The 115,700-nt window shown below is 38.3% G+C and overlaps 4 protein-coding genes across 9 annotated transcripts; 3 read left to right on the top strand and 1 right to left on the bottom strand.

Annotated features, from left to right (window-relative positions):
* The first annotated feature begins 4,538 nt into the window (after positions 1-4,538).
* Positions 4,539-33,602, top strand: soat1 (sterol O-acyltransferase 1). 2 transcript variants are annotated; one of them, NM_001126764.1, is given in 16 exon segments: positions 4,539-4,577; positions 9,314-9,452; positions 13,315-13,373; positions 13,614-13,753; positions 14,665-14,724; positions 17,604-17,711; positions 20,488-20,770; positions 20,850-20,928; positions 21,383-21,464; positions 25,411-25,456; positions 26,948-27,077; positions 27,207-27,304; positions 27,495-27,593; positions 28,555-28,690; positions 29,035-29,180; positions 31,688-32,695. In NM_001126764.1, coding segments are annotated over 15 exon segments (1,656 nt in total). In that variant the 5' UTR covers positions 4,539-4,577; positions 9,314-9,325; the 3' UTR covers positions 31,751-32,695.
* A 3,292-nt stretch (positions 33,603-36,894) lies between these two features.
* On the top strand, positions 36,895-68,121 carry axdnd1 (axonemal dynein light chain domain containing 1). The gene is made up of 26 exons (XM_031900997.1): positions 36,895-37,180; positions 37,317-37,459; positions 38,790-38,890; positions 39,245-39,341; positions 41,254-41,339; positions 41,817-41,873; positions 41,982-42,087; positions 42,841-42,962; positions 44,733-44,873; positions 46,129-46,233; positions 46,949-47,069; positions 48,680-48,781; positions 50,613-50,779; positions 51,109-51,184; positions 52,475-52,709; positions 56,798-57,011; positions 59,021-59,114; positions 59,684-59,889; positions 60,456-60,552; positions 61,708-61,815; positions 63,121-63,228; positions 63,660-63,728; positions 64,661-64,798; positions 64,887-64,978; positions 66,875-66,996; positions 67,402-68,121. Exons 1-26 carry the CDS (start codon positions 37,078-37,080, stop codon positions 67,500-67,502), a joined length of 3,111 nt encoding a protein of 1,036 aa, XP_031756857.1. The 5' UTR covers positions 36,895-37,077; the 3' UTR covers positions 67,503-68,121.
* Positions 68,122-70,471: 2,350 nt separating this feature from the next.
* Positions 70,472-85,642, bottom strand: nphs2 (NPHS2 podocin). The gene is made up of 9 exons (XM_018093607.2): positions 85,558-85,642; positions 83,031-83,341; positions 79,809-79,912; positions 76,856-76,928; positions 75,579-75,661; positions 73,744-73,947; positions 72,894-72,949; positions 71,294-71,372; positions 70,472-71,129 (listed from the first exon to the last, which is right to left on the bottom strand). The coding sequence occupies exons 2-9, from the start codon at positions 83,284-83,286 to the stop codon at positions 70,854-70,856; spliced, it is 1,131 nt and encodes a 376-aa protein (XP_017949096.1). The 5' UTR covers positions 83,287-83,341; positions 85,558-85,642; the 3' UTR covers positions 70,472-70,853.
* Positions 85,643-85,690: 48 nt separating this feature from the next.
* On the top strand, positions 85,691-105,765 carry tdrd5 (tudor domain containing 5). 5 transcript variants are annotated; one of them, XM_031900265.1, is made up of 16 exons: positions 85,691-85,844; positions 88,500-88,730; positions 90,524-90,907; positions 91,887-92,353; positions 92,881-92,964; positions 94,742-94,798; positions 96,410-96,563; positions 96,680-96,801; positions 97,799-97,974; positions 99,083-99,295; positions 99,493-99,559; positions 99,690-99,890; positions 100,522-100,647; positions 104,368-104,538; positions 104,614-104,803; positions 105,031-105,758. In XM_031900265.1, the coding sequence occupies exons 1-16, from the start codon at positions 85,706-85,708 to the stop codon at positions 105,240-105,242; spliced, it is 2,994 nt and encodes a 997-aa protein (XP_031756125.1). In that variant the 5' UTR covers positions 85,691-85,705; the 3' UTR covers positions 105,243-105,758.
* Positions 105,766-115,700: the final 9,935 nt, after the last annotated feature.

The following is a 115,700-nucleotide window of genomic DNA, read 5'->3' as shown; positions in this document are numbered from 1 at the left end:
ATCATAATACTTAACCTTTATTGATTAATCATTAAAATAGTTAATTATTTCAAATCGTCAAGTGCATTCTAAATTCATTGATCAACGATAGAAGTTAAAAACACACCCAAACATACTCAATTTGGACCGTTGAATTCATTGTAATAACCATTCACCCTCGGTTATATAGTTCATATAGTTCAATTAATTAAAGAGCATGATTTGGTATTGCCAGGTGTAGGTACCAATTTCATAAATATATACAAGTTATTTACAAGGATGATCGAGTCTGCAGCCAGATTATTACTGTTAGTTCAGAGGATATTCGTATTGCGCACACCATACTAGCTGCGGTAAATACTGTCAATACTGCAGCTAGTATGGTGTGCGCAGTCTAAACCCTAGCAACCCCATTTGCTGCCCACAGCTTGCTCAGCTCAGAAAGACTGCTGCTACCAATCTTTTAGCCGCCGGCTATCAGGAGCCAAGTGCGTACCTGCGGGAATGGTGCTGGTAAGAGCCGCTATCGCACATCAGATACCAGTCACACTCATCGGGTACGGTCACAGAGGACCTCACTACTGATCTCGGCACCCCCGCTCTCCTTGATTAACGCGGGAAGTGTTCGACAAGGCAGCTGAAGCTCTGCATTATGGGATCTGTAGTTTATTGTGTGGCGCTTCATATCGCCGGGCCATTAAAAACAATAGTAATAAAATTATCTTGCAACTTTGACACATATGGAATAAAGGATAGTGACACCTGGGGCACTTGTTCATAAACCTACTATGCTCAAATTCTGTATGACAATTATTAATGCTGCTTTGGGGTACTGCAGGCTGCTGCATATTTTTGTTTTATGCACTACCTTGAGCAAGTGGCTACCTGGTCAGCAGTGCCTGTGCAAACCATATCTAAAGCCGAAAGAGGATCCGAAGACCCTTGCCTCTGTAACTCTTTTGGTCAGTGATAAAAGGGCCGTTCCTAGCCTTATAGTGAAAGAGGGTCCTAGAACCCTGCGGAGCCTTTTGACTAGGGGATTTGGGAGTGTTTGCGAACCCTTTAAGAAAAGTTTCATTACATTTTGCATCCTGTGTTTTTGGACACAAAATGATAAGAAAGCAAGTACCCCAGGCTTTTAAATAACAGAAAGCTTGCGGTCTCTTTTTTTCAAAGGTGTTTATTTATGCATTTATAACATATAACAACATGAAACATTGACATTGGTTCTACAAGCGTGTTTTGTTCAGGATATATACGGTACATTGGTTTAGGTAGTCAGTGGTGTCCTACTCGAGGTAATGTTCAACTTCTGTTAAAGATGGGGAGGATTTGGGTTTACCGGTGAGGGTTCAAATTCCCCGGGAGGATCCTGTGGAATTATTCCATGGCTTCAACCCATGTTCCCCATACCTTGTCATATTTTTGGGGGCATCCCCTTGCTATGTAGGTGAGTTGTATCAGTGGCAGAAGAGCATTGAGTAGATTGAGCCAGCTGGCAATTGTCGGGGCAGATTGTGCCATCCATTGAAGGAGGATACTTTTCCTAGCATAAAACAGTAATGTTCTATAGAGGATGCGAGGTGCTGATTGGGGAATAATATCATCCACAATGCCGAATAGGCAAACCTTGGGATTGAGTATTTTAGGTAGGGATGTTGTGTTTTGGATGTGGTCTAGGATCTGATTCCAAAAGTGATGTACTTGTGGGCATGACCACATTAAATGAAAGAAGTTGGCCTCAGGGGCACCACATTTAGGGCAATGGGATGAGTTGCGGATTCCCATACGATATAGACGTAGAGGGGTCAAATGGAGCCTGTGTATGATTTTGAACTGGATTAACCTGTCTCTTGTAGAGATCAGATAGTCATAAGCCCTGTCTGTCGCTTCCTCCCAATCTTCCCTGTCTAGCTCTGGTATGTCTTGGTGCCAGGCTTTTTGAGCTGTGAGAATGGGAGACTGGAGGGTAGATAGGAGCAGGGAGTATAATGTGGTGATCAGTTTTTTGGAAGAGGGGTTTCGAAGGGTAGTTTCGAGCTTCGTGAGCACAAAAGGGACTATAGTTCTCGAAAACTGGTGTCGAAAGGCTTCGTGGAGTTGTAGGTATGAGAACCAGGGTTTGCGGTCTCTTTTAAGTAATTAAAATGCATAATGCTTTTCCAAAAGAGTTGCCATTCACACCTTGAAAGTATTTCAATTCTAGCTGACACGCTCCTAGATACTATTCTATTCTGTTGCGATATTTGTTGCTAACATAAGTCTATTATGATAAGAAAGATACTTTTTAAGTAATAGTATCTAGGAGCGTGTCAGCTAGAATTGAAATACTTTCAAGGTGTGAATCCATCCTTTTTTTAAAAAATTTTCCCTCTTATCTTTTCTATCTTTTTTAGCAATATTTTTATCTTACAAGATTAAGAATAAAAGTTATATTTTATCATAAAAAAAATAGGTGTGCCACCCTTTTAGGTTAGAGGGGCAGAACTTTCATTTGAAGCAGTGTAGATGGTTTTTCACGGTAAGAGCAGTGAGGTTGTGGAATGCCCTTCCGAGTGATGGCAGATTCTGTTAATGCCTTTAAAGGAGAAGGAAAGCTAAAAATTAAGTAAGCTTTATCAGAAAGGTCTATGTAAATACAGCCATAAGCACTCACCGAAAAGCTGCAGAGTCCTCTATCAAAAGGCATTAAATGTGAACTTGGTACTGCATTTATATACTGCTATGTGTATTTGGGTATTAAACATCAAGGAGCTGATTCATCAAAGTATGAATTTGAATCCCGAAATGGGTAAAATTTGGATTAGATACGATAATTTCTGATGATCGCAAATATCACAAAATTGCTTATGAAAAAGTTTGTATTAGTCACGATAATATCGTATTGGCAATCCGAAAAGTCACTAAATTTTCTAATCCAAACGATCGTTAACGGCGGGAAAACCTTTCTGACTTTGCATGATTTTGGAATCCTCCCATAGAACTCTGCAGCTCCAACCTGGCCAAAGGAAAGTCACGATTCCGAAGCTTGAATGAATCCGAAACTTTCAAACTTGGCGTGACAATACAATTTTGTCGCATAATTTTTGCCGCACAGTACGAAAAAGTTGCGCAAATTAGCAAAAAAAACGGCTAAAATACGCAAGGTACGAAAACCTAGAAAAAATATGATCTTTTTGTATTCGGAGGCAATCATATTTTGTTAAATGGGCCCCCAAGAGTGATACTTATTCTTGCTGCTTGCACCAAATGATATACGTTGCACTATTTTTATTACAGTAGACCTCAAGACAGAGGCCAGGCGGCAAGAGTAGAACACGGGGTGACAAAGTCTGGGTACCCCAGCTGTATCTCATATCAAATGCACTTTTCAGTCATATGTTAAAAGAATTCTGGTTAAAATTACATTTTCCTTAATTAAGCAAACAAATCATTTTGGATGACAATCCCCTTTTAAATATGCTGTACAAAGTAATTTTGGGACACATTTTAATGGCAAATGGCACAAAGTGCAATTCATTGGTGAACCTATTGCAGGTATTAAGATGCCTGCTACTTTATTTTTGATTAACTAAAGTATTAAGCTGCGTGTCACTGACGCTTTAAAGGAACAGTAACACTAAAAAATGAAAGTGTATAAAAATAATTACGATATTATGTACTGTTGCCCTGTGCTGGTACAGCTGGTGTGTTTGCCTCAGAAAGACTACTATAGTTTATATAAGTAAGCTGCTGTGTAGCCATGGGGGCAGCCATTCAAAGGAGAAAAGGCACAGGCACATAGCAGATAACAGATAAAGCCCCATTATATTCTACAGAGCTTATCTGTTATCTGCTATGTAACCTATGTAAGCCTTTTCTCCTTTTTTCCAGGTTGAATGGCTGCCCCCATGGCTACACAGCAGCATATTTATATAAGCTATAGTAGTGTTACTTTAGCAAATACACAACTTTACCTGTGCAGGGTAACAGTACATTATATTTTCAATACTTTAATACACTTTCATTTTTGGCGTTACTGTTCCTTTAAGCTAAACAGTTACCTATGATTATGCTATTATATAAGCATAAAGGGTTTTACGATGTTCATGCCTTTATTTACTCAGATGTGAGATTCTTATTGTAACATATATAATGTTCATTAAACGAGGAAAAAAACTAAAAGATGACAAATTCAATTGTTCCTAGTTTCCTTTATTCAAGAGTAGCTGCTCTAATGGCAGCAGGTACTGTTGGCAACCAGGAAAAGGTATTTTCTTTTTATTTCCCTGGCACAAGTCAGAACTCTGAGCAGCAAATACAAATGATTTCTAAGGAAATTGGGAGCTGCAGCGCAGGCACGGTAAGAAACCAACATTAAAGTCAAGTCTTTTCTCTTTTCAAAACAGACAGAACAGCTTTCAAAGGGAACTGCGGTGACTTCATAGCAGCTTCCGACTGTATTACGGCCGACTCGCCACTCCCACAAGGCGGCTCCGTGTGCGTCACTGCGCTTACGTGTATTCGTGACGCCAATCTCGCGTAATGGGATTTGTGGCTTGGGGATTCTCTGTAAGGCTGGAGGCTAGGTGCCTGCACTTAACTGTTCTGCGGCAAGTGTAAGTAATGATCTGGGGCTGTGGGCTTTGCGAAAAGTGGGACTGTTGGGCAGTATGAAATCTACGTAGGGAAAAGAACCTGCAGGCAACCTTGCAGCCGAAATCGCTCCCGAAGTCTGCCATTCACTGACAGAACGGGTGCCGGTAATCCAAGTAAGCGCAGCACAGCGAGGGTCACTTAAGAGCCCAAACTCGCCGGGCCCGGGACGCCTGCCCCTTTTTGTCCACGACTGACGGCGGTCCTGTTGTTCAGTGTCAGTGGTGCCGGTATACCTGTTACAAGGAACGCATTTAGAACCATTTAGAATCTCACTCAGTAGATTCATAATTCGTGTATTGAGAATATCCTCTGAAAAAATACGATTATTTTTCGAGGAACCAAGTGAATTTCTAACCTTGGAAGTGGCAGCTTTTAACAGTAGGGGTTGCTGGTAGGTCTAGTGCCACAACAGAATTAGTTAGGGTTACCAGATCTTGAATGGATAATTCATTCCAATACTAACCTGCTCCTGGCTTTCAGTGAGCACACTCTGGGTCAGCAGTCATTGCCATGAAGGTTGGGTACCAGGAGAGATGCAGCCATTATAGCTGCTGCCAACTACACATTCCTTCTGTTACTTGTACTATGGGTAAGGGGACTGACTCTTGAGAGGCAAGTTGATGAATTTAAAGGAGAAGGAAAGTTAAAAATCACAGAGGGGTGCAAAATGTTAGGTATCCCTCCAGTGATTGTAATCTCTTACCTTTTGCACCAGGCAGGCTTCTGTTAGGAGAAAACCGCACTGGGAAGAAGATCGCTCTCTCGCAGCTACTTTGGGCTGCTGCGGTTTTCTCCTAACAGGGGCACCAGCCTGGGGTAAAAGGTAAGTGATTACAATCATTGTGGGATGCCTAACATTTGGTACCCCCTAGTAATGTTACCTTTCCTCCTCGTTTGAAGATGTGGGGGGTGGACTTTGCAGGGGTTGAAAAGGGGTGGAATTGTTTTCCTTTTAATGTTTGAATCCGACCAAATGTCTGTATCTAAGTATGTGATTGTTTATTTTTTTATTGGTTTCTTAATCTTAACCTCTCGCCAATTTGTAGCTAAAACATATCTCTCTTTTTATAATGAACTACTCCTTATATTTTATTTAAACATACTTAACACGTTTTGGGTGCAAAATGTTTTTAGTAACACAATGGAAAATTAGACAAAAAAAACAATAATGGGTTTTAGTTAACATAAATATTCACCCCTCCATCCCAAGAGAATACTGGATAGAATTGCCTTCGGCTGCAAATACAACTGCAAGCCTTTTGGGGAATGTGCACAAGCAGCTTTGCATACTCTTTAAATGATTTGATTCCTCTAGGATGGTTAAAATAAATTAAGGAGCAGGCATACCAATGTAGTCTCACATGGAGTAGGAAATGTATAGCTCAAAATTCTTCCAGGCAGATTTTTCTCCATGTTATTCAGTTTAGTCAGATTATTAAGATTGGGCTTTGACTGGGCCATCTTTTTGTTGTTGAGCCACTCCAATGTTGCTTGGCCTTGTGTTTTGAATTATTTTCTAGCTGAAAGATTTTTGTATTTTTAGCAGAATACAGTTTAATGCATTTCAAAGGGGGACAGGGTAGTGATCTTAAGTGGGTGGTTGGTGGCATGAGTGAGACAAGGTACTTGCCTTGGGTGCCAGTACCTCTTGGTCAAGCTGTGGCTTTTCATCAGCAGGGCCCAGGCATCTTATTAAAATATAAGGAAGAATGGATGGTGAAAAATACAAGGAAAATCTCTAGTAAAAAAACTGAATCTTGCCAGCAGGGCAGTCATTCCAAACACAAGGCCAAAATATACTGTAGTGGTTTTAGAGTAAAAAGGCCTACAATGGCCAAGTCAAAGCCACTATCTCAATCCAGTTGCGAATATGTGATACCATTGGCAATGTAGGTGTCATCTGACTTATCTCAAAAACGTAGAGCATATATGCCCAGACAGGTGGGCCAATATCAATTCTGGTTAGTGGGCAAAGTTATATACTTAACCAAGCGAGGTCAATAGTTATGCAACCAACAAATGTCTGCTTTTTTGTTTGATTTACTCTTGTGTCACAATAACAAATATTTTGGACATTCAGATTCATAGGGAAAGTTCACCTATACAAAACATACAATTTTCTAATAGTAAAAGAACAGAAATGTATACCGTTTTTCCAAAATGTACCTTTTTCCTCCTTCTCTTATATGTGCTATATGCTAGGTTACCTTCTAATCTGTTAACATTGCATACATTAGTTGACACACTTCTCAGCAGAAACTAATGCAGGTTAAAGGATAAACCTTTAAGCAGGACGCCTCCGCTTCATGCATTTAAAGTGGCTGTGAAAGGAGAAATACCATACAGCAGACATCCGTTTTCCTTTGTCCCCCTTGACTTTAACAGTTGCTCTGTAAACATTCTTTGGAGAGGCTGAAGCTATCCCTGCTGCTAAGAAATGTATCAACTTTTGTGCCAAATTTTAACAAGTTAGTAGTTCAGCAATCTGGCTTACTGTGCTGCTACTGGGAAATTTGAGAAATTGGGACTAATCTTATTTCATTTTAAAGCTTGCGTTTGAGATAACAAGAAAAGTAAAATTAGAAAACTAGTGAAGCAAAACAATTGTCATGTACTACCTGAAAATGTTTTATAAAGGTAAACTGCAGTATGTAACACAACCTGTGCAGGACAGGGTGTGAATATTTATGCAAGGCCCCATAGGCAGGAGTTGGGGGAAGGGGGCTTATGTTACAGAGTGGTTTCTCTATCTTAACACCAATTCCCCTAATCAGGTAGGGGGAGGTAGTAAGGGCATAATGATCCATTAATAATCTCTTTTGGGGCAGGGACCAATGTTAATGATCTGTAATTGCTGCAGCATATGTCAGCGCAATATAAATTAAGGATAGTAATGATATTAGTATTTTGCTATAAAAATTAAACAGGATTTTACTAAAACTATAACAGTGCATGTTCAAAATAAGTTTTATTTATTTTGCTAATACTGCACAGTGCCTTAGGCTACTTGCACATGGTGCAGTTTCTTGGTCTATGTATGAGGCTGAGAAACTGCCCCTCGGCTCTGATCTGCTTTTCATTGTGACTGCACCCACAGCCACTGTGTCAGCCTGGGTGCAGATACATGAAGCAAATTCAGGCATGAAAACTTGCATTTTCACACTGAAATTCGCTCCTTGCACTCAGGCTGACACAGTGCCTCTGGGTGCAAACATAACAAAGTGTGAATAGGGGAGGAGGGGCAGTTTTTCTGCCTGCACTTATACGCAGGCTGATAAACTGCCCCATGTGGCAGTAGCCTGATAGTATGCCTTTAAACTTTGAATCCTTGCTGTAGAAGGGTTAATCTTGACAAAGCCAAGACAGTTTTTCCATTTATTGGTTTACTGTAAATCTTTTATTGACCATTATCACTTTTACCCCTCTGAACTTCCTCTGTGGAATTTATCAGCCTGATAATTCATCTTCCCAAGATCTATATCATGCTTGCTCTAGGTCACGTTAACATTTGGTTGAAGGCAGGAGGTTTATTGGGTGACTAATAATGAATTTTCCTTTTAAATATATGTTTATGGTTTTCTTGAATAGATCAGTTATTATTTTCAAATTTTTTTTATACCACCTCAATCCAGATTATGATGACAATACTGACACTAAACTTAATAGACTTGGTGACTCTTGGTTTAGACAACAGATAAGAGATGGCCGAACACAGCAGAAGTGATAACAATCTTGTTTTAGTAAAGACCAATCAGCATTTCTGAGTGACAATCACCTGATCCATAAATGCATGCAGTTCAAGCAGTTGCTATTTAAATTAATTGGGAGACATTCTGGGGGTTTTCTTTCCCACAGAGCTAAAAAATTGCTGGAATTAGGGCAGTTTGCATCAACAAATAAATAATATGTGGGTTACAGTTTTTTTAATGCTGCTGTTACTGGTCCTTAAAGAGAAACTGACACCAGAAATTAAACTGTTTTTTAATATACAGTATTATAACATTGTCTTTTCATGAGCATTATTATGTTGCCTTAAATGTATTTGCCCAATGCTTTTTACATTACCTATCTGATCACCCAAGTTCCAGTATGAGGGGGCTGCCATATTTGTGCCGCAGTAGTCTGTTCGCATTAGAAGCTATAACTGACAGGTTCAGAAGGGACAGTCAGGTTGGCAAAACAGTCAGGTTTAGGGACTTTATGTTACAATAACTTACAAAAGCAAACTTGTCAGTGAACACTATCAACACAACCTATATATAGCTTTTTATGTACATTAATATTTTGAAAAGTAGTTTTTTCATGTCAGTATCACTTTAAAACTACCTGCTGAAGAAAGAAAGTACTTGTGTTTGGCTTGTTTTTCAAATGGGCAGTCTGCCAGAGAACAGTAACCTTAGTATTACTTCTGTGTTTTACGGAACTGCAAATAATGACATCCTGTATTAAAGCAAACAAACAATTTTATCTGCTACTGTTTTCTATCCAAACCTCACAACTACTGACTTTCACTGTTCTACGGATATTTGTGTCCTCCATTGTTCTTTTTACATTGTGCTATATTGGCTTTCATGCTTTCTGTATGTTAATTCCTCTCCATAAGACTCGTTTCTTCCACAAAATGTCTCCCTTTCAGTTCTACTTTGGGGAAGCTGATATCTAATATTCATTCTGTTTTGCCTTATAAAATACATAGAAAACTTAAAAAATGTCAGACGAGGAGAGCCGTGTGCTGCGGAGTCGACGGGTAATCTCAAAACAGTCTGTGCATTCTGAGCAGGAGGATGTCGCAAGAAGAACTGAAGAAGACAGAGTGTTTAGGACAGTGAGTAATGGTAAGAATGACTTTTAAACCTCTAGCGATTATTTCTCACTTTCACCACATGCCAGTGTAGAGCCACTTCTACTATATGTGCCTGTTCAGTTGATCAGTTGTATACCACTTCACTTTCCCTGTTTGTCCTGTTTACCTCAAGAAATAACAAAAAAACACTTTTTTGTGTGTGATTAATATAATAGTCAACAAGTACAATCAACACAAGCCCTTTTCATTAAAGTCATTTTGAACATGTGAGGGCTTACTGTCCCTTTAAAAGTAGTATTTATCTTATGCTGCACTGCTGGTTCTAACTTAGGCTGAAACAATGTAGCAGTCTCACTGACCGCCAAGGCTCCAATTCCCACAATATCTTACATGCTTTTCACAGGTCTGTAAACTTGCTGTCTTCTGCTACTTTGTTTCAAGAGTCGCTACAGACAATGACCAGAGATACTTATACTGCTTTAAATAGTATATACATTTACATATAGCCGTAAAGCTAAAAGTCTTTCTTTAGTAGAGTCTCAGGGACTTTGTCTTTACAATGCTTCTCCTGTATTTATTGTTTTAGATTTTGGCTCTCAGTGACAGTAAATGTAACATTCAGAGCCTATGATGGGATTATCACACAAAGTGGCACACATACATATTTTAACAAAGTTCTGTCAGTCTTTTTTTGTGTATGAGTATATTTTTCTTGTGTGGACTTCATAGTAGTGGCTAGATGGATTTAGAGTGTAAGGAGAACTTTAGAAGACACAACGCACAATTTACAGACGAAATTACAGTGGAACATGGCTTTCGATTTTTATTTTTCAGTGCAATTTAGGGTGTGAAAGAATTATGATTTTCCAAAGTAAAAACATTCACAACTCACACCTGCTGGCTTCAAATGTCACACTAAGATTCCCACAGTGTCTTTAAAGAAATACAGATCCAAACTCTCTGTCCAAGGATAATAATGTAATGTGTAATAATAAAACTGTAACTTATACTTGATTCTACCTAAGCTGCATGAATCCGTATTGGTGGGAAAACCATCCTTTTGTGTTTGTTTAAGTTTAAATGACTTAAAGTAGACTTAAGAAATGTAGATCCAAATTACAGAAAGATGCCCCATCAGAAAACCCCAGGTCCCAAGCGTTCTGGATAGTAGATCCTATACATGTACCTTACAGCACAATGATTTTTGAGACTGGAAAATATTTGCTTTATAAAATAACATATTACATGTAATTAATCATATATAAATCCCCAATTTAGACCATGTTTTTATTGTATATTTTATCCCTGTTCCCCTTAATGTTTAAACCTGTTTCCCAACTAATACCTTTTAAATGTATCTATAGAATATATATATAGTTAATTGTTGAGGATGCAGTATTTAATAAGAGCTTTTCCTGTCTGCATCACTGTCATGTGAAACTGCATTGCATGCTTCCTGCTTTTAATACTTTTTTTTACTTGTGACTTTAGTCTTTGGGTGTGTAATCATGACTAATATAAAACGAGAACATCTCAAATAAAAGATTTGCCTCAGTTAACTTAATCTCTTCCAGACCTATAAAACAATGAAATGATTTTTCATTTGTGAAAAGGCTAGTGCAGAAACACAAAGCTTTTGTTCTGATCTCAATTATAGTCATAGTCAGTTATATAAGTCATCACTCAATGGACTAAGAAACAGTCTTGACTGGAAAAAAGAAAACCCTCCCAGCTTGGCTACTAATGCAGAAAAAAAACATATTTTTTTATCCCTCATAAAACAAATTATTTGCTCGCCTGGACCTGTAAAATGTCGCAAGCCATAATGCTTAGTTATAAATATGTAAGGCTGCAGTTCTAATAGGTCTTTATGTCTAGTGTACTACAAACTGGTTGATTATTTACTTTCAGTAGTGCATTGTTTGACTGTTAATCATCACACACTGTACGTAACAGAGTGAAAATAATTATTGTGATTGTATGTAAAATGACTAGTCTGGGATTCTCCAACAAACAAAAACAAGCAGAAGTGATAAAAAAAATAATAGTTCCCTAACTGACAAACTTTGGTACACTATGGGCCTCTCTTTGTAAACACTTGCACGAGTGAGGTTTCTTACCCAAATTGGCAATGTATTTATTTTTAGTTAGCCATTAAAGGTATCCGGTTGTTAATCTACTTGTGTGTGTGTGAAAAAAACGTTAATAAATGAGTACAGTTTCTGGAATGTTTTTCCTGCTGTCTCTGCTACTCGGTCAACAGACAAACCCAAATTGCTCATGAGGTGTTTTGTAACCCACTTAAAATTTCACTCCCAGTTATTACACAATATTTTGGAATATTTGGAAGAAGTGATTGCTGTGGTCCACAATTCGACTGTGGCTTGTTGCCTAAAGGGAGTGCTATTTAATTCATACTTTTGCAACATGTTTTGGGCCCAATCACCCTTTCTCAAATAAGGTGATTAGACCTGAAACATTTTGCAACATTAGTAAACAGCATAAAGCTTGAGAAAGAGCGATTGGGCCTGAAACATTTTGCAACACTAGTAAACATCATGAATTAAGCTGTGACATCTGTTCCTTTATTATGGTATTTTCTGGTTATTAATTGAGATTGCCAGGTTGTGGAGGCAATTAAAGTAAAGGTAAGGTAAATTGAGCACTGCTGAAAGAGTTTGGACATTAAAGAATGTGTAAAGTCTGTTTCACTGGGGGGTGATAAAATGTTAGGCACACCCCCTGTAAAGTAGATAGCTAAGGTTTTCCTTGGTCTAGTGCTCCTGTTAGGTAACTTTTTCATGGGTTAGTACAGCTTTCTCCTAAGAGCTACTTTTAACTCCTTAACTAAGATCTTCATCAACGTCAGACTGACAGGAGACACAGCCAATAGGAATTTAGTCTGCTACCAATACAGGTATCGGACCCCTTATCCAGAAACACATTATCTAGAAAGTTCCAAATTACGGAAATGCCATTTCCCATAGACTTCATTTTAATAAAAGAATTCACATTTTTGAAAACTATTTCCTTTTTCTCTGTAATAATAAAACAGTACGTTTTTTCTTGATCCCAACAATAAATCCTTATTGGAGCCAAAAACAATCCTATTGGGTTCATTTAATGTTTAAATTATTTTTTTAATAGACTTAAGGTAGGAGATCCAAATTACGAAATACCCCTTATCCGGAAAACCCCAGGTCCCGAGCATTCTGGATAATGGGTTCCATACATGTACAATGCATGACTTGACATATAAGGAAGTAAAAAAGCAACTATCTCTTCAGCTGCACATTTTATGTTAACTATGTATATGGCAAAGATTGTTCTATTAATGTGAACTGTTAGATTTGTGAATGTTGTGCAATGGTGAACAACCCCTTTAATGATGCTGTAGGCGTCTTGGTGGCCTCCCTGACTAGTTATTTCCTTGCCTTCTCATAAATCTTGGAGGAACCTCCTGATCTTGGTACAGTCACTGACTTCTTGTATAGATGGAAATTTTGTAAAAACAGTGGATTTATCTGTTTCTTTTCTATAATAGTGCAAAGCACCTGATTCAACTGGAACTTTCAATTACATGTGATCTTCAGGGAATAGCTATTTCCTGAGGTAGATTGTGATTGAAATATTGGTGTATATAAATATCCAATATATGTACAATATATCCATATAAATGGATGGGACCCATTTTAAAGTGTTTAGCCAACAGCCTTGTGTTTTTATCCAGTTACAGAACTGTGCAGTTAATATTTGATCAAGGTTTCCTGTTTACAACACTTGAGCTTAGCTTGCCAGATAATGCATATTCAGCAACTGGCCTTGTTCTCTGTTAACTTAATTTTTTTCTCTTTTATGGTGCACAGTGACCTGACTTTGTTATTTTCTGGCAGGACTTGTGGATCTGGAGCATGTGATCAGCAGGAAAATGGAAATGAGAAAAAAGGCAGAGGTAAAATTTACCTTTTAATCCTTACATTAAAGCCTACAGATAGGATTGTAACATTTTACAAACTGTAGCTTATGAATGATATATTTACAGAGAACATTAAAACAAAATGACAAGTCAATTTCCTCAATCTGCACACAATATTGTCTGTGTGTATTTATTACACATTCATTAAGATTGATGGATATGTCATTTATGCCTAATGCTGATTTACAATATGATGTCTTATATATTATAAAATAGCACCTGAAGAATGAGCTGATGAAGGAGGTGGATGGGCACTTGAATGAGTTTGTAAACAACTTGATAGAAGAATCCACAGTCCTAGAGAACACACAGTCTTTCTACCCTGGGAATGCAGAGAAAGACAGCCAAAAAGCCAGGTAAAATAAATCAGTTCTGTAGAGAATAAAGTGCATAGGAATTAAAATATACAGAGGAAAAAAAAGACAAGCATAAGGGACTATAATATAGGAAAATTCAATAAAAGTTAGTAGAGCTAAGTCGTGCCACCAAAACAAATTCTGTGGTATCAGGTAGGTAAAAACCACTACTAAAACCTACAGTATCCAATATAGGAATTCACTTAGATCTGCCTTCCTTCTCCTTCTCATTCCTTCTCATGGACTCGGCTCCATCACTCACCTAGAGTAAGGTCTGGGAAAATGCAAAAGCAGTCATTGCCTTGCACTTGAGCCGAATTGCTGCAAGTAATGTAAATTTACACTGATTTCAGTGTTAGTGTTGTGCAAGGCATTTTCTGGGAGATTTGTAGCAATTTTTTTTTTTTTGAACACAGATAACAAATCTCCCTGTGTGTGATTGCCCTAAGAAATATAGCACATGGTAAATTGTTATAGCTGCAAAGTCAGTCGGTATTCAATTTTGCTTGCAGAAATAAAGGTCTATTTAGAGCATTCATTTATTTAAAGACCATTTCTACAACTCATTGTAGCACAGTGATCTGCCAATACAATGGGACAGCAATGGGAATCGCGTATTTTTTTTGTTTGTTATGAAAACAGCAAGCCACAAAGATTAGAGTGATATAGAACACTACATTTGTTTAGACATGTATATAATGAATTCAGTTTCTTAATATAATTTTCTTTGCAGTAACAGCTCAATTTAACAACACAAACTGTACTTGAAAATACAGTATATTTCTGTTCCAAAGACACTGATTTGCCTGTATTTTTTTTAATAAGCATATGTAATGTCCACGGTTCTCCATGGATGCTGGGGCATCGTTTGTCTTTACCTAATTGTTTTGTGTTCTGTGGTTACGTTACAGAGGACAGAGGGCACTTCCTGAGCATGGAAAGCTCTTTGTTTCAAGACGTTCACTTTTGGAGTAAGTTGGTGTTTCTTCAAGTACTTTTTTTTTTTTTGTAGAGTTGTAGACGCTGATTACACATATTTTAAAGGTGCAGAACCAGCAGTGCCCAAACACCACAAGTAATACTGAGTAAACTCAATTCCACATAGATGTTAAATCCTTCATTTTTTAAATTTTACTTTTGTGAAAAAGGTGCTCTTGACGGTTAACAAACTGATAATGAATCACACCAAAGATTGAAAATATTAATGGGGTTAAAGGGTTAAATAGGTATTTTAGTGCACTTTAAATGGTGCATTTTATTTATTTAAGGTGTTCACTTCAAATTAGATACTGTACTAGTGCTCCAAGAAGTTGCTTAAAGAGGGTTTCAGGGATGGAGCTCCTGAGGTAAAGGACTTTCATTTTCCAGCGTCCTTGTTCTTACATGCAATTGTGTGAGGAGGGGGTGGAAAATTAAAGGAACAGTAACACCAAAAAATGAAAGCGTTTTAAAGTAATGGAAATATAACATACTGTGGCCCTGCACTGGTAAAACTGGGGTGTTTGCTTCAGGAACACTACTATAGTTAATATAAAAAAGCTGCTGTGTAGCCATGGGGGCAGCCATTCAAGCTGGAAAAAAGGCTCAGGTTGCATAGCAGATAACAGATAAAACACCATTGTATTCTACAGGGTTTATCTGTTAGCTGCTATATAACCTGTGCCTTTTCTCCTTTTGAATGGCTGCCCCCATGGCTACACACAAGGGTTTATATAAACTCTAGTAATGTTTCTGAAGCAAACACAAAACTTTTACCAGTGCAGAGCAGCAGTACATTATAGTTTAATTTCTTTAAAGGGGACCTGTCACCTTGAGAAATAACTCCAAATTGTTTTCTATTGTGTTTTTCAAGCAAAATAAACTTTACTTACACTATATAAATTATTTTAATCTTATTTTCTTCAGCCTTGGAATTCACAATTGCAGCAAGCAGGCAGGCAGCATTTTGTGGACACTGTTATCAAAGCAGTTATCATTGCATCCTGCCAAAATCTTGTTTCTGTGCCAGTATGGGGGGACCTGATGCCCATTTCCATGCACTGGTTACACAATTATATGGTGAGAGGGGAGGGGCAATGTGAGGAGTGCAGTAACAGCTAAGAAGTTCTGAATTGAAAGTGAAAGTAACTGTCTGCCCCAGTCAATATATGATTGACAGTTGGGATTTTTAAATGCTTTTATAATGGGTATGGATGTGGTAATAAAAAAATGATTTGGGGTTTCATGTTTAATTTGAAAAGGGCTTTTATTATACAGCTTTTTATGTCTGGGTGACAGGTCCACTTTAAAATATATACATTTTTTAGTGTTACTGTTCCTTTAATCACATTACCAGCACACAGGAAAACCCCATAGAAAATGATTGAGACAGACACAACAAAGGTAATGCGGGGATTGGGTTGGGAGGCAAGTGGTTTATACAGAGCTCATTGGGAAACCATGTTTTTTTTTTTTTTTTAAACGCATCAGTTAATAGAGCTTCTCCAGCAGAATCCTGCATTCAAATCTGTTTTTCAAAGACACAAACAGATTTTTTTATATTTAATTTTGAAATGGGGCTAGCCATATTCTTCATTTCCCAGGGTGCCACAGCCATGTGACCTTTGCTCTGATAAACCTCAGTCACACTTCACTGCTGAGCTACAAGTTGGAGTGATATCATCCCCCTCCCAGTAGCCAATCAGCAGAACAATGGGAAGGTAGCAAGATAGCAGCTCCCAGTAAATATCAGAATAGCACTCAATAGTAAGAAATCCAAGTCCGGCTTGGGACTCCTCCAGTTACATGGCAGTTCTAATGTGTAGCGCTGGCTCCTTTTGAAAGCTCAGACTCGGGCACAATGCACTGAGATGGCTGCCTACACACCAATATTGCAACAAAAATTTCATTTGTTGGTTAAAGAATAAAATTTTAAATGGTAGAGTTAATTATTTGCTATGTAAACAGTGTCATTTTGAAATAAATAGTATACCATTAAAATCATGGCAGTATCCCTTTGAACTAGCTTAGCTGATGAGAGGAAGGAAGTGAAAGTTGGTAAAACAAACAACAAAACAGCCTTAGTGCTTTTATTCCAAAGAGTAGACAGAATAAATAGCAACCAATCAGTGGTTAGCAATTTTTTCAGCCAGCTTCATTTAGAACAGGGATCCCCATCCCTTCTTACCCGTGAGCCACAGTCAAATGTAAAAAGATTTGGAGAGCAACACAAGCATCATAAAAGTTCATGGAGGTGCCAAATAAGGGCTAATATCGGCTATTAGGTAGCCTCTATGCACACTATCAGCTTACAGGAGGCTTTATTTGGTAGTAAATCTTGTTTTTATTCAACCAAAACTTTGCCACCAAGTCAGGAATTCAAAAATAACTACCTGGTTTGGGGGCACGGAGAGCAACATCAAGGGGTTAGTGAGCATGTTGCTCATGGGCCACTGGTTGGAGATCCCTGAGTTAGAACAATGAAAGCCTAGGTGGCAGCAGGTCCTTCTTTTTATGGAAAAGTAGTCTGGTATGGTCACACAGAAAAATAACAAAACTCATTTGGCTGCTGGGACCTGCTTTTCTCCTGATGTGGCACAAGCCACGCATTCGTACCGTAGGGTAATGGCATTTCTTGTGTATTGACTGTAAATTCTTTATGGATTGCAGGTGGGTGAATTTTTATTTTGACCATTAGCAGTTTTGATATGTTGTATTGATAATTTAGAATGGATGTTCAGGGTATTCTCCCATAGGTGCAAAGTTAACAACCAAACTGTCTAAGCAAATAATAGGTCTTTGAGGCCAGAATTCTCTAATAACAGCGCATCAATCAGTGTCAGATGGCTGATACAGTTTCCTTTCTCCACAGTGAACTCTTTGAAGTGAATCACATTCGTACCATCTACCACATGTTTATTGCTCTTCTTATACTCTTCATCCTGAGTACTTTGGTTGTGGACTTCATAGATGAGGGCAGGTAATATGTGATATTGTGTGATATTTTCAATGTGATATTTTTTTTTTTTTAGACAGATATTGTAGTAGTGTATCTTGGTGAGTTGTTACTGATATCAAAATCATATGAGATGAAGTAGCATTGTTTTAAAGAGTATCCCAATAGTAATGTCCCAGTTAAATGGCTGTTAACACAAAAATGTACAGTGCTGTACATCTTTTAATAATAATTCTCACATTGGGGCGGGGCTGTTTAAGGTCCAAAGACACCCGTTTTCCCTTCTTGATTCAATTTGGGGGAAATTGCAAAGTGTGTTTTTTGTTTTTTTTGGTGGGGGAGAGTAGGTGGGAAATTTTGTTGATCCTCCACCACCTTCTTCTAATTGAACAATGCTGAATGGTATCCCAATTCCTAAACCCAAACGCATACAGTTTTTGTATTCAACTGAACATTTCTTTTAATAGGTATAATGGACAAAATTAAGGGTTGTGTGGGCAAAGCTGCATTAATTACACCAGCCAGATAATGTTTGGTGCTTTAAAAAAAAATAAAGGGGATATTTTAGGGATATGGTTGGTTTGGGATCTGAACTGATAGCATTTTTGTCAGTTTATGCTCAACAGTCAGTATAACCAATGTTTGGGCATTGTTTGAGAGTTTTTTAATTTTGTCCTTGAAGCTGAACGCTAGCACTTTTTTTTCCTCTTACAACATTGCTTATCACTGCAAAAGCCTTGATTTGGCAGTTACACAAGTCACCCCATGACACTTGAGAGATATCCCTGCCATGACTCACCACTAAGGATTTATTAACGCTTTATAAACAAAGATACAAAATTAATAATTTTTATTATACAACATCCCATTCAAGGAAAATCGAGTAGTAAACAAATATACTGCTTATTACATTAACTTGTATCAATTAGGCAAGACTTAACCAATGTATGTAAATGAGTTATAGAAACTTAATGTACCCTAATTTACAGAAAGGGAATATTGTGCTGTAAGAAAAGAGACTTAGGAGTGTGATTTATCAACGTTTGAGTTTGATTTTTTTTCATGATTTGAGTTTTTTAGCCCTAAAACTCACACATACAATTGAATTATGGTTCAGAATCTGAAAACTCAAATATAAAACTTCTCCATCTAAAAGTTTGCAAGTTTCTCTAGAAGTTGAGAGCCAAGGGTTGTCCTAGGCAAAGTCAAGACATATTTTTAAATTGAGATTTTTAAGTTTTTGGAGTTTGTAAACTCACAAATTCGAGATATTAGAGTTTTTTTTTTATTCTAATAAGTTTTTCTAATTAATAAATAAGCAAGCATTAGAAATTCAAGTGTATTTGAATTAAAAAAAACAATGTCGAAAATTGATAAATGAGCGTATTACAGTTGAAATCAAAAGTTTGGGGACCCCTTGCCAAATTTCTCTGAAATTGTAAGTGGAAACAACATTTTCTGCAGGAATCCGTTTTTATTTGCAAATGTCAACGCACAATTTTATTTTCCAAACTTTAAAATCTAGAAACAAAGAAAACAGTTAAATTTGAAGCATAGCAGAATTTGATACCCTAGTAAGTTCGTTTTTAATCTCCTTTGGCACAGATCAGAGTTTGTAAACACCTTTTGTATCCACCTACGGGCCTTTCAGGTCTTCTAAGGATTTTAGCCTATTCTTTGCCTTTGCCTTTCTGTCGGGCATATGGGCAGTTCTCTCTGAAAGTTTTCTCCTCTATCTCGCCTTGACTTCCAGTTTTGCTAGCTCTGTTTCTTTATAACATTTTAGACAGTGGAAATTACAAGCTGGAACCCTTTTGCAATCTTTTTATAGCATTTATGTCTGCTTTGTATGCATCATTTAGTATCATTTTCAGTTGCTTAAGGGTAAAGACACACTGAGCTACCAGTAGCAGCTACTTTTTCAAGGCTACTGAGCTCTAGAAAATAACCTTCCATACAACAATAGCTAAAAAACACTTTAAGACATTTATCAGTAAATGATCAGCATTGTCTTTTTTAGTAGCCATGACAAGTAGCTGCTACTAGTAGCTCTGTGTGTCTTCACCCTAAAGAAGCCTGTGGTTGTTGAGCAACAGGCCAAAGTTTGAGGTGTCAGAGATTTTATTAAGATCTGCAGTAATAATGGTTATTTCTTTGTTCCTTAGTTTTAAAGTTTCTGAATAAAATGTAAAAGTGCATTGATAATTGCAAATATGTTGTTTTCCTGCAGTAGCTGTTTCCTACTTTTCATTCATAAAATAACTAAATATGTAATTTGGCCAGGGGTGTCCGAAAATTTGCATTCAACTGTATATTTTTCAAGTTTCACCTCACCTATTAATCATAATTAATTAATGTAATTATAATAACTGTGGATATATTTGCTTCTGTCTAAAGCATTTAAAAAAAAAATCAAATTAATTCATCAGGATGAATTTCAAACACATGGTAAGGTGAGGTGGGATGTTGCAAAATATAGTTTTCTTTGGCGGGATCCCTCATTTCACCCCTCCACCCCATCCCTGTAGTTTTATTCAAAATTGTTGTACAGGAAATGTCCCCAAGACTTTACAGGTAATCTACAAAGTGATAGTCAAAATCCACAAGGCAATAGTGTAATAATTGCCGCATTGAATAACAGAATCTTGAGTCTTCAGGGGTTAACAATAGAATACCCCCTTTTGCAAGGCCATTATTGTTTTTTTTTTTTTTTTTTTTTTTTTAAACTTTTATTGAAGATTTCACAATATATACAGAGGTACAGGTTTGTTTTATCTTATTGTTCAATCTTATATTGCAGGTTAGTTTTGGAGTTTGATCTTCTAGTGTATGCTTTTGGGAAATTCCCTATTGTAATCTCCACATGGCTCTGCATGTTCCTGAGCACTTTCCTCATTCCCTATGGACTTTTCTCTGCATGGGCCCGGGGTTACCGGGCATCTTTTCATCGTAGCATCCGTTCTGTTTTCTTCGGCCTTCTCTTCATGACCTTTCAGATGCTGGGCCTTGGGTTTATGCCTACATACATTGTATTGCACCATGACTTACCCCCCGCATCTCGGTTTATCATCATTCTGGAGCAGGTGAGTTCTTGATCCAGAGATGTTTAAATTAACTAAATATTATCAAGATTTCTGCTTTATTTACATCATGTCTTCTTAGGTTCGGCTCATTATGAAATCGCATTCGTTTGTAAGGGAAAACGTTCCTCGAATATTTGCCTTTACAAAGGAGAAATCATGTGAGTATTATTTTGAATTGTTATGTTTCACATGCAAACTCAGAGATAGACCTGCAATATCATCTTATTAAGCGTTACGCCTAGGGCTGCCATTCTGTAAGAATAAATATTTATTGAACTAATCAGGGCAAACAGAGATTGAAACTAGTTTTGTTTGCAGCTTCCTAGTTCTTGCGATAGTGTTTATACTGAACTCTTTATCTGTAACTCAGCTGAGGCTGTAAGAACAAAACAATATAATTTTAAAAATAATATAGACTTTTTAAAATAAAACAATAGGCAGATTACATTTTCAACACCAAACACTAATGTGTAATGTTTCATTACCTTATTTACCCAGTTCATTTTAAATGCTTTTTCCACAATGTAATTCTCTGAACACAATGTATATTGTAGTTCCTTATAATCCAATACTTTTTAGTTTTGTTCCTAATTTTATCGGTTTCTGTTCCAGCAATTGTTCCTGTCCCCCAAGTTACACAATACTTGTACTTCCTGTTTGCTCCTACACTCATATATCGAGACAGTTACCCAAGGTAAGAAATAAACTTGCAAGGAATAATACTGTACTGAAGAGTATTTAATGTAGTGCACAGATCATTGTAAAAAATTTTGGTCCAATGTCTTGAACAAAATAATTAGCTTTTCGCTTCATAACCCTGTGTTTCTGTGACTACACTTAGTTAACTTTGTGTAGTCTTATGCTATTGCTTGTACCTTACTATATTGCTCGCACCTGCTTTTGTTTTGGATTGAAGTGCCCAAGGTGCCACTACATACTGTGTGTGTCTGAGTACATTAAACAAATAGCCCTTATAAAGGGGCAGTACATGGACATGAGGTCAGCGAATAGGGCTTGTGCCCAACATACTTTTTACTACTTTTTTTTTACTAAATTTTTTATAATATAAAGTGTATAGTTTTTATTTCTTGAGCTAATTAGGGTAAACAGCATATAATTTAAAATAGTTTACCCCATAATCCTGTATGGAAATCTATCTTTTTAAAAGAGCTAATTGTATTTTTCAATATTTACAGTACGGCTCAAACTGCCCATTGTGTGTCCCATTTACATATTATTATTAACATTTATTTATAAAGCGCCAACATATTCCACAGCGCTGTACAATAAGTGGGTTTCATACATTGGACATACAGAGTAACATATAAAGCAATCAATAACCGATACAAGAGGTGAAGAGGGCCCTGCCCAAAAGAGCTTACAATCTACAAGGAGAAAGGGTTGAGACACAAGGTGTGGAAATGGGCATGACCAGAAGTGTGGCACAGGGTATTGCTAAACTAGATTAGGGTAAGCTTCTCTAAATAAATGGGTTTTTAGAGATCTCTTGAAGGCAGAGAGATTGGGAGAAAGTCTGATAGTTTGTGGGAGCGAATTCCAGAGAAGGGGGGCAGACCTTGCAAAGTCTTGAATACGAGCATGTGAGGAGGGAATGAGAGAGGAGTTGAGGAGCAGGTCAGTAGAGGAGCGTAGCAAGTGGGTTGGATGGTACCTAGAGATAAGTTCAGAGATGTAGGGTGGGGCAGAGTTATGAACTGCTTTGAATGTGAGAGTCAGGAGTTTGAATTTTATCCTGGATGGTAGGGGAAGCCAGTGCAGGGATTGGCAGAGTGGCATGGCAGAGGAGGAGCGGTTGGAGAGGTGTATGAGCCTGGCAGCAGTATTCATTATGGACTGGAGAGGGGACAGTCTTTGGAGGGGAAGGCCAATTAATAGGGAGTTACAGTAGTCCAGGCGAGATATTATAAGAGTGAATAAGAATAAGGCCTGGGAAGATGGGGTGATGGTAGAGTTGTTAACCTGTATAGATACCTCAGGAACAATGTGGGCATTGGATGGGGGAAAGAGAACCAATTCAGTTTTAGAGAGGTTTAACTTAAGGTAACGTTGGGACATCCAAGTGGAGATAGCGGACAGGCAGGAAGAGATGCGAGTTAGAAGCTCTGGGTTGAGATCAAGTGAGGAAAGATAGATCTGAGTATCGTCAGCATAGAGGTGGTACTGAAAGCCAAAAGAATTTATTAGTTTGCCAAGTGAGGAGGTATAGAGAGAAAATAGTAAGGGGCCCAGGACAGAGCCTTGAGGAACCCCGACCGAAAGAGGCAAGGAAGAAGATGATTCCCCATTGTAAGAGACACTGAAGGATCGATCTGAGATAAGATGAAAACCAGGATAAGGCATTGTCACGAAGACCAAGAGAGTGGAGAGTCTGGAGGAGAAGAGGGTGATCCACAGTGTCTAAAGCAGCAGAGAGATCGAGAAGTATTCGTAGCGAGTAGTGTTTTTTGGCTTTAGCCGATAGGAGGTCATTTGTTAGTCGGGTTAGAGTTATATAGAATTTTGAATGCTTCTGCTGTCCTGGGAAAACGAGTGTTGGTCAAAACATCCCTGTCTGCATCTGATTACAAATAATAATCACTGTGGCTGATGCACAGGGAGCACTGACAGGTGGACTTCCATGGAAAACCACTTGGGTTTTTGCCACAGAGGCTATTCTTTCACCTCTCCATGTGCGTCACTCAGAATGTTTTTCATTTAATATTATCAAGAATGGTGACTGGCATTTTACCAACCGTTCATCGCTATAGCCCTTATAGAAATGACGCAACACTGCTAGTACAGGTGATCATTAAATTGCTCTAAAGTGTGTTTTTGGGCCCAGAAATGCCTGTACTTGTACTGTGTGAGGCAGTTTCAAATGACATTACTATAAAGTAGCATGGGCGATTTAAAGGAGAAAGAAAGGTAAAAACTAAGTAAGCTTTATCAGAAAGGTCTATGTAAATACAGTCATAAGCACACAGAAACGCTGCACTGACTTCTCTGTCAAAAGATTTCTTGTGTCTGTAATTCCTGTGCCAGAGACAGGCAGCTCTCTGCTTTCTCCCTTCTCCTGCTGCCCCCTCCCTCAAAAATGCTAAGAATTCAGCAGGAAGCTGACTCACAGTCTAACTGAGCATGTACACTTGATTTCGGTCTCGGTGCAGGAGTGAGGCATTATGGGAACTTTCTTTACACAGCTCAGCGTTTTTCCTTCTTTTCTGGCTTCTGATCATCTGAACAGGTGAAATATGGGGAGATTTAAGGGCACTATTGAGACAACTGAAGGTATGCCTGCAGCTTGAGATTAACTCTTTATTAGCCTTTCCTTCTCCTTTTAAGCGAATTCTATGCCAGTTAAAATACACTGTTGAAAAGTCACCCACAAATGTCTTTAGCTTCAGGCTTTCTGAATCAGCTTGTACAATAAAGGCCATTTATAAAACTAATGGCAAATGATTTCCAAGGACTTTATCCTTGCATCTAAAAATAAATTTTATACAGTAGTTACCCCCAAATACATTATATACAGTAAGAGATAATGGGTTCTGACACCCCAGACACCCTTGCTCTCAAGAAAAAAAAAAAAAAAGATGCACAAAGGCTGGAGAAGGTTTCGGCTTTCTACATTTTAAAGGTGGCCATATGTGGGCTTATAAAAGCTGCCCAACTGTCTGAGTGTATTGGCCTGTGTATGAGGCCCGGGCAGGTTTAAACATCATGTTGGGGCAAGGAGTACATCAGCACTTGATACAGTCCTCATCCCAACAGCCTGTATCCCGCATTGTCATCCAGTCTTTTGAAGTATCTTATCAATCCGATATGGCCCATCTTAAAGGAGAAGGAAAGGCTAATAAAGAGTTAATCTCAAGCTGCAGGCATACCTTCAGTTGTCTCAATAGTGCCCTTAAGTCTCCCCATATTTCACCTGTTCAGATGATCAGAAGCCAGACAGGAAGAAAAAACGCTGAGCTGTGTAAAGAAAGTTCCCACAATGCCTCACTCCTGCACCGAGACCGAAATCAAGTGTACATGCTCAGTTAGACTGTGAGTCAGCTTCCTGCTGAATTCTTAGCATTTTTGAGGGAGGGGGCAGCAGGAGAAGGGAGAAAGCAGAGAGCTGCGTGTCTCTGGCACAGGAATTACAGACACAAGAAATCTTTTGACAGAGAAGTCAGTGCAGCATTTCTGTGAGTGCTTACGGCTGTATTTACATAGACCTTTCTGATAAAGCCTACTTAGTTTTTACCTTTCTTTCTCCTTTAAGTTGGGAAATGAGTGACCTTGCCAAACGAGCAGATATTCTGTGTATGCCCAGCTTAACAGTGGGAGATATCTGTGATAGTAGCTGCCTAAAGACTTGCATGATGCTGTGCTTGCTGTTTCTGCAAGAGCAGGATCATGCATAATGAAGTGAGATGGCTGTCCTCACACCATTATTAAAACTGAATTATTTGCATGACACACTATAATAGTGTTTAAATTGGCACATCACAACAGTATTCTTTTTTTAAAGGCCATATTTTCTTTTTTGTGGTGTTCTTATAATGGTCCTTTGTGTTATAATGGTTACTGATTTGAAATAAGCTTTTATAAGGATATTTGCCATCTTAAAACAATGTCACATTTGTTTCTTATAGGAATCCATCTATTCGATGGGGTTATGTTGCCACCAAATTTGCTCAGGTAGGAATTCTCGGACCCTTCTGTAATTTTAAATTAGAAGTTTACCGCTTTGTATATAGAAATGTTTTAACACAAACAAGTCTTATTGAAAAAGACCACCAGCATCTGAAAAACAAAGGTGGTAACAGAAAGGTGGTTACCCAATAGTGTTCACACTCACAATATAAAAACAAACTTAGCGGTTTTCTTGTAGGGGTAAGCTGTTCTACAACACACTAATCAATAGCATTCTGGTTGCTTTGTCCAAGGATCAGTGGTAATTTTCTTTTAAAGGTGGTGACTGGTGGTGGTGGTCTTGTTCATGTGCACCTTGTGGATGGTCCCCACTTCGCCTATTACTAGCTAGAGACTTTGCATGTGCATCAGTGAATGCAAATAAATTACCAAATGTTTGTGCTGTCCAACCATTACCAATACCATCCAAAGCTCTGACTAGTTTAGTCAAATGATTGCTTTGTATGTCAACCATATAGACATGCCTAGCCTCCTTAATATTCCTATTAAAGCAATGTAATGGTTTCAGTAATGTGAAGTAATAAAATGGGCAGTTTGGCTAACTCAGGTGAAACTGTTGAAATTGTGTACTTACAGCGCCTTTAATAGAGCAGTTGTCACACAAACGTCATAAGTGGTAAAATTTAGCCATACATTGCGTTAGTGCCCCAATAAGTAGAATCTGAGTTTAGTTTGAATGATTTTATAGCAGAGTTCCTTACAGTGGAGTAGCAAAAGAGAAGTTTAAAGAGGACATACACCATACATTTTTACAATGCACTAAACCATGTAAAATAGAAGTGCTTTTATTTTAATACCTTTGGGTTCAAATATGTCCATAACTGCTTGAAAACTGTGCTGTACCCAGCCCTTTTGCAAGCTTCCGGTTTAGACTCTTTAGTATGTGGCTGGGGCCAGTGGCCCTCAGTAACAGAGCCTCAGCTACTTTAAAAAGTGCAGTGAATATGCATGGGGTGCTACTGTTGCATAAAGCCTATCAGTCAGTGCTGGGACCACTTCCTGTGGGAGACTGAAGAGATATTCCCATCTTTTATTTCACTCTGGCTTCTGATTAGAGAGGTTGTGTATGCAGCTCTCATATAATGACAATTTTAGGAGGATAAAATGCTCTTCAAACATCTTTCTTTCTGCATCATTTCACATTTTGAGGGAGGATGAATATTATATCTGAATATAAACTTTATATAAAATGTCTCCTTTAAAGCAGGGCATGGTAGTGGACATAGGTGATGAGAAAAGGTGATGTAGAAGACTAAGGCCATTTGGAAAAACAAATGAAAAGAAATGCTTGTTTTTTTCTGATAAAGTGCCACTTGTATTATTATTTTTAAATCACTGTGCTATACTGACAAGTAAGGCTCATTACTAATTTCCCTGGCAGCAAACTTAATCTTGTTTTCACCTTGTAACAGATACCGACTATCATGTATGCTTTAAAAGGTTGCTTCTCATATTGTCTGTGGTGTTTTGTTACAGGTGCTAGGATGTCTCTTCTACGCCTACTATGTTTTTGTTCGTCTTTGTATCCCACTTTTCCGTAACATAAGTCAGGAGCAATTCAGCCTTCGAGTCCTGGTACTCTGCATTTTTAACTCCATCCTTCCAGGTAACTGGTACCAGTGCAACTGATGAAGTGTATTTTAAGACCTAGTATATCGTATATTCCACTCTTGCCTTCCAGGTGAGTGAATTTGAACATGTGCAGAATCATCACTCTTATCTCATGTTTCGTCAGGTGTCTTGGTGCTGTTTCTGGCTTTCTTTGCATTCTTGCATTGTTGGCTCAATGCTTTTGCTGAAATGCTGCGGTTTGCAGACCGAATGTTTTACAAGGTAACAACAAAATATGGCTGTATTTGTTTCTTGCTTCTGTCTAATAATCTCAAGCTCTGAAAGTTATCATTTTATTTGCCTACCTGGGGAAAGGTTTTCACCTTGACCTCACAGTTAGAGCAGCACTTCATATCTGTACTACACAGACTTTAAAATTAATCCTGGTAATAGAATTATGTGACTTTTGCAGGACTGGTGGAATTCCACGTCATTTGCCAATTATTACAGGACCTGGAATGTTGTGGTTCATGATTGGCTGTACTACTATGCCTACCGAGACTTTCTTTGGGTGAGAAGTAATAAATTGTGAAATTGCAAATGTATTAAAGCCTATATTTCATTTTTAAGTTCTGTGGCATTAGGGGCCACACAATCCTATTTTATTTAACTTTTTATTAAGCTCAAATAAATATTAGGTGATATTTAACTTGTTTCAGCATTAGCTGAGACAATTCATAGGGGGTGCACAGGGTAAGCTGGTTGCTACACCTTATGTTTTGGCCTTCAGTACTAGCCAAGGCCACAACAGCCCTTCAGCATTAAATACCTCTGCCTTCAAATATGCCTTTAGTAGTTTGCTACTTTTCTGCTGAAATCAGTTGCCTAAACCTAGAGACTGGCTCACAATATACAGTGAATATAAAGTTCACAATACAAGGCTGAACAGTGAGATGAAGTGTAGAAGTCAATGCATTCTGCCTCACAACTGATAAAAAAAAAAATCACCTTTTTCAGTGACAGATGTAACCCAACATTCTGCTTGATGATTTGCAGTAGTGCCAACGTTTGTCAGTCCAGAACATACTGAGCATGTGCAGTGTCACAGACACTTATGGCTCTGATTTTATTAGATGGGGATCTGTTTTGGACAGCTTTGAAGGGATAGATCAAAACTGATGCAGAGATGCTCTACCCCTGAGCTAATACAGTAAATTCATTATATAAAATACAGCATTACTAGTTGCATAATATTTATATATTAAATAGGCACTAAGAGAGTAATTTCTAATATTTATATACGTTTAAGAATTGGTGTATATTTTGTTATATACTTAAGTCTTGTTTTAATGATCATTGAATGTCATGTATTCTTTCAAATGACACACTTGGGCAGTTTTGTCCCTTATTGTTTTGATTCATTTGTTGAAAATAAAGATTCATTTGCAAACCCATGATTACCAAACTTGCAAAGATAAAAGCCAAATGCCAGACTTGCCATTATTTATACAGTTCTTTTTTTTCCCCCAAAGATTTTTGGCAGGCGCTTCAAGTCAGCAGCCATGTTGTGTGTGTTCACTGTCTCTGCTGTGGTTCATGAGTATGCGCTTGGCATTTGCTTTGGATTTTTCTACCCAGTTCTCTTCATCCTCTTTATGTGTTTTGGCAGTAAGTAAAAATCCTTGTAAATATTAGTTTTCCATATTCACAATGCATACTGTAGCATACAGCAATCACTGCAGACTAAATATGCAGACATTCTTAGTAACATAGTAGATAAGTTCATATACAGAGACCTCAGCAGTACAACAAAGCAGCAATAATCGACATTACAAACTAATGGAAATTGCTTCCTATTATAGTAAAATAAAATTCGACACAAATGACACATTGGTGCAAGTTCAGTTGCATTTCAACTTCCAAATTCACAATCCTGCGTCTATAAATATCGGTAACACTTTAGGTGATGCATATGCCTATCTTTAATATATGGTTTTTAATTTTTGTCCTAGTGCTTTTTAATTTCATTCTACATGACCGTCGGAAAGGTCCCATTTGGAATGTGATCATGTGGACATCCTTATTTCTGGGTCAGGGGGTCCTCATCTGTCTGTATTCCCAGGAATGGTACGCCCAGCGCCACTGTCCAATCAACAATGTAAGTATAAAGTAAGCAACAAGTGGTCCTCTGCATGTCCCCAACGGATTCCGACTCTACTTCAAAAATATACTTCAAACAGCACACACATTAGATGCAAAAGACATATATTGTATGCAAAAAAAATTATATAATCTGTACACATAAAATGCAATGCTTTGAGCCTGACTGGGCTCTTCCTCAAGGCATGTGAACAGTGACTCTGTGCAAAAATGGTTGCCTAGCAACCACAGGAAGTTTACATGGCAATAATGTCACTTGTGGCAACAGTTTATTCAAACATGCAAGCAGTGCTACAATAAAATGTGTGCGCTAGAAATATATATGGACCAACACCGCATTTCTTGTGAATATTAAATATTTATTTGCTCATTACTGTGAATGTATCATTGCATACACATAGGGGTATATTTATCATGCTGTGTAAAAAGTAGAGTGAAACAATACCGGTGATGTTGCTCATAGCAGCCAATCAGATGCTTTGCTTTGGTTTTCTAACTGTTGAAATCTAATTGCTGATTGGTTGCCCTGAAATATCACCAGTAATGCTTCACTCCACTTTTTACACAGCATGATAAATATTCCCCATAGTGTGCTGTTCATCATGAGTCTATTTTAGAAAGTAGGAAATAGTTTATCAGTTGGTAGGTTACAGATTGATGGGTCAGTTTAAGCACAGTGTGGGTGACAGGAGTGGGAAGTTCAAGTTGCAGTCAAAGCAGAGAGAGTAGAGTTCTAAGCAGCATGATCCCTTATATCTTGTAATACCCTCAATGTTAATATTAGGGTTGCTGTCAGTGTTGTTAAAAATTATAGATAATAAATATTTCCAATTGTTTGGATATCTAATTATCTAATATTACTATGTGATGGACATTTTATTTAAGCTTTACCATATCACAGAAAACACAACTTCCTTTTTTTTAAAAAAAAAAAAAAAAAAAAACTGTTTTGCATGCAAACTTTATGGCTTTTTATACGTTTCTTCTGATCTCTCTTCTGATTTATTAACATCTTTGCAAATATGGTGTTTACAGCTAATATGCATACTCACCCTGAGGTGATTTGAAACATGCTTCTTTTATACAAATGTATGGTAATTGTATATATGTAGACATGGACACTCAAGATGCCAATATCATTAACACCTTGAATTCAAAGCTGGATTTCAGCATACTGTAGAAGAGGCTAAAGCTCATGAGTTTGCTATTTGACCACCACCTAAAGATTTATTGGTAAGGGCTCTGGTACACGGGGAGATTAGTCGCCCGCGGCAAAACTCCCTGCTCGCGGGCGACTAATCTCCCCGAGTTGCCTTCCCTCTGCCATCCCACCGGCGAACATGTAAGTCGCCGGCGGGATGGCAGACGCGGCGGCGCGATTTCGCGCAAATCGCCGAAAAAGACTCGCAAGGCTTTTTCGGCGATTTCCCGAAATCGCCCCGCCGCGTCTGCCATCCCGCCGGCGACTTACATGTTCGCCGGTGGGATGGCAGAGGGAAGGCAACTCGGGGAGATTAGTCGCCCGCGAGCAGGGAGTTTTGCCGCGGGCGACTAATCTCCCCGTGTACCAGAGCCCTAACTGTAGTAAAGATTGCAATACACATGGCGATTTAAGTTGGCACTTCAGGACCTTGAGGCCAATTCTGCAACTTCTCTGCCCATGTATGGGGCCCTCCGACGGGCCTCCCTGGCAGGTGTTGATAGGACAGGCTTGATTTTCCTGTTGAATCAAGGACTGCATGGGCTTATTGTATGTGGAAATGTTGGTGGAAGCGCATAAAATAAAAACAGAAACAAAATATAGTGCAGATCAAATGGATGATGTGTACACCAAATCCCAAAAGTGCTCAACAATTTGTTTAAGACAATGTGTAACCCCCAAACATAGTGTCTAGTATAAATGCTCACCAGACACCATTACATTATGCATATGGTCTATATGCTCCATATGTAATGGTGTCTGGTGAGCATTTATACTAGACACTATGTTTGGGGGTTACACATTGTCTTAAACAAATTGTTGAGCACTTTTGGGATTTGGTGTACACATCATCCATTTGATCTGCACTATATTTTGTTTCTGTTTTTATTTTATGCGCTTCCACCAACATTTCCACATACACTTTTGAGGCTCATCTAAAGGGGAGCTGTTCTCAAGAGGAAAGCTGCACTTGATTATATTGAAGACTTCTTATTAAGGACTATCACCGAGAAGCGCTGAGTTTTTTTGGGTGTTTCACTCTAAAATATTGCATGGGCTTATTGTTGCGGTCCTTGCTCTGATGACTCCTAGCTCCTTTATTGCAGTGTGATAATTTTGGCCCTATGGCCAAACAGTTGGATTAAAACCTTTTTAGGGGATAAGATTCACTTTAGCAACCTCGCAAATGAGCAGATCTTATATTGTAAGTCCCATTGGAGTATTGACATCAAACCTCTGCCAAGCCTTGATTGCTTTCTCTTATGTGTAATTTAAATAACCTTTTTTACATTTTTTTGTCATAGCCTGCCTTCATTGATTTCTTGAAACCACGTTCTTGGACTTGTCGTCTCCAGCTTGAAGATTAGCGCTAACAGAATGATGCCTCTCATGCTGCCAAGGGCCAGTACTTTTTTTATTCTGGTAGAAAAAACAGCTGCCCTTCTCCATCTGGACTATGTACTGATGTACCAGAAATGAAGATGCAGCTATTGCTTAATGTTTTTGTTAAATGAGTCATGGATTATAATTGTTTGGTCTTGTTGTTCTTGATTCTGAGCCAGTTCCTATGGGCCAGACAGCTGAACAAAATGTTAGGCGAGACTTTGCACTCTCTTACTGTATGGATGTTTGAATACTGTAAATTCTCTCTTTTACCAAAATTATTGTGAATGTAAGGAATAACTGAGAAGATTATTCCAGGCATTTTTGTATGTACCCTTGCACAGTGCCACTACTAATAGATGAAGCAATGTATTTTCAAAGGACTCAAGCCTGAATATGTACTTGCTGCATTAAGAAGCAATAATAAGTAGGAAATCCTTACATTCCTCCATAATTGCCAAAGATCGCAGTGCTGTTGCAGATATACTTTTTATTTCAAAATACCATGAAAAACACACAGCTGATTGTATGGTCACAACTTTACTTTTACAAATTGCACATTTTTAATAACAGAAGAAGGATGCGAATAACCAGGGGTGCCAGTTTTTGCTGTATCCTAATTTTATAAAAAGAATATTCTGCTATTTCCAAGTAACATACTTTTCAGGTTTGGGGCAAACCCAGGCATAGGCATACAATATTATGTTACCGTGCAAATTCTAAATATCTTTTGTGCACCTGCCTTATTATTTTCTCTGAGAGCATTGTGTTAAGGTTTTCTTCCTGAATGCACAGGGTTAAACTTTTGTTTCAGTAAAATCAGTATTGGTGCCATTTTTTTTCTCCTTTCTATAATGGTTCATTATATGAAAAATACACGCTGGCTTGGGTTTTGTTAATTTCTACTGGTTCCCCCCCCCCCCCCCCCCCCCCCCCAAAAAAAAAAATCTCTTGGAGGATGTGAGTAGCTGGATACTTAGTATTGCTAAAAAAATGCAGCATGTTCATTCTGAGTAACTGTTTTAAATTATTGTTGTTATTTCTGTAGACTGAAAAACTGTAAAAGATGCTTTTGTAGAAACAGTGACTTTTTTTTTTTTTAAACTTCCTATTGGATAATATTCTGTTGCACAATGGTTGACCAAATGAAGAAACTGAAGCGTACAAGAGGTTGACAAGCCACTTAAAAAGGGAGAATTAACATCTTACGCTTCAATGTACAGACTACTTGGGGGTGACGGTAATAACTGAACTGTGAGCGGCTTCAAATTACTTCTTTATCTCCACACTGATTTTGTAATAATATTTCAAGAAATTAAGCAACAGCTTCCAGAATTTCAGTGCTCTCCTGGCCTATAAGAACATGTATTTTTCCAGGGTTCCACGTTTGTAAAATCGCACCAGTCTGGACAACACAAGCCCACTTTGTGGACTTTATAAAAGGAGTTGCATATAGGTAGACTTTGGTCTGATAACAGTTCACTGGGAAATAGTTTTTTTGCCTTTGCTAAGTTTACAACTAACTGGTGGCCTGGTATTGCCAGTCTGTAGGTTTTCCAGTTTTTTTACATATATATATTTTTGTATTCCGTCCTCAAATTGCACTCTCTGTTCTGGAATAGCAGATTATATATTTAAACATGAAGATGTTGAGTAATCACAAAATGTTGAGCCATTTTATTGTGTGAGATTATTAGTTTTAAGTGAAAGTAAGTATTAAACATGGACAGCAATGATTGTGTATCTCATGTGAGTCTTAATTTTTACTTATCAATGAAATCAATGTTTAAAATGAAGTTGCTGCTTGTTCTACTAAATAAAAATTACTAAGAGCTAGGTGAATTGTTTCTGCATGGGCAGAGTGTCCTTAACCCTTTTACTGTGAGTTATTGACAGCAATTCAAGATGGGGGTGGCACCACCACCAGGTCCAACCCCCAGAAACAGGGATCCATCCTCTCGCGATACTTCCTTGGAAGGTTTTTTTTATTAGCGTCCGGGTTCATTTCCTTCTGAGTGAAGGAACATATAAACACAGCAGCCAGTTACTATGGCACCCAGGTGCAAAAGGGACACCCAGGTCACACTCCTGAGACTTCCAGGAGTATGGGGGAATGCCGGGAACTTGAGTCCTGGCGCAAGAGAGGGGAAGCCGGGTATGCACACCCAGGTCAGCCCCTCACCCGAGACTTCCAGGAGTACAGGGGGAGAGCCGGGATGTTGAGTACAGGCACAAGTGAGGGGAAGTCGAATATGGACACCCAGTTCACCCTCCTGAGACTTCCAGGAGTACAGGCGCGAGTGAGGGGACTCCCAGGTCACCCCCGGCTTCCAGGCGCACAGGTGGAAAGCCGCGCAGTTGAGTCCAGGTGTGAGTGAGGGGAAGCCAGGTATGGACATCCTGGTCACCCTCCTGAGACTTCAAGGCGTACAGGGGTAAAGCTGGGAAGTTGAGTACAGGCGTGAGTGTAAAGCCTCTGTAACAATCAAATAGAAGAAATCTAGTAGGCCAAAGTTAGCTGTATCAACCTCGACTCCAGTAAAAGGCGGGATTTGCAGGGCAGAGTTACCAGGAGGCCCCACGCAGGCTTTCCACCATGTGCAGTGGACTCCTCTGCCAGTGCTTCCACTTCTACCTCCTCCAACAACTCAAAAGACATATTTGGGGCACTCAGAGTGCTACTGCTGCCACTACCTTCAGTTTCTAGGTCACTCGGCACATACTCTGGATCGGAATAGTTAATTTCTGTCGAACTAGAGGCCAGGCGGGCAGGATCACTTGTCTTCCCAGGCAGGCAGTCTTCCAAAGTGCCAGTAGGTAGCAGGAGAAATCCAAGATACAGAGGGTGCAGCAAGGAGTGAGGTCTGAGCATGTGAACACAGCCTTATATAGGAGATCAGAAGTCACGTAAACTCCTGCAAGATTACAGATTGAACCCTGTACCCCATTGGCTACAAGGATGTCGGTCAGATTCCAAACCAGGTTCTGACATGACCCAGACGTCACTTGCCTAGTGACAAGCACCTCTACCCAATTATGGCTTGACTACGGTTCCCCATTGGCTCCAGGGATGTCAGTCAAGTTCCAAACCTGGATGTGATGTGTATTGTAACATATTCCACTACCAGCATGTGGCACACTTTTGATGGGATCATAAATTTTATGATCTGTGGCAGGGAAACAGTTAATCAATTTCATTTTGTTACTGCTGGACCAGTGAAATGGTGTAGCAATTGAATTTTTATAGTTATTGGAATTTGACCTTTCCAAATAAATGTCTCATTTTCTGTTTTTACAGAAAATTACTTGTTGAAAAGGGGGGAAGAAAACATTGGAAGAGAGAGACAGTGGTTTTCAAAGCCATTAAGTCACCAGCAAAAAGATGACCCCAATAACGCTGAGCCATATTTTGGGTAGAAACTGCTATTGTGCTCTCTACAGTATTGATTTGGGGCGGCACGGACCCCAAAAACACCACCGCAGTTTCTCTATATCTGAATCGGCAGCCATCTTTATGCTTTAATGCAATGTGTACAAAATTGGATCTCTACTTTCCTGAAGGTATCAACTTGTTTACATGCTCATGCTTCTACTAAATGCCCCTGAGCAAATACATTAGTATCACAGTGGGAAAAAGCTGTGAAAGCAGAGGCAAAGACAGTAACTTTAACTGTGAAACAGTGTGGGGTATATTTATCATTCTGTGTAAGAAGTGGAGTGAAGCATTACCGGTGATGTTGCCCAGGGCAACAAATGAACAATAAGATTTCAACAGCAAAGCAGCTGATTAGCTGCTGTGAGCAAATCAGAATGTTTTACTCCACTTTTTACACAGCATAATAAATATACCCTAAAGAGCATATTTATCATGCTGTGTAGAAAGTGGAGTAAAACTTTACCAGTGATGTTGCTCATAGCTACCAATCAGATGCTTTGCTTTGGTTTTCTAACTGTTGAAATCTAAATGCTGATTGGTTGCAATCCCACCGGCGATTTACATTCTAGCCGGTGGGATGGCATTTCGGGGTTAACTATCTCACTCTGCTAGAGAGTGCTATTAAGGTGTTCTTCTAGGCTTGCTATTCCTCACTGACGGGGTCCCTACCCCCGACTTCTTGAGATAAAATGGATTCTCTAGGGTAGGCTGGCTTTACTGGGGCCCTGTTGATCCCAGGCTCAGAGGAACTTCCACCTGAGTCAACAGATGCAGCCAAAGAGGAAGGCGCACCCCTTTGCTAAACACTGTATGAGAATGCAAAGGGAGTGGTTAACCAAATAACCAATAAGGCATAAGTGCAAAGGATGAACTAGATACATGGGTATTCGCCCAGTAACAGCATAAACTAGGAAGTTGTAGGGTTTAAAGCCATAGGGGCACATTAACCCTATGGGTCCCTAAACTTGGAGTTTTAATAAACAAAGTTCATGTTTGCAAGAGATACTGTTAACACTGATAATTTCCTGCAGTCAACATTGACCAGTGTTTCATTTGGGATTCTCTCAATCCAAGAGACAAATTTCCAGTTTTTAAAATGGCAACTAGGCTCTCCTAGCGCAGAGAGCACAATTGCGCTCCTTACACTAACAACGCGACTTTCCCTCCCTTCAGGCAGCAAATAAGCACAGCCTAGGTGCCTTTTTGGCCAAAATAACAGGGTAAAAATAATAAGTGTCCTTCACAGTAATAACACTTCTGGGATGTCAGGGGTCTCATAACAGCTCAATGCTTTCCTCATCATCTTACATAGCAATTTGAAGGGAGTAGGTGGACATTTTGTTTGAGGAGACTACCAACTCAAGGCTTTTCACAGCGTGTTGTTGGGCAGCGCTTTAGCCCTTGTTTGGAAGAGTAACGCCATAAAGCAGCTTTTTTACGGCTTAACTACGTTCACTCATAGGCTAAAGCTGATCTACAAGTTGCTGCTTTCTTAGCTCTGTATTAGTGTATTCTCACATCCGAACGCCCTAAGTAAAGGGAGCAGCTTTTTCCTGAGCTTTTATTGCTTCAACAGTACACTCAAACGCGCACCCCGAGCGACCTTTCCTGGAAGCGCCAGACCAATAGGCGAGCAGGATGAGAACACGTCAGAATCAATAAGCGTGTAGGCGATCTGCCATTGGTACTATAGATATGGGCGGGGGCGTTGCCATGGTTCCCGTCATGGCGTTTGGATGCTAAGGAAAGTAAAGTAGAAAGCATAGTTTTATGTACGTGTGATAAAATGCGTGGGAATCGCGGGCCATTAACTTTGAGGCTTTGGTGAAATGGCTTATGACTCCCTTCCTCTTGACGTCCTAGAAAAGATAAACCATGTCAGTTACTGGGTTTCCCTCACCGCCTATGGAGCCAAGACCTCCAGGAAGAAGGGGACTGGGCAGTCGAAGCTTGGTGCCGTTGGGAGAGAACAGTACAGGTATGAGATAGCAGATTGATGACATGGGGCTGATTTTAACTATTGGGTATTAACCTTTAACAGGCTGATTATACCAGGCTGTGAGATCTATGGCTTATCATTTATAATAATGATATAACTATTATTAATTTTCAAGAAAAATGTGGGACCCCTGAGCAAACCCATTCTGGCACAATATCCCAGCATAAAGACTACATCCCAGAAGAAATTCTGCAAATTTTGACTTCTGCTACTAGTGCTTCCCACAAACTGGATTTGGAAACTCGGAAAGATGCAAAGGTATGTACAGTATGTGTAAACTGCATGTGTGGCACAATACGTGTGCAGTGGTGCCAGAATACTTACATATTTTCTATTACAAACACACTGCTGTAAATAGCATTACTGTGAATAACAGAAGCTCAGTGGTGCCCAACCTTTACCAATGTGAGGTCTGTTTTTAGTCAAGTTATCATGTCAGCATCTACTACCTTCTGTGTTACATGGAACTTTATTGTATTAGACATATACTTTTTTTATTTTAACTACACAAATGTAACAAAATCTAATTACTATTTGGCCATTTAGTTATATCAAATGCGCACACTCCCTTAGACCTCTCTACTTTTGGGGCCTTTTATGTAATGGGCCCAGGTTCATTGTTTGATCCAGTCATTTGCTGAAAATCACCATGCAAAGTCAACTTTGTGAAGGAATATAGCACACAGCTGTTTGTTTGTGTTTATTAGTGCACACCTGACAAAATGCTCTGTCCCAAAACATTGTGACCTCTAAATAAACAAAGTGACACAGCCTTGCATCCTTCTTTGTAGTTTGCCTTTTTGTGGCGATTCTAAGGAAGTGCTTATATTTACTGCACCAGTCTCTTATACATCTGTCAGCTAATATAGTTACAGGTTAAGTATCTGTTGTTCAGAATGTTTGGGACCTGGGGTTTTCCGGATAAGGGCTCTGGCACACGGGGAGATTAGTCCTCTCAAGGCAACTTCTGCGATTTCACTGAAATCGCGCCGCCGCGTATGCCATCCCGCCGGCGATTTACATTTTCACTGGTGGGATGGCATTTCAGGGAGATTAGGCGCCTGCGAACAGGGAGATTTGTCACGGGCGACTAATCTCCCTGTGTGCCAGAGCCCTAAGGGATTGTTCCATAATTTGGATCCCCATACCTGAAAATCAATTAAATAATAAATAAACCCAGTAGGATTGTTTTTGAGAAATATGGATTCATGCAGTTTAATTAAGCTAGAAGTACTAGGTACTGTTTTTTTTATTACAGAGAAAAAGGAAATTAAAAATTAGATTGTTTAGTTTAAAATAGAGTCTATGGGAGATGGCCTTTCTGTAGTTCTTGATAACAGGTGTCTGGATAAGGGATCCCACACCTGTATTATTATTATTATTATTATTAACACTTTTAACTTATTTAGCAGTATGTCCATACATAGGTGTAAACAACGAACATACAGATTACATACAAAAGACAACCAATAAACTATACAAGAGGTAGAACCTGCCAAAAAGAACTTACAGTTATTATCCAGTGTTTCTGTATATAAACAGGATGATTGTAATTATTTAACATATTAAATGCTTTCTGTGTGTTAAGGTGTGTCTTCGTTCTACTGATAATGCTTGGCACCACCAGCTCAGAAGGAGCAAGTTTAACCACTTGATTGAGCAGCCAGTCTGTCTTAAAGGAGCTGGGAGGTAACAAAACTTCAGATACCTTGTCTTGTAAATCTAAAGTTCTCTCACTGTCACTGTCTTTTGTCATTCAAGTGGCAACATGGGTCATAGATTTTTGCTGGTTTGGCTACTGCACCAAACAAGCAGATACATTTAAAGTACATAAATCAGATAACTTTTATATAAAGTCAGATGGTAAATTTTCATTTTTCATGTAGATTTAGATATAGATCTATAGATTTAAGTTTTTAGTTAGATTTTAGTTAGTTATTATGGCACTGCGGATATTTTGGCCGTAGATAAGATATGTTGTTTGGAAATTATGCTTTTTGCAGTATATAACAGCTGACATAGTGTTTCATGTTTGCTTTCCAGGGACATTTCCTTCCTCTGTGATGTTATTCTTTCAGATAAAAGGAACAGATCAGTAACATCCTTGCAGCCCATCAGCCATAAGAATGACACATCTAAAGTAGGTTTTAAATTCAGTGTTGTACTATTATTTCTGCTTACACACGTCCTCTCCCCATGTGGATTTCAGGTATTCCTTCATAAGCCAATAATACAATTACAAGGTCTGGTTTTTAAAGACACAACATTGGGGGTACTCTGCAATGGAAAAATAAAATCAGTGTATTAAAATTAACAAAACTTGGAACATTTTATTTTAAATATTAAAAATACAATGTATCCAGCAGGGTGATTTAAAGGTGGCCATACACAGCAGATTTAAGCTGCCGATTCGGTCCTTCCGACCATTTCAGTAGCTTATCTGTCCGTGTGTGAGGACACCCGATGGGACTACGCTACTGATATGTTGCCAGTTCAGCATTCACTGGCAGATCACAATCTACGATTCAGGCAATACTGATATAAGGAAACCAGTGAACCAAAGACAACTAGATATGAGAAACACCTGCAGGCTAATGTCCAACAGAGCAAGTTAGTCGCCTGCAACAGATCTTTGCAACCTGCGACTTTGGAAAGCCGAAGCAATGTGTAGGCCTTTCCACTGGCGACTCCTAACTTGCTCCATCGAACATTAGACTTACATGGTTTTTTATATTATTTGTAATTTGAATTGCTGATCTTTTGGAATTTTTGGACTACTCTTGGGATAAATAATCAGCAACAGAGCAATCCATATATATTTAAATTAAGGCTATTCTAAAGGGTGTATGGTATCACCAGTGAGTTCTCAACTGACTGAATTTTGGAACAAAAGTGAGAAACTTTGCTTTATCTGCAGGTTTTTGAGGTTAGTTTACAAGCAGAAAGTCCTAGTGTAACTACTCATTATCAGTCTCCTTATGACTTATTACATTTCTTCCTGTGCAAGGATCCAATAAGTTTGAGATTCTGTTTCCAGTGGTGTTCTCATACTGCTCCAGCCTAACATGAAAATTGAATGCTTTAGTGTAGCAGCCAATAGAGAAGGAGCATAACATAATAAATTATAGAGAATAAAGTCATCTAATATATTTCACTAAGGTCCTGAATATGCAATCACAAAACAAATTAGCAATGAAATATGCAAAATCAAACATACTATACCAAATGACGTAAGGGTGCATCCAAGTGCCACATGGTCCTCATGCTTCGTCCTCTATAACCATTAAATGTTTTTGCATATTTCACTGCTAATTTGTTTTGTATTTTATGACAGTAGAGAAGAAGGGCAGAGTCTTTTAAACAAGGCAGTGTTATAAACTTATACTGGTGCTTTCCTAAAAAACAGCAGTATTCTTTGCAGAAGCCACATAAGGTCACTGGCACATCCTTATAATTCATTGAGATTGGTTAGTCTTTAAATTGTATGCACACACATCTAGCCCTGACATGTTGCTGGTGTACCCAGAGGCTCTAAGTTGTGCTGCCCTTAAAGGAAAAGTAACACTAAAAAAAATCCATTCTACCCTGCCCCAATAATTGCCCTATCCTGCACATCATTTATTATTTTGAATGCTTTATTAGAAAATACCTGCTAAAACTTGGCTTCCGGTTATTTGAAATAAGGTGATACGGCGATGCAGGGCTGAATCCACTATGCAATGATCTATTGATCGATCCTAGCCTTCCTTCTGTATAGGAAGGAGTCAGGCTAGGCTCGGTCAATCGATCGTCACATAGTGGATTCTTCCCTGCATTGCCGTATCGCCTTATTTCAGATGACCGGAAGCCAAGTTTTAGCAGGTATTTTCTAATAAAGCATTCAAAATAATAAATTGTGTGCAGGATAGGGCAATTATTGGAGCAGGGTAGAATAGATTTTTTACTTAAAAATTTTTAGTGTTACTTTTTCTTTAAGATGCAGCAAGCATTGTGCTTGGTTGGTAAATGCATCATGTATACAGCTGAACTGTATAGTGTATTCACGTTCATAGGAAGAAGGTATTCAGGAGAGTCTTGTGCCAGAAGAATACTATATTGTCAAGAATAAAGGCATTTTAGGACTGGAATATCACGAGGAGTAAGTAGCATTGAAACAAATCCTTTGTTTTATCTTATCGAAAATAAAACACGCAAGCATGCAATAATTAAATTTGAGTGTACATAGAGACCAAGAATCGCACACGTATTGCAGTAACCTTAAATTTTTCATAAATGTCATATCTAAAATCCAGATTTTGAATGTTCCATGTGTCCATTGTTCATTAAACGTATAAGAAAATGTAAAGAAAAACATTTGTAAATACGTAGTGATTTTTATTAGTTCATGGTAGATGTACACTAACTGCAAGAACAGAAAATTAACTCTTTATTCGACACACAGTAATTACAATTTTTTTTTTTTTTTTTTTTTTAAAAAGGATGAAATATTAGTTAGGCTTTACTTTTCCTTGAGGTTTTTTAGCTGAGGAATACATTATGTAATTTTTATTTAACTTTCTCCGATATTTGCATTTTAATTAAAACATTGTACTTTATGTTTCTATTCCTGATACAGCAAGTATACAACCCTTCTAAAAGATGATGAGAAGAAGCTACGTCTCTTCCCCTCCTTGTAAGTTGTGAGCTTTATTGTTCTTAAAAACTATACTATGTCTTTTCATCTGGTTAAATTGAGTCCATAAATGTCAAGTTCAAATGGTTCTTCTTTATATTTGAACAGGAAACCCAGTGGAAGATCAGAGGTTCTTCAGCTGATAAAGGTGATGGACAGCATGTTGAAGGATGCAGGAGTAGACGAAGACCTTAAACTGGAAGGTCCAACTCCGGTAAACCTTTATGGTTGCTTTACTTTAGGCCAGTTTAATTAATACTTTCAAATTAATTTAACTGTTCACATACGAGGAATGTAACCAGGTTGATGTACTGTTACATCCCTAGTAAAACAAGTGTCAGAAGTCTGTTCTAGTAGACAGTAAATAAATATCTATAAAACTGGTAATGCTAATGACAATTACATGTTTAACTACTGCTACTAAAATGTAAAGTAATTTTAAAATACAAAATTATTATTTAAACTACCTCCATGTTTGCTGTTATAACAGGAGCATGGTGTCATTCAAGAACATGTTGTGTTCTGCTGATTTGCTTGATTAGAAGAGAGTGTTCAGTTAACCTACTCCTGTTTATAGGTAAAGAAGACACTAAAAATACAGTCCACTTCCCATCCCAACCTGCATAGTTTCTAAACCAGCTAAAATTTGTCACTGACAGTGTTGGACTGGGCCACCAGGATACCAGGAAAACACCTGGTGGGCCCAGGTGTCAGTGGGCCCTCCTGCTCACCCAACCATTTTCCTTGCATTCCTATACCATTACTCAATTCTATATGGGAAGAAACCGAAGAAATGGAGGAAAGGTAATAATACTATGTAAAAAGAAGTAATTAAGAGACTAAAGAAAGTGGGTGAACAGGGAAGGAAAGGTAGTCTGGAGAGTGGGACTAAGGTCTAAGGTTTTCTGGTGGGCCTTGGCACCCCAGTCCGACGCTGCCTACTGATATCTTTTCACTTGTATTACAGATTCATAATCTGCTGGAATTGCTTAAGGCCGAGCAGAACATATACAACATTGTGTTTCATGAAGTTATCCGTCAAGTCAGCGTGGAGTGCGTGGAGAGAGGGGAGCTGCTTGCTAAGCTCAGGTCAGCAATAAGGAAGTCTAAGTAGTATTTTAAATACTTTTCTTTTTTTATGAAGGGAATCTTCATTTTGTTTTCTCTCAAAACAATAATGGCGTCATTTATTTGTAAAAAGAATATTTTTTTTTTCTTCCTAAATTCTAGCAGAGATAGCCATATATATATTTTGCTAAGAAATTTCAATGTAAATGTACTGCAATATTCAAAGCGAACCCAAAGTAGTCATAATGATGGTGCATTCATGTCTTGCCTGTGGCAGTTTCGATGTAAATGTGCAAATGCAGAACTGCAAATAATGGTTGTCCTTTATACTTAACCAACAGACAATTTATATCATAATAAGTAACACTTTTTACAATTCTTACCAGTTTGACATTGTCCTTTTACATTTTTTACCGCGAGCAACGTTTTTGTTGATGTTTTATGTGTCATTAATCACATAATGGGAAAAAATACAGGTTGCAGTGGTAACAGAAGTGAGGGAGTAAAATTCGAAATAATTTTTATTCGTTTGCTGATGTCACCTATCATGTGTGCATACCATTGGTTTGTGTGTGTGCACAGTGCCTCATACAAGCCAGAGGGTGGACTTTAGAACTTAAAAATGTCATTTTTCTATATGGGATTATCCAACAGTACATGCTATTTAAAAAGTATATTTTTCACAAAAATGCTTTGTTTATATGCTTTGTTTATAAACAGTGTTTTACGCATGCGATGTTATGTTTCCCTTTATGTGACATTCTGTACTAATCTATAGGGCATAGTTTCCCTTTATATGCACAGTTTTAAAACACTAAAGCCTGTCAGTCCAATAGGAGCTACCCCAGGGGTGTAAATACAGGGGAGTGTAGGGGGTCCAGTAAAATATCTTGGTAGAATAGGTCAACTTACCAATGTTTTTGGACCCTAAATTGAATTTGCTGTGGGGCCCAGTAACATCTAGTTATGCCACTGAGCTACCTCTCTTCTTGAAAGTACAACATAATCCACTGCTATGTGTAATGTAAAAATATTTCACATAGATATATAACAAAGCCTGCACCAGAATTGTTAATAAAGTTGTCAACATATTTCAATTGATACATTTTACAGCATCAACACTATCCTATTTAACTTTTGAGCTAAAGATTTATCCAGCAACATTTTGTTCATTTTCTTTCCCGTCATTGTGCTTTCCACTTATCCTTTACTATCTGCAAATATTTTATCTCCACCTGTTAGCAATGTGCAGGGCCGGAACTAGGGGTAGGCAAAAGAGGCAGCTGCCTAGGGCGCAACGATTGGGGGGCGCCAGGCAGCAGCCTCTCCTGCCTACCCCTAGTTAAGTTTTGCGTCGCACCGCTTCGAATCGCACACCGCGCCGCGCCCCCCGTAGTTGCGGTGCAGGAGCGAGGTAGCCGACCGGGTTGCCTAGGGCGCCCGATCGGCTCGGCCCGCCCCTGGCAATGTGTATGGCAATGTGTCTATTAGTTGTGTATAAGGTTGGTCTCTGGGTCAGGATTACATACCTTTTGTTACATTTAAGCTAGGCATACAGGTAAAGATCTATTAGTCTGGCAGGCCAAAGTAGATGCATGCAATCTTTTGGCCCCTGGGCCAACTTTTAGAGCATATTGGGCTTATGCAGACCTGTCAGGAGAAGTCTGCACCAACAGCCCAACTCTGCAGGATTTTCTTACATACTTCATTTGTTGGCCAATAACTTGCTGGCAACTAAAGGGTCTCAAATTACTTTTCCCATATTCTCAGCAGTTTTATTTTTTCTTGCAGACAGCGCTATGCAATGCTGTTTGACAAAATTCCCCGTCAGGTGCTAAGCCTGTACAATGACCTTCTGGCACAAAGAGCACTGGACCGATGCCTGACTAAGGAAATCATGAATTTCAAGAACTCCATTGAGGATATGACCAAGTTAGTCATAAAAACTATGCAGTGAATTGGTGGTGAAGTGTTTTAACGTTAAAGTAAAAATGTAGCTTACATGATAGGAATTCAGTTAAATATGTATTGTAATGAAATGTTTGCCCTTGCTTTTATGCAAAACAGATGCATTCAGTAAGCTTTTTTTGTTACTTTGCTAACGTTGTGGATTGCTTTGTTGTCTGTGAATCATTGCCACACATGGTAGGTCTCTTTATTAAATTTGATGGTCATACAACTAGATTGGTGGCCAGTTTAGCCCGATGTTATGGTTTACTAAATGATAAGACCACTTAAATTGGCTGGCTGTGTGCTGCTCTCTTCTGTGATTTTCTCCTTCACCACATATCCCATGAAGATTGCAGCAGAGTTCTGTTAGAAATCTGATCAGCCAGCCTGTTGAACCACCATTTGGGGATAACAAATTTCCTCTGCAGTTTATGTCTGTGTATGAATAAGCATATAAGTGGGTCCAGGCATGAAAACCATCAGTGCCTTTTTTTGTGTTGTCTCTGTAAAAACTGTTTATACTGTATATATATATATCAAACTCAACAGTAGAAAGCTATAGCGTCAATCAAGTCAGTGATTTATTTCAGCATACCATCTACGCGTTTCGATCACCACAGGATCGTCATCAGGATCCTGTGGTGATCGAAACGCGTAGATGGTATGCTGAATGTTGAAATCCCAGAGATATAGATAGATATATACAGGTTAATTTAATAAGCAGGGTGTATTTACCCCATAAAGACTCAAATTATACAATGGTGTCTCTGATCTTTGTCCAAATTGTCTTATTGCTTTGGCTCCTGTATTCACATAATTTGGGAGTACTTCAGATTCAGAGTTTGTATAGAATTATGTTTTCATTATATTAATGATAACATGAACTTATGTTATAATATCAGTCTTGTAACTTTTACAACTATTTTACTATGATAAAAAAAGTTTAATTATTGCCCTGGATGTCTACAGACAGTAATTCCTATTTAAGGGGGAAGCTCATCTATCTTTTCAGGGGCTGCTCAACAACTTGGACCATTTTGTAAAAACTAACAAGCAAGTTTCAGTTTACTCCCCTTTTCCAATATCTCCCCTTGCACCCCTCCAACTTTTCCTCAACTCTTTTTTTTCTGTTTATTTCGTGTTGCTCATTGTTAAATGAAAACAAAAATCAATAAATAAAAGCTTAACAGATATTATTACAAGGCAATTAATATTCAATTATATTTATGTGTTCTAGTGAGCTGTACCAGGTAAGAGAGCATGACCTGCGAGTGAGCAGAGATGCAAACCAAGCACATGCAGAACTGGCTAAAGCTCTAAGCGAGGCAAAGAAGAATGCAAAGTAAGAATATCCATAATCCAAACTTCATAATCCACTATCCATAAAGCCTAAAAAGGTCCATTTATAAACACAGTGCTACTTGCAAATGGCTGTTTACCAGCGGTGTAACTACAGAGGAAGCAGACCCTCTGGTTGCAAGGAGTTCTAGAAGCATAGAGGGACCAGTAAGGCCCTAATTATTGAACAATTGCAATATATCTTGGACATCGCTGAATTTGTTATCAGGGCGCCCTGAGGCCGCCCCCCATTCGCGCCCCCCATTTGCGCCCCCCGCATGTGCATTCACTAAAGTTTACTGTGCGTCCAGTCCCCATTGCTCCATATGTGAGCAAAATTTCTGTGCATCTAATGTTTTAGAGACCTAAATTTAATTTTCTTTGGGGCCCAGTAAAATCTAGCTATGCAACTGCTTTTTACTCTACTATCAGGACTCTGACAAGGACAGAGAGATTTTAAAAAAATAATATTGCAGAGTTGTGCTCCTGCAGTAGGACCCCAGGCCTGTGCAGTTTTTTACTAAAAGGAGCTCAAAAACTGTGAAGTATTTAACAAAAGCACTGAAAGGGCATAGATGAAAACTGGTGCTGAACTTATGGATTCACCAGATCTTTTTTTGTATCCAGGGGATACATGAAGACTGAAAATCAACATACACAATTTGTCTAAATTTTTCACTGCAACACAATTTAACTACATTTCTGGTAATTTTTTCCAGTATCCTAGATGAATACCGGGAGCTGTATGAATTACAGAGATCTCGCCTGGAAAAACATCTTGTTGACCTAACTGAAGAGAGGGATCTCTGGAGCTCTGCAACATACATGATTGCAAGCAAGGTTGTTTTAGTTCACTTTTCAACCCGTGTTACTTAATTCTACATGCACACATCCACCCACATATGCACTTGAGATATTATATTACACTTCACTTTAGATATTGTAAATTTTAAGTTTGCTGAGGCACTAAATTTTGCATTGGTACTTTATGACACATTTATGTGCAATATGGTAAATAAAATTGGAATGCGCAAAATATTACATTTTGCATTTTAAATATGGTAAATGGTAAGTTTGTCAAGGTATTATATTTTACACTAGCAATTTATGGAAGTTATGGGTTTTTAATATATTTAGGTACAATATTGCAACAGATACCGCAATGTTAAGATAGGAAGCACTATACATACTGTGCTTCTATTTAGAGAAGCATTTTTAAGCCATACATACAACCAGGTCACCAAACGCCTTAAGTGCATAGTGCAAGACTGAAAATTAGCACCAAAACTTAGCACGGATGCAGAGAAAATGTAAGTATAGAACCAGTTGTTAAAGTAACTGCTTTACCACTAATCAGCCATATCCCACATACAATAACTTGGAGCTAATCCTTCTCTTTTAAAGGCGGCCATACACGGGCCAATTTTAGCTGCCGATAACAGTCCCTTAGACTAATTCGGCAGCTTTTCTGCCATGTATTGGCACAAATGATGGACCTCCACGACCAACATCTGGCCTAAAATTAGCCAGATCTCGATCAGGCAGGTTTGATTTTTCCGTTGGATCGGGGATCACATCGGCTCCTTGATGTGGTCCCAGAAACGATGGTGCCTATACCCGCCATTTTAATTTGATTGTTTGGCCATTGAAGTGCTTAAATACATTTGGTCTATAAGTCAACAAACATACAGGGCATGTATATTAGCTACTGATAAAATTAACAAAAACAACATTTATAATGTGTACTTATAGGGTAAGGGCTCTGGCACATGGGGAGATTAGTCGCCCGCGACAATTCTCCCTTGTCAGGGGCGACTAATCTCCCTGAACTACCATCCCACCGGCGAAAATGTCGACTTACATTTTCGCCGGTGGGATGGTAGTTCGCTGAGATTAGTCGCCCGTGACAAGGGAGATTTGTCGCAGGCGACTAATCTCCCCGTGTGCCAGAGCCCTAAAAGCTCTTAAAGGAGAAGGAAAGGCTAAGTCACTTGGGGGTGCCAAAATGTTAGGCATCCACAAGTGACTTTTACTGCTTACCTTTTACCTCGGGCTAAAATAGTAAAATAACTGTAGATTTGTATTCAAACACAAGCAGGATACATAATCGTAGCCTATGATTAAGTGCTTTGTGAAGAAACGTATAAAGCTATTAGGAGCCCTTCTTGTGCTTGTATACAAATCTACAGTTATTTGCCTGTTCGTGGGATTCTGTGAGTCCCTGCCAGAAATCTTTGATGGTACTGATAAAATTGAGTATACCGTGTAGGAACGTAATATGTGAATGTAATAGAGACCTCAGACTGTAAGCTCCACAGAGGAATTACTGGAGTGATTGATTTATCATCTCTGTAAAGCACTGTGTAAATGTACCACCACTATATAAAATACTAATGATGACTATGATAATAACACTGGACATACAATTCTTAAGCATTTATTTCTTGTAGGTAATTGAAAGGAACCAACTACATTTGGCTCGAAAGTTGTGTATGTGTGAAAAGACCTGGACAAACATTATAAGGCATTTTATTGTGATGTTGGCATCAACAGTAAGTGCTCTTTTTTTCTACTAGAACTTAATGTTTTGCAGCTAGGGGGTAACCTTTTGTCCCCCATGAAATGCTTACCCAGGAGGAGGTAACTAGGGCTGCTAATGCAAATGGGGATTTTGTGTTAACTTTTATGTGTTAAAGGAACAGTAACACCAAAAAATGAAAGTGTATAAAAGTAACTAAAATATAATGTGCTGCTGCCCTGCACTGGTAAAAGTTGTGTGTTTACTTCAGAAAGTCTACTATAATTTATATAAATAAGCTGCTATGTAGCCATGGGGGCAGCCATTCAAAGGAGAAAAGGCACAGGCACATAGCAGATAACAGATAAAACACTATTGTATTCTACAGAACGTATCTGTTATCTGCTATGTAACCTGTGCCTTTTCTCCTTTTTTCCAGCTTGAATGGCTGCCCCCGTGGCTACACAGCAGCTTATTATATAAATTATAGTAGTGTTACTGTAGCAAACACACCAGTTTTACCAGTGCAGGGCAACAGTAAATTATATTTTTATTACTTTAAAGCTCTTTCATTTTTTGGTGTTACTGTTCCTTTAACTTTAAGTGTTCTCATAGAAGGAACAAACACGTATAATTATATTTGTACTTTCATTTTTGTTGTGTTGGGGTTATAGGCAGTTGCATTTATTTATAGGTATAAATGGGTCGATGTTGTTTTTATGAACACTTAGGGGCCCATTCATTAAACCACGATTTTTGGTTGTGTAAATGCACGATTGGAAAAAATTCGTAGTAACCACGATAATGTGCGAAAATTGCACGAAATTTCTTTGCATGGCGGTACGAAAATATCGTGGGTGCGATCCGAAAGTCACAAAATTTTCGGATCCGCAAAAACCTTTCTGGCTTTGAAACGTCAATGCATGATTTTGGAAGCCTTCCATAGGACTCAATGGCACTCTACAGATCCAACCTGACCAAACAATAGTCACGATACCAAAGCTTGAATGAATTGTGAAATGGAAGTTAACGAAAACCACAAAAAAGTTGTGCCATTTTAACAATATTATCGCGGTCATTACGAAAAGTTTTTTTCTAAAAAAAAAAAAAATTGTGCTTTCATCAATGGGCCCCTATATATCACAATTATTTTTAAGTACAGGTATGGGATCCCTTATCTGAAAACCGTTATCCAGAAAGTTCCGAATTACGGAAAGGCCATCTCCCATAGACCCCATTATAAGTCTAATTATCTGAATTAAAAACTGATTTCCTTTTTCTCTGTAATTATAAAACAGTATCTTGTACTTGCTGCCAACTAAGTTATAATTAATCCTTATTGGAGGTAAAACCACCCTATTAGGTTTATTCAATATTTAAATGATTTTTAGCAGACTCAAGTTATGGATATCCAAATTACGGAAAGATCCCTTATCAGGAAAACCCCAGGTCCCGAGCATTCTGGATAACAGGTCCCATACCTGTACAATTATCCATCCAAAGTGGCAATTAAATCTAAGGTTTCTGCGAGAAGGGGCTGATTCCAGGCCTGAAATTTGTGGCAAGGCCACAAAGGTCAGAACCAAGGGCGGCACAAATTTCAGGCAAATTTTGAGGCATATCGCCCAGCCACACCAGAAACTCACATTCAGAGCACTGGGGACAACGTGTGAGATATTTTGACAGTAGCTTGAATTTCTCCACAACCTGTTCCCTGTGCTCTGGTGTAGAAACAAAGGATGCACATTAATAGCCCATGTTACATTATTGGGTTAGTGAATTAAATATCATTTGTGATTCTAAAATTCCACTGTCAGCAACCACTACACAAAGTAAATCTATATCTCCTAATGGTTACTCCACAGAGTGCAAAAGACCTTATTCAAATCCAGCAAATAACAGAGAGCTGGAGAGGACATATGGCACATTTTGACCAAGATGTGCAACGTAATGAAGAGTCGAACCGGGAGAAACTGCGGTTGATCCAAAATGACCTGGACAAATGGCAACAGCATTTCCAGGAGAATGTCTTGTAAATCACACATCATTACATGTTTAAAAGAAAATTTTATGTTAAATAATATACTGTGTGGAATTGCCATATATATTTCAGTTCTTGAGCTACTACTTTTGTTTAAAAGGTTCATGTTCATGCATCAGCCCTTCCCCACAGTGTATTATAATTTGTCTGTTACTAATCATTTGTTATCTTAGTCACTCTCCTTATCAGACCTGTTAGGCTATCAAAATGTTGCAGAGACACAAGGCTTTTGTTTTGAGAGTGTACTTTAACTGGACAGAGCAGATTCACCTAGTTACACACATATATTGCTTTTCACCCTATCTCTTTCTTCCTGTTAGCGTACATGAGCGTTTTGAAGAAATACGTGAAGATGTGATTGAGTCAGTATCCCAGGACCTCAGGAAGTGGGACAGTGTAAGCAAAAGATATATCTGACATCTTGACATAGAGCCTGTACTGAGATAGGGTTCAGTTTGGGAAAATTCCCTTGCATTACATTATGTATTTACAAACAATCTGACTGCTTATTGTTATCATCTGTAACTTTGTAGCACAGTATCAAGCTGACAGTATTCACTGTAAGCAATGGTAAGATTGCAAATCTCTCAATATCCTTTTTATAGGAAAACACACTACAGCTAATTTACACTGTGCTGGGCAAGATGTAAAGTACAAAAACTAGATATAAACTGCTATGTGTTTCATAGTTTGCACTTTGCTTATCACCTGAAAGTGAATGGCTTTGTATTTTCATTCTTGAACAGAAAGACCTGTGCCACCTGAATAAATACAGTACTGCCTGCATTTGGCAGTGTTATGTTCATGAGAGTTGGGCTGTGTAAGGCATGTAGACCCCCTATCATGCTCTATAACTTGCATGTCACTCATTAAGGGGGGCTCCAGTGAGTGCAAGGTGCAGCAGAGCCCTGTATTTATTGCCTCCTATGGCAGACATTAAGTAGTGGGCAACCTTGCAGACAGTATTATGCTCTGCACCTTGCTCCAAGAAGCAAAGAACTTCAGTTTCCTGGGGGCAAGTACTGTGTTTTTGAGCACTAACAAGTGCAAGTTTGCATCCCTTTGTGATTTTGTACTTGCATACATGGCATTAATACATTACATCTGTGTACCGAAGTCTTAACTTTAAAGGGCATGTCACCCCAAAAATAAATTTTTTGCCCGATAAAACAAAACATAATTCTAAGCAACTTTCCAATGTGAATTAATCAAAAAATGCTTTAAAAGTTATTTGTAAATATAATTGCTATTGAAAGCAGCATTTAGTAACATAGTAACATAGTAAATTGGGTTGAAAAAAGACATATGTCCATCAAGTTCAACCATAATGCCTATATATTTGCTGATCTCCTGGTTGTTACTTTTTAAACAAAGATGTTGCAAAGATCTGTCTCCTCCAGCGAGACAGGCCTGTCAGTCTGCTGGCGTGTGTTACATTGTTTCAACAGTCTGAGCCACCAGGGTAGAGAATATAAAAGGACAAACGCTGCTTTTAATATCAATTATATATGGAAATGCGTCAAAAACCATTGTAAATTTGCAATGAGTGTATATTGCAAAGTTGTCTAGAATTATGTTCTCCTTTATTTAAATTGAACTTTTTTAGCTTTGGTCCTACATGATTATCATAATAAAGGGGGGTTGCATTCCTGAAGCCCATTGCATTACATTCTTATCTGTATTTAGATGCTAAATGAAGAACTTCAGCAGTTTGAGGGGTGTCAACTTCTAAGCTATCAGGAATCCCTCAGCACAGCCTTGGACATTCAAAAGCAGTGGACTGAGCTGGGCGAGAAACTACTTAGAAGGCATCAAAGTTCAGATAAAGATTTGCCTCCTGAAGAGAAAGCCTTGGTAGATATGAAGGGCAAAATACAGCAGCTCTGTGAGCAGTACAGGAGGAGGATTGAGGGAGAAAATGGTGAGTTCTCATGTACCTATTTACTTAGTTTGTTTTGAATAACCCTCTCCACGACAAGAACATTTGTTAGAGTGCAGTTGCTAGTCTCTGGGTTCTTCTCGCATGCATCGGCTGGCACTGTGACGCCATCATACGGCCAAATTTGAAAATATAAACCTTTTCTGAGCCTTCTTTCCTTGCCCAAGCTGACTCTGTTTATACAGTCCATGCTAAAGCCCTTTCCAGATGATTATTGATCTCCATTATTATCCATTATGATCTTTCTGCTCACAAGAGTGTGTATCAGCAGCATACTCCAGGGCTCCTTTCTCACAGGCCATTACAGGGGTCCCATGAGACTGCTAAGCAGTTGCAATAAATCTTCATAGAAACTGTTGTTTTTGGGGGGGCCAATAACTAGTCATTCCTCTGCTGAAAAATTTGTGTAGTTACCAATATAAACATCTGATGTTATTTTGTAAACGGTAGTTCATATAAATAGTTAAAATAATTAATTGTGTTAATTAGTAAGACATTTACTTTAGGTTTTTTTCATCCATTAGTGGTCAGTGGAATTTGGCCCTACCTTTCCTTGTCTTGCTTTTTAGCATTGTCATTGCTTGATGTAAGTTATGTAAGCTTCTTTTTAAGTCACGTAGGTTTTTAGGTAAGTCACTGTAGTTTTAACAGAAGTATTAGCGTACACTACACAATTTACACTACCAGGCCACCATTTAGGTCAAAATTTCATTGGGCCTGGGACAACAGTCCCCCTCTCCCCCTGATTACATCCTCCTAATTACTGGCCTCCAAGACTAAAATTTTTCTCCCCTGCAGTCAGTTGTAAACTCTACTAACTCTCTAAACTCTCGCTGCTAGAAACCCCCTGCTCTCTTCTTTTCATCCCCTGGTAAAATCTCTACCATGGCTGTATGCAAATAACAGCCTACAAAATCCTTCTGCTAACATTCAAACCCTTTACTCCTGTTATATGGTAAAAACCACTGTGCAAAGTTTGGGGACCCTGGTTTTAATAGTGTCTGAATGGCAGCGATTTAATTTTCCCCACTGAAAGTCAGTGAAAGTGACATTTGATTGGGGGTGGGTGGCTGCTCCCCCTTTTTCTAACCTGGAACTGCAGTTACCCAGTGACTAACTCTGCAAAGTTTAGGTACCTTAGGATTAATAGTACGGCAGCAGTTTAAATTTAAACCAATAAAAGTCAGTAGGTAAATTGTGATTGGTTGTTGGTGGGTGTGCCCACTTTTTCTAACCTTGAGTCAAAGTCACCCAGTGACAAACATTGGGCACCCTGGCATAAATAGTATGAGAATGGCAGCATTTTAAATTAGAACCAGTAAAATTCAATGGATGAAATCTGATTGGCTGTTAGTGGCCCAACCCACTTTTCCTATTTTTGAACTGCAGTCCCCCAGTGACAAACTTTGCAAAGCAAAAATAAAAATTGTCAGACTGACAGCATTTTGCACTTTACCATTGAAAGTAAATAGGTGAAATGTGATTGGCTGTTCTAACTTTGAACAGCAAATACCCAGTGACTAACTCTGGAAAGTTTAACAACCCTGGAATTAATACTTAAATAATGAAATATAAACCAATGAAATTTAATGGGTGGAAATGAATTGACTGTTGGTGGCTCCACCCACTTGTTTTAACCTTGAATATGTAGTCAGCCAGTGACTGACTGTGCAAAGTTTGGGAACCCTGACATAAATAGTGTGAAAAAGGCAGCATTTTAAATTTAAACCAAAAAAAATCAATAGGTGAAGTCTGATTGGCTGTTGTTGGCTCCACCCACTTTTTATTACTGTGAGAATGGCAGCAGGCTGAATCAATAGGTAAAATCTGATTGGTTGTTTACAGCTCCGCCTACTTTTGGGCATTCAACAATCATCATATTTTCATTCAGGCTGACCCCATGAGTATGTGTTTCAAGTATGGGGTGTATAGCCTCAAAGCTGTAAGACTGGCAGTAGTTTCAATTTCCCCATAAAAGTCAATGGGTGAAATTTGAATGGCTGTTGTTTGTCCCTCCCACTTTGCTTTTTTTAGAAGACACTTGAATGCGTAGTCACCCAGTGACTGACTGACTTACAGTAAAAACCACTGTCAAAGTTTGGGAACTCTGGCATCAAACCAATAAAAATCAATAGGTGAAATTTGATTGGCTGTCAGTGGCTCCGCCCACTACTCAAAACTAAAACTCCAGTCCCCTAGTGACCAACTGTGAAAAGTTTGGGGACCCTGGTGTTCGTACTGTGAGAATGGCAGCAGGTTGAATTTCCCCATTGAAAATCAATAGGTAAAATCTAATTGGCTGTTGGTGGCTCCGTCCAGTTTTTCTAACCTTGAACTGCAGTTACCTGGTGCCTAACCCTGCAAAGTTTGGGAACCCCGGTGTTATTACTGTGAGAATGGCAGCAGGCTGAAGTCAATAGGTAAAATCTGATTGGCTGTTCACAGCTCTGCCCACGTTTGGGCATCCAACAATCATCATATTTTCATTCGGGGTGACTCCATTATTATGTTATTCAAGTTTGGAGGGTGTAGCTTCAAAGCTGTAAGTGTGGCAGCAGTTTGAAAATCTTCCCTGTCAAAGTCAATGGGAAAATTGGGGGGTTCGGAGCGGCGCCACAAAAAGATGGGGGGCAGGATCCCTTAGAAAAGCACAAGCAACCTGCTCCACTACAGGCGAAGAAGTGTGGAGAGTTTGGGTGTTGTACCCCTAAAACTGTAGGAGGAGTAGCGTTTAGAATATGGGGGGCGCTAGAATAAGAATAATAGAAGAATAAGCTGAAGTCGAAGAACAGTATGTTGGATTTTTCAACCCAACACAATTACCAGTCCACTGAAAAGCCCTTGAAAATAATCTGCTCAAATGCTGCTGCTTAAAGGAACAGTAACACGAAAAAATGAAAGTGTTTTAAAGTAATTAAAATATAATGTACAGTTGCCCTGCGCTGGTAAAACTGGTAAGTTTGCAACAGAAACGCTACTATAGTTTATATAAATGAGCTGCTATGTCAACACGGGGGCAGCCATTGAAGCTGGGAAAAAGGAGAAAAGGCACAGGCACATAGCAGATAACAGATAAGCTTTGTAGAATATAATGGGGTTTATCTGTTATCTGCTAAGTAACCTGTGCCTTTTCTCCTGTAAATGGCTGCCCCCGTGGCTACACAGAAGCTTTATTATATAAACTATAGTAGTCTTTTTAAGGAAAACACACCAGTTGTACCAGTACAGGGCAGCATTACATTATATAGTAATTACGTTTATACACTTTCATTTTTTGGTGTTACTGTCCCTTTAAAGAAGGGAGGGGATTTTGTGTTTTTTTTAGGGAGCTCTGAGGTAATTGCCCTGTTTAAAAAGAAGGGGTGAATTCAGTGTAAATAGCCCAGCTTTTATTAAAACAATAGGCATTATGTAATTTTAGCAAAAGTCCTATTTATTGTGTTCATCCTTATCAAAGGTGTATACTGTAGTACTAAAATGCTAAGAATGTGAGAGTTCACACTTCAGAGATGATGTCTGCCTTGTGTGCTTGCATTGGGGCTGGCACAATGGTTCCGGGTGCAGGCAAAGGAGAAAGCTTATCCACAGGCCGAGAATCAGCCCTGTGTGGCACCAGCCAAGATAAGAGCTAAATTACACCAGTGCAGTTGCCCATGGAAACCAGAGACCTTTGCTTACATTTTTAACTGGTAGCTCACTGATCAAAACTAATTTCTAATTGTCTATGAAGATTTTCATTCATCCAGGTCATGGTATATCTAGTATAAATAAATTTAAAGCAACTGGACTTGTTAAGTAATCATTGAAGATGTTTCACTACTCATTCGAGCAGCTTCTTCAGTTCATCAGGTTGAACTGAAGAAGCTGCTCGAATGAGTAGTGAAACGTCTTCAATGATTACTTAACAAGTCCAGTTGCTTTAAATTTATTTATACTAATTTCTAATTGTTTTCTATGGGTAATTGCACTGTTTATAATATATTGTAAGGTAACTTGCAAAATACTGTTTTTAGCTGCATTAATATAGCAGCAGGTTTATAAAGCTAAAATATTTTTTTTCTTGTCAACAGGTGTTGCAGACGCTCTCATGGCATTTTCAAATAGCTTAAAGGAGTGGACTTTGCATATGTCTGCACTTAAAGGTACTCTACATGGAATAAGAGAATGTGATTGGAGTCACTTCTATGACCTTATTTCTGAATGGAGGAACCTTGCATATAAAATCATGGGGCTAATTGGTGTTCATGAATTAAATGAGGAAAACGGTTCAGAATCAGGTGAAAGGTATGTCCAGTTATATAAGAACTTTAAAAACTATACAATAGGTTTACTGTATGATATGCAAGAACAATGAATAACCTGTAAAATAAAAAAAAGTGTTACAAGTGGTGCTGTCATTAGTTATAATTGCTTCTTAGTGATGTCTCTTGTTATCACATAACTTATTGAAATCTGTGTAATAAAAATAATTAATCCTACTTTAATACATGATGATGTCAGAAGTCACATTGAAATTTCCTGACCTCTGTAAAAAAAATTGGCCACGGAACACCGTAGGGACTCCTAATATCCTTATATATTAATATTGTGTTACAATGGGAGGTTCACTATTTCTAATATAACATACTCTTTGGAGGCAAACGTGAAAGTATACAAGAGGTCTGGTTCACGGACAATCTTTGAAGGATGAAATGTATGTACACTATAATTCTAATACCAAAGGAGTGCCTAATATTCACAAGTATATTTGAATTCACATTATTTCAAAGATTATCACTGCAGAAGAAGATTGTTCCAACTAAGCTTGGAGGGAATTTGAATTAAACTTGAAACTCTTAAATTCTATAAGGGTGAAGACAGGCAGGGCTACTAGTAGCAGCTACTTTCTTATGGCTACTAAACTCCAGAGAATACCCTGCCATAGACAATACTGAGAATTGCCTCTGCTAAAACACACGTAGAGACATTTATCAGTAAATGATCAGCATTGATCATTGCATATTTTAGTAGCTGTGACAAGTAGCTGCTACTAGTAGCTCTGTGTCTTCACCCTAAAGGTGTCTTATGATAGTGATCATAACATGGACTCTTTTATGTTGCAGAAAACAACTGTATAAGGTAGTGATTCTGACAATAAACATTTCTCAGGGTGGGGCACAACACTGGTAGCCTTTGGAGCAGCTAATAAGGCATATGATACTTGAATGAACTGAAAATCACAATACTAAACATTTGTGCCAGTAGTGCTAGGCCAACTAGGAAGTGTGCCCAAGGCAAGTTGATGATCGTAACTACCTAGCTCTGCCCCTCTCTGTGCACAAGCAACAGAGAGTGACAAGCTGGGGGTGGAGTGGCGATTGGCAGGAATGACAAGAACCTAGACTCTCCTACTTGGCTCTGTGCATCCAATGATTCTCCAAGACCCTGAACCTACAGGTAGACAGACAGAACATGTATGTGCGCCACTACTAATGTTGCACCCTAGGCACATGCCTCTCAAATTCAAAGACAAATTTAATTTCCTTCTATCAATAGGTGAGCAGAAACCTAGACAGTGTCAATGTGACCTGCTTAGATTTTTCTAAAGCATTTGACACAGTACCACACAAAGGTTATTGATTAAATTAAGGAATATTGGCCTGAAACATAACTCTTGTACTTGGATAAGGAACTAACTGGAGGATAGATTTCAAACAATAGTTTTAATGGAACATTTTCTAATGGACCACTCTGCCCTTGGCAATTGTAAGTACTGCCTCTGTATTTGCTAATGATACTAAATTGTACAAAACTATAAGTTCCATGCAAAATGCTACCACTCTGCAGAGAGATTTGATTAAATTGGAGAATTGGGCAGCAAGTTGTAAAATGAGGTTCAGTGCTGATGAACTAAAATTGTGTTTATGTGGATAACGAGCAACACCTCTATGCAGTTTAAGTCATTGTCTAATGAAGTACTCTCCTGCATAAAAAATGTCAAGCATCATAACAGTATGGATCACAGTGCCTTGTTTGCCTTCGGCCTAAAACAATTAACAATTTCTCATAGTATGCTTAATTTATATGCTCATCTAGGCCCACTTTAACCATGGAGTCTGTGCTGTCACATATCCATGCAGTCAGTATGTTGTGAGTTTAATAAAAGAAATAATAACCTTAATCTCACAGGACATCTAGACATGTACAACAGCACTTTTCTGATCATTACTGGAGTAAGATAAAATCTTTCGATAATAGCTGTGTTTATTAGACACTCCACCTTCACTTCCCCCACCCCCTTCACTATTTTGCAGAGTGGTGCTGGAAGATATATTCAGGAAACTGCAACAATGGGTTCTTGCAATGACAAGCGGAACAGAGAGGGATGATCAACAGGTCTCCAACGAGGTAACATCAAGCTAGGAGCAAGCTAAGGTGCATTTTGTTGTCTGCATTTTGTCGCAGCTACAAAAATCCAGAAAATACCTTGACAAAACACACTGTCATTGCTAAATGTAACCTGTCCATTTGGTATAATTCTGATAAATGCTGCCTGAAAGGGGTGGTTAACTCTTAAGTTAACTTTTAGTATTTGGTAGAATGGCCAATTCTAAGCAACTTTTCAATTGGTCTTCATTATTTATAGTTTTTGAATTATTTGCCTTCCTCTTTAGACACTTTCCAGCTTTTAAATGGGGATCACTGACCCCGGGAGCCAAATAACTATTGTTCTGTGAGGCTACAATTTTATTGTTATTGTTAATTTTTATTACTTCTCTTTCTATTCAGTCCCTCTCCTATTCATATTCAAATCTCTCACTGCAGCGCTACCTTAGCAAGTCCCTGGTTGCTAAGGTAATTTGGACCCTAGTAACCAGGTAGTGAATGGACTGTTGCTAAACAAAAAGTAAAATAATGAAAAATGAAAGCCAATTGCAAATTTTTTATAAGTCTCTGAAAAGGGGTTTCTAACCTAGGTAAATACCCTGCATTCAGCAATGGTGCTTCTTATGGTGAATGTGCTTCTCCATCTGACTCCTGATTACCCACCTGATCTCTCTGAACTAAGTGTTGCTGCTGTGTCTTTGGAGGAAGATTTTACCCAAGCTACTGTACAGAAGATGCAAGAAGATGCACTGCGTTTGTCAGTAAAGTTGAAACAATTCTCCTGCTTCATTGTTGGGTAAGAACACTTACTGGTATCCACTATACTTAGGGCAGGGCAAGACACAAAGCATTATACACTGCAAGAATTAATCTCCAAATGTGTGTTGCAGGTCTTTCTGTTAGCCTCTACTCTTCAAGTAAGTGTCATCTAAAAAACTCACTAGTATAGGCTACAGGGGGCATTAACCAGGCAACAAACACTAGTCACTGGGCAATGCTGAACTCCTGGCCTTCAGTGGTGGCCCTAGGCCAGATAAACTTATGCTTTGCTAGCTATGCCTTCTAGCAATCAGTTTTTATGCTGTCCAATTACCTTAATTTCACTTCTCTCCTCTTCTTGAAGCCTTTAGCTACATGCTTGCTTCTTCACACTACAAACTTTTTAGGAGCCCTTCTCACTGCTAACTTCTGGACTATGACTCATAATGACACAAAACACAGATATAATAAAATAGCATGTAAGATACTTACATATAAATATAAAGCATTAAAACAATTTAGTAATGACTGGGTATGCCACCCAATTTTAATATGCACTTTAATCAGCATTAAAATGAATTATGTTGTTATATGCCTCTTCAGCTGTTGCCAGGAAATGGTGGAGGACATTTCTATTCACAAAACAACACTTATGGAGGAAGATCCTGATTATGAGTTGAAAGAGTTAGAGACAATTAAGGTATTTACTTGCAAGCATAAAAATTGCTTATTTCTGCATAGGTTTTTCATGGCAATTCTACCATATCCATCAGCTGTATGTAAATGCATTCAGATGTATCTGCGTGTAATGGAGATGCTGCCGGTTACTACTAGTAACTAAAACAAGAGCTACTGTGTTAAGGTCATATTCTGCAAAGAAGCTTGTACACACATTTACAGCAACTGTGGGGAGCTATGTTAACAAACATAGAAAATGGTTCGGCTGACTGGATGATTTGTGAATCTTCTTGGATTCTTGTGAGATTCACTCATGTACACAAGAAAAAAAAACTGAATGCAGTAAGCCTATCCTAGACAACCATGAGTGTCACTTTAGGCACCAATTTGTCAAATTAACAACCAGCAAACTTCCCACCTGAGACTTACTACAGCCATAAGTCACATCACTGGTTTACACAATCATCAATATAGCTACGCTGATGACACTAGAGGCCACAGTATTGCATTACTTTTAATAATTGTTATTTTAGTACTAGCTGCTGAAAATATCATGCAAAGTCTTCAGATTTCCCACTGTTCTTTTTCAATGGGTATAGCTATAGTGAAAATGTTTTTTTTAACTGGAATATCAAAATGTATAAAGATATCCAAAAAATCTATCCTAAATCTAATTTGTTTTTTAATATCTTAAAGGAGAATGCAAGTCAAAATTTAAAAAGCATACTGCCCAATAGTCCCCCTATTGTTTAGTAAAAACGCCACACTTTTGGCTCACCTAATCAAATATTTACTCAGTCACACTTACTTCACATTTTCTAGAACAGGCAGCCATCTCTAAAAAGGTATTCTCCCTTCCTTTCCCTCCTTGCTTCATACTGCACATGTGTTTCATTCCCTCTCCCCTCTGCCAGATCCGCTTCTGATTGGCTGGCTCAGAACAGGAGACAGGATCAAGTTACACACATGCTCAGAGAATAGGAAGGCTGCCGCTGGCAGCCTACAGGAAGGGGAGAGAGATTTCAGTGATGTCACTGTAGTCTTCACACTGCTGTAGGCTGCCAGCACCATATCTCAGAGACGCAAGCAGGGATCTGGGAATTTAGATATGCAGTAAGTACTTAAAAAGAATGCCTTTTCATTTATATTAAACTTTCATTGTCCTTTAACTCTATAGAATTCATGTAATGAGTGGATTGAGACTTGCCAGCTTCTCCTCTCTGAAATCACTAAAAATTCAGACCTGGCAATGACATCACAAGATCAGAATGGCAGCAGCTTTGCGGTAATTGAGAATGGGAAAATTATTATTGACAAAGTGATGTGTGTCCATCACAAAATTTCTCTGTCAATGTATAAATGTATCTGTATTTATCTTATGCTAAATGTACCGTTTGTGAGTGGATATCCTAGCTTCATGGAGTAATGATTCCTGAAGCTTCTATGTGAACTTGAAGGGCCCAAACAAACTGGAACATTAAAAGCAAACTAAAGTAACAGCAGCATTTGCCAAACTATAGCCCTGGCCATCCAAACCCGTTCGTGATTCCTATTCACAGAAACAGGGCATACAGTCTGACTTGTTAAGGGCTGAGGTTGACAAAAGACAACTGTTGTTATAGGCTACTACAGATTTCTGCTCATATACAAGCAGATTTTACAGGAACTATGCTGTTGAATACCTTTGTATAGGAGGAGAAAGAAAAGAAAATTGCTTGACTTTAATGTCAAGTCTTCCCAAGAGACTCTGCATACCATTAGCCGCAAAAGGTGAATGCAATCTGATCCAAAGATCTCACAACTACAATATACTGAAATTCGTTCCACAGTCAGGTGCACTCTGGCTAGTAACTGAAAAGACTACTCCAAAAAAAAAAAAACTAGAAAACAAAGAATAAGATATGATGGATTACCAACAATGAGAAAATTACTCACTAGATTAATTACTAACAACTTAGTGAAGTTAAAAAAGTAAAGCAGTAAGCTTTGGAGCATGCAAAGTGAAGGCAGAGTGAATTGTTGGGTTTACTCAGGGATCCCCAACCTTTCTTACTCGTGAGCCACAGTGAAATATAAAAAGACTTGGAGAGCAACACAAGCACCATAAAAGTTCATGGAGGTGCCAAATAAGGGCTAGGATTGGCTATTAGGCAGCCTCTATGCACACTATCAGCTTACAGGGGGCTTTATTTAACCAAAACTTACCCCCAAGTCAGGAATTCAAAAATAACTACCTGGTTTGGGGGCACTGAGAGCAACATCCAAGGGGTTGGTGAGCAACATGTGGCTCCTGAGCCACTGGTTGGGGATCACTGGGTTTACTTGACAGCCCATCTCAGGAAACAGATATGAGGCTTGGTTGCTGCTTTACAAAATCTCATTGACATGTGCTTTAATTGCAAATTCTATGATTTTATATACTTAATAAACACTTTGTCAAGGAAACAAGTAGGTAGTTTGGTCCTGCTAAAATGTATAGTTGAAAGACAATGATGATTTCAGGTCAACACATTAGTAATATAGCCACCATTAGGAAAGTGATACCACTATTGTACTTTTCTTATTTGTGCATTGTTTGTGTCATTTTCAGGAAGTCAGAATAATTCAAAACAGAGGGATAGACTCAAGGGATGGAACAGAGCTTGATGATAATATTCCAGAAGAGATTGTAGAAGTAGATCATGTGGCCATGCCTGAGGTAACTCTAATATTACATTTAACTGTTAATAACAGTATACATCTTACTTTATAAACTCATGTTGTTTAGAATAGATACATTTGTTTTTTTTCATAAAATATAGTTAAGTAACTGACCCTAATAAAGGAAATAAAGCAATAAAGTGGAGTCAAATTTAAGATTTAAGTACTTTTACCAACTACATGGCTGGTTACATACAGCGCTTATATACTGTACCACTTTTTCAAATTATTATTTTTATAATTTTAGGTGATTCAGGAACCTGGGTTTTATTTATGAAATCTGAATTGATAATATTAATATACTGCTACTATGCAAAGATATGTATGTGTAGCATAACTATATTGCTGGTGCCTTTATACTGTTAAGTTAAGAAGGTGTTTGGTACAGTGGAAATGTGTGTCTAATTCTCTCAGCCCTCCTTCATGTAGGAATGTGGAACTGCTCTGCCATATGAAATCATTAAAGATGGTGACATCAAGGAGGATATCATTCCTGAAGTAAGCCTGTGTCTCAGATAACATATCATACAATAAATATCTGACCAAATGTGCCTGTAGTTATAGGTATGTAAGGTTATTTAAAGCACCTAAAATTTAACAATATAAAGAGCATGTATTACATTCAGACCCCTAAATGTAATCCATGCTCTGACCTCTGACTATGGATTACATTCAGACACTCTGTAAATGTAGGCAAATATTGAGCAGTTGGTACAATTAATATTATCTGATTACTGTAAACCAATCACAGTGTAATAGAATGCGTGGTATCAGCAGCATCACAATCAGTAACACTGCTTAAACTTATGTAAGCACTGTGTGACACATTTCTGTTGTAACACTGCTAATTCTACTTGGTTGCCAGCACTGGAGCTTTACCCCTACTGCACTAACTTTATAATTCTTGGTGGACCTTGCTTGACTCCGTAACCCTAACTGCCTTTTCCTCCTGAAGCAACACAGTTCTATCCCTGTACTGGCATAACTTGTTAACTGAATGTCCCACAATGAATTGGACTTTGGTTGGGGCCTAGCTGCTCTAGATGTGGCTGCACATCTGCAATGAAGCCTAAGGGGGTTCTAATATAATCACTGAGATTTCCCACCACTTACATGTAGGTGAAACACCAATCCTACAGACTGGTTCCTACTACTACTTCTGTACCATAAGCTCTGTGTTGGGATACCATTTTTTACTTCTTACACATGGTTTGGCACAAACCAAAACAGAAATAATTACGAAGGAATGGGCAATTTTTGTACTTTATGGAGTATATGTGCCCTTTCACCTAGTACTCTTTGATTAATGATTTAATCAGGACAGACTATGCTGAATGGTTTATCCATTTGGGTAAATGCATGAAACAATTATTTGAGAGGGTAGAATAATGAGTAGATTTATAAATGTTGTCATGTGCTTCCATTTTTAGAATGGCAAAGCAGAAAAAAACATGAAAGACCGAACCCCAGATGAATCCACTTTGAAGGAGGAAATGATAATCATTTGGCATGATGGTAACATACATAGAAAATCACTGAATGGAGACGATATTCCTGTTCCCCTTGAGGTTTGAGTTCTTGCTCTGTCTTGTGTTCATGTGCACATTGCCCGGTTTTCAGAAAATGATCATAATAGCATTGTCTTTTCTTAAGCAGAGTGTTCTGGCAGGTAGCAGATCTGATACTTCTAAATCTGTCCAAGCCTTTGACTCCTTGAGGTCGCTGGAGTATTTAAAGCAGCGTCTGCTGTGAGTATATTTGCTTACAAAGAGGTGTTAGTTCATGGGTACCTCAGTTTCTAAACATTTAGCTAACGCCGTTGGTTAGAAATAAAATAAGTCACCATAAATCTCATGATCTCTGCAAAAGACCAACTCAGTTTATGTTAATTAGCAAACTCTCCTCCTCAATAAGTCTAACTTGCCTTCCTTGGGCAAAAAAAAAAAAAAATATGTTACTAGTTTCAAACATATTAAGAATACATTACATTAAGAATGTAAGTAGGAAGAGGTGTTGGCCTAGAGCAGTGCTGTCCAACTGGCGGCCCGCGACCCCCCTCTGTGTGGCCCCCCACCTGTCTGGCTGCTTTGATGGCTTACTCTTGTGTAAGATTTAAATGGTATGAGTACTGAGATTAACTGCCCCCCCTGCATGGTTCACACCTCAGATTCAGGCTGTAAACCCTCTGTATTGTTTAAAAATATAATCCCCTGTGTTCACACCTTTTAATCTCTGCATTGTTCACCTCCTGCAGTGTTCACACCTCAGGCTCAGGCTGTAATCACCCACATTGTTCTCCTGTTCACACCTCAGACAATAGTTATTGTGCAGACTGTAGGAACAGTGCCAGCATTGTGTCACTGTATGCTGCCTGTATGTGCAAGCAGAGTATGGCACACACAGGCAGGGTAGGGCAGGCAGAGTATGGCACACACAGGCAGGGTAGGGCAGGCAGAGTATGGCACACACAGGCAGGGTAGGGCAGGCAGAGTATGGCACACACAGGCAGGGTAGGACAGGCAGAGTATGGCACACACAGGCAGGGTAGGGCAGGCAGAGTATGGCACACACAGGCAGGGTAGGGCAGGCAGAGTATGGTACACACAGGCAGGGTAGGGAAGGCAGAGTATGGCACACACAGGCAGGGTAGGGAAGGCAGGGTAGGGAAGGCAGAGTATGGCAGGTTTTTGCTGTACTACAACCATTAATATGGGTATGGTCATGTGATAACACAGGTGTGTTTTCAAGTGGGTGCGGTTTCAAAAAGGGGAGTGGTCAAAACTGGCTTCCATTATCGGCCCTCCACCTTGTAGGTCGGAAAAATTCTGGCCCTCGGTACCACAGAAGTTGGACAGCACTGGCCTAGAGGATAAGTGATCAGATTCAGATTTTGATGTGGCATATTATGCTAGAGTACCTGGTTTAATTTCCTTTGGCAGCTCCTTGTGACCTTAGACGAGTCACTAATCTGCTGATGTCCCAGTACTAAGTGCAACTATAATACCTACATTGCTTGCTGTAAGGGCTTCCGGTGAGACAAACATATAAGCACTATTTTGTATCCTTTTTTAAATAGAACTTGTGTTGTCTTTTCAGACCGGCATGGTATAAGCTGACACATATATTCAGTTACAAATTTTGTTTATCCAAATATCAGGAATGCCTCAGATGTATACTACTTTTGCTCCACAAGATCACTTATTTGTCATTCCTAACTGTTATTTTAGTGCTACAGTGCAGCAAGCCAAATAGTACTGATCTGCATGTGGCTGATTGGTGGAATCACTGCAGGTTAGCTGTTGACTTCATATATTAAGTGGGGGTGGGGGGGGGGTGTAATTAATCATCCTGGTCTTCAGCTTTGGTCAATCAGCTTGGAATGATTAAAATAATTACTTTATTGGGGAGGGGGGGGGAGAATATTTCCCTGATAATTAAATGTCAGCCTCCCGTTGCTACATGTGTAACTGTATCAGAAATAGTTTTGCTTTCAGGCTTCAGTAATTAAACAAGGAGGTATTGGTGGCAGCAAGACACCTTACAAGGTTAGCCTTAATGATAAATACAGTCCCGTGGCTTCCTGTACAGTGTGATATATATTGCACCACTGTGCTGGACCTGGGTTTTGTTCTTTTCTTTTACAGGAAGGCAGAACTAAGAGCACAAAAGGCAGAGGGAAGGTCAGAGGCTCTGGATGAGCAGTTGAAAGCAGCTTTATTAAAGATACAGGAACTGGAGAAAACCCCAAAACCTGTTGAAACAGAGGGTAAGGCCATGCCAAAGACAAACACCAACTTTGTTATACATTTATATAGCCAGCACATGTACTGTACTTATTGTTTTTACTTTCTAGTTGTCAAAATTGTACACAGTAGCAGACTGTTGCATGTGATATGACATAGAAACACCTTTACAGATAGTACCCAAGCCTGGAATCAAACTTGCAACCCCAACACTAGTGTGTATATTTGTAAATGATTAATAAACTATAGAACAGAAGCCCCCTATGAATCAGGCACCTTATGGTCTCTCAAAGCTATATCTTAAAAGCATAATCAGTGTAGCTACCTCCTTCACTCCCCTTGTTATGCCACTACTTGTACTAAGACATATAATTACCTGTAATTTCCCTAATTGCTGGCTTATTCTTGCTTCATGCATTTTTTCCTAGAAACACCAATTCACATAGAGGCTACAGAAGAACAATCTAGTACCTTGCCTCATCCAAAGAAGAAGAGACCAAAGTCTGTCAAGGACAAAGTTCAAAAATAAGGGCTGCAGTATAATATGACTTTAAAGGAGAAAGAAAGCTACTGAATGTTTTATTGCCAATAGATCAGTCACAATAGTACAATCTAGAACTCTATAATTATTTTGCAGAATGCTTTACCATACCTGACTAAACAGACCAAGAAGCTCCATGTTTATTTAAGATAGCATCTGCCATTTTAGCTTGGTCTGACTTCACTTCCATGCCTGCATCTCTGTGCTCTGGGCTCAGATTACAGCAGAGAGAGGAGAGGGGAGGAGGAAAATGGAAGGGTAGAGATAAGCAAACTGAGCTGGCTATTATCATGCTTTGAAGGATTTTTCTGATAGAAGGAAGTCTGATACACAAAATCATTTATACAGAATAGAAGGAAATACATGTGGTGTTTCTTTTTACTGAGGACTCAGAGCAGCAGTTCTGTAAGTGTTTTTGGATGTATTAACATAGATCTTTCTGATACAGCTTACTTAGTTTTTACCTTTCCTTTAACTGTAATCATGCTGTATGACTCTGTTTGCCTTTTCCACCAGTATATTAATTAGTATACTGTATTTGGTTAACTTTGAGTCAGTTTTAGGAGGACATGTTTTGCAGTAAAATAAATCTTCTATGCAAATATAATATTTATGTGTTCCTTTTCTTTGAGTCCAATTAACACCACTCTCCATCAATATATTTATAACTATAGACTCATACACATGGCTATTCTATTGGTTTATAAAGAAATGTACCACATTATTCTGCACTGTAGATGTGACACATACAGCATTATCAGAGTTCACAAAAAAAATCTTTCAACAGAACCAGAAATTCTGAAACGTTCAATGATTCAATGAAACGTTCAGTGATTCTAAACCTTGTTTTCAGTGGATGCAAATGAACTAGTGTAATCATCTTTGTGACCTAAAGTAGAAATGTTTGTTGTCTGCAGGGGTATCATGATGACCCTAAACAACACAGGGTTCCATTTATAGGTCCTGACACATAAGTTTAAAAACCATATAGGCTTGTTTTAAAAATACAAGTATATACTGCTATATAATAGTATAGACTATCATGGCACTTTATAAGATGTTTGCTTATATCATAAGAGAAAGCAGCATTTCAGGCGAGTTATGATATTTTATCAAGCTCAAGCCATAAGGGGACTGAAAGCAGCACATGAAAGTCTCTTGTAATGCCCTGTGTTCCTTAAGAAATATTGAAACATAAAAACAGGAAACAGTGCAATAAAATCTAGGACTATTTTTTTACCCATAGAGCCACATCACTGTACATATTTTTAGCCTACACTTAAAGGAGAATTACCGTAACTTTCTTGACATTAGCAGATTTTCCAGCTCATTAACCCCACCATTTCTGGGATATGTTTTATTAAGAAACGTATTTCTGTTTAAATATTTATAGCTTTTGGTACTTACTTGTGGAAAAGGAGGTGTACTGCAATGCTGATTCAAAGTAAAGTATGAACAGAGATAACTATAAGTACCGTATATACTCGAGTATAAGCCGATCCGAATATAAGCCGAGGTACCTAATTTTACCTAAGAAAACTGGAAAAACTTATTGGATCGAGTATAAGCCTAGGGTGGGAAATGTGCAGCTACTGCTAAGTTTCAATAATCAAATTATTTAATAAAAGGACACTCACAAGTGCTTACATGACTACCATATTAATAAACACAAGGTATGGGCTGAAAAATGAGGCGCATCCAACATAAGATAACCACATGCAAGGTTGTACAGGTTAATATCTCAATTTAATTGCTACATTTTTTTTAATCCTATAATTTTTTCTTTTTAGGAAAAAAATGCATGAGCACGAGGAAAAGACTAACACTGCTCTATGTTGCCATCTTACCTTTCCCTGGCCCAAATTTAAGCTTGCATATTTACGTAAAAAACGTAAAAACAATTAAACAGATTGACTGAATTTTCTCTTTAGTATCAGCTTGCTACTTTAGACCATCTAAGTTTAAACCTTTTTTATAGGGACCCCAAAACAAGTGAATCATCTTTTCCATCCAAAAAATGCTTTGGCCAGCCATGCCCCCTTTTTTTTATAGTAGGAACTAAAATCAGGTAAAGTATATAACAGCACATACTAGTCTTACCTTGTGTACAACGCTACCAAGCAATTCCCCTGTTTCTATTGAAAGTATTACATTACAAAAGGAGTAATATACTGTAGACCTATAAATATAGCAATGCCTCTTTTTATTGTTGTAACTAGCAAGAAGCAGAAATATTCACTGATGGCTTCTTACATTGGTTGTAAATCCAAATGAATGAATCCTGGAAGTAAATATGCCAATGTTTTTCCAGTGCCAGTCTGGGCAATTCCAGGTAGCGCCGCGCATGGTGGGGGGCACTTCAGGAGTACTTCTCCTACCGGCGGTTCCGGCGCCAGAGCGCGCCGCACGCACCCCCCGCCGGGGTTGCGAGGAGTGACGTGTGCCGTGCGTGCGTGTTTGCCCGATGTACGGGGGGGTGCGCTCGGGCGATGGATCAGCCGGTAGGAAAAGTACTCCTGCAGTGCCTACTTGACTCGAGTATAAGCCGAGGATTCCTTTTTTAGCACATTTTGAGTGCTGGAAAACTCAGCTGATACTCGAGTATATACGGTATCTTTGTAAGAAATCAACCATGTGAGCAAGGGTTGTCATTGATGTTTTTACCATGTCCTCTTCCACCCGTCACATTCAATGACCAGGCCTCACCAAATTCAGGCAAGCACAACCATTACTGTTATACTAATGTTTACATTGCCTAATCACAACACTGTAACTACACTCATTGGAGTTCTCTTTATTTTAGAAATTAAAGATTTTTGGATGCCACAATATGGTGCAGTATTGTAGCAGAGGCCTATTTAGACATGACTGACAGAATCTGTGAAGAAATTTATGAGGAGTACCATCTCATTAAAAAATGTAAGTGAGCCCCACAAATGTGAGACTGGACTCCCACCTTGAGAAAAACTGACTTTATTTAGCCTGTTTGCTATATCCATTATGAGTGCATTTTGTGTCAGTGGTCAAAACATACAGTACCCTCTCCCTCTTTTTATTTTCTTGGTAACCGAAGACAGACAATAGTAGAAAGCTGAATAATTGCTGGTTATAACATAACCCACCCCCTGGTTTGTATATTTGAAATGTATAGCATACATTATACCAGTACTGATTTTAATAAAATCCATCAGTACCAAATCTTTTTTACAATATAACCCTGTTTATCAAACAAAATAAAATGTACTGTTCTTAAGAACTGTTTATATGTAAATAGTCTGTAAAACTTTGCCTTTAACAGTGTATCCATTTCTAATACTGTTATCAAATAATGATGTCAAGTTAAAGCATTGGAGAGTCCTTCTTTGTCCCCTGTTCAGTATCATTATCTGATTTAGGAGTATTTGGGGTTGGATTAATCTCAGGCAATCTGGCCACTGCATTCAGGTTCATTAAGTCAAAGGGTAAAGGCAAGACAAATGTGGCTGGTTTTTCCGAAGTCATACATTGCAGTGTGTGCAGATATCTTAACTGAATTGCTGTTGGGGATCCAGATAGTTTTTCAGCAGCCAGCTTAATGTATTCAGATACTGTTTTCTCTCCTTCTGCAGCAATTACCTAAATTATAATCATGTTGGTGAGACAAGAGATAGCAGTGGTAGTATAAGAAAGCCTTTAATTACAGGGTCTATAAAAATGTAATTTCTGTTGTCCTTCAGCTGTTAATTACTTCCAGCACATCTATGGGCCACAGTGAGCACATCCCCCTAAATGTAACTTACCTTGACTTTAGCATGCCTTTGTGCTTCTGCTTCTACTGCCATAGATTGCTTTACCTCTTCTGGAAGTTTTACATCCTTACTGTAAGAAAAAAAGGAATCATTTGGTTTTCCATTTATTTAGGAAGTGAACTATAGGCAGTGTTTCTTTAAAAATTATTTTTGTCTGTGATTAATAATAATTTGAAAGCACTTACTAAATTATACACGATATCTGTTTGCTATAATCAGAAAACAGTACACATCATTTGAGACAGTTAACTAAAATGTTGTGGTGCCACCCCTTCCTTTGCTTTATCCCTTATATACAACTTAACCTGGCCATACAATATAAGATAAGCTTGTTTGCCAAGGTTGACAAATAAGCAAATATTTCACCAATAAGGTAATATTCAGCTGAAACAATTGTTTAAACTGATAGTCAGATCAGAATTGCCACTATGCAGACAGTCGGATCAAGGGCCACGTTAACGTGCAGATGTGGTCCTCGATCCGACGGAAAAATCAAACCTTGCCAATCCATATCTAGATGATTTTTGACCAGATATTGGTTGGATAGGCCCATCGTAGGGACTCATACAGGGGCAGATAAGCTGCCGAATTGATCTGAATTGCCAGCTTAAATCTGCTCCTGTTCGGCCACCTTTAGCTTTACTGCATGTGCAGCTGGTGGTATATAACAGCCACTTATCTGCAATATGCTATGCAAATATTTCTCAACCCACAAGATGTCAGCCATTGAAACCACATTCATGAATATTACAAAATTGTCAAACAAAAGTCTGTTTTTCATGTACATTGTGGTAACCAGAATCTATGCAAATAAGTGTCAGACAGTGTCAAAGCCTTTCAGACTGATCTTGATTTCTTGCTTTAAGTTGCTTTAACTTATCTATCTATACCCTGTGCTATAAAGTCTTTCTGGGTAATAACATAGTTAATAGTTGGTACAAGATTTCAGACTTTTCCTCCTTTTGTAATAAAAGGCAGTAAGTTTGCTCAGTAGCAGTAAGCCAGAGCAACCAATAAGATGTTTGTTTTCAAACAGGTGACCAGTAAATTCTAACTGCTGATTGGTTGTTTTTAGTTACTGCTCCTGGGCAAACTAATTGCCTTTTCTTACATAACCCCTTTTTTGTGTATTTGTGGCCCAACATGAAATCGATAATAAATGATGAGGATGAAGATACAAAATTCCACTCATGATTGGATTTCAGCCTATATGTCAGATGGCAATTTTCTGAATGATATACCCCAAAAACAGAAAGCAATGGTAGACTATTCACAGACGTACTTGCCTAACAATGTAAATCTTTATTAAATATGCACTATTTGTTTCTTTGTAGGCCCAGGCCACTTCGGCTTTTATGGTAATTATACTTATGGCTAGATAGAAACTGCCAGCCTGCATACAAGAGTATATCCTTGTATATATAATACAACAGAACACATTTAACATTGCCTTTGTCAGCTAGTGCAGCTTTTTTTTTCGTAGAGTGGTAAGTGCTATACATTAAAGTGGTCCTTCTCACCTAATGCTTTTAGCCTATATATTTGTCCTTTCTGGCTTAATGCAGAATTCTGATCCTTATCTTATACTTACATTTCAGTTCTTTCCACTTTGATTCCCCAGTGACAGGTAGCTGCATCCAGAGCCACCTACAATAAAGCAGCCAGCAGGATTGATTATAGATTTTATGCTTTACACTCAACTGTTCTAAAAATAATTATTTCAATATGTCGATTAAACCAATAAGCTTTGTTCACATTTGTTATGATAGAAATGGGGTCTGAATTCTTTGTAAATACATAATGTAAGATATATAATGACAAGGGACGTCTGCAATTTCTACATGACCTTTGCAAGTTTTAGCTGGCAAATTTTAGAATTTGGATTTTTTACTATTTGGATACATAGTAAATCTCTGCTGCAACTTTTAGCGCTAAAAATCTGAATCAGAAAAAAAAAGAAACTCGACAGTTAGCAAATTGCCCCCTTAGTATATATCCTAGGCAGCAAAATTCTAGATAATGTTTTAATATTTATAATTTTTGTTCTGCAGCTCTCAAGCTTGCAATTTAAACTGTTTGCTTGCTATTTGTTAATTAACACAGCTGCAAATAAAATATAAAGATGAACAGTAGCATGCCTGAAATTAAAAATATCAATAAAAAGTAAGAGCAATAGAACAACCCACTTATAATTATTGGTTACCAAGGTTACCCAATGACCAGAGGGCATTTTCTGCAGACTGGGAAAATCCAGGCTCTGCAGACTAATAATTAAAAAGACTTACAAATGAATGAAGACCAACAGAAAAGTTGCTCAGAATGGGTCCATCTATATTTTAATACTATAATAAATAAATATGTTATGTATATGTGAACTTTCCCTTTAAGTATAAGCATTTTCATTATTTTGTCCTTTTATATTTGGATACCCATGTTCTGACCTTCACTTCCTCCCCAATACTCTTTCTTTCCAGTAAGATATCTAAGAAAGCTCGGTGTGCCAAGAGCCGTTTGGTGGTAGTCTGGACCAACAACTGGAAAGCACTGGAGATGCTGCTGACACTGGTTAGAAAAAGACAGGCATTTTCCAAGCGATAGTAACAGATAACATCAATCTCCAAAGTAACCAGGTCCTTTGTCACAATCTGTAAGGGTAGATGAGAAATCACTGATAGAAGAGTGCTACAGACTATAAGCACTTAACCACCTTAGAAACGATCACACTGATATATTTACATATGAATTTTCCTTCTTCAGCATTTCTATTTAAAATGTAGAAAACAGTATTACGTTATAATGACCAAATACATAAATGAAACATTTATAAACTAAACATTGGGTAGCCCACATGTAATATTGGCCCTATCCAAAAATATTGCAATGGATGTTCATGTGAAAATAAACTCTTTTGTATTCTTTGATGAGTGATATTCTCTCTATACTCTATAAAACAAATTACAAGTTGTCTTCAATTTGTATTTGCTGTTTTTCCTTTATTTAATGCTTTGTTCTGTGCCCATCCAATTTGAAACTTAAAACCTTTATTTGGTTGATCAAGTCCCATACCCTCGTAACCAAGTAGGACTGGTTACGAGTAGCTGGCCATACACGCACAGATATAATCGTACGAAAGGTGGTTTCGTACGATTATCGTCTGACTTTCAGACCATGTGTGGTCCCAATAATTGTTGTACCATGGCGATCAGTCGTTTAGTTGATCGGACAGGTTAGAAAAATTCTTTCGGATGAAGATAAAATCTGTGCATATATTCTGTATCGGACGATATCTTGTGCGACCTATGTTTGACCTGACGACTGTACTGTACATACTTCAGTTCCAGGGTAAACAGTTACCTATGTCACTTCTGTTTCCGGGGCATAAAGTTCGTACAACTATTGTTTTTGAGTTTGTCGTCAGAAAATCGTTCGAATTGTTTTTTTTCCAACTTTAATCCTGCTATTTAGATCTGACTGTTTATTTGAGATTGTTGCATTTAAACATACAATTGAAATCCAGACATTCATCGGTCGTTCATCGGAGCAAGACTGAAATCTGGCCATGTATGGCCACCTTTACAGACTGGAAGATGAATAGGACTGCAGCCTAACAGAAGGATCAATAATAAAAATCCATCTGGGAATCCGTGTGCTTTCTGGCTGCCAGACATTGCTGAATTCAGACAACTAGGGGGCATGGCAGAGCAAATTAACAGTGGTATTCAAAGTGCACAGATAAAATAGGAGCTGGCAACGTGCTTGGCATATATAAATATTGGGCAGCAAGGTCTAGAGGCTGCATGACTGGAAAGCCAGAGAAAAAGAAAATGTATACTGATTTCAATAAAGTGTATTTCCCAGTTAGAACAGTTGTAGCATGAACTGAAAGTGGATAGGAATTGTCAGGTTTGGACACTGATGTGAAAAATGAGATTTAATAAGATAAAAAACTGAACATACACAGAATGAATGAAACTGGTAGGAAGGATCAGGACTGGCTAGTCAGTATAGCTTACAGAGCTATACTGAGCCCACCAGTTAGTTGTGTGGAGCCTCCAACAGATTGCAGCTTGATGATATCTGAGCAGGCTATGGTGGATAGAGGGTCCAGTGTAAGAGCACCCTGGAATGTGTGAAAATAAAAACATTTTCTTTTAAAGGAGAACTAAAGCCATAGATAAAAGTTAGTACCCTGAAGAGAACCCAAAAACTAATATTTTATATTCCATGTACTTCCTGCCATATTGCTTTTAATATTGCTGACATATCAAGGATTTACCTGGTGAAAAGGAACTTCAAAAGTCTTCAAACGAAAGTCTACTTTATGGCACTTGTCCAAGCAGGGTAGGTAAAAGAAGAGACCTGTGAACAATGATTTATTTTTCTGCAATAGTTAAACCTGAAATACCTTAATTTTTAAGATGTACCTATTGCAAGATTTGGGTGCTAGTAACAAATAATGTAATAGTCCCACATACAGTGCTCAACAGACTTTATGCAAGAAAAAATATGTTTTTTTTAATTTAATTTACAAATGCAATGCCAATGTAAATTAAGTTAAAAGAACTTACTTTTACTAGCATAAGACATTTTGAGCACTGTATTTTGTGGGACTTTATAATATATATATATATACATATATATAGTCCAGAATAAACCCAGCAACACCGGGATTTTTAGTGAACCGGGAACATAAAGCCAACGTTATGTAAACGTAACGTTGGCTGTATGTTCCTACTGAATACACATTTGGTTTTTAACTAAAAATCCTGGTGTTGCTGTTTTTTCTGGACTCTATGCATTTTACCGTGCACCTGGGTAGAATTTTTTAAAAACAGTGTGCCACCTTATGGATACATACATTTATATATATATATAATTCTTTATTTATATAGCAGTCTTTATCAGGAGCTAATGAACCTGTAGTTGGAAACCAGAGTCCCAAGAGGAAATCTACACAAGCACAGAGAGACCATACAAACTCTTTGCAGATAGTGCCCAGTATGGATTAAACCTGGGACCCCAGCTCTCTTTAATTCTCTCCCATTTCGCACATATAAAATAACAGGGGTCATTTACCAAACCCCTGGGCACAAGAGCATGCCCCTTGTGCTCATCTACAGAGCACTTGTACCCAGGGGTGTGCTGCTCTCTGCATAGAGCGCCAGATCAAATGTCAAAAGGGGTCATTTACAATGCCCCACACAGTGGCCAAAGTGCAAAAAGGCTGACTGCAGCCTTTTTTGCACTTTGCACACTGTATGGGGCATTGTAAGTGTCCCTTTATGAAACTTTCTCATCTCGTACATGTAAAATAATGATATAAAAAAGTAGCAAATGTTTGTAGATCAGGAAAGGGTCCCCTTCAACATTTATTCTTACCAAAGACTTTGCTTGTTACCCTTGTGCCTTTCCAGTTTTTATTTGTATTTTGCCTGATTAAAGGGCCTGGGTGCTCCGAAAGCTTGCAATTTTTACTTACTCAGCCAATAAAAGTAATCACCTAAGCTTACATTTTGCACTAATTCCTAAAAGGAAATAATATGCTTGTATTACCAGGTCCTCTTGCCCTTCCTGAAAGCATGCGCCCCAGTCGGAATATTACAGCACGTTCATATTCACGTACAACCTGAAATGGCAGAATAATAGATGTAATATATACCATAAATACATATATTTGTTTCCTAATTGTAAATGCGTAGGCCAATGACTCAGAGAGCACACCATATCTTAATGCTTCATAACAGTGTTATTTGTGGAGACATCATTGCATTACATGTTTCGGCTAAACAGCCTTTTTCAGATTTACCTGAAGAAGGCTGTTAGCCGAAACATGTCATTGGTCTATGCATTTGTAATTGCTTACAGCCAGCATGGGGTCTGTAACATATTGAGGAGCACTTATTATTATTATGTAAGATGCTACATAAGGAATTAGACCCAGTAAACAAAAAAGTTAAGCCTAATTTATCTGCACATATTAACTTCACAGGGTGTACATTTTTACTGTTTCACAAACAACACTAGATTTATATAAACGAAACCCTTGTTTAGTATATTATTACTGCACACAAAGTAATAAAAAACAAGTTTTTATTAAAATAAATCAAAATAAAGAGTTAAAATTGGTTAAAAACACACCCTATACCAGGGGTTTTCCCAAACTTTCTTACACATGAGCCACAGTCAAATGTAAAAAGGCTTGGAGAGCAAGATGGCTAAGATTGGCTATTAGGTAGCCTCTATGCACACTATCAGCTTACAGGAGGCTTTATTACGTAGTAAATCTTGTTTTTATTCAACCCTTAACTTGCCATTAAGTCAGGAATTCAAAAATAACTACTTGGTTTGGGGGCACTGGGAGCAACATCCAAAGGACTGGGGAGTAACATGCTGCTCACGAGCCACTGGTTGGGGATCACTGCTCTAACCCATAAAAACATCAGTAGCAACATAGGAGAGGCCCTGTCCCACAAGTTAGGGCCATGGTAGACGGGGAGATTAGTCGCCTGCGACAAATCTCCCTTGTTGCGGGCAACTAATCTCCCCGATAAGCCATCCCACCGTAAATCGCCGGTGGGATGGCATATGCAGTGCCGCGATTTCCCAAAAACTTTCTCTCAAGGAAGCATGTAGTACAATAATGTGTCCACAAATAAACAACACTGTTATGAAGCATTAAGATACAGTGTTCCCTCCTGGTCATTGGTCAATGCATTAGTAATTGCTTACTGCCAATACAGGGTATGTAACCTGTTGAGGAGCACTTATTATTACATAAGACGCTACATAAGGACTTATTTGCTAATTTGTGGTTTTCTAATTGTAGAAACCATTAAATGAAATATTTATCTCATACAGGGGCAGATTATAACTGCCAATTCAGCCCCTTAAGACTGATTCCACAGTTTATCTGAAATTTTGTGGACAGATATGTGGCCAAAAATCAGGCAAATAATCTATTGGGCAAGTTTGAAAACCCGGTCAGAAGAGGGCAGCATGAGCTTGTCCTCTCCTGACAGACCTACATAGTCATCTGGGAGACAGATATGTCCAATTTGGTCCAGCATGTAATTATCCAAATCATGCAAAAATCTTAATGTGTATTTCCAGATTAAGGCAACTAACACATGAAGCACAGAAATATGTATACATTATACAGACACGAATATATCGGGTTTATCTTCTTGCAATGTAATTTCTATTGGTTAAACATTAACTGTAAAATAAGATGTTATCTACAAATGGAAAAACATTTTTCTCTGATCTGCTCCAATAAATGATTCTGTGCTTTGTCAAACATACTTTATTTATATAAGTCAGGGATCCCCAACCTTTTATATCTGCGAGCCACATTTAAATGGAAGAAGTGTTGGAGAGCAACACAAGCATGAAAAAGTTTCTGGGGGGTGCCAATTAGAGCTATAATTGGCTACTTAATAGCCCCTATGTGGACTGGAAGCCTACAGAAGGCTCTGTTTGGAATTATACCTGGTTTTTATGCAACCAAAACGTGTCTCCTTAACAGAAATTAAAAAATGAGCACCTATTTTGAGGCCACTGGGAGCAACATCCAAGGGGTTGGGGAGCAACATGTTGCTAAGAGCCACTGGTTGGGGATCACTGATATAAGTGTTAACTTTGTTCAAAATGCACTTTTTTGCACTGAAGCTACTTTGAACCTTTCTGGATAATGGGTTTCCAGGTAATATATACCATACATGTATTGAGTTGTAATTTGTGCTCTGTACCTTAATTCTTCTGCTCAGTTTTAGGGACACACTTAGGGGCTGATTTACTAACCCACGAATCCGACCCGAATTGGAAAAGTTCCGACTTGAAAACGAACATTTTGCGACTTTTTCGTATGTTTTGCGATTTTTTCGGATTCTGTACGAATTTTTCGTTACCAATACGATTTTTGCGTAAAAACGCGAGTTTTTCGTATCCATTACGAAAGTTGCGTAAAAAGTTGCGCATTTTTCGTAGCGTTAAAACTTACGCGAAAAATGCGCAACTTTTCGCGTAAGTTTTAACGCTACGCAAAATGCGCAACTTTTTACGCAACTTTCGTAATGGATAGGAAAACTCGCGTTTTTACGCAAAAATCGTATTGGATCCGAAAAATTCGTAAAGAATCCGAAAAAATCGCAAAACATACGAAAAAATCGCAAAGTACCGATCATTACGAAAAAAACGCAATCGGACTCCATTCGACCCGTTCGTGGGTAAGTAAATCAGCCCCTTAAATTTCCTGTTTCTAACTATGCTTAATACATGCTAGCCGCCACAACAGTAAAACATTACCAGGGGTAAAAGGGACATTTCTAAACACAGTGCAGTGTGCAAAGTGCACATTTTTTTTTTTTAAATCCATCATTATGTTTTTATAATTACAAAGTAATTGTGGCCATGCACCAAGATGCCTCTGCTGCACATAGTATTTTGTGTTCATTTTAGCTTAAAGGTTTTATTTTATAACTTTTGTAGGGATGAAAAAAAGGCTCACCTTTACACAGAACCAGATAGAGAGTGGCAAGGTAAGGATGACCAGCAGCAGACAACAGAAAATTAACAGCCCTTCAAATACTCTGAATCCTGCAGGCTTTACACCTATGATATAAACATAAAATATATTTATAATTAGGCATATTACCAAATTCTATTTTGCAAAAATAGCTTCCTTACAGACTGTAGTAGGAGGGATTTCCTAGGTTCTTATGTAAAGGACTATATCCTAAAGCTGGCCAGGGAAAAAAATCTGCTTATCTGACCAGGTCTAGAAAGGCTTGGATTTCTGCTTTTATATATATATATACATATATATATAAAACTGATTTATAATATTCTAGCAATAAAGATACCCTATTTATCATAGTTTATCTTCCTTTATTTGATTTTAAACAGTTCAATAAAATACTCCAAAGTACCCTCTTCTGCTTTAGACTTAGCGATGAGGAAAAGAAAAGAAGAAAAAAAAAATATAGTGTAATACTGTTATTGCTTCACAATGTGCACTCTCATGTGCTTTTTATCACCAGTGATGACTTTTACTTATATCACCCTTTTGTGCCCAGTTGTGATATCCCTTTCCGATTGCCAATCTACTTACAGACCCCCTTGGGTTTATATGGCATCCAATTGGTTCGCTTGTAGCTCACAACTCTCTGCTTTCCCACCTCTTAATTTCAAGCAGTATTAGGAACTGCTTCACATAGGTAAATTTCCAACTTTAGCAACTTTAGGTTAATTCAACAACTTTTCAGTTTAACTTCCCCTTCTGTGCACTTACTGTGGGATAAATGCATACGCCATATGTGTAAAAACGTAATTACTTTAATACAAATAAAACTTCCCAATACACTCACTAACAGAGTATAGGATGCACGTGTCAGGAGTCACTGGTATGGATCAGGTGGCTGCTCCTTTTTCTTTCCCTGTTTACGATCTGCAGTGTCGTTCCTGGGTTCAGCAGTCCTGCCCTGTATAGTGCTCCTCTCCACGTCCTCTCTCACCGCTGATGCGTTTCGCCACTTCTGGCTTCCTCCTGAGCGATTGCGATATGCAATTTTCCCACAGTAAGTGCACAGAAGGGGAAGGGAAACTGAAAAGTCGTGGAATTAACCTAAAGTTGCTAAAGTTGGAAATTTACCTATGTGAAGTGGTTCCTAATACTGCCTGAAATTAAGAGGTGGAAAAGCAGAGAGTCGTGAGCTACAAGCGAACCAATTGGATGCCATATAAACCCAAGGGGGTCTGTAAGTAGATTGGCAATCGGAAAGGGATATCACAACTCGGCACAAAAGGGTGATATACCAGTAAGTAAAAGTCATCACTAGTGTTAAAAAGGACATGAGAGTGCACATTGTAAAGCAATAACAGTATTACAATGTATTTTTTTCTTTTCTTTTCTTTTCCTCTTAAGACCTCGTCACTAAGTCTAAAACAGAAGAGGGCACTTTGGAGTATTTTATTGAACTGTATTTGACCTGGGATACGAGGTATCTGAAGTGAGGAGCATACACTGAAAATTGCACTTATTTATATTTGTAAAAATTGATTTTAAACAGTATGAAGCATGAAGAGTAACATCCTGATACCAATCAGCAATTACCTTTTCCTGACATAATGTGGTAAAGGTAAGGAAGTCAAACATGTGACTGGGAGCTGTGGGTTGCTGGAACTAGGCAAAAATGTAAAGCTTTTACCATATAGCCCCATTGGGTACATTGTATAGAATATCTTCTCTATAGGCTTGTTTTTTGTGTGAGTTGCTATTTGTTAGCAAGGGTACCATATATTTATAAGAGCTCAGTGTGGTGCCAAAGATTTAAGGAATATGCCCATCAAGCATACCATATGGTACTTGTTACTAATACGCTGATATGCAAATACACAGATAAAGTTATGTGCACTTAAATAAACTCTGCTTTCATATTTTGTCATCTGCATACCTGGTACCTGCATCTCACCCACAAATGGTGGGCTTACCTACATATAGGTACAAGAATTAGGTACAGCCACCCAAAATGGTTTTTTTTTTGCATAATTAAAGAAATTGGAACTCTAAGCAATTTTCCAAGTTATTTGTAAATGTAATTATAATTAAATGCATTATTTCTTTATTCCTCTTGAAACTTTGAAGCAGAAGTCAGTTGCCAAACATATTGGCATCCCCAAGTAAATTCAGCTTTTCTTGTCCTTTAAAGACATTACAAATGAATGTATATTGTAACATTGTATAGTATTGTAAATAAATAAAAAAAAATCAGTTGGCAGGGAAATTTGGGCTCACCAGAGCCTTAAGTCAGTCATGCAATGAATAACTTAAGGCTAAACTATATCCAATATAAGTCTAATTTTACAAATGTTACTCTAAATGAATTCTTGCTTGAATGAATGCTTGAACATTAGAACATAGAGCTAGAACAAAGTCTATCTCAGCAACACCCAATTCTGGGCTAATTACCTGATGATGGATTGGGTTATGCAAAAAAGGCTGTGGAGTCATTGACCATAAGGAAAGTTCTGCACTTCCACAAGCAACAAATTGTAGAGCATGCAGAACACTTTCTAATTTATTCAGCACTTGGTCAGCTTTATGGTTTAAGGTTTTTTAATAACTTTTATTTTATCACAGAATCTAACACATTTTGTGAGTTTATAACATTACATAGTTTTAACCAAGTTTAGCAAGGCCTGGAAGCAAAATGGTGGAAATGAGGTATTTTAGGCACACATAGTTATTAAGGGCCAAGTAGATAATATTAGTTTTGTACACACATCCTTTAAAATTAAGTTAATAGTTTGCAATTTTATTAATGGGCATACCATGGTCATGTTTTAATGAGATGAACCAAATCCAGGATTCAGTTCGGGATTCGGCCAAGATTCTGCCTTTTTCAGCAGGATTCTGATTCAGCCAAATCAATGCCTCTGGCCGAACCGAATCCAAATCATTAAAATCACATGATTTTTTTTATCACATAAATATGGAAGTTGAACATTTTAACATTTTTCAGTTTTTTGTCTTTAACGCTTCCTTATTCTAATTTGCATATGCAGATTTAGTTTGGTATTCAGGCAAATCTTTCTGGGTTCGGCCAGATAATTAAAAAGTGGATTCAGTGCATTCCTACGTTTTAATGCTACCTAAATATTACTAAATAACAAAATACTAGCACATACTGTAAAGAAAAACATATATAAGATTTGTTTTATGTGCTCTCACCATCATCCTTCTGGCTTGTCTCAAGAAGGGCCATAATTTCTGTTTCTGCATCAGACCCCACAACATCATCAACATCTACCACCGCAGAGACCTTTGTATCATTTTTGGCAGATTCTCTGTTTTGACTGCTCCGGGACCTTCCAGAACCTTGGCTTGCCTTTTTCTCCCTCTTAGAGGCTTGACTGGAGTGTTCCCTCTGTTTCTGCGGAGGCTCCCGAGAGGAGCTGCGGGATCTCTTCTCAGTCATAGCTAACATGAGCAGTGAGGGGGCAGACTGGCCAGTTTATATGATGCTAACAGGTGGGACATGTCTGGGAAGAAACAAAAACACAAGTGAGAAAATCTGTCCCTTAGTACAAATGCTTAACTGTTGCAGTGCCAGAGATAAATTAGTTAACTGTATTAATTCTGGTAAAGATGCTGACTGAAATATCTTCTATACCATTAGTCAAACTACAATAGATCTGTACCAATCCTGACCATTGAAACAGGACTGCCCTGGTCAAAATAAGGCCCAATTTTTGAAGCTTAATTACAAAAGTGCTGCCCAGTTTACCCAGCATGCATGCATAAAGTGGGACAAGCCACACTCCTTTGCCTCACTTGCAATGCTACTGGGTGGCACTGGCAGAATGCCCTGTGTACATGGCTTTCCAGATCTCCAGCTCACAAAGAGAGCCCTGTAATAAATGGCCCTCATTAGGCACAGGTTTCGTAAATGGTCTAATCAAGTCACAGTGGGTTCAACACTGAAACCTCTCTATAAATGAACTCTACTATGTCTCTTTTTTAATTCTCACAGAGCTTTGTGTGTGTAAAGAACTGGGTTCTGGCTAAAGCAAAACACAAAGTACGTGTCCACCAAGTAGAACTTTTAATTTTATAACAGTGACTTCCTCACTTCTGCATAATAATTGGTTGGTCATCTACTTATGTGGTTAATTTGCAATAAGTATCAGATCATCACTTAGCACTGTTGATCAGATGCCCTTGGACTTTATGTGGCCAGCATAAGATGTAGAAGTTTTAAGTTTTTTTTTAAGTGACAAAAAAAATGTAATTACTACATGTTGTCACCCGTTTGTTAATCAGGCACAATCCTAGCATGCATGAACATGTGATGTCAATAATACCATTAATATGTGAACTGGTGCAAGTAGGCAGGGCCATATTTACCATATAGGTACCTGAGGCCTTGTGCCTTAATCTGCAGTCAGCAAGTTAAAAGTTGGATTAACAATATGGCAATCTCCTAACTGCACTAGTAATGATTACTGCTTGTTAGAAAATGACTATGAATAATAAATTACCCCGAGATTCTAAAAGCCTTCCTCATATTTTAGCACTTACTCTTTCTGATTGTAGTTATTAATAACATAGCCATTGTATTTCTGAGAAAACATTCATTTAGAATCCACAGAATTTTAGGACCTTTATAGTAAAAAGGATTGCAATTGAGTTGCTAGTAGCTGTGATCAGTAAATTAGAGGGATTGCTTACTATAATAACAGTAGGCTCATCTAATGTAAACAGAGAGAAAGCGGTGGAGGAGGAGTATTGCATTTTAGCGCCAGCTGAGTCGTCAGTCCTCACTGCTTCTGAGAATGCTGATCTTGGTGAAATATCTTTTTCCTTAGAACAACACATTGTGGGAGTGTGGTTTTCTACAAAATTCCAATGAAATTACAATATTTTCTCTGCCTCCACCTCACTAAAGATGCTAACAAGTAGTATATAACAGTTTTGGATAGCATCCTTAAACTGTGTGTTAGCTTAATCCAAATGGTTTATGCTATTTCTTGGTATAACATTATATTGCCAAACATAGGTGGAATATATCAAGTTGAGTATATGGCCCCTACAGTATTTCATCTATCTCAGCCTTCCATTGCATAAATAAGTGCTCACAACTTTAGTGGGGGGACATGTTCAGAAACCTAAAACCTTGAAAGGACTGTATTGTGGCCTGTTTCCCTGCTATTGCGTTATGACCTACAATCTATCGCTAGCCTTCATATAGTTTTAGGTTGTTCCCTATTAGTAACATTGGCATCAAGCAACATTTTTAGTGGCCAAGCAGCCAAAAAGTACTAGATACAATAGAAGTCCTCCGAACCAATCTAGCTTCTTCCATACAGATGCAGATAAATAAATGCACAGCAAATTCTTAAACATTCCATTTCTATGTAAGAGCACTAGTGCCATTTTGTTGAATTATGACTTATAATCTCATAATTATGACTTTTAAACTCATAATTATGACTTTAAAAAGTCAAATGATGACTTTTAACAGCAGGTTTTGTACGAACAAGTCATAATTATGAGATTAAACGTCATAATTTAGATTTTTTAAAGTCATGATTATGAGCTTAAAAGTCATAATTCAACAAAATGGCACTAGTGCTCTTTCGTAGAAATGGAATGTTTAAGAATTTGCCGTGCATTTATTTATCTGCATAATTTTGACTTTTAAAAGTTATAATTCAACAGATATTTTTTTTTTGGTGGCCCTAGTGCTTTTCCGTACATTTCAGACAACAAAGACAAGAGCATGTTGGTGAGACACTTGGTAGTAACCTCAAACTGCGAGGCCACTAATCAGTTTTGTACAAATCAGCCGCTACCGCTTCCTCTCACTGCCAGCCAATGGGGTTTTAGGGAAATCCAGGCGTCACATGACTTGCATATGCCCCAATTGGAGTAAATCCCGATGTTACGTAGGTCCCAACTGGGCAGCGCGGCAGTCGGCCTGCAGAAAGTGTGCGCAGGGGAAGTACGCTCGGAGTCCAACACGTCATTCATATGGGCAAAAACGTGCGTAACGAGGTAAATGTCATATTACTTTACTCCTGTGGCGGTGTTCGCAGTACCGAGTAGTAGGTGCTTCACCTCCGTTATTCACACGCCGAGTGGCCAAAATGTTTACATTAAAACCCAGTCTCCTCGCAGTATTCGAAATTCCAATTCAGTCTCGCTTCACATAATGTCACAGTTGTAGTTATTACTAGTACAGCTGCTGTGCCTATGTAAGTAGGTGATTTAGGCGTACATACAGCATAACCGCGTCCCATATATTATGGCTGAGGCTCCCATTCTGTCCTTGCTTGGTAGTTTTACTATTCAGTCTCCCCCCCCCCCCCCCAAACACACAATTCTTGTGTAATAGAGACGTGTCGTTTACATATGGTGCATAAACTAAGCAAAGTTAATTCTGCTACTTAATTTTGCCCCGTAAAAAGAAATGCTACTTTAGGTAGTGGCATAAAAACTACAATTCGACCCCCACCCTCCAGTTGTGTGGACAATAACAGGACAGAAATCTACCTAGCAATTCACAGGGACTGGATTTTGGCTGGAAAACCTGCTAATGTGCATGGGAATTGCACAGCACTTGCAAGTAGAGGTGGGGATTAGTTTATTCATCAGTGTTTAAACAATGCCAGTAGTGTGCCACTTCCCTGAATGTAATGGCAGTGTGTGGTTCATAGCATTTTATCATACAATCGTTTTGTAGCTCTGTAGGAGCTGGACAAAATGCTGGAAATCATCTACCCTCCCATTCCGAGCGAGAAATAATTGCCTGCAAGTGCTTGAGAATGCAGCACTTGACAAATTGGTTAGTCCCACAAGGAGAATAGTCGCCTATGATAAATCTCTGCTACCAGGCGGCAGTGCCGGGCAAGTTACAAGGGGTGGCAAAAAGCCGCTCCTGGTAACTTAAAGAGGCAAAATTTTGATTTTTTAATTGGAATTTAGACTCTTCCAGTGCAGAGAGTGCAATAGAACTCTCTGCACTAGCGATGCGGTCCCCTTTCTCCCTATCTGATGCAAAAAAGTTCAACACGAGGGGGGCGGCATCAACTTGGCCGCCTCAGGCAGCTATAGGACCCCTGAGGCGCCACGGGCTACTACAGATAACTAATCTCTCTGAAAAGCCTTTCCGCTGCCAATAAAAGGAATTGCCAGTAGAAAGGCCTACACATCCCTTTGCTGCAGGCAACTTCGCACAACTTTGGAAAACTAAAGTGATGGGTAGGCATTTCCACCTACAATTTCCTTTGTTGCCAGTGGAAAGGCTTTTCAGGGAGTGCGGTTGCAGAGATTTATCACAGGCGACTAAGCTCCACGTGGGACATTATGTTAATTCTAGAAATATATGCCTATATCTAACAAAAAACTCATCTGGGATTATGGTAAATAGATACTGAAGCTCACTTTAGGGCAGTGGTTCTCAATCTTCCTAATGCCACGACCCTTTAATAAAGTTCCACATGTTGTGGTGACCCCCAACCATAAAATCATTCCTAACCCCATCGGAAATATGTGTTTTCCGTTGGTCTTAGGTGACCCCTGTGAAAGGGTGTATATTTCCCCTTTAAATTATCAGTAACATAAAAATGAATATAAATTCGCTATATATGATGTGTAATCTCCGACATTTAGGTACCGCTCACACAGGACTTAGGGTTCTTTTTTAGACAACTGTTCACTGTAATAAAATGATGAAAAAGAACCCTAAGTCCTGTGTGAGCGGTACCTAAACGTCAGAGATTATTTATATATATATATATATATATAATATGTAAATTTTATCAGGATCTCAAAAAAATGCTTTCAAAGCTTGACATAATAAATTATATGTGTGTGTATGTATATGGATATATATCAAATCACGAAAAAATGCCAAACTCACAGGACTTGAACAAAATAGAACGTGTTTTTATTTCACAACGTCTATCTAATATTTTGTCTCAACAGCTTTTTTTAAAGTGAATAAGCACACACACACAGACCCACTGAATAACCCAGTTTGGTGCCAAAAATCAGCTGATGACGTCACTATCTGCAGTCTTCTGCGATATTGGTCGCCTCGCCGACTTGCCGTACATGCACAGATTATTGTATGGAACGCGGTTTCGTACTATATCATCGGTGTGTGTATGGCCCGCTTTATGGCCAATTCTGTTCTCTTTTTTGATTGTCCTGTTGAAACCATGTAGCATAAGTAAGCTCTTTTCCAAGAGTTCTAGTTCCAACAATGCCTTGCATGCCTCACAGGTGTTAAAGAAGAAGGAAGGCAATCCAGGAACTGGTATCTTGGCTGGAGGAGAGGCAGGTTGTAATAAATTGTTTCAAAAGTCACAAAAAGCAGTGCAGAGTATAGAAAGGGACAGGTATATAGTGCTTTCAGCAGCAACATAAATATTACAAAAACATGTAAAAACACACTGATAATCAAAGGAAAGTTTCTTTTTTGGATGGAGTTCCCCTTATCATTAGCAGACATACATAGCATAGGGCCCCTGTGGTGGATTAGGCTACGGTCAGACAAGGCTGTTTCTTGGCATGGGGATAATGCAGGCTAAGAAAATGTGTCCTCCTTGTTACATATTTATGTAATACTTATAGATCTGCATTTTGACATTTAGTAAGAAAATTTAAGTAAATATTTAACTTTTTGCCTTTCAGTAATGGAGCAGGAACGCATTATGCAAAGGATCCAGAAGGATGTTCGGGCTTTACTCATTGCTTCTAAAAATGGGCTGTCCATTCACGAACTGGAGCAGGATTACCGAATGATGATTGGTTCACACATTCCAATAAGGTCTTTGGGCTATAAATCAACAATGGAATTACTTTTGGATATGCCAAGTGTGGTAAAAATACATACACAACTGGATGGTACAGTAAAACTGTCTGGTAAGTACCCATTTTAAAATAAACAGTAGCCCCCCTCAATTTTACATTTTACAGGGTACCAGGAAAAATGATGTAAATAAGATGTTAAATCAGGGAAATGTGTTAAAGAACCACTAAATATCAAGCATTCAGAGGAACTATCGTAGAAATATTTTTTTCTTTAAAACACAAATACTTTAATGTGTCAATAGGTTTTAGCAGTAAAGCCATTTTAAGCAACTTTTCAGTTGGTCTTCATTATTTTTGTTGTTTTTTAATTATTTGCCTTCTTTCAACTTGCAGCTTTTAAATTGGGGTCACTGATCCCAGCAGCCAAAAAACAATTGTTCTGTGAGGTTACAGTTTTATTGTTAATTTTTATTCTATATCTTTCTTTTTAGCCCCTCTTCTATTCAGATTCCAATCTCTCATTCAAACCACTGCCTGGTTGCTAAGGTAAACAAGACCCTATCAACCAGAAATCTGCTGATTTTAAACTGGTGAGCTGCTGAACAAAAAGGTGAAAAAAATAAAAAAAAAAACTACAAATAATAAAACATGAAGACCAATTGAAATTGTCTCAGAATATTAATATCTACAGCATATTAAAAGTTAACTCAAAAAGTGAACCCCTTTAATACACACATCCTTGTATTTACTGTGACGATCAGAAGACAGCAAGATGGGTACATACACATTGCCCTGTTTAGCCCAGTAAATAAAAAATACCATACATTTAATGATTATTACAGTAGGCAAAAAGTATATTCAGAAACCTTATTCATTAAACTCATCTGAAAATAGTTGAATATTGCCCCTATAATACTTACTATATATAATACTACTCTAAGACTTTCAAGTTGGCACTATTATCTCTCTGAAAGTGACCTTATGGTATAATATTGGCAAATGTAACAATTGTTGCCACCTTTGATATGTATCAACTGTCTAAAAGTAGTGTAGCGGAAATTGCAGAAAAAATGCGTTGTTTTAAAAAACTTGAGTAGAAATATTCTATTCAGCTTGAATTGCTGCTTATTTATATTACTTAGTGGTGAAAACAGACATTCCTAATTAAACCAGTGTTAGTGAAGTACCTCAGGGGTCTGTCCATGGGCCTTTTCTGTTTAAGTTGTACATAAATGACCCTAAGTATGCACTCGCTTTATTTTTTCTGATCATAATGAATTGTGCTAAAATTGTACTAAAAGTTCAATGCAGGATGTTGCCGCTTTGCAGAAAATTGTATTAAACTGGAGAACTGGGCATCAAGTTATCAATTGAGGTTCAATTTTAATAAATGTAAGTCATTTTAATTGAGAAGGATTTGGGGATATTTTGGACACCAGACCCTGCAACTCTAAGCAGTGTCAGTCAGTGGCACTTAAAGTGAGTAAATGACTTGCATAAAAAAGGGGCATTGATTCAAGGGATTACAACATAATATTCTGTCACATGACTCACTGAAACTTGTAAATAATAATAATGTACCACCTGTTGTAAAATATGAAGCTATTAAATGCCACTTTGGAGTTCTATGAGTATAAACGCACTTGGCCTTTGGCCTTGTACCTTTATATGGTCATGGAACTTCTCTGTGACTCGTTTTATTTACCATATATATATATGTATATGTTTGCATGCATGTGTATATATATATATATATTTATATATATCTAAGTGTACGTATATGTGTAAATATGGTCGAATGCCCCATTTTTTTTTTTTGAGGGGGCCAGTAAAATTCGGAAAAAAAACAGTGTAAAATAAGGGTATAATCTAATTATCTTTATGCCTACTCTACTCCAATCTAGCTGTAGTTGATGAAACTACAAGGAGGATTGCTGATTTGGTTTCTTGTCAAAAAGATCGGTGTACTGCTAGAACCCGAAACAGACGACGTAATATCAGACCTAGATGTCCAGTCGATCTGGTGAGACGTGGAAGAGTTTCCCCTGTGCTACCTGCAACAGTAAAAAGTGATCTCAGAGACTTGCTGTCTGTCTCTCCTCTACTACTTTCTGAGCTGGAAAAGGCTTTTTCCTCTCGTTTTGGCCGTAGCTTTCAATACACTCGATATGGCTTTTATTCCATGCTTGAAGTTCTTAGATCTATCACCGATATTGTAGAAGTGAAACAAACCAGAGCTGGATCTTTGCTAGTGCTCCGGAATTCTGAGACTGGACGCATATCAGCTAGTGAGTACATTATGTATAAGGTTTCGTTATAGGGAAATCTGTATATTTATATATAAAAACTGAATAAAACTGAATTACATATGACTGTGGCATGTACAGTGCTACCAGTTTTAACCTTGCACATGTATTCTTATTCTCTATAAAAAAAGTCTGGTGTATTGGTTTATAAGAGGGTACAGCAGACCCATGCTGCTAATATTGCATTTTGTAGTGGAGAGATGATCCTCTGATTTCTGTGCCTTACAGGTGTCAACCCACCCAATCATTTAAGGGCTGCAAGTTAATAAAAAAAAAATCTCTTCCCCCTTCTGTCCATAGATCCGTCTTTATGATGTACTCTTATTCTTTTCCTTAAAGGACCAGGACCACCACCAGGAATTACAGGCACCATACCAGTTATTATCCCACTTGTCACCTCAACAAAAAGCTCTGCCAAGTAGAATGAGTCTCAAAAAAAAAAAACATGTCCCATGCATGCACAACTATGCCACTGATCCTTCCATAACTAAATCTGTCAGGGGACTTTTGGTGATCATAGCTTAGCAGTGGTGGACTAAGGAAATCTGCTTATTGCCTCCTACAGCTGCTAGCAAATATTTAATTCCTTGTTTTGGCAAAATTTTTGCTAAATAAATGGTGTAGTGACATACTACTGTTGTCTATGAAGATTTTCATTCATCCAGGTCATGGTATATCTAGTATAAATAAATTTAAAGCAACTGGACTTGTTTGGTAATCATTGAAGACGTTTCACTACTCATCCGAGCAGCTTCTTCAGTTCAACTTGTTGAACTGAAGAAGCTGCTCGGATGAGTAGTGAAACGTCTTCAATGATTACCAAACAAGTCCAGTTGCTTTAAATTTATTTATACTAGACATACCACTGTTCTTTCTCAGTAATTAGTCCTAATTCTACATACACAATATAAATGTGTGATAGTTTCTTATGTGTTTTTAATATTTTGTTTTTTGTATTCAGGTTTGTGTGTAAAACAGAGTCAACTGGCAATTGATCCCAAGAAGACCTCTTGTGTTTTGGAACAATGTTTAAAAGAACCACGAACGCCTGAAAAAAAAACATCTGAGACAGTTACATATTTGAAAGTTTCTCCTCCAGAACCCCAAAAACTCAGTTCCAAAGAATCACCAAGTGTAACAAGGAGCACATCTCCTCTAATTAACTCAAGTAATAAGGAGCAGAGGTTAAAACTTAATGTTTTGTTGGATGAATCACTAAAGTCAAATGAAAATAAAGCTCCACCTGTGACAAATTTCACTTCAGCAGTTCCATCACATAATTCTGTTCTGAGCAATAGTTTGGTGGGAAATTCTGTATCTTCAGAAACCCTGTTTACTAAAATGTCAAGACCAACTTCACATGTAGAAGCAGATCATTCAGCTGCATCAGAGCCTGATGCCAGTGTTCTAGAGTGGCTGGAAAAAAAGGTATGTTTAAAAAAAAAAAAAAAAAAATCAGCATGCAAACATTTAATAATGTGAGCATAACTCAGTTTTCATGCAACGTTTCTTAACCAGCTTGTCTGGGATTGTATCATTGAAATTATTCAGACTGCATAGGATTGTTGTAGATTACTTACTTTGTAAGACCTAGGGGTGTATTTGACACACAGACACAAACAGGGGCCTTGGTTTGGCAGTACATCTTGTTTTTTTTTCAATCCAGGAATTCAAAAATATCCACTTGCTTTGGGGACACTGGGAGCAACATCCAAGGGGTTGGTGAACAACATGTTGCTCATGAGCCACTGGTTGGGTATCACTGCTTTTGAGTGTCCAAAACTCAATATCAAATCCCCTACTTAATGATATAGTCTATATATTGCACTACTTTATGTGCCTAAATGTAAACCAGCTCTATAAATCAATGAAATTCACAAATCTGCCTCTGTACTTATTGCATTGTCATTCAGTTTTGTTCATGCCTTTTTACATTTTTTTTAACTTTATGACAGTTGGAAAAAGAGCTAAAGCTTTGCCTGGCACGGAAGGGAGCTGGTGGAAGTGTCAGCGATGCTCTCAGGATGGATATACAACATGTAGGTTATGATGGTACTTTGTTCATATTTGCAATTTAATCTTCTTTTACAAATAGATTCAGACTTGTATCATTATTTATTACTGGCACCTTTAGGGCTCTGGCACACGGGGAGATTAGTCGCCCGCGACAAATCTCCCTTGTCACGGGCAACTTATCTCCCCAAACTACCATCCCACCAGCGAAAATGTAAGTCGCCGGTGGGATGGCACACGCTGCGCAGGCGATTTCGGCAAATCGCCAAAGTTGCCTTGCGTGGCATTTTCGTCGATTTGCCAAAATCGCCTGCGCAGTGTGTGCCATCCCACCAGCGACTTACATTTTCGCCGGTGGGATGGCAATCCGGGGAGATTAGTCGCCCGCGAACAGGGAGATTTGTCGCGGGTGACTAATCTCCCCGTGTGCCAGAGCCCTTAAAATAACTGCAGGGTTACTCAGGACACAAAATTGGTTATCAACCACCGGTTTATTTTACAAAACTATGCTGTAAAACAATCTTTTCAACAAACCTGTTCCTCTGTATATACTGTGAAATCTTCAATAAAAGTTTTAAAAAGCAAAAAAAAACAAAAAACTGCAGGGTTGAATTTCTTTTACCTTTGCTTATTTTTAATCTCATGGAAAATCTGACACTTCAGGGTGCAGGCTGTCCTTTTTGTTTTTTACACAATTCCCATGGGAGGGGGGCTTCTCCTCCTGCCCCACTTTTAAACTACTTGACTTTGCATATGTGAGAATCCGTTTGCTTGTAAGAGATAATCTTAGCCCACAGCCAGATATACAAGAGAAAAACATACCGGTAATTTCTTTAGATAATTGATTTGGTCTGTTATCTCTCTGGGGTGATTTCTGGCCATTCACATATATTGTTAGTGTTTGGCAGTGGAGGGGTGCACCTCTGGTGACTTAGCCTATTGTAACTATCTTACACACTGATTTTGGCGACCCCCTCCCCCACACCCCAGCAGCCAATCAAGATAACCGCTCCCTGATACCTGAAGAAGCCACTCGGATGAGTGGTAAAACATTTTCCAAGAAAAAAAAAACTCAGAAAATGTATCATTACCTGGATGAATGCGAATCTTCATAGACATATGGAATGCTCATTGATTGGAAATAAAACATTGTTATATATATATACATATACTGTATATATATATATATATATATATATATATATATATATATACCGGATATACTCGAGTATAAGCCAATCCGAATATAAGCCGAGGTACCTAATTTTACCTAAGAAAACTGGAAAAACGTATTGACTCGAGTATAAGCCTAGGGTGGGAAATGCAGCCGCTACTGCTAAGTTTCAATAATCAAAATAAATACCAATAAAGTTACATTAATTGAGGCATCAGTGGGCTATATGTTTTTAAATATTTATTTTAAAGAAAAACAGTAAACTAGCTCTGTAAGTGGAGAAGAGGGTCAACAAAAACAACAGGCACTGGAGGGTCTGGTTGTGGGTGGCCTAATTTGCACACAAAGGACAGAGGGTGCTAGTCTGGAGGGACCCTTGGCACCCGACTCGAGTATAAGGCGAGGGTGACCCATTTTCCACATTTTGGGTGCTGAAAAACTAGGCTTATACTTGAGTATATACAGTATATATATATATATATATATATATATATTTCTAACTAGAGATACTACAGAATCAAATATTGCCATTACTTTAGAGAAGTCACTGAAGTATACATCGCTACAAACCAATTAATGCAATTGACCAAATAAAATATTTGCAGTTATACCCTTTATTTTTTGCACAGGTGGTAAACCAGCATTCCGATGGGCTTAAAATTTCCCAACTTCCCACTGTGTTTAAGGTGAGTTTCCTTTTATAACTGTGCTATAATACTATTAAGAGTAACATATTATTAGTTCTGTCTTGATTATTCTATATAGTGGGTTAGCTTTCTTCTTTGCAATATATTTTCTGTCAAGTTAAAATGAAGAAATCTACCATCTAACAATGACCATACAAAAAAAAGTCCAGGTCCTACAATAAACATACTTTTTCATTTTCATAAGTAAATGGCTTAAAGGGGACATATACCACACATTTTTACAATGCACTAAACCATATAAAGTGCTTTTAATATTTTATATCCAAATATGTCCATAACTGCTTGAAAACTGTGCTCTACCCACCCCTTTTGCAAGCTTCTGGTTTAGGACTCTTGAGTATGTGGCTGGGATCTGGGGGCCCTGATCTACTTCAGTAACAGAGCAGCAGCTACTTAAAGTAAAGTGAATATGCATACGGTGGGCGGGGCTTTTTGATGTCACAGGCAGGTCCTGCTCTGCTCATGTCACTCCCTTTCCCTGCCTGCTATGATTGCTATTTTCTCTCTGTGCTCTGCTTGTTCACCCCCCAACTGAACGGTTCCTTCTGTCTCCCTCTCTGTGCTCAGATCTCCCCCCCACGTTCATTTGTGAATCATGCACATTTGCTTTAAAAAAAATACTATTTCACTATAAACAAAGGAAAATGTTACTATTATATTTTTTTTACATTTTACAACTAAGCTTATTGATCAATAACTAGGTTATTGATCTGACAGCAGCACAAGCAAAACTATGCAGCCAGGGAGCAGAGAGACACAGAAGGAGGAAACTGGGAGGGGTTTTCCCCTGCTACTGTTGAGTTAAGCCTGTCAATCAGTGCTGTGACCACTTCCTGTGGGAGACTGAAGCGACACTCCCAGCTTTCATTTCACTCTCGCTTCTGAATTGAGAGGTTGTCTCACTTAGGGGCTGATTTACTTACCCACGAACGGGTCGAATGGGTCCGATTGCATTTTTTTCATAATGATCGGTATTTTGCGATTTTTTCGTATGTTTTGCGATTTTTTCGGATTCTTTACGAATTTTTCGTTACCAATACGATTTTTGCGTAAAAACGCGAGTTTTCCTATCCATTACGAAAGTTGCGTAAAAAGTTGCGCATTTTTCGTAGCGTTACAACTTACGCGAAAAATGCGCAACTTTTCGCGTAAGTTTTAACGCTACGAAAAATGCGCAACTTTTTACGCAACTTTCGTAATGGATACGAAAAACTCACGTTTTTACGCAAAAATCGTATTGGTAACGAAAAATTCGTAAAGAATCCGAAAAAATCGCAAAACATACGAAAAAGTCGCAAAATGTTCGTTTTCAAGTCGGAACTTTTCCAATTCGGGTCGGATTCGTGGGTTAGTAAATCAGCCCCATAGTCTCACATAGTGACAGTTTTAGGAGGTAAAATGCTTTTTTTTCTGCATCATTTCACATTTTGAGGGAGGATGAATAGTATAACTGAATAAGGACTTTATAGAAAATAAATGAATAACCAAGAGGTTTGTTGAGAAAAAAATCCTTAAAGCCCAACATATTATATTATCAGTCTATTCACTCAAGTTTTGTGAATGCTGACCCCTCTTCATTTTGGTAATAAGAGCTTTACAGGAAAGGACTTGCCTTTTAAGGAACTTGGATTTATTTCTGTAATGGAGCTTGTTGGATCGTTAGGTGACATACTCTGTGTTGAAAGTACAGTTGATGGAAAAGACTGGAAGCTGTTTGATGCAAAAAAAAAAGACTTGGTAGATGGTAAGTAATATATGAATATGGCATCTGTGAGTGCAAGAGGTCACTGGAAGTACTGCAAGAAATGTTTATCCATGTTCAATCATCTTCTACCACTTGTATATGTCTTCTGTCATTAGAGTTCAGTGCTGGATTACCTTCCACCAGCAGCATCTTGTCCAGCTGGAATTCATCTCAACAAACAACTACCCCTGTGAAGCCAGTTGGAACCATCTTTTCTAAAGTAGATGAAAAATTGTGGGTAAGGATTTCTTAAAAACACTAAGAAACTCTATCCGTTACCTGTATCCCCTGAGGCATGGTCAAATTTGGGCACACATTCCAACATTTGCAGTCACAATATATAGCCTACATAGTTTTTCTTTATACAGTAGTACAGTGACATCAGGTAACTGATCACAGCCACTATCGCAAGGGTGCTAGGGGGAGTTACCTGGACACAGCTTGAGCTTTATGACTTCTGTAAGTATATGGGTATGGCCAGTAATGTAATAACCATTAACTCTGAATATAGTAACAATTTTGTGGTCGTTAGGTACACACCAAACATGAGTGACGTTACCTGCCCTTCCCCAAATATTCATATATATTAGGTAAGGTAGTCATGTTTGGACTCATTTTATAACTGTAATTGACTTATACCTGTAGCCAGTATTTTTTATAACTTGCATGGCAATAAAATAGTGACTGAACAGTCCAGGTAAAGTTGAGTCCTTAATGAGAGAAAACTGTTTATTTGCATATCTACATGTTACACATTATACAGCATTAAAAACATTATATACCAATGGTTCAAAATGTTAAAGGAATTGGTACAGTTTACACAGAAAATAGATATGGGATAATAATCTTAAAGGAGAAGGAAAGTCATTTTGGCATTTTACTGCCAAAAGATATATTTATTCTGCAGAAAGCTTTACCCTACCTGAGTAAACAGCCCTAGAAGCTCCCTCCCTTTGTTTAAGATAGCAGCTGCCATTTTAGCTTGGTCTCTGCAGCTTCCATGCTGCTGGTAGCATAGATCACACATTCTGATGGAAGGGTGCATGAATTCTTTTGAATTCTTATTGGAGGGCTAGGAGGAGAGAGCTGTGCAGTCTTCAGTCCCAGGATACCGAAGAACATGTGTACACAAAAAAAAACAAGAAATCATTCCATTCCATATACTTACTGTTCACTTTCTGTTTGTTTGCATAAAGTGGGGTCCTTTGGAACTGAAGCTGTGTTCTACTGAACAGATTGACATTCCCCCAGATGCTGTGAGAAATCAAAAATTGCATTGTTTACCTAGTATGAAACGTGGCTTCATGATCGGGGTCTATGTAGAGAACATTGAATCACCCAGCCAATTCTATGTACGCTGCTGTGGTAAAGATACTTCTGAAAAGCTGGAGGACATGATGATAGAAATGAGGTTGGTAATAATGCACAGTTAAAAAAAGGTTTGTTATACTTTAATTAGAGTAGAATATATATAGAGTAAGAGCAGAAAGGTTAAATTGTCAATAAAGTAAGGAAGATGAGTAAGAGGGTTGCTAACTGCCCTATTAAAAATGTATTTTACAATTTGGAATGAGGATATAAATAGTTTAAAGCAGGGATAATAACTGATGTCCTTCATCTTCCCCAAGTGACCTGTCGCAATAAGTTGTAGTGGCTAGCGATGTAAAAAGATAGGCTATAGTGTTTGCGTTCTGATTCTAATTCAGTATTGTAGGCAACTACTGTAATTCACCTGCCTTTTTGTAGTGTTGGGACCAAAAGGCGACATGCTTATCAATGCAACATACACTAGCTTGCACGTTTCTAATATTCTCTTATATCTATGGGCATGGATTTTAGCAGAAAACATATTGTTCAACATAGGTTCTGTTTTGCCTTGATGGCAGGGTCCTTTTTTTTGCCTTAATTTTTGCATTAAAATTTTAGGATGTAGCTCTTATTAGGATTTAAATCTTAATAATAGGAAATGCCCATCATTTTAGTAAGGTGTAACCTGCCTAAGTGGCTTTGTTTGAAGTAATTATTTTCACCTTATTAGGCTCAATATATACATAATAATAATTATAAAAAGGTTTTTTTTTTTATACAGGAGCATTAGCTAGCGCCGTGTAGTTCCGACCCTTTCTAGCAGTCAGGTGATACCAATGGGCAAATAAAAGGGCAACCATTTGGGGGTTTTAACCTTGAAAGCAAGCAAATTGCAGGTAAAACTCAGTAACTTTGTTAAATTTATAATGAAGCAGTAGAATTCTTAATGAATCAGATAAAAGTGGGTGTAGGACTGGGCAGACTTTGATGTAGTTGGCCAGCTTGAAGTATACTGCAGTATATGGCTAAACAACCCCTATTTTGCTTAAAAGGGAGGGTATTTTTCGCGTAACTGCACTTTCGTCGGCCCTAGGATTCAGAAGAAAGGAAGAAAGAATCTGTTTCAAATTTTACAATTACTAATAATGTTTCAACACACAATGATTCTTTTGTTGCAATTTTCGTGATTTCTCTTGTTTTTCTTTTACCAGACACTGCTATTCCAACGAATGTGTTTCAGAACGGTATATAGTGACTGATAACTGTATATCAGTTGGTCAGATCTATGCTCTTAGGGTTCCTGGAGATGTATGGTGGTATCGAGTTATTGTGCATGATATCAAGAACTCAGAGCTGCTTGATGTCTTTTATCCTGACTTTGGTAATGTCGCCACTGTGAAAAAAAGTTGGCTTCGGTTCCTCAAGTAAGAACATACTGTTCTTGCGCTGCACATTTTATTTGTCCTCTTCAAGGCTTACATTTTGTAATTTATTTGTCTTACATGGAAATTATCTTACATTTTTGTAATCATATGCCAAATGTGTGGTTCAACATATTTCTCCCATGTTTATGTAAAATTTTCCTCTGTGTATCCAAATAACAGCTTGCTTACTAATTTAGGAATTGTTATATGAAGATTCCTGCCCAGGCAGTGCCATCTTCTCTACCTTATGTGACATCAACTGAGGTAAAGTAGCAGAAAATAAAGGCCTGTCTGTTAAAAACAAAACTGTTTTGGTTGTGGTTGCAAAACATTGTTGGTTTTCTTTCTTTTCCTGTTAACAAATCCTGGGTTTTTTTTTCTTTCTTTTTTAAAGGATCAGTGGTCCGCTCAAGCAATAAAAAAATTCCAACAGCTGTGTTCCTGCATTCCCCTAGTAGGGATGGTGTTGCAGTATGTCCAGGATATACTTCATATATTTCTTTGTGACACGTCTTCTGAAGAAGACCTGTATCTGCATCAGCTACTGATTTCTCAAGGCCTTGCAAAAATGGAACCAGAGCATGCATGTAAAAAGGTGGGTTTGCTGCCTGACAAAAGGAAAATGGTGCACAGTGATTCTTACAAATTTGCTTCTTATATAAAGCTATACAAATATATTTTTATCAGATTCACAGAAATTTTTCATTAAATGTAAAAGAAAACTACAAGGTCTGTGACACCTCAAATTTTATTGCTTAAATATATTAAAAAAAATTTGAAAACACGCTCCACCCGTTGAGGCACACTTTATCATTGTGTAAATTCTATAGTGGTAATCACATCAATAAAAAAAATATTTACATAAGATTATAAAACAATTTGAATACTTCTAGGGGGGTAGAATAAATACAATTTCCATAATCTATAAATAATGTGAACAGCAGTTTTATTTAAAACATGGATATTTCAGTCTGTATCCTGATATATCCTTCATTCTAAATGCATCATAACAAAATTTGCTGGCTTATTTGGGCCCCCATTAGGGCTTTATTTGGGAGAAAGCACCACTTGTGCAATATACATATGAATTCATATTTCATAAGTGAAGAACCATTTCATGAAAATTTCTAAAACAAAGGTATGGACAGTACAGGAATGGCCAGGAGCCTGTAGTGCAAAAGCAATCGTTTCTTGATCTTACTGGTTAGCTCTTTCTTGTGCCCTAGATATCAAAAAAAAGAAACCCTTTTATGCAATATCTGACACCATCTCAAGAGCAACCACAGGAGGAATCATCACAGTTATCAGTGCCGAGTGAAAGCAGCCAGTCTGAGATTCCATGTGCCAAAGAGGTAATATTTTAAGGAAAAATCTTTTTTTTTTTTTGATACTTGCAAGATTTATTTAGAAAATAGGAATTTCTGTATCCAAAGTGTTTCTTTCTCTTAATTCTGATAAAGCTCAGAGATGCCATCTTCAAGATATATAAATCATATCAGTCTTTATATAAATTGAACTTCCCACCTATGTATAAGAAACTTTTAAACTGTTGAAAGACTGGAATTTCCTCCATATCTCATAGTTTGGCTGCATTACTGCTACAGATGTGATTGTCCACCTCAAGAATTTATACTTTTTTAGAGCATTACCTATTGCGGTTAAGACAACAGACATCATGCAGTTGCAGATATATATTTTACAATTAATTTGTAATAATAAATCACACAGAATCAATAAAACTATTCTGTTTCGACTGCATCACCAAGGTGGCCTCAAAATCCCACACTGAACTATTATAAAGCAGCTAGATTAGCTCAAGCAGTCCAATGGCATTGCTCAACAGGACCTTAGAAGGTTGGATATGGAAAATGCTTCAACTTATCCTTTGCAGGTTTCCTTATTATTGTGGACCACAACCAGAAATATACTATTACCAACCTCATTATTAATTTCTTTGTATGGCTCTATACTACCCTGAAAGGTAAGATAGTCTCCCATATCACTAATAGTTATATACAACCCATAATAGAGAATCCTGAAAATTGTAACACTGTATGATAACTTGACTCCAAAAGGTTTGAAAATGTCGGCCACTTACAAGAAACCCTACAAAACCCTAAACCCTTCTAAAGAATATCCGCAATATTACAAAATCTGTTTACCTCACAGCGTAAGCTTTTACCTATTTTAACAGGTTGCATTTTTGAACCTTGCTATAGAAATCCTTTTTTAGAGAACATATCTATATTATATGCACACGTCAACTAGGTGAATTTAGATAGCCTTACTTCTAAGGGTGAAGACACACTGGGCTACTAGTAGAAGCTACTATTTCAAGACTACTAAACTCCAGAAAATACCCTGCCATAGACAATACTGAGAATGGCCTCTGCTAAAACACATGTAGAGACAATTATCATTAAAAGTAGCTGGTACTAGTAGCTTCGTGTGTCTTTACCATTATAGGAAAGCATGTGAAGGTGATTTCCAGCTTTCTTGGTCCTCGCAACAGTGGACATCAGTTAGGAAAGCAGATGGAGCACTCACTCCGAATATTACTGTTCGAAGAAATGGATATACAGTAAATTACTTCTGATATGGTATACTACCCCCGTGCATAAGCATGCCAAAAATCATACCTGTCCTTCCATTTGCTTTCAAGGATGTCTTAATTTATTTTATTATAAAGCACTTGGTGCTCTTGCCCAATAGTAAGCTAACTTAGCTAGCTAGCCCGAACAGCTTCTTATATTTTGAATGTTCCTTTAACCTTTACAACAAGAAAATGTTCTTTTGTGTTTGCCTTACCAGGGCCTCAAATAGTCTACAATTCTGTAAACACAACTGCTTGCTGTGGTCTGTCGTATTATAACTTTGAATTGGATTCCTCCCACACTATCATAAGCACAATTTTTCTCAAGGGTTAATTATAAACTTCAATGCTTTAAGGCAACAACTCAGTGTCTCGGGTACACTGGGTCATGAGCCCATTTTATTAACATTCAAATTCAAGTTGTTTCCCCACAATTTAGTTTTTTTTTTGCATTAAAGCAGCAGCTTTCCAGTTTGGAATTTCAGCAGCGATCTGGCTGCTATGGTCCAATTTAACCTAGCAACCAGGCAGTGGTTTGAAAGATAGACTGGAATATGAATAGGAGAGGGGCTAAATAGAAAGACAAGGTATAAAAATAACAATAAAATTGTAGCCTTACAGAGCAATAGATTTGAAAGCTGGTAAGAGGCTAAAAACAAAAAATAAAAGACAAAAAATAATTAAAAAACTATACAAAATGAAAACCAATTGAAAAGTTGCTAAGAATAGGCTATTTTATAACATAATAAAAGTTAACCTGAAGGTGAACCAGCCCTTTAAACTCACAATTCTGAATTAGCTAATGCATCTGCTAGTGGAACCACTTAAAAAAAATACTTTCACAACTGATTGTTTGTTTTTTATGGATCTTAATATGGAATTTCCTGTGTCCGCTGGAAAGACCGACTGGTGAATAAAGCATCAAAGAGTTTATTTTTTTGACTCCTTATATATGGATACATATTTATCATATCTCCCCTTAAGTGCTGCTTCTCTGGTGTAAACAATCCCAATTTGGCTACACTTTCCTTTTATACCCTTTACGTGCTTAGTACCTCTTCTTTGAAGACTCTCTCTGTAATGTTGCAATTAAGCACTGGAGAACAAACCTGCATAGCATATTGTAGACAAAGCCCTAGTGATGATTTCTGTAGAGTAACCGAAACTTTCTCCCACAAATGTATACCCCTTTTAATACAGCTTAAAATCTGGTCCTCCCTGCTGCTGCCATTGCTTGTTATAGCTAACTTTATTATGCACATGCACCTAGGCACTTCTGCATCAATATTGCACTGGTCTGTAATAAATGCATGGAAATTACTTAGGTATCAAAACTTCTGATCTTCCTCTGTTCGCAATTACATTTAAAAATTGTAAAAAGAACTTGAATTTTTTTTTAAAGATTTTATTTAGCATATTTTTCATTGCAAACACTAAAAACAAAAAATAAGAGGGGGGAGCAAGAACAGGCATATGGCATTAAACTTCTCTAGACAACCTCTTGCTACATAAGTTAGTTTTTTGCTTGAAAGGGAGTTATTTACCAACTTTTGACAGAATTATATGATGGGGAGGATCTAGAGATTTCAAATGCATTTAGGTAGCCTTTCTGGCATAGTAAAGCAAGTGCAAATAGCATATTCTGGAATAGGACTGAAGTTGTAGATCTCTAATTACTCCTAGTAGACACCGCTCTGGGGAATGGATATCTGGGAGTGCTAGCTTCTCAATTATAAATTGTAACACCTTGCCCCAGAATTTCTGAATTACCGGGCAGATCCAAAAGACATGAAACATAGTTCCAATGTTCACTCTGTGTTTGGTACATTGATTGGATACGTTATTATAATTTTTTGACAGGCGATAAAGGGTTTAAAATGCTCTATTTAAGAATTTTATCTGAATATATCTATCCCTCATAGATAAGAAATAGATACATTAGGGACCAGCTTGAGGGCATCAGACCACATCTAATCATCTTCCAGAGGGGGAGGACCTGTTGGGGCAAGTATAGTGTAGCACCAGGAAAGAGGTTTGGTTAGGTCTTGTCTATGAAGATATGTCTACAGGGTTGTTACAGCTAGTCTTATGGGCCTTGGTAGGGAAGTTTGGACAGGGCCTTGAAGGAGCCCAGTGTAGCAGCTTTTAAAACTACTGTCTGGTTATCTTTACCAGATGCCAACCACCAGTGCACGTATACTAGCTGGGCAGCAAGAAAGTAGAGTCTAAGGTTAGGTAGTGCTAACTTGAACATTTTTAATGCACGTGTAAAATAGTTTTTTGAGGACCCCTTTAAACACAGATTTATTTTCTGCACCACAGAAATGTAGAAATTATATGTTTTAAAATTGTAATTTCTCCTCCAGGTAATGCATTCATCCCTTTAGAATGCCATCTAAAAAGATAATGGCAGTTATATATGGACTGAAGTGAGTGATTTTTTTTTCTGATGCTTAGTGCCTTTCCATTTTACATATAGGTTAAAGATGAGGATGACCTTGGGATGCCTTATTTAGAAGCATTTCCCTCAGGCTCAGATGTATGGGATGAAAACTGGGCATTTTCTGATGGTGCATGTGACTATGACACTGCTCCTACAATTCCTAAAGTTGATACACAAAAACAACAGGAGAACAAAGTCAGCCAAGAGGTTTGTATTATTAAATATTCATAGCCTGGAGTGGACTGATATCTGATACACTCACTAAATTTCTCCCTAATACAGACGCAGCCATTTAAATTTTGCATAGATTCTGCTGATGCCAGTGTTGTTCATCATCCATTGGAGGAATTTTACATCTCTTTAATCAAGTCAAGAAAGTCACAAGAAAGTACTGACATACAGCAGTCTCCCCCTACAGAGGAGCAGCATGTGGCTGAGATATCACACAGATCTGCAACAGAGCAGCTCCAAGGTATTGTTAAATAATACTGTACAATGCAAAATCATAGCTTTATATATGTATATAGAAATAGAGGAATGGACTGTATATGTGTTAGTAAAGCAGAAAATCCAAACAAAAAGGTTTGAATGAAATGTAATTTATTTCCCCAGAGCACTAAAAGTAAACCTTGTTTTCTTGCAATGTGTATTTCTGTGAGCATATGTGTATGTACTGTAAGTTTTTTTCTTGTTCCACAGGTGGTTCTTCATCTAGTATGCTATGTGAAAAAAAGCTATATTATGAAAAGGAGGACCTCCCTTATTGCCAACAGTCAAAGTGCAGTTTCAGTCCACTTTTAGGATTTCAGAGGCTTCAGATTCCTAGAAGTGCAACACCTGTGGCTCTAGGACCTGCAGCTCGACTTGCTACTGCCGGCAGATTGTTATACTGGGCCAGTGAACCACGATAGATGTAGCTATGACTACATACAGCTCATGCAAACCATTGCAAGCCAAGGAGTTGAAAATTATCCTTTTTGTTACAGAATGACATAGTATTTTTTTCTGACAAATTTCCTGTAAGGGATTATAATTTAGCCTCAGTTAGTATTGTTATGCCGTACAAATTTCAGAGGCCAAGTGAAAGGTGAAGAAGTCGAACAGTATTAATATCACCTCTTGTGTGTCAAGATCTATATCCTGTGCATTCTGAGAAAGCATGATGGTATGATTATCCTTATTCTGTGTAAACTTCTGTTCCCTGAAACTTTGTTAAAGGAAACAATGTTCAAAGAAAAAGAAGTTGATCTGTATTTGGAAGAAGTTGGTTAATTTAACTTTTCACCACTAGATGGCGGTAGATCACTTGGTTATGTAAAAAGATTGTGCGCTTATGTTAATATTGTTTTGTTTTATGTTTCTGTTTTATACTGAAACAATCTTGACATAAAACTGTTCTCAGTAATTAATAAATAATTTGAAGCAAACTATAAATTATTGATTTATTTTAGAGACTAATAATGAAATATGTAAAAAAAAAAATGTTTTCTTTATGCCCAGGTTGTTGTACATAAGCCCTGTAGTGTCAGTGCAGACATTTAGGCTAGCATCAAATTAGGCATTTTGACCACTGCTGTCATCAAGCAAAAAAAGGTGGCAGTTAGTGGTGACAAAATGTCTATCTGCAACCAAAGCTTATCCTTCTGCTTCAACCTAACCTGACAATGGACATCTGCCCCATTTTTGATGTCACGAAGGGTGAAGAGCAGGCATGGGCCTATAAATAGAGGCTTCCATAGGCTGAAGCTGGGCCCTGTAAGGTCATGGGTGGGGAAGGCAGAAGGAAGAGCTCAGCCCCAACCTGCCTGCGACCTGGCAATATTGTGTAAATGTCAGTCCGAACCTGCATGTCTCACGGGTTTTGGCCAGCCCGCATATTACTAGTGGCAGTACAAACAACCCTCTGCCTGTCACACAACAGTCACCAATATGTTTGCTCTAGGCATAAATCCTTTGCCATACGGGAATTAATGATCAAATTTGACTGCTGCTGGTTTTCACCTGATATCTATGCAGTATCTAGTAGAATTAAGTCTAAAACAACTGGACTTTTCTGAGTTTTTCTTGAAAACGTTTCACCACTCATCCGAGTGGCTTCTTCAGTTCAAATGACTGGTAGGGAATTCCCCGGTATTTAAACTCTTGATGGTAGTAGAGTCACAGACATCCAATCACAATGGTTCCATTGAACTTGTTCAGTTAGGTGTTAGCTGAAACTGACAGGTGTAAGAAGGTATGATCCAATCACAATGGTACCAAGATTCTCATTGATGAAGGTGTTAATCCTTTAAAGTACATGACTGGAAGTGTGAACTGTTGTGAAACTGCCGGGGTAAGGATGTCAACGCGCCATTGTATGTTGGTGACAAGCGGTGTCTCAGGCCCCCTCCTCTGTTCAGGGATGGTTTTTCCAGGTTGGCATAAATGGCCTCTTTCACACCTCTTTCAAACCATCTGTCCTCTCGGTCCAAAATATGCACGTTACTGTCCTCAAAAGAGTGACCTTTTTCTTTGAGGTGTAGATAGACCGCTGAGTCTTGTCCTGAGGAGTTTGCCCGCCTATGTTGGGCCATTCTCTTACAGAGAGGTTGTTTTGTCTCCCCAATGTATAAGTCTGAGCACTCTTCACTACACTGGACAGCATAGACCACATTACTTTTCATGTGCTTGGGTGTTGGGTCTTTCGGGTGCACCAGCTTCTGTCTCAGGGTGTTGCTGGGTTTGAAAAACACAGGAATGCGATGTTTGTTGAAAATTCTCCTAAGTTTTTCTGATGTTCCAGCAACATATGGAATGACTATGTTGTTTCGCCTGCTGTGTTCCTCCCTTCTGTTTGTAGGTCTGGTCTTTCTGTTGGTCTTTGATTTGGTTTTGATGAAGGCCCAGTCTGGGTACCCACAAGTTTTCAGAGCTCCTTTTAGATGTTTATATTCTTTCTCCTTGGCCTCTGCATTGGATGCAACTGAAGAAGCCACTCGGATGAGTGGTGAAACGTTTTCAAGAAAAACTCAGAAAAGTCCAGTTGTTTTAGACTTAATTCTACTAGATACTGTATATCATGACCTGGATGAATGAGAATCTTCATAGACATACTGATATCTATGGTTCTCAAAACAGAAAAAAGTGACTTGTCACTTCCTTATTGTTACTGAATCCTTCAGCTCTTCTGCGAATGTTGTATTTATATTCAGCAGCATCTGGCAAAGCATAAGTTGCACATCCCTTGTGTCTCAGGAAGCTGTAATGTACAATGAAACAAGACAGAAAACATTAACTGTGACTCAGCTAGCAGTTTGTCTGATTATACAAGATAAAGAGCTTCTTCTGTCAATCCCAGATTCCCTCAGCTGCTGTATCAAGATCAGTAAGTGGAAAGCACAGACTCCACATCTTTTAAATCCAGGTGCCTGTTGCAAGCATTCATGCTACTGCGTACCCAGCAGACAAAACAAGGTAACTGGGTTAAATGTTGCTCCTAGCTATCAATCAGGTTTGAATGTCTGTTCATTAGCATTTTGTAGTCACTATAGCTTGCCAGTTAATAGTTAAGTCTTCTGCCTGTTCTGCATTTGGTGCTAAATATTCCACATTGGCTGATACAATTCTCTAAAATCCATAATTTTTCTATCTTAAATTAATGTCAGGATGAAAGTTACCCAAGATTTTATGCTTATGTATCTCAGTTCAACTTATGACCCACCTTAATAAGATACCGTGAGTTGTGCAGTTTTATACCCCCCAGAATGAATACTTAACAGGTTATATTATGTTAAGTGGACTATTAAATAATCTCGTCAAACTGAAATATACAGTATATCAGTGAATATTGCCCCTTTCCACCCACCATTTAGTGATGGGCTGTGTGTTCCCTCAGAGATCACATGACCAGAAATAATGATGCAGCTCTAACTAACAGGAAGTAGTGTAGAAGAAAATGACAGAACTCTGCCCATGTATTGGCTGATGTGGCCTAGCAGTATGTATGCCTTGGCTTGTTTGTGTGCACTGTGAATCCTATGATCCCAGGAGGCGGGCCTTAATTCTTAAAATGGAAAACCCAATAGTGTATACTACTAAAAAAGTATATTTATATGAAAATAGATTATTTAGTTCAGTGCTGTCCTACTGGCGTCCCCCCCACCTGGCACACACAGGCAGCATACGGCAGGCAGAGTATGGCACATAGGCAGCAGAGGGCAGACAGAGTATGGCACACACAGGCAGCATAGGGCAGGAAGAGTATGGCACACACAGGCAGCATAGGGCAGACAGAGCATGGCACACACAGGCAGGGTAGGTCAGGCAGGGTATGGCACACACAAGGAGGTAGGGCAGGCAGAGTATTGCACACACAGGCAGCATAGGGCAGGCAGAGTACTGCCTGTCTGTGCCATACCCTGCCTGTCCTATGCTGCCTGTCTGTGCCATACTCTGCCTGCCCTATGCTGCCTGTGGGAGGTGATCCTGGAAGGGGTTTGTTCTGGGAGTTTGTCAGCAGTTGGAAATAGCCATTAAATGGTCCCTAAGGTGTGTAATTATGTGCTGGGGGTTGCTGTGCTATCCACAGGGGAGGAGGCATATGGATTTAAGGGTGTGTCTTAATATGACATAATATATTTTTTTACATATGAATGATGGTTGATATGCCCACAGTGAGCACCAAGTATTTGGGTTTTTGCTGTGCTACCACAATTGTGATAACATGGGTGTGGTTTGAAGTGGGTGTGGTTTAAAAAAAGGAGTGGTCAAATCTGGCTTCCATTAGCGGCCCTCCACTATGTATGCTAGAGAATTTCCGTCCCTTGGCACCACAGAAGTTGGACAGCACGGATTTAGATGAAGCAGGGTTTTACATATGAGCTTATTTATGCAATATGTTTTAATAGAGACCTACTCTGTTTGGGGGTGTAGTTCCCCTTTAAGTAGTGAAGGTGAGCTGCTAATCCAAACCATTTATTTTATAGCAACCTTAAGGCTGTCTTGTCTCTCTAGGTTTCATTCTAGCACTGCCATGATGAAGCAGAGCTGGGTAGTTTTGGATCATATCCAAAGTAGTGCTGGCTTACATGAGCATAGCCTCTCAGCCCACACCACCACAAACCCACAGCTTTTTTTCAGAACTTCTCATTATGGGATTCTAATGGTGGGCAGATTAAGAGGTTTTTATGGTTGCAGTGCTTCTGTGAAATGCTTCTATGAAATGATTGGTTTGAAATCTAAGAGTAATATTACTTCAACAACCTCTCATTACTTAATCATGTATATGCACTGCACTTCATTAGGAACGTCTCTTGCCTTCCATTGGTGCCATGCACTACCTTCCTTCAATTTATTCCATTCAAAGTGCCTGCTTTCTAAAGAGGTTATGTCTAAGTATGTATGTAATGCACCAGTGACTGCAGTGCTTTACAATACAGTAATAGTTTAAACAAACATAGCAACAAATACAAATAATATGTACACAGTAATGGCATATAACAATCTTTCTGCTAAATATTCTCAGGCCTTGGAAGCCTAGGCCAAAGCTTAGGAGGTGATTCTTGTATTAGTAGATGCAGAGTATAAGAGCCATCTTTTGAAATAATATAGGCAGATGTAAGGCATATCATTGATAATATTTTTTTTTATTGATAATATTTTTTAATCATGGAAACGAGTCTCATCTGGTGGCAATGCAAATTTGAGTCCATTATCTTTTGCCATCTGTTGTTTGGTGCCTTTCTTGCTAAATCAGGCTTATGGTGAAAATGCATTATGTATATATATTTAATTATGTTTTTGCCATTGAATCAGTGCTGTAAGTTATGTTTATTTAGGTTGAGGAACATTACCCAGTTCCCTGTAATTTGTCACTTTGTCATCCTACAGTAACATTTCTCTTGTTTCCCCTTCACTTTCCTTCACATTTCCTTTCTCTTCTTAGTCTGCATGCTCATGTATTGTTTCTTGTCAATCTATTTCCTTGCAAAAGTACAGAATTATTGTAATGATTCTGCCATTCCATGTCCTTCAGTAAAAATTGTACCCAAAAAGGAAAAACTGTGATGCCAGCAATTGCTGCAAAGCAATACAAAGGTATTGTGTAATTACTAGTTCACTTTATATCTGGAAGGTTTATAGTTGTTAAGTACTGACTGTACAGTGCATTACATGGGCTTCCTGTATCTGACCGCTCTCTGACCCATAGCCCTAAGCTCTGCTGGAATCTATTAGAGTGAAGAAAAGCAGGCTTGGCTATAGGGTATGTCTGCAGTATTCTGTCATTTGGTATAGTATGTTTAATTTTTTATTTTTTTTTTGCAATTGTTTATAACCATTAAATGTTTTTGCATGTTTCACTGTTCACTTCTAAATTGTTTTGTAGTTTATGTATGCAGATCAGCTGCCCATTGTGTCTGAATGGCTTAAATCTGCCAGTGTATGGCCACCTTTAATTTGAGTCTCTTTGTGCCCTCATTGCCCTACTCCTCCCCCATTAAAATCTCTGTCATAGCTCCCTTTCAAGGAAAGCATAACTTAGAAAATCCTTCTGCTAACCTTCAAAGCCTTTCACTTCTCCAAAACTCACTACATATCTTCGCCTGTCTCCATATGCCCCTGGTTGTCTCCTGCATTCCATCCAGAGGTACCATCTTTTCATGCTTTCACTCCTATCTTAATCCATTCTCTCTTACTGCTTCCTTCTCCTAGCATTCCATCCCTGAAATCCTCATTACAAAACTCTTCCCCACCCTCTTTCAAACAAATAGTGACTGTCTATGGCATCCTACTGCAGCCAAAACCAAAAAATGCACAGAGAGAGAATAAAAAATCAGAATGCTTGTAAATGCTCCAAATCTCCCATCCTCAGAAGCATGGAGATCAAACTACAAAAAAAGGCAGAGGCACCTGCAAGGATCCACATTGCTCAAAAATAAATGTAAAAAGTCAAATATTTATTTCCAAAACATCCCTAAACCTGCCCAACCCATTTTGTACAACAGACATGCTGCATCAGACTGTTTTTGCATTGTTTTGTTAGTAAATCTTACAGCAGCCCCTAACTTTTAGAAAAACTGTAAAAAAATTAAAAATAGAAAGCAACTGAAAAAAATATTTTTTTCTGGTGTACTATCTGTTAACAACAGAACTGAAACTAGTGTTTGCAAAGTGAAAATGTGCCAATCTGGTGTTCAGTGTAGAAAAATCCTAGATATTTTACTTTTTTCCCAGTAAATATAAGGCGTCTTTATACTAAAGTTTGTAAAAATTGTCTATAAACTATTGCTTATCATTGCTGACAAAATTAACGCCGCTCCCGTGTTTACTAAAGTGCAACGAGACAGCTTTGTCTTGTGAGAAAGCGCCGATATTTACGTAAGCGCAGCAGATAGTTTCTGCATTATTTCTGGCGAGTTGAGAGTTTTTTGGAGCTCATTTAGGTTAACTGCATAATCTGCTATAGATCTTGCAGATTTTTTTTTGTCACTGCCAATTTATAAATGTGTTATTAAATATACTTATGGCAAATAAAGTAATTTCAAGATTCGATTATTTTCGCATTGTATTATTTATTCTTAATTCAATAGTAATGCATTTCTAAGTATCATTATTCCCCAGTGCAATCACTAAGTTTACTGCTCATGTTTAAAAACTGACTTCATATGACTCCCTCTATACAGTTTCTGGCTTTGTTTCATATAACACCACTCTCCAGGTGACGATAAAAATTGGCGACAATTTTGTCTATATTTGGCGACAATTCTAGCGATAATCTTCTTAAACCTTGCGAGACAACTTACGTAGTATGAATGGTATAATAGGTGGTAAGATATATATGTGAGACAGAAAATTCACAATGACAAAAGTGCTCGCACTTTAGTAAACCTGATCTTGCGTTTTTTCTGCCATTATTACTGTCTATCGCACCTTAGTAAACAGATGCCTGAGTCTGTGTGCATTTATCTCCTATGGACACAATGGCAATATAATGATGCTATAACCAGTGTTTTAAAGGAGACTTCTCATAACAATAAATCTCTCATAAATCAGATATGATGTACTGTTATTACAGCTTACAAGAGCAATGGGCCTGACATTCCTTAAGGACAGACATTATTGAAACTGAAAAATAGATTTGATGATGTCTCTTGCAATGCCTGAAAGCTTTTCCCCAGGAGGCAAATCATTTCCATATGCGGCAGTAGAAGAGCATCACTAGCTGTGATCTGTGCTGCTGACAAAACAACTGATGTTTGAAACAGAATGAAATATCCCCAAGAAACAGAGGATCCATTGTCTTTTATCAGCTGGGGCTCCAAAGCATATCATTTACCGTAACAAAAATATATTACTTCTATAATTTAAAGCAGGTGAAAATCTGTATATGTTGTATATAAGTGGATGCTTTCAGTAACACATGCACATGAATAAGAATAGTAAACAAAGAGAGTAGCCATGAAAAGATTGCACACACATCATTGGGAAATTGTGTCTGTTGTTTTAATTTGATTCCTAATATCTGTAATGGGAGGAAATAGTCTTGGTGCTTTGTTTTGTATGGCAATGGCATGGAATAGTTCTGCTTAATACTACAGAATTGTATATTATTGAACACTTGCTACCTCTAAAACCCCATTTCTTTAAATAGTGAATGCAGCCGACTTTCTACTGGTGCCTTTATGGCAGGAAACAAATGTAGGCATTAAATGGAAATCCTGTGCCCTGTGCAAAGAGGCCTGGGTGATAACTAGCACCAGCTGCGGGCAGGCTTATTGAATTAGCTTTCATTCTTTTCTAAGGTAACAAATTAGATTGGCAATGGAATGACTTGAGCCTGCATTGTTCCACCAAGGGCACTTGTGTGATGCACCCTCCATACCCCACTCCCAAATTAATTATGACAGCAGATTTTGCAGTACAAAATGTGCCTGATAAATAAGAATGGCTAATGCATGATTGAACCTATTGTCACAACACATACTGTATAACAGCTGCATAAAATACATAACTGGAATATTAATTCTGCAGTTATCCCGACTTCTGAAAACTTATCCACTTTCATTCCTTATCTTAAAACTGATTCAGTGTCAGACTTTATACAAATATTTCTACACGGAAGTAGTATGAAAATCCTAGTTTCTATGTCCCCCAGTTATACAAGGACTTTTTAACAAACAAACAACCAACCAAAAAAGGGGAACTCTTCTGAACCAAACATTTTTAAAGGGGATGCAGGCTAAAGGCAGGCTGAGGACAGCTGACTGTTACATGGCTTGGGTAACTGTTCCAGGCCATATTATTACATTAAAAATCATTAAATTGCAAAGTTGATTGAAATTATGTTTACTTTTCAAAAGCCTTGAGTTATGCTTTGGTGGAGTTCGCCTTTAACAGTCTGAACATTTTGGGTTATCCATACTGCAGTGCTATAATGCCATAACATTGTGTTCTTTTAGCTGTTTGGATCACCTCATCTAGAATGGCAAGAACACATGCTTAAGGGCTCATACACAAGGGTATTTTTTTATGCATTTACAAATGCATGCTGTTTTTAAATGCATTGATGTGAGTTCTAAATACAGCCCTATATTCAATTATATTTTGAACAAGCATCAAGTACAAGAATATTCGGCATGTTGCATCTAATATAATGCAGTGAATGCAAATGCAATAAAACCACTTATGACAGACGGAACATAAGGAAATTAGCTGATGCGTTTAGGTGCACTCAAACCTGCGTTACAAATGTCAAACACACAAATAAAAGGCCTATGTGGGAGAGCCCTTAGGGCCTTCAGTTAGTTGACTACATTTGAGTGCTCTTACTCTGGCTCAAGGTGTTGGAGGTTGGCTCTATTATTACATGATAACATCAGACTGAGTTTCTACCTAAGCTGGAAGATCATTTAGGACAAAGAGGGCATGTCCTCAATTTGTGGAAGCCACTGAGGTGTATTAAACTCTCTAGGGCAAAGCTGTCCAAGTGGAGGCCTGTGAGATATATGGACCTTCAAAGGATTTTTATGGCCCCCAGTCTGAAGGCTCCAAAGATTTCATTGTATGACATCATATTAATTTAATCCAGCCCTCAATTATACTGTATAGGAAATAACCCACAACATATAGCACTGCACTTCCTACAGCTTTTAAAGGTTTGAAAAAACCTTATTAGTAGTTGCTACCAGGGTCGTACTGGCCCTGTGGGCCCAGCTATCTGTCCTCACTAGACCCTACTGGCTGCCCCGCTCTTCTTTCTGGCCCCCACCTGCCCACCACCCTGCTGGGCTATGCTGAATTTGTGCCTCTATGATGGGCATTAGCCACCTGCCCACCCATCCGTTGCCCTGCTCTGGCCCCACCGGGCCTGACAACCATGTGCCTGAACAAAACCATTTGTGCACTGAAGGGCATTTAAGTTAAAAATGGCCGTCCATTCCACTGTGGAACACATGGGGGGTGCAACCTATGTTTCCCTTTATCCCCCCTTTTCACAAAGAAGAAAGGTTTGTTGCATTCTGCTTGTGCTGTGTGGGCATGTCTGGGGTTAATGTGTTTGCTCATTTCTAACAATAATCTTACATGATGATGCATAATGGGTTAATGTATTTATTGTATATTTATTTAGTGGAAGGTGCAAGTAAATCTATGATGAGCACCTAGGATGAGGTTCTTAGTTGAGCCCCAAGTACACTGGTTCTCATGTAGGAACACTTTAATGAGTTAATTCCTTAATTCTATTTGTAAATGTTATACAATATACAGAATGTATTTAGTAAAAAAGAGAAGTGGGTGTAGAGGTCGAACATCTATTTACACCATGTAAATTATTTAAGGTAACTTATTCTATATCTTAATTACAATATAAGAAATTTGGTTTCAGAACACTGCAAATGGTAGGTCTTATAAATTAAACAGTATGCCATTATGTCAGATGTGGCGTTTTACTTCCTGTTAAGGTTTTACTAATCTGACTAATTTAATAATATAAAAATCTCTATTATGGTTGTGCATTGCACTCAGAACAGAAATCCATGCAGCTTCGCAGTGGTGTAACTACTCTGCGCCAAGCCAAAAAAAATCTTTGGAGGGGCCTGGTGCAGAGTAGCAAACCCTGCCAGCCCCCATCCCCCCACACACCCCTCGCCCACTTGAGTATAAATCCCTGCTCACTCTCCTACCTGAGAGCGAGAATTTATTTGGAACAGTACAGGACCAGGCCCTCCCACAACTGCTGGGTCTGCTTCCTCTATTGTTAACACACTGCTACACCTGCACACTGCACCTGCAAAGCTGAATATAAGTTATAACCATGTGCAGATCTCATACAACTTTGGAACAATGGGTAGGAAGAAAAGCACATGCCTAGGGCACAACAGTTGGGGGGTGGG

This window comes from Xenopus tropicalis, chromosome 4 (assembly GCF_000004195.4).
Source record: "Xenopus tropicalis strain Nigerian chromosome 4, UCB_Xtro_10.0, whole genome shotgun sequence".
NCBI classification, from domain to species: domain Eukaryota; kingdom Metazoa; phylum Chordata; class Amphibia; order Anura; family Pipidae; genus Xenopus; species Xenopus tropicalis.
Note: the sequence above shows the minus strand (reverse complement) of the source record. Positions and strands in the feature narration are given on the sequence as shown.

What these genes read in the sequence shown, in the direction of transcription:
- tdrd5 (XM_031900264.1), top strand. Translation starts at nt 85,706, where the DNA reads ATGACTTGCATATGCCCCAATTGGAGTAAATCCCGATGTTACGTAGGT. An exon ending in TCATTCATATGGGCAAAAAC is followed by an intron (nt 85,845 to 88,499) that starts GTGCGTAACGAG and finishes TTTGCCTTTCAG; the next exon opens with TAATGGAGCAGGAACGCATT. An exon ending in AGTTGGCTTCGGTTCCTCAA is followed by an intron (nt 99,296 to 99,492) that starts GTAAGAACATAC and finishes TTACTAATTTAG; the next exon opens with GAATTGTTATATGAAGATTC.
- axdnd1 (XM_031900997.1), top strand. Translation starts at nt 37,078, where the DNA reads ATGTCAGTTACTGGGTTTCCCTCACCGCCTATGGAGCCAAGACCTCCA. An exon ending in AACTGGAAGGTCCAACTCCG is followed by an intron (nt 42,088 to 42,840) that starts GTAAACCTTTAT and finishes CTTGTATTACAG; the next exon opens with ATTCATAATCTGCTGGAATT. An exon ending in GAGCTGCTTGCTAAGCTCAG is followed by an intron (nt 42,963 to 44,732) that starts GTCAGCAATAAG and finishes TTTTTCTTGCAG; the next exon opens with ACAGCGCTATGCAATGCTGT.
- soat1 (XM_012960608.3), top strand. Translation starts at nt 9,326, where the DNA reads ATGTCAGACGAGGAGAGCCGTGTGCTGCGGAGTCGACGGGTAATCTCA. An exon ending in AAAGACAGCCAAAAAGCCAG is followed by an intron (nt 13,754 to 14,664) that starts GTAAAATAAATC and finishes GTTACGTTACAG; the next exon opens with AGGACAGAGGGCACTTCCTG. An exon ending in GACTTCATAGATGAGGGCAG is followed by an intron (nt 17,712 to 20,487) that starts GTAATATGTGAT and finishes CTTATATTGCAG; the next exon opens with GTTAGTTTTGGAGTTTGATC.
- nphs2 (XM_018093607.2), bottom strand. Translation starts at nt 83,286, where the DNA reads ATGTTAGCTATGACTGAGAAGAGATCCCGCAGCTCCTCTCGGGAGCCT. An exon ending in AGGAAGGGCAAGAGGACCTG is followed by an intron (nt 75,662 to 76,855) that starts GTAATACAAGCA and finishes CATTGTTCACAG; the next exon opens with GTCTCTTCTTTTACCTACCC. An exon ending in AAAGTGGAAAGAACTGAAAT is followed by an intron (nt 71,373 to 72,893) that starts GTAAGTATAAGA and finishes TTTTTCTTACAG; the next exon opens with TAAGGATGTAAAACTTCCAG.